This window comes from Ranitomeya variabilis, chromosome 3 (genome assembly GCF_051348905.1).
Source record: "Ranitomeya variabilis isolate aRanVar5 chromosome 3, aRanVar5.hap1, whole genome shotgun sequence".
Lineage (NCBI taxonomy): Eukaryota > Metazoa > Chordata > Amphibia > Anura > Dendrobatidae > Ranitomeya > Ranitomeya variabilis.
Window position 1 is genome coordinate 783354835 of NC_135234.1, and position 142156 is coordinate 783496990.

Genomic DNA, 142156 nt, shown 5'->3' on the forward strand with positions numbered 1-142156 from the left:
TCCTCACTATCACCATCATGTCCCCTCACTAGCACCATCACTCCTCCCCACCTCCATCATGTCCCCTCACTACCACCATCACTCCACCCCTCCTCCATCATGTCTCCTCACTACCACCATCATGTCCCCTCACTACCACCATCACTCCACCCCACCTCCATCATGTCTCCTCACTATCACCATCATGTCCCCTCACTAGCACCATCACTCCTCCCCACCTCCATCATGTCCCCTCACTACCACCATCACTCCACCCCTCCTCCATCATGTCTCCTCACTACCACCATCATGTCCCCTCACTACCACCATCACTCCACCCCACCTCCATCATGTCTCCTCACTATCACCATCATGTCCCCTCACTACCACCATCACTCCTCCCCACCTCCATCATGTCTCCTCACTACCACCATCACTCCACCCCACCTCCATCATGTCTCCTCACTACCACCATCATGTCCCCTCACTACCACCATCACTCCACCGCACCTCCATCATGTCTCCTCACTATCACCATCATGTCCCCTCACTACCACCATCACTCCTCCCCACCTCCATCATGTCTCCTCACTACCACCATCACTCCACCCCACCTCCATCATGTCTCCTCACTATCACCATCATGTCCCCTCACTACCACCATCACTCCACCCCACCTCCATCATGTCTCCTCACTATCACCATCATGTCCCCTCACTACCACCATCACTCCTCCCCACCTCCATCATGTCTCCTCACTACCACCATCACTCCACCCCACCTCCATCATGTCTCCTCACTACCACCATCATGTCCCCTCACTACCACCATCACTCCACCGCACCTCCATCATGTCTCCTCACTACCACCATCATGTCCCCTCACTACCACCATCACTCCACCGCACCTCCATCATGTCTCCTCACTATCACCATCATGTCCCCTCACTACCACCATCACTCCTCCCCACGTCCATCATGTCTCCTCACTACCACCATCACTCCACCCCACCTCCATCATGTCTCCTCACTATCACCATCATGTCCCCTCACTATCACCATCACTCCTCCCCACCTCCATCATGTCCCCTCACCACATGTGGCAGTGATTGCGCTAATACACATCCCCTCATCTACAGCCCAGTAATAGCGCCCAATGTGCAGACAGAGCGGGTCAGGTGACCACTGCAGGCGATCCCCGCTCCTCACACAGGCGACTCCTCCCTCCCCCCTATCGCCGGCATCTATGGACGGAGGGGCGGAGGGAACAGCTCCAGTTACCATGGCAATCATTCGGCGACTCGCTGTCACGTGGTGGCTGCAGATGGTGACGTCAACCAGGGGCGGGGCAGTAAAGGGAGTCGCTGAGGTGACGTCACCACTCTCAGCTGTTCTCTGTATAATGAAGGCCGGAGACGGGGAGGCCGCGGCCTGACAGCGCCCGAGGGAGAGAGCGCGGCGCCGGGACCGCGCCCGAGGGAGAGAGCGCGCCGCCGGGACCGCGCCCGAGGGAGAGAGCGCGCCGCCGGGACCGCGCCCGAGGGAGAGAGCGCGCCGCCGGGACCGCGCCCGAGGGAGAGAGCGCGGCGCCGGGACCGCGCCCGAGGGAGAGAGCGCGCCGCCGGGACCGCGCCCGAGGGAGAGAGCGCGCCGCCGGGACCGCGCCCGAGGGAGAGAGCGCGCCGCCGGGACCGTGCCTGAGGGTGAGTGTGGCCTGTGGTGTGGAGACACCTGCACCTACCGCTCCTTGTGCCCGTAGTCTCTGCCCTACTGCCCCCGAGTAACAGTGCGACTGCCCCCGACCACCGCCTGCCCCCGAGTAACAGTGCGACTGCCCCCGAGTAACAGTGCGACTGCCCCCGACCACCGCCTGCCCCCGAGTAACAGTGCGACTGCCCCCGACCACCGCCTGCCCCCGAGTAACAGTGCGACTGCCCCCGACCACCGCCTGCCCCCGAGTAACAGTGCGACTGCCCCCGAGTAACAGTGCGACTGCCCCCGACCACCGCCTGCCCCCGAGTAACAGTGCGACTGCCCCCGAGTAACAGTGCGACTGCCCCCGACCACCGCCTGCCCCCGAGTAACAGTGCGACTGCCCCGACCACCGCCTGCCCCCGAGTAACAGTGCGACTGCTCCCGACCACCGCCTGCCCCCGAGTAACAGTGCGACTGCCCCGACCACCGCCTGCCCCCGAGTAACAGTGCGACTGCCCCGACCACCGCCTGCCCCCGAGTAACAGTGCGACTGCCCCGACCACCGCCTGCCCCCGAGTAACAGTGCGACTGCCCCGACCACCGCCTGCCCCCGAGTAACAGTGCGACTGCTCCCGACCACCGCCTGCCCCCGAGTAACAGTGCGACTGCCCCGACCACCGCCTGCCCCCGAGTAACAGTGCGACTGCCCCGACCACCACCTGCCCCCGAGTAACAGTGCGACTGCCCCGACCACCGCCTGCCCCCGAGTAACAGTGCAACTGCCCCGACCACCGCCTGCCCCCGAGTAACAGTGCGACTGCTCCCGACCACCACCTGCCCCCGAGTAACAGTGCAACTGCTCCCGACCACCGCCTGCCCCCGAGTAACAGTGCGACTGCCCCGACCACCGCCTGCCCCCGAGTAACAGTGCGACTGCTCCCGACCACCGCCTGCCCCCGAGTAACAGTGCGACTGCCCCGACCACCGCCTGCCCCCGAGTAACAGTGCGACTGCCCCGACCACCGCCTGCCCCCGAGTAACAGTGCGACTGCCCCCGACCACCGCCTGCCCCCGAGTAACAGTGCGACTGCCCCGACCACCGCCTGCCCCCGAGTAACAGTGCGACTGCTCCCGACCACCACCTGCCCCCGAGTAACAGTGCAACTGCTCCCGACCACCGCCTGCCCCCGAGTAACAGTGCGACTGCCCCGACCACCGCCTGCCCCCGAGTAACAGTGCGACTGCCCCCGAGTAACAGTGCGACTGCCCCGACCACCGCCTGCCCCCGAGTAACAGTGCGCCTGCCCCCGAGTAACAGTGCGACTGCCCCGACCACCGCCTGCCCCCGAGTAACAGTGCGACTGCCCCCGAGTAACAGTGCGACTGCCCCGACCACCGCCTGCCCCCGAGTAACAGTGCGCCTGCCCCCGAGTAACAGTGCGACTGCTCCCGACCACCGCCTGCCCCCGAGTAACAGTGCGACTGCTCCCGACCACCACCTGCCCCCGAGTAACAGTGCGACTGCCCCGACCACCGCCTGCCCCCGACCACCGCCTGCCCCCGAGTAACAGTGCGACTGCTCCCGACCACCGCCTGCCCCCGAGTAACAGTGCGACTGCCCCGACCACCGCCTGCCCCCGAGTAACAGTGCGACTGCCCCGACCACCGCCTGCCCCCGAGTAACAGTGCGACTGCCCCCGAGTAACAGTGCGACTGCCCCGACCACCGCCTGCCCCCGAGTAACAGTTCGCCTGCCCCCGAGTAACAGTGCGACTGCTCCCGACCACCGCCTGCCCCCGAGTAACAGTGCGACTGCTCCCGACCACCACCTGCCCCCGAGTAACAGTGCAACTGCTCCCGACCACCGCCTGCCCCCGAGTAACAGTGCGACTGCTCCCGACCACCGCCTGCCCCCGAGTAACAGTGCGACTGCCCCCGACCACCGCCTGCCCCCGAGTAACAGTGCAACTGCTCCCGACCACCGCCTGCCCCCGAGTAACAGTGCGACTGCCCCGACCACCGCCTGCCCCCGAGTAACAGTGCGACTGCTCCCGACCACCACCTGCCCCCGAGTAACAGTGCAACTGCTCCCGACCACCGCCTGCCCCCGAGTAACAGTGCGACTGCCCCGACCACCGCCTGCCCCCGAGTAACAGTGCGACTGCCCCCGAGTAACAGTGCGACTGCCCCGACCACCGCCTGCCCCCGAGTAACAGTGCGCCTGCCCCCGAGTAACAGTGCGACTGCCCCGACCACCGCCTGCCCCCGAGTAACAGTGCGACTGCCCCCGAGTAACAGTGCGACTGCCCCGACCACCGCCTGCCCCCGAGTAACAGTGCGCCTGCCCCCGAGTAACAGTGCGACTGCTCCCGACCACCGCCTGCCCCCGAGTAACAGTGCGACTGCTCCCGACCACCACCTGCCCCCGAGTAACAGTGCGACTGCCCCGACCACCGCCTGCCCCCGACCACCGCCTGCCCCCGAGTAACAGTGCGACTGCTCCCGACCACCGCCTGCCCCCGAGTAACAGTGCGACTGCCCCCGACCACCACCTGCCCCCGAGTAACAGTGCGACTGCTCCCGACCACCGCCTGCCCCCGAGTAACAGTGCGACTGCTCCCGACCACCGCCTGCCCCCGAGTAACAGTGCGACTGCCCCCGACCACCACCTGCCCCTGAGTAACAGTGCGACTGCTCCCGACCACCGCCTGCCCCCGAGTAACAGTGCGACTGCCCCGACCACCGCCTGCCCCCGACCACCGCCTGCCCCCGAGTAACAGTGCGACTGCCCCGACCACCACCTGCCCCCGACCACCACCTGCCCCCGAGTAACAGTGCGACTGCTCCCGACCACCACCTGCCCCCGAGTAACAGTGCGACTGCCCCGACCACCGCCTGCCCCCGACCACCGCCTGCCCCCGAGTAACAGTGCGACTGCCCCGACCACCACCTGCCCCCGACCACCGCCTGCCCCCGAGTAACAGTGCGACTGCTCCCGACCACCACCTGCCCCCGAGTAACAGTGCGACTGCTCCCGACCACCGCCTGCCCCCGAGTAACAGTGCAACTGCCCCCGACCACCACCTGCCCCCGAGTAACAGTGCGACTGCTCCCGACCACCGCCTGCCCCCGAGTAACAGTGCGACTGCTCCCGACCACCGCCTGCCCCCGAGTAACAGTGCGACTGCCCCCGACCACCACCTGCCCCCGAGTAACAGTGCGACTGCTCCCGACCACCGCCTGCCCCCGAGTAACAGTGCGACTGCTCCCGACCACCACCTGCCCCCGAGTAACAGTGCGACTGCCCCGACCACCGCCTGCCCCCGACCACCGCCTGCCCCCGAGTAACAGTGCGACTGCTCCCGACCACCACCTGCCCCCGAGTAACAGTGCGACTGCCCCCGACCACCACCTGCCCCCGAGTAACAGTGCGACTGCTCCCGACCACCGCCTGCCCCCGAGTAACAGTGCGACTGCTCCCGACCACCGCCTGCCCCCGAGTAACAGTGCGACTGCCCCCGACCACCACCTGCCCCCGAGTAACAGTGCGACTGCTCCCGACCACCGCCTGCCCCCGAGTAACAGTGCGACTGCTCCCGACCACCACCTGCCCCCGAGTAACAGTGCGACTGCCCCGACCACCGCCTGCCCCCGACCACCGCCTGCCCCCGAGTAACAGTGCGACTGCCCCGACCACCGCCTGCCCCCGACCACCACCTGCCCCCGAGTAACAGTGCGACTGCCCCCGACCACCACCTGCCCCCGAGTAACAGTGCGACTGCTCCCGACCACCGCCTGCCCCCGAGTAACAGTGCGACTGCCCCCGACCACCACCTGCCCCCGAGTAACAGTGCGACTGCTCCCGACCACCGCCTGCCCCCGAGTAACAGTGCGACTGCTCCCGACCACCACCTGCCCCCGAGTAACAGTGCGACTGCCCCGACCACCGCCTGCCCCCGACCACCGCCTGCCCCCGAGTAACAGTGCGACTGCTCCCGACCACCGCCTGCCCCCGAGTAACAGTGCGACTGCCCCCGACCACCACCTGCCCCCGAGTAACAGTGCGACTGCTCCCGACCACCGCCTGCCCCCGAGTAACAGTGCGACTGCCCCGACCACCGCCTGCCCCCGACCACCGCCTGCCCCCGAGTAACAGTGCGACTGCCCCGACCACCACCTGCCCCCGACCACCACCTGCCCCCGAGTAACAGTGCGACTGCTCCCGACCACCACCTGCCCCCGAGTAACAGTGCGACTGCCCCGACCACCGCCTGCCCCCGACCACCGCCTGCCCCCGAGTAACAGTGCGACTGCCCCGACCACCACCTGCCCCCGACCACCGCCTGCCCCCGAGTAACAGTGCGACTGCTCCCGACCACCACCTGCCCCCGAGTAACAGTGCGACTGCTCCCGACCACCACCTGCCCCCGAGTAACAGTGCGACTGCCCCCGACCACCACCTGCCCCCGAGTAACAGTGCGACTGCTCCCGACCACCGCCTGCCCCCGAGTAACAGTGCGACTGCTCCCGACCACCGCCTGCCCCCGAGTAACAGTGCGACTGCCCCCGACCACCACCTGCCCCCGAGTAACAGTGCGACTGCTCCCGACCACCGCCTGCCCCCGAGTAACAGTGCGACTGCCCCGACCACCGCCTGCCCCCGACCACCGCCTGCCCCCGAGTAACAGTGCGACTGCCCCGACCACCACCTGCCCCCGACCACCACCTGCCCCCGAGTAACAGTGCGACTGCTCCCGACCACCACCTGCCCCCGAGTAACAGTGCGACTGCCCCGACCACCGCCTGCCCCCGACCACCGCCTGCCCCCGAGTAACAGTGCGACTGCCCCGACCACCACCTGCCCCCGACCACCGCCTGCCCCCGAGTAACAGTGCGACTGCTCCCGACCACCACCTGCCCCCGAGTAACAGTGCGACTGCTCCCGACCACCACCTGCCCCCGAGTAACAGTGCGACTGCCCCCGACCACCACCTGCCCCCGAGTAACAGTGCGACTGCTCCCGACCACCGCCTGCCCCCGAGTAACAGTGCGACTGCTCCCGACCACCGCCTGCCCCCGAGTAACAGTGCGACTGCCCCCGACCACCACCTGCCCCCGAGTAACAGTGCGACTGCTCCCGACCACCGCCTGCCCCCGAGTAACAGTGCGACTGCTCCCGACCACCACCTGCCCCCGAGTAACAGTGCGACTGCCCCGACCACCGCCTGCCCCCGACCACCGCCTGCCCCCGAGTAACAGTGCGACTGCTCCCGACCACCGCCTGCCCCCGAGTAACAGTGCGACTGCCCCCGACCACCACCTGCCCCCGAGTAACAGTGTGACTGCCCCCGACCACCGCCTGCCCCCGAGTAACAGTGCGACTGCTCCCGACCACCGCCTGCCCCCGAGTAACAGTGCGACTGCTCCCGACCACCGCCTGCCCCCGAGTAACAGTGCGACTGCCCCCGACCACCACCTGCCCCCGAGTAACAGTGCGACTGCTCCCGACCACCACCTGCCCCCGAGTAACAGTGCGACTGCTCCCGACCACCGCCTGCCCCCGAGTAACAGTGCGACTGCTCCCGACCACCGCCTGCCCCCGAGTAACAGTGCGACTGCTCCCGACCACCGCCTGCCCCTGAGTAACAGTGCGACTGCCCCCGACCACCGCCTGCCCCCGAGTAACAGTGCGACTGCTCCCGACCACCGCCTGCCCCCGAGTAACAGTGCGACTGCCCCCGACCACCACCTGCCCCCGAGTAACAGTGCGACTGCTCCCGACCACCGCCTGCCCCCGAGTAACAGTGCGACTGCCCCCGACCACCACCTGCCCCCGAGTAACAGTGCGACTGCTCCCGACCACCTCCTGCCCCCGAGTAACAGTGCGACTGCTCCCGACCACCGCCTGCCCCCGAGTAACAGTGCGACTGCTCCCGACCACCACCTGCCCCCGAGTAACAGTGCGACTGCCCCGACCACCGCCTGCCCCCGACCACCGCCTGTCCCCGAGTAACAGTGCGACTGCCCCAACCACCACCTGCCCCCGACCACCGCCTGCCCCCGAGTAACAGTGCGACTGCCCCCGACCACCACCTGCCCCCGAGTAACAGTGCGACTGCTCCCGACCACCGCCTGCCCCCGAGTAACAGTGCGACTGCTCCCGACCACCACCTGCCCCCGAGTAACAGTGCGACTGCCCCGACCACCGCCTGCCCCCGAGTAACAGTGCGACTGCCCCGACCACCACCTGCCCCCGACCACCGCCTGCCCCCGAGTAACAGTGCGACTGCTCCCGACCACCGCCTGCCCCCGAGTAACAGTGCGACTGCCCCCGACCACCACCTGCCCCCGAGTAACAGTGCGACTGCTCCCGACCACCGCCTGCCCCCGAGTAACAGTGCGACTGCCCCCGACCACCACCTGCCCCCGAGTAACAGTGCGACTGCTCCCGACCACCGCCTGCCCCCGAGTAACAGTGCGACTGCTCCCGACCACCACCTGCCCCCGAGTAACAGTGCGACTGCCCCGACCACCGCCTGCCCCCAAGTGACAGTGTGACTTCCCCCGACCACCAACTACCCCCGAGTAACAGTACGACAGCTCCCGACCACCACCTGCCCCCGACCACCGACTGCCCCGACCACCGCCTGCCCCCGAGTGACAGTGCTGCTGCCCCCGACCATCAACTACCCCCGAGTAACAGTACGACAGCTCCCGACCACCACCTGCCCCCGACCACCGACTGCCCCGACCACCGCCTGCCCCCGAGTGACAGTGCTGCTACCCCCGACCATCAACTACCCCCGAGTAACAGTACGACAGCTCCCGACCACCACCTGCCCCCGACCACCGACTGCCCCGACCACCGCCTGCCCCCGAGTGACAGTGCTGCTGCCCCCGACCATCAACTACCCCCGAGTAACAGTACGACAGCTCCCGACCACCACCTGCCCCCGACCACCGCCTGCCCCCAAGTGACAGTGTGACTTCCCCCGACCACCAACTACCCCCGAGTAACAGTACGACAGCTCCCGACCACCACCTGCCCCCGACCACCGACTGCCCCGACCATCGCCTGCCCCCGAGTGACAGTGCTGCTGCCCCGACCACCGCCTGCCACCGAGTAACAGTGCTGCTGAACCCCGACCACCCCCTGCCCCCGAGTAACTGTGTGACTGCCCCGACCACCACCTGCCCCCGAGTAACAGTGTGACTGCCCCGACCACCGCCTGCCCCCAAGTGACAGTGCGACTGCCCCCGACCACCACCTGCCCCTGACCACCGCCTGCCCCCAAGTGACAGTGTGACTTCCCCCGACCACCAACTACCCCCGAGTAACAGTACGACAGCCCCCGACCACCGACTGCCCCGACCACCGCCTGCCCCCGAGTAACAGTGCGACTGCCCCGACCACCGCCTGCCCCCGAGTAACAGTGCGACTGCCCCGACCACCGCCTGCCCCCGAGTAACAGTGTGACTACCCCCTACCACCAACTACCCCCGAGTAACAGTACGACAGCTCCCGACCACCACCTTGCCCCCGACCACCGACTGCCCCGACCACCGCCTGCCCCCGAGTAACAGTGCGACTGCCCCGACCACCGCCTGCCCCCGAGTAACAGTGCGACTGCCCCGACCACCGCCTGCCCCCGAGTAACAGTGTGACTGCCCCCGACCACCAACTACCCCCGAGTAACAGTACGACAGCTCCCGACCACCGACTGCCCCGACCACCGCCTGCCCCCGAGTAACAGTGCGACTGCCCCGACCACCGCCTGCCCCCGAGTAACAGTGCGACTGCCCCGACTACCGCCTGCCCCCGAGTAACAGTGCTGCTGCCCCGACCACCGCCTGCCCTGAGTAACTGCGACTGCCCCGACCACCGCCTGCCCCCAAGTGACAGTGCGACTGCCCCCGACCACCACCTGCCCCTGACCACCGCCTGCCCCCAAGTGACAGTGTGACTTCCCCCGACCACCAACTACCCCCGAGTAACAGTACGACAGCTCCCGACCACCACCTGCCCCCGACCACCGACTGCCCCGACCACCGCCTGCCCCGAGTAACAGTGCGACTGCCCCGACCACCGCCTGCCCCCGAGTAACAGTGTGACTGCCCCCGACCACCAACTACCCCCGAGTAACAGTACGACAGCTCCCGACCACCACCTGCCCCCGACCACCGACTGCCCCGACCACCGCCTGCCCCCGAGTAACAGTGCGACTGCCCCGACCACCGCCTGCCCCCGAGTAACAGTGCGACTGCCCCGACCACCGCCTGCCCCCGAGTAACAGTGCTGCTGCCCCGACCACCGCCTGCCCTGAGTAACTGTGCGACTGCCCCGACCACCGCCTGCCCCCAAGTGACAGTGCGACTGCCCCCGACCACCACCTGCCCCTGACCACCGCCTGCCCCCAAGTGACAGTGTGACTTCCCCCGACCACCAACTACCCCCGAGTAACAGTACGACAGCTCCCGACCACCACCTGCCCCCGACCACCGACTGCCCCGACCACCGCCTGCCCCCGAGTGACAGTGCTGCTGCCCCGACCACCGCCTGCCCCCGAGTAACAGTGCGACTGCCCCGACCACCGCCTGCCCCCATGACAGTGCTGCTGCCCCGACCACCGCCTGCCCCCGAGTGACAGTGCTGCTGCCCCGACCACCGCCTGCCCCCGAGTGACAGTGCTGCTGCCCCGACCACCGCCTGCCCCCGAGTAACAGTGCTGCTGCCCCGACCACCGCCTGCCCCCATGACAGTGCTGCTGCCCCGACCACCGCCTGCCCCCGAGTGACAGTGCTGCTGCCCCCGAGTGACAATGTGACTGCTCCCGACCACCGCCTGCCCCCGAGTAACAGTGCGACTGCCCCCTACCACTCCCTGCCCTGAGTAACTGTGCGACTACCCCGACCACCGCCTGCCCCCGAGTAACAGTGCGACTACCCCGACCACCGCCTGCCCCCGAGTAACAGTGTGACTGCCCCGACCACCGCCTGCCCCCAAGTGACAGTGCGACTGCCCCCGACCACCACCTGCCCCTGACCACCGCCTGCCCCCAAGTGACAGTGTGACTTCCCCCGACCACCAACTACCCCCGAGTAACAGTACGACAGCTCCCGACCACCACCTGCCCCCGACCACCGACTGCCCCGACCACCGCCTGCCCCCGAGTGACAGTGCTGCTGCCCCGACCACCGCCTGCCCCCGAGTAACAGTGCTGCTGCCCCGACCACCGCCTGCCCCCATGACAGTGCTGCTGCCCCGACCACCGCCTGCCCCCGAGTGGCAGTGCTGCTGCCCCCGAGTGACAGTGTGACTGCTCCGACCACCGCCTGCCCCCAAGTGACAGTGCGACTGCCCCCGACCACCACCTGCCCCTGACCACCGCCTGCCCCCAAGTGACAGTGTGACTTCCCCCGACCACCAACTACCCCCGAGTAACAGTACGACAGCTCCCGACCACCGACTGCCCCGACCATCGCCTGCCCCCGAGTGACAGTGCTGCTGCCCCGACCACCGCCTGCCACCGAGTAACAGTGCTGCTGCCCCGACCACCACCTGCTCCCGAGTAACAGTGCTGCTGCCCCGACCACCCCCTGCCCCCGAGTAACTGTGCGACTGCCCCCGACCACCACCTGCCCCTGACCACCGCCTGCCCCCAAGTGACAGTGTGACTTCCCCCGACCACCAACTACCCCCGAGTAACAGTACGACAGCTCCCGACCACCACCTGCCCCCGACCACCGACTGCCCCGACCACCGCCTGCCCCCGAGTGACAGTGCTGCTGCCCCTACCACCGCCTGCCCCCGAGTAACAGTGCTGCTGCCCCGACCACCGCCTGCCCCCATGACAGTGCTGCTGCCCCGACCACCGCCTGCCCCCGAGTAACAGTGCGACTGCCCCCGACCACCACCTGCCCCCGAGTAACAGTGCGACTGCTCCCGACCACCGCCTGCCCCCGAGTAACAGTGCGACTGCTCCCGACCACCGCCTGCCCCCGAGTAACAGTGCGACTGCCCCCGACCACCACCTGCCCCCGAGTAACAGTGCGACTGCTCCCGACCACCGCCTGCCCCCGAGTAACAGTGCGACTGCCCCGACCACCGCCTGCCCCCGACCACCGCCTGCCCCCGAGTAACAGTGCGACTGCCCCGACCACCACCTGCCCCCGACCACCACCTGCCCCCGAGTAACAGTGCGACTGCTCCCGACCACCACCTGCCCCCGAGTAACAGTGCGACTGCCCCGACCACCGCCTGCCCCCGACCACCGCCTGCCCCCGAGTAACAGTGCGACTGCCCCGACCACCACCTGCCCCCGACCACCGCCTGCCCCCGAGTAACCGTGCGACTGCTCCCGACCACCACCTGCCCCCGAGTAACAGTGCGACTGCTCCCGACCACCACCTGCCCCCGAGTAACAGTGCGACTGCCCCCGACCACCACCTGCCCCCGAGTAACAGTGCGACTGCTCCCGACCACCGCCTGCCCCCGAGTAACAGTGCGACTGCTCCCGACCACCGCCTGCCCCCGAGTAACAGTGCGACTGCCCCCGACCACCACCGGCCCCGAGTAACAGTGCGACTGCTCCCGACCACCGCCTGCCCCCGAGTAACAGTGCGACTGCTCCCGACCACCACCTGCCCCCGAGTAACAGTGCGACTGCCCCGACCACCGCCTGCCCCCGACCACCGCCTGCCCCCGAGTAACAGTGCGACTGCTCCCGACCACCGCCTGCCCCCGAGTAACAGTGCGACTGCCCCCGACCACCACCTGCCCCCGAGTAACAGTGTGACTGCCCCCGACCACCGCCTGCCCCCGAGTAACAGTGCGACTGCTCCCGACCACCGCCTGCCCCCGAGTAACAGTGCGACTGCTCCCGACCACCGCCTGCCCCCGAGTAACAGTGCGACTGCCCCCGACCACCACCTGCCCCCGAGTAACAGTGCGACTGCTCCCGACCACCGCCTGCCCCCGAGTAACAGTGCGACTGCTCCCGACCACCGCCTGCCCCCGAGTAACAGTGCGACTGCCCCCGACCACCACCTGCCCCCGAGTAACAGTGCGACTGCTCCCGACCACCACCTGCCCCCGAGTAACAGTGCGACTGCTCCCGACCACCGCCTGCCCCCGAGTAACAGTGCGACTGCTCCCGACCACCGCCTGCCCCCGAGTAACAGTGCGACTGCTCCCGACCACCGCCTGCCCCTGAGTAACAGTGCGACTGCCCCCGACCACCGCCTGCCCCCGAGTAACAGTGCGACTGCTCCCGACCACCGCCTGCCCCCGAGTAACAGTGCGACTGCCCCCGACCACCACCTGCCCCCGAGTAACAGTGCGACTGCTCCCGACCACCGCCTGCCCCCGAGTAACAGTGCGACTGCCCCCGACCACCACCTGCCCCCGAGTAACAGTGCGACTGCTCCCGACCACCGCCTGCCCCCGAGTAACAGTGCGACTGCTCCCGACCACCGCCTGCCCCCGAGTAACAGTGCGACTGCTCCCGACCACCACCTGCCCCCGAGTAACAGTGCGACTGCCCCGACCACCGCCTGCCCCCGACCACCGCCTGTCCCCGAGTAACAGTGCGACTGCCCCAACCACCACCTGCCCCCGACCACCGCCTGCCCCCGAGTAACAGTGCGACTGCCCCCGACCACCACCTGCCCCCGAGTAACAGTGCGACTGCTCCCGACCACCGCCTGCCCCCGAGTAACAGTGCGACTGCTCCCGACCACCACCTGCCCCCGAGTAACAGTGCGACTGCCCCGACCACCGCCTGCCCCCGACCACCGCCTGCCCCCGAGTAACAGTGCGACTGCCGCGACCACCACCTGCCCCCGACCACCGCCTGCCCCCGAGTAACAGTGCGACTGCTCCCGACCACCGCCTGCCCCCGAGTAACAGTGCGACTGCCCCCGACCACCACCTGCCCCCGAGTAACAGTGCGACTGCTCCCGACCACCGCCTGCCCCCGAGTAACAGTGCGACTGCCCCCGACCACCACCTGCCCCCGAGTAACAGTGCGACTGCTCCCGACCACCGCCTGCCCCCGAGTAACAGTGCGACTGCTCCCGACCACCACCTGCCCCCGAGTAACAGTGCGACTGCCCCGACCACCGCCTGCCCCCAAGTGACAGTGTGACTTCCCCCGACCACCAACTACCCCCGAGTAACAGTACGACAGCTCCCGACCACCACCTGCCCCCGACCACCGACTGCCCCGACCACCGCCTGCCCCCGAGTGACAGTGCTGCTGCCCCCGACCATCAACTACCCCCGAGTAACAGTACGACAGCTCCCGACCACCACCTGCCCCCGACCACCGACTGCCCCGACCACCGCCTGCCCCCGAGTGACAGTGCTGCTACCCCCGACCATCAACTACCCCCGAGTAACAGTACGACAGCTCCCGACCACCACCTGCCCCCGACCACCGACTGCCCCGACCACCGCCTGCCCCCGAGTGACAGTGCTGCTGCCCCCGACCATCAACTACCCCCGAGTAACAGTACGACAGCTCCCGACCACCACCTGCCCCCGACCACCGCCTGCCCCCAAGTGACAGTGTGACTTCCCCCGACCACCAACTACCCCCGAGTAACAGTACGACAGCTCCCGACCACCACCTGCCCCCGACCACCGACTGCCCCGACCATCGCCTGCCCCCGAGTGACAGTGCTGCTGCCCCGACCACCGCCTGCCACCGAGTAACAGTGCTGCTGAACCCCGACCACCCCCTGCCCCCGAGTAACTGTGTGACTGCCCCGACCACCACCTGCCCCCGAGTAACAGTGTGACTGCCCCGACCACCGCCTGCCCCCAAGTGACAGTGCGACTGCCCCCGACCACCACCTGCCCCTGACCACCGCCTGCCCCCAAGTGACAGTGTGACTTCCCCCGACCACCAACTACCCCCGAGTAACAGTACGACAGCCCCCGACCACCGACTGCCCCGACCACCGCCTGCCCCCGAGTAACAGTGCGACTGCCCCGACCACCGCCTGCCCCCGAGTAACAGTGCGACTGCCCCGACCACCGCCTGCCCCCGAGTAACAGTGTGACTGCCCCCGACCACCAACTACCCCCGAGTAACAGTACGACAGCTCCCGACCACCACCTTGCCCCCGACCACCGACTGCCCCGACCACCGCCTGCCCCCGAGTAACAGTGCGACTGCCCCGACCACCGCCTGCCCCCGAGTAACAGTGCGACTGCCCCGACCACCGCCTGCCCCCGAGTAACAGTGTGACTGCCCCCGACCACCAACTACCCCCGAGTAACAGTACGACAGCTCCCGACCACCGACTGCCCCGACCACCGCCTGCCCCCGAGTAACAGTGCGACTGCCCCGACCACCGCCTGCCCCCGAGTAACAGTGCGACTGCCCCGACTACCGCCTGCCCCCGAGTAACAGTGCTGCTGCCCCGACCACCGCCTGCCCTGAGTAACTGCGACTGCCCCGACCACCGCCTGCCCCCAAGTGACAGTGCGACTGCCCCCGACCACCACCTGCCCCTGACCACCGCCTGCCCCCAAGTGACAGTGTGACTTCCCCCGACCACCAACTACCCCCGAGTAACAGTACGACAGCTCCCGACCACCACCTGCCCCCGACCACCGACTGCCCCGACCACCGCCTGCCCCGAGTAACAGTGCGACTGCCCCGACCACCGCCTGCCCCCGAGTAACAGTGTGACTGCCCCCGACCACCAACTACCCCCGAGTAACAGTACGACAGCTCCCGACCACCACCTGCCCCCGACCACCAACTGCCCCGACCACCGCCTGCCCCCGAGTAACAGTGCGACTGCCCCGACCACCGCCTGCCCCCGAGTAACAGTGCGACTGCCCCGACCACCGCCTGCCCCCGAGTAACAGTGCTGCTGCCCCGACCACCGCCTGCCCTGAGTAACTGTGCGACTGCCCCGACCACCGCCTGCCCCCAAGTGACAGTGCGACTGCCCCCGACCACCACCTGCCCCTGACCACCGCCTGCCCCCAAGTGACAGTGTGACTTCCCCCGACCACCAACTACCCCCGAGTAACAGTACGACAGCTCCCGACCACCACCTGCCCCCGACCACCGACTGCCCCGACCACCGCCTGCCCCCGAGTGACAGTGCTGCTGCCCCGACCACCGCCTGCCCCCGAGTAACAGTGCGACTGCCCCGACCACCGCCTGCCCCCATGACAGTGCTGCTGCCCCGACCACCGCCTGCCCCCGAGTGACAGTGCTGCTGCCCCGACCACCGCCTGCCCCCGAGTGACAGTGCTGCTGCCCCGACCACCGCCTGCCCCCGAGTAACAGTGCTGCTGCCCCGACCACCGCCTGCCCCCATGACAGTGCTGCTGCCCCGACCACCGCCTGCCCCCGAGTGACAGTGCTGCTGCCCCCGAGTGACAGTGTGACTGCTCCCGACCACCGCCTGCCCCCGAGTAACAGTGCGACTGCCCCCTACCACTCCCTGCCCTGAGTAACTGTGCGACTACCCCGACCACCGCCTGCCCCCGAGTAACAGTGCGACTACCCCGACCACCGCCTGCCCCCGAGTAACAGTGTGACTGCCCCGACCACCGCCTGCCCCCAAGTGACAGTGCGACTGCCCCCGACCACCACCTGCCCCTGACCACCGCCTGCCCCCAAGTGACAGTGTGACTTCCCCCGACCACCAACTACCCCCGAGTAACAGTACGACAGCTCCCGACCACCACCTGCCCCCGACCACCGACTGCCCCGACCACCGCCTGCCCCCGAGTGACAGTGCTGCTGCCCCGACCACCGCCTGCCCCCGAGTAACAGTGCTGCTGCCCCGACCACCGCCTGCCCCCATGACAGTGCTGCTGCCCCGACCACCGCCTGCCCCCGAGTGGCAGTGCTGCTGCCCCCGAGTGACAGTGTGACTGCTCCGACCACCGCCTGCCCCCAAGTGACAGTGCGACTGCCCCCGACCACCACCTGCCCCTGACCACCGCCTGCCCCCAAGTGACAGTGTGACTTCCCCCGACCACCAACTACCCCCGAGTAACAGTACGACAGCTCCCGACCACCGACTGCCCCGACCATCGCCTGCCCCCGAGTGACAGTGCTGCTGCCCCGACCACCGCCTGCCACCGAGTAACAGTGCTGCTGCCCCGACCACCACCTGCTCCCGAGTAACAGTGCTGCTGCCCCGACCACCCCCTGCCCCCGAGTAACTGTGCGACTGCCCCCGACCACCACCTGCCCCTGACCACCGCCTGCCCCCAAGTGACAGTGTGACTTCCCCCGACCACCAACTACCCCCGAGTAACAGTACGACAGCTCCCGACCACCACCTGCCCCCGACCACCGACTGCCCCGACCACCGCCTGCCCCCGAGTGACAGTGCTGCTGCCCCTACCACCGCCTGCCCCCGAGTAACAGTGCTGCTGCCCCGACCACCGCCTGCCCCCATGACAGTGCTGCTGCCCCGACACCCGCCTGCCCCCGAGTAACAGTGCGACTGCCCCCGACCACCACCTGCCCCCGAGTAACAGTGCGACTGCTCCCGACCACCGCCTGCCCCCGAGTAACAGTGCGACTGCTCCCGACCACCGCCTGCCCCCGAGTAACAGTGCGACTGCCCCCGACCACCACCTGCCCCCGAGTAACAGTGCGACTGCTCCCGACCACCGCCTGCCCCCGAGTAACAGTGCGACTGCCCCGACCACCGCCTGCCCCCGACCACCGCCTGCCCCCGAGTAACAGTGCGACTGCCCCGACCACCACCTGCCCCCGACCACCACCTGCCCCCGAGTAACAGTGCGACTGCTCCCGACCACCACCTGCCCCCGAGTAACAGTGCGACTGCCCCGACCACCGCCTGCCCCCGACCACCGCCTGCCCCCGAGTAACAGTGCGACTGCCCCGACCACCACCTGCCCCCGACCACCGCCTGCCCCCGAGTAACAGTGCGACTGCTCCCGACCACCACCTGCCCCCGAGTAACAGTGCGACTGCTCCCGACCACCACCTGCCCCCGAGTAACAGTGCGACTGCCCCCGACCACCACCTGCCCCCGAGTAACAGTGCGACTGCTCCCGACCACCGCCTGCCCCCGAGTAACAGTGCGACTGCTCCCGACCACCGCCTGCCCCCGAGTAACAGTGCGACTGCCCCCGACCACCACCTGCCCCCGAGTAACAGTGCGACTGCTCCCGACCACCGCCTGCCCCCGAGTAACAGTGCGACTGCTCCCGACCACCACCTGCCCCCGAGTAACAGTGCGACTGCCCCGACCACCGCCTGCCCCCGACCACCGCCTGCCCCCGAGTAACAGTGCGACTGCTCCCGACCACCGCCTGCCCCCGAGTAACAGTGCGACTGCCCCCGACCACCACCTGCCCCCGAGTAACAGTGTGACTGCCCCCGACCACCGCCTGCCCCCGAGTAACAGTGCGACTGCTCCCGACCACCGCCTGCCCCCGAGTAACAGTGCGACTGCTCCCGACCACCGCCTGCCCCCGAGTAACAGTGCGACTGCCCCCGACCACCACCTGCCCCCGAGTAACAGTGCGACTGCTCCCGACCACCACCTGCCCCCGAGTAACAGTGCGACTGCTCCCGACCACCGCCTGCCCCCGAGTAACAGTGCGACTGCTCCCGACCACCGCCTGCCCCCGAGTAACAGTGCGACTGCTCCCGACCACCGCCTGCCCCTGAGTAACAGTGCGACTGCCCCCGACCACCGCCTGCCCCCGAGTAACAGTGCGACTGCTCCCGACCACCGCCTGCCCCCGAGTAACAGTGCGACTGCCCCCGACCACCACCTGCCCCCGAGTAACAGTGCGACTGCTCCCGACCACCGCCTGCCCCCGAGTAACAGTGCGACTGCCCCCGACCACCACCTGCCCCCGAGTAACAGTGCGACTGCTCCCGACCACCGCCTGCCCCCGAGTAACAGTGCGACTGCTCCCGACCACCGCCTGCCCCCGAGTAACAGTGCGACTGCTCCCGACCACCACCTGCCCCCGAGTAACAGTGCGACTGCCCCGACCACCGCCTGCCCCCGACCACCGCCTGTCCCCGAGTAACAGTGCGACTGCCCCAACCACCACCTGCCCCCGACCACCGCCTGCCCCCGAGTAACAGTGCGACTGCCCCCGACCACCACCTGCCCCCGAGTAACAGTGCGACTGCTCCCGACCACCGCCTGCCCCCGAGTAACAGTGCGACTGCTCCCGACCACCACCTGCCCCCGAGTAACAGTGCGACTGCCCCGACCACCGCCTGCCCCCGACCACCGCCTGCCCCCGAGTAACAGTGCGACTGCCCCGACCACCACCTGCCCCCGACCACCGCCTGCCCCCGAGTAACAGTGCGACTGCTCCCGACCACCGCCTGCCCCCGAGTAACAGTGCGACTGCCCCCGACCACCACCTGCCCCCGAGTAACAGTGCGACTGCTCCCGACCACCGCCTGCCCCCGAGTAACAGTGCGACTGCCCCCGACCACCACCTGCCCCCGAGTAACAGTGCGACTGCTCCCGACCACCGCCTGCCCCCGAGTAACAGTGCGACTGCTCCCGACCACCACCTGCCCCCGAGTAACAGTGCGACTGCCCCGACCACCGCCTGCCCCCAAGTGACAGTGTGACTTCCCCCGACCACCAACTACCCCCGAGTAACAGTACGACAGCTCCCGACCACCACCTGCCCCCGACCACCGACTGCCCCGACCACCGCCTGCCCCCGAGTGACAGTGCTGCTGCCCCCGACCATCAACTACCCCCGAGTAACAGTACGACAGCTCCCGACCACCACCTGCCCCCGACCACCGACTGCCCCGACCACCGCCTGCCCCCGAGTGACAGTGCTGCTACCCCCGACCATCAACTACCCCCGAGTAACAGTACGACAGCTCCCGACCACCACCTGCCCCCGACCACCGACTGCCCCGACCACCGCCTGCCCCCGAGTGACAGTGCTGCTGCCCCCGACCATCAACTACCCCCGAGTAACAGTACGACAGCTCCCGACCACCACCTGCCCCCGACCACCGCCTGCCCCCAAGTGACAGTGTGACTTCCCCCGACCACCAACTACCCCCGAGTAACAGTACGACAGCTCCCGACCACCACCTGCCCCCGACCACCGACTGCCCCGACCATCGCCTGCCCCCGAGTGACAGTGCTGCTGCCCCGACCACCGCCTGCCACCGAGTAACAGTGCTGCTGAACCCCGACCACCCCCTGCCCCCGAGTAACTGTGTGACTGCCCCGACCACCACCTGCCCCCGAGTAACAGTGTGACTGCCCCGACCACCGCCTGCCCCCAAGTGACAGTGCGACTGCCCCCGACCACCACCTGCCCCTGACCACCGCCTGCCCCCAAGTGACAGTGTGACTTCCCCCGACCACCAACTACCCCCGAGTAACAGTACGACAGCCCCCGACCACCGACTGCCCCGACCACCGCCTGCCCCCGAGTAACAGTGCGACTGCCCCGACCACCGCCTGCCCCCGAGTAACAGTGCGACTGCCCCGACCACCGCCTGCCCCCGAGTAACAGTGTGACTGCCCCCGACCACCAACTACCCCCGAGTAACAGTACGACAGCTCCCGACCACCACCTTGCCCCCGACCACCGACTGCCCCGACCACCGCCTGCCCCCGAGTAACAGTGCGACTGCCCCGACCACCGCCTGCCCCCGAGTAACAGTGCGACTGCCCCGACCACCGCCTGCCCCCGAGTAACAGTGTGACTGCCCCCGACCACCAACTACCCCCGAGTAACAGTACGACAGCTCCCGACCACCGACTGCCCCGACCACCGCCTGCCCCCGAGTAACAGTGCGACTGCCCCGACCACCGCCTGCCCCCGAGTAACAGTGCGACTGCCCCGACTACCGCCTGCCCCCGAGTAACAGTGCTGCTGCCCCGACCACCGCCTGCCCTGAGTAACTGCGACTGCCCCGACCACCGCCTGCCCCCAAGTGACAGTGCGACTGCCCCCGACCACCACCTGCCCCTGACCACCGCCTGCCCCCAAGTGACAGTGTGACTTCCCCCGACCACCAACTACCCCCGAGTAACAGTACGACAGCTCCCGACCACCACCTGCCCCCGACCACCGACTGCCCCGACCACCGCCTGCCCCGAGTAACAGTGCGACTGCCCCGACCACCGCCTGCCCCCGAGTAACAGTGTGACTGCCCCCGACCACCAACTACCCCCGAGTAACAGTACGACAGCTCCCGACCACCACCTGCCCCCGACCACCGACTGCCCCGACCACCGCCTGCCCCCGAGTAACAGTGCGACTGCCCCGACCACCGCCTGCCCCCGAGTAACAGTGCGACTGCCCCGACCACCGCCTGCCCCCGAGTAACAGTGCTGCTGCCCCGACCACCGCCTGCCCTGAGTAACTGTGCGACTGCCCCGACCACCGCCTGCCCCCAAGTGACAGTGCGACTGCCCCCGACCACCACCTGCCCCTGACCACCGCCTGCCCCCAAGTGACAGTGTGACTTCCCCCGACCACCAACTACCCCCGAGTAACAGTACGACAGCTCCCGACCACCACCTGCCCCCGACCACCGACTGCCCCGACCACCGCCTGCCCCCGAGTGACAGTGCTGCTGCCCCGACCACCGCCTGCCCCCGAGTAACAGTGCGACTGCCCCGACCACCGCCTGCCCCCATGACAGTGCTGCTGCCCCGACCACCGCCTGCCCCCGAGTGACAGTGCTGCTGCCCCGACCACCGCCTGCCCCCGAGTGACAGTGCTGCTGCCCCGACCACCGCCTGCCCCCGAGTAACAGTGCTGCTGCCCCGACCACCGCCTGCCCCCATGACAGTGCTGCTGCCCCGACCACCGCCTGCCCCCGAGTGACAGTGCTGCTGCCCCCGAGTGACAGTGCTGCTGCCCCGACCACCGCCTGCCCCCGAGTGACAGTGCTGCTGCCCCGACCACCGCCTGCCCCCGAGTAACAGTGCTGCTGCCCCGACCACCGCCTGCCCCCATGACAGTGCTGCTGCCCCGACCACCGCCTGCCCCCGAGTAACAGTGCTGCTGCCCCGACCACCGCCTGCCCCCATGACAGTGCTGCTGCCCCGACCACCGCCTGCCCCCGAGTGACAGTGCTGCTGCCCCCGAGTGACAGTGTGACTGCTCCCGACCACCGCCTGCCCCCGAGTAACAGTGCGACTGCCCCCTACCACTCCCTGCCCTGAGTAACTGTGCGACTACCCCGACCACCGCCTGCCCCCGAGTAACAGTGCGACTACCCCGACCACCGCCTGCCCCCGAGTAACAGTGTGACTGCCCCGACCACCGCCTGCCCCCAAGTGACAGTGCGACTGCCCCCGACCACCACCTGCCCCTGACCACCGCCTGCCCCCAAGTGACAGTGTGACTTCCCCCGACCACCAACTACCCCCGAGTAACAGTACGACAGCTCCCGACCACCACCTGCCCCCGACCACCGACTGCCCCGACCACCGCCTGCCCCCGAGTGACAGTGCTGCTGCCCCGACCACCGCCTGCCCCCGAGTAACAGTGCTGCTGCCCCGACCACCGCCTGCCCCCATGACAGTGCTGCTGCCCCGACCACCGCCTGCCCCCGAGTGGCAGTGCTGCTGCCCCCGAGTGACAGTGTGACTGCTCCGACCACCGCCTGCCCCCAAGTGACAGTGCGACTGCCCCCGACCACCACCTGCCCCTGACCACCGCCTGCCCCCAAGTGACAGTGTGACTTCCCCCGACCACCAACTACCCCCGAGTAACAGTACGACAGCTCCCGACCACCGACTGCCCCGACCATCGCCTGCCCCCGAGTGACAGTGCTGCTGCCCCGACCACCGCCTGCCACCGAGTAACAGTGCTGCTGCCCCGACCACCACCTGCTCCCGAGTAACAGTGCTGCTGCCCCGACCACCCCCTGCCCCCGAGTAACTGTGCGACTGCCCCCGACCACCACCTGCCCCTGACCACCGCCTGCCCCCAAGTGACAGTGTGACTTCCCCCGACCACCAACTACCCCCGAGTAACAGTACGACAGCTCCCGACCACCACCTGCCCCCGACCACCGACTGCCCCGACCACCGCCTGCCCCCGAGTGACAGTGCTGCTGCCCCTACCACCGCCTGCCCCCGAGTAACAGTGCTGCTGCCCCGACCACCGCCTGCCCCCATGACAGTGCTGCTGCCCCGACCACCGCCTGCCCCCGAGTGACAGTGCTGCTGCCCCCGACCACCAACTACCCCCGAGTAACAGTACGACAGCTCCCGACCACCGCCTGCCCCCAAGTGACAGTGTGACTTCCCCCGACCACCAACTACCCCCGAGTAACAGTACGACAGCTCCCGACCACCACCTGCCCCCGACCACCGACTGCCCCGACCATCGCCTGCCCCCGAGTGACAGTGCTGCTGCCCCGACCACCGCCTGCCACCGAGTAACAGTGCTGCTGCCCCGACCACCACCTGCTCCCGAGTAACAGTGCTGCTGCCCCGACCACCCCCTGCCCCCGAGTAACTGTGTGACTGCTCCGACCACCACCTGCCCCCGAGTGGCAGTGCTGCTGCCCCGACCACCACCTGCCCCCGAGTAACAGTGTGACTGCCCCGACCACCGCCTGCCCCCAAGTGACAGTGCGACTGCCCCCGACCACCACCTGCCCCTGACCACCGCCTGCCCCCAAGTGACAGTGTGACTTCCCCCGACCACCAACTACCCCCGAGTAACAGTACGACAGCCACCGACCACCGACTGCCCCGACCACCGCCTGCCCCCGAGTGCGAGTGACAGTGCTGCTGCCCCGAGTGACAGTGCTGCTGCCCCGACCACCGCCTGCCCCCGAGTGACAGTGCTGCTGCCCCGACCACCGCCTGCCCCCGAGTGACAGTGCTGCTGCCCCGACCACCGCCTGCCCCCGAGTGACAGTGCTGCTGCCCCGACCACCGCCTGCCCCCGAGTGACAGTGCTGCTGCCCCCGAGTGACAGTATGACTGCCCCCGACCACCACCTGGAGCTTCGTATATTCTGGGGCGTGGTCTGGAGCTTGGTATATTCTGTGGGTGCGGTCTGGAGCTTGGTATATTTGGGGGCGGCACGGTCTGGAGCTTGGTATATTCTGGGGGTGCGGTCTGGAGCTTGGTATATTCGTGGAGCGCGGTCTGGAGCTTGGTATATTCGGGGTGCGCGGTCTGGAGCTTGGTATATTCTGGGGGTGCGGTCTGGAGCTTGGTATATTTGGGGAGCGCGGTCTGGAGCTTGGTATATTTGGGGAGCGCGGTCTGGAGCTTGGTATATTCGGGGAGCGCGGTCTGGAGCTTGGTATATTCGGGGAGCGCGGTCTGGAGCTTGGTATATTCGGGGAGCGCGGTCTGGAGCTTGGTATATTTGGGGGGCGCGGTCTGGAGCTTGGTATATTCGGGGAGCGCGGTCTGGAGCTTGGTATATTTGGGGGGCGCGGTCTGGAGCTTGGTATATTTGGGGGGCGCGGTCTGGAGCTTGGTGTATTTGGGGGGGGGCACGGTCTAGAGCTTGGTATATTTGGGGGCGGCACGGTCTGGAGCTTGGTATATTTGGGGGCGGCACGGTCTGGAGCTTGGTATATTCGGGGAGCGCGGTCTGGAACTTGGTATATTTGGGGGGCGCGGTCTGGAGCTTGGTATATTTGGGGGGCGCGGTCTGGAGCTTGGTATATTTGGGGGGCGCGGTCTGGAGCTTGGTATATTTGGGGGGCGCGGTCTGGAGCTTGGTATATTCGGGGGTGCGGTCTGGAGCTTGGTATATTTGGGGGGGCGCGGTCTGGAGCTTGGTATATTCTGAGGGTGCGGTTTGGAGCTTGGTATATTCTGGGGGCGCGGTCTGGAGCTTGGTATATTTGGGGGGCGCGGTCTGGAGCTTGGTATATTCGGGGAGTGCGGTCGCTAGCTTGGTATATTCGGGGGTGCGGTCTGGAGCTTGGTATATTTGGGGAGCGCGGTCTGGAGCTTGGTATATTTGGGGGGCGCGGTCTGGAGCTTGGTATATTTGGGGGGTGCGGTCTGGAGCTTGGTATATTCTGGGGGCGCGGTCTGGAGCTTGGTATATTTGGGGGGCGCGGTCTGGAGCTTGGTATATTCGGGGAGTGCGGTCGCTAGCTTGGTATATTCGGGGGGCGGTCTGGAGCTTGGTATATTTGGGGGGGGCGGTCTGGAGCTTGGTATATTTGGGGGGCGCGGTCTGGAGCTTGGTATATTCGGGGAGTGCGGTCGCTAGCTTGGTATATTCGGGGGGCGGTCTGGAGCTTGGTATATTCGGGGAGCTCTGTCTGCAGCTTGGTATATTTGGGGGGGCACGGTCTGGAGCTTGGTATATTCTGAGGGCGCGGTCTGGAGCTTGGTATATTCTGAGGGCGCGGTCTGGAGGTTGGTATATTTGGGGGGTGCGGTCTGGAGCTTGGTATATTCTGAGGGTGCGGTTTGGAGCTTGGTATATTCTGGGGGCGCGGTCTGGAGCTTGGTATATTTGGGGGGTGCCGTCTGGAGCTTGGTATATTCTGGGGGTGTGGTCTGGAGCTTGGTATATTTGGGGAGGCGCGGTCTGGAGCTTGGTATATTCGGGGAGCGCGGTCTCTAGCTTGGTATATTCGGGGGGGCGGTCTGGAGCTTGGTATATTCGGGGAGCGCGGTCTGCAGCTTGGTATATTTGGGGGGGCACGGTCTGGAGCTTGGTATATTCTGAGGGCGCGGTCTGGAGGTTGGTATATTTGGGGAGTGCGGTCTGGAGCTTGGTATATTCTGGGGGTGCGGTCTGGAGTTTGGTATATTCTGAGGGTGCGGTTTGGAGCTTGGTATATTCTGGGGGCGCGGTCTGGAGCTTGGTATATTTGGGGGGGCTCGGTCTGGAGCTTGGTATATTCTGAGGGCGCGGTCTGGAGGTTGGTATATTTGGGGAGTGCGGTTTGGAGCTTGGTATATTCTGGGTGCGCGGTCTGGAGCTTGGTATATTTGGAGGGTGCCGTCTGGAGCTTGGTATATTCTGGGGGTGCGGTCTGGAGTTTGGTATATTCTGAGGGTGCGGTTTGGAGCTTGGTATATTCTGGGGGCGCGGTCTGGAGCTTGGTATATTTGGGGGGGCTCGGTCTGGAGCTTGGTATATTCTGAGGGCGCGGTCTGGAGGTTGGTATATTTGGGGAGTGCGGTTTGGAGCTTGGTATATTCTGGGTGCGCGGTCTGGAGCTTGGTATATTTGGAGGGTGCCGTCTGGAGCTTGGTATATTCTGGGGGTGCGGTCTGGAGTTTGGTATATTTTGGGGGGGCTCGGTCTGGAGCTTGGTATATTCTGGGGGCGCGGTCTGGAGCTTGTTGTATACGGAGGGTGCGGTGTGGAGCTTGGTATATTCTGGGGGTGCGGTCTGGAGCTTGGTATATTCTGGGGGCGCGGTCTGGAGCTTGTTATATACGGAGGGTGCGGTCTGGAGCTTGGTATTTTTGGGGGGTGCGGTCTGGAGCTTGGTATATTCGGGGAGCGCGGTCTCTAGCTTGGTATATTCGGGGGGGCGGTCTGGAGCTTGGTATATTCTGGGGGCGCGGTCTGGAGCTTGGTATATTTTGGGGGGGGCGCGGTCTGGAGCTTGGTATATTCTGAGGGCGCAGTCTGGAGCTTGGTATATTCCGGGGGCGCGGTCTGGAGCTTGGTATTTTTGGGGGGTGCGGTCTGGAGCTTGGTATATTCTGGGGGTGCGGTCTGGAGTTTGGTATATTCTGGGGGGGGCACGGTCTGGAGTTTGATATATTCTGGGGGAGCACGGTCTGGAGCTTGGAATATTCTGGGGGCGCAATCTGGAGCTTGTTATATACGGAGGGTGCGGTGTGGAGCTTGGTATATTCTGGGGGCGCGGTCTGGGGCTTGTTATATACGGAGGGTGCGGTCTGGAGCTTGGTATATTCTGGGGGCGCGGTCTGGAGCTTGGTATATTCGTGGGGGATGTACTTAAGTAGGGGTGCCTCAAGTACACACAGATGGGGTGCACCACCTCCTCTCCTCCTCCTTTCTCCCTATTTCTACCTCTTTCTACCTCCTCCACTCCCTTTTTCTCTTTTCTTCTACCGCCTCCTATCTTCCTCTTTTCTGTCTTCTTCTACTGCCTCCTCTCCTTTCTTTCTCCTTGCTCCTCCATTTTCTTTACCTGTCCTCTGCCTTTTGCATTACTGTGCTCCTCCTCCTCCTCGACCTGTCCTCTGCCTTCTACATTACTCTGTGCTCCTCCTCATCCTCGACCTGTCCTCTGCCGTCTACATTACTTAGTGCTCCTCCTCCTAGACCTGTCCTCTGCCTTCTACATTACTCAATACTCCTCCTAGACCTGTCCTCTGCCTTCTACATTACTCTGTGCTCTTCCTCCTAGACCTGTCCTCTGCCTTCTACATTACTCAATACTCCTCCTAGACCTGTCCTCTGCCTTCTACATTACTCTGTGCTCTTCCTCCTAGACCTGTTCTCTGCCTTCTATATTACTGTGCTCCTCCTCTTAGACCTGTCCTCTTCCTTCTACATTACTCTGTGCTCCTCCTCTTAGACCTGTCCTGTACCTTCTACATTACTCTGTGCTCCTCCTCTTAGACCTGTCCTCTGCCTTCTACATTACTCTGTGCTCCTCCTCTTAGACCTGTCCTCTGCCTTCTACATTACTCTGTGCTCCTCCTCCTAGACCTGTCCTCTGCCTTCTACATTACTCTGTGCTCCTCCTCCTAGACCTGTCTCTGCCTTGTACATTACTCTGTGCTCCTCCTCCTAGACCTGTCTCTGCCTTGTACATTACTCTGTGCTCCTCCTCTTAGACCTGTCCTCTGCCTTCTACATTACTTTGTGCTCCTTCTCCTAGACCTGTCTCTGCCTTGTACATTACTCTGTGCTCCTCCTTTTAGACCTGTCCTCTGCCTTCTACATTAGGTTGTGCTTCTCCTGGACCTGTCCTCTGCCTTCTACAATACTCTGTGCTCCTCCTCCTAGACCTGTCCTCTGCCTTCTACAATACTCTGTGCTCCTCCTCCTAGACCTGTCTCTGCCTTGTACATTACTCTGTGCTCCTCCTTTTAGACCTGTCCTCTGCCTTCTACATTAGGTTGTGCTTCTTCTCCTGGACCTGTCCTCTGCCTTCTACAATACTCTGTGCTCCTCCTCCTAGACCTGTCCTCTGCCTTCTACAATACTCTGTGCTCCTCCTCTTAGACAGACCTGTCCTCTGCCTTCTACATTGCTCAGTGCTCTTCCTCCTAGACCTGTTCTCTGCCTTCTACTTTACTCTGTCCTCCGCCTCCTAGACCTGTCCTCTGCCTTCTACAATACTCTGTGCTCCTCCTCTTAGACCTGTCCTCTGCCTTCTACAATACTCTGTGCTCCTCCTCTTAGACCTGTCCTCTGCCTTCTACATTACTCTGTGCTCCTCCTCCTAGACCTGTCCTCTGCCTTCTACATTACTCTGTGCTCCTTCTCCTGGACATGTCCTCTGCCTTCTACATTACTCTGGGCTCCTCCTCCTAGACCTGTCCTCTGCCTTCTACATTACTCTGTGCTCCTCCTCTTAGACCTGTCCTCTCCCTTCTACATTACTCTTGATCCTCCTCCTAGACCTGTCCTCTGCCTTCTACATCACTCTGTCCTCTTCCTCTTAGACCTGTCCTCTGCCTTCTACATTACTCTGTGCTCCTCCTCCTAGACCTGTTCTCTGCCTTCTACATTATTCTGTGCTCCTCCTCCTAGACCTGTCCTCTGCCTTCTGCATTATTCTGTGCTCCTCCTCCTAGACCTGTCCTCTGCCTTCTACATCACTGTCCTCTTCCTCTTAGACCTGTTCTCTGCCTTCTACATTAGTCTGTGCTCCTCCTCTTAGACCTGTCCTCTGCCTTCTACATTATGCTGTGCTTCTCCTCCTAGACCTGTCCTGTGCCTTCTACATTCCTCTGTGCTCTCCCTCCTAGACCTGTCCTCTGCCTTCTACATTACTCAGTGCTCTTCCTCCTAGAACTGTCCTCTGCCTTCTACATTACTCAGTGCTCTTCATCCTAGAACTGTCCTCTGCCTTCTACATTACTCTGTGCTCCTCCTCCTAGACCTGTTCTCTGCCTTCTACAATACTCTGTGCTCCTCCTCCTAGACCTGTCCCCTGCCTTCTACAATACTCTGTGCTCCTCCTCCTAGAACTGTCCTCTGCCTTCTACAATACTCTGTGCTCCTCCTCCTCCTAGACCTGTCCTCTGCCTTCTACATTACTCTGTGCTCTTCCTGCTAGACCTGTCCTCTGCCTTCTACATTACTCTGTGCTCCTCCTCCTAGACCTGTCCTCTGCCTTCTACATTACTCTGTGCTCCTTCTCCTGGACATGTCCTCTGCCTTCTACATTACTCTGGGCTCCTCCTCCTAGACCTGTCCTCTGCCTTCTTCATTACTCTGTGCTCCTCCTCCTAGACCTGTCCTCTCCCTTCTACATTACTCTTGCTCCTCCTCCTAGACCTGTCCTCTGCCTTCTACATCACTCTGTCCTCTTCCTCTTAGACCTGTCCTCTGCCTTCTACATCACTCTGTCCTCTTCCTCTTAGACCTGTTCTCTGCCTTCTACATTACTCTGTGCTTCTCCTCCTAGACCTGTCCTCTACATTACTCTGTGCTCCTCCTCTTAGACCTGTCCTCTGCCTTCTACATTATGCTGTGCTTCTCCTCCTAGACCTGTCCTGTGCCTTCTACATTCCTCTGTGCTCTCCCTCCTAGATCTGTCCTCTGCCTTCTACATTACTCAGTGCTCTTCCTCCTAGAACTGTCCTCTGCCTTCTACATTACTCTGTGCTCCTCCTCCTAGACCTGTTCTCTGCCTTCTACAATACTCTGTGCTCCTCCTCCTAGACCTGTCCCCTGCCTTCTACAATACTCTGTGCTCCTCCTCCTAGACCTGTCCTCTGCCTTCTACAATACTCTGTGTTCCTCCTCCTAGACCTGTCCTCTGCCTTCTACATTACTCTGTGCTCCTCCTCCTAGACCTGTCCTCTGCCTTCTACAATACTCTGTGCTCCTCCTCTTAGACAGACCCGTCCTCTGCCTTCTACATTACTTTGTGCTCCTCCTCCTAGACCTGTCCTCTGCCTTCTACATTACTCTGTGCTCTCCCTCCTAGACCTGTCCTCTGCCTTCTACATTACTCAATGCTCTTCCTCCTAGACCTGTTCTCTGCCTTCTACTTTACTCTGTCCTCCTCCTCCTAGACCTGTCCTGTGCCTTCTACAATACTCTGTGCTCCTCCTCTTAGACCTGTCCTCTGCCTTCTACATTACTCTGTGCTCTTCCTCCTAGACCTGTCCTCTGCCTTCTACATTACTCTGTGCTCTTCCTCCTAGACCTGTTCTCTGCCTTCTACTTTACTCTGGGCTCCTCCTCCTAGACTTGTCCTCTGCCTTCTACATTACTTTGTGCTCCTCCCCATCCTAAACTTGTCCTCTGCCATCTTCATTGCTCTGTGCTCCTCCTCCTAGACCTGTCCTCTGCCTTCTACATTAATCTGTGCTCCTCCTCCTAGACCTGTCCTCTGCCTTCTACAATACTCTGTGGTCCTCCTCCTAGACCTGTCCTCTGCCTTCTACATTACTCTGTGCTCCTCCTCTTAGACCTGTCCTCTCCCTTCTACATTACTCTTGCTCCTCCTCCTAGACCTGTCCTCTGTCTTCTACATCACTCTGTCCTCTTCCTCTTAGACCTGTCCTCTACCTTCTACATTACTCCGTGCTCTTCCTCCTAGACCTGTTCTCTGCCTTCTACATTACTCTGTGCTTCTCCTCCTAGACGTGTCCTCTGCCTTCTACATTACTCTGTGCTCCTCCTCTTAGACCTGTCCTCTGCCTTCTACATTATTCTGTGCTTCTCCTCCTAGACCTGTCCTGTGCCTTCTACATTACTCTGTGCTCTCCCTCCTAGATCTGTCCTCTGCCTTCTACATTACTCAGTGCTCTTTCTCCTAGACCTGTTCTCTGCCTTTTACTTTCCTCTGTCCTCCTCCTCCTAGACCTGTCCTCTGCCTTCTACAATACTCTGTGCTCCTCCTCTTAGACCTGTCCTCTGCCTTCTACATTACTCTGTGCTCCTCCTCCTAGACCTGTCCTCTGCCTTCTACATTACTCTGTGCTCCTTCTCCTGGACATGTCCTCTGCCTTCTACATTACTCTGTGCTCTTCCTCCTAGACCTGTCCTCTGCCTTCTGCCTTCTACAATACTCTGTGCTCCTCCTCCTAGACCTGTCCTCTGCCTTCTACATTACTCTGTGCTCTTCCTCCTAGACCTGCCCTCTGCCTTCTACATTACTCTGTGCTCTTCCTCCTAGACCTGTCCTCTGCCTTCTACATTACTCTGTGCTCCTACTCCTAGACCTGTCCTCTGCCTTCTACAATGCTCTGTGCTCTTCCTCCTAGACCTGTCCTCTGCCTTCTACATTACCCTGTGCTCCTTCTCCTGGACATGTCCTCTGCCTTCTACATTACTCTGTGCTCTTCCTCCTAGACCTGTCCTCTGCCTTCTGCCTTCTACAATACTCTGTGCTCCTCCTCCTAGACCTGTCCTCTGCCTTCTACATTACTCTGTGCTCTTCCTCCTAGACCTGCCCTCTGCCTTCTACATTACTCTGTGCTCTTCCTCCTAGACCTGTCCTCTGCCTTCTACATTACTCTGTGCTCCTACTCCTAGACCTGTCCTCTGCCTTCTACATTACTCTGTGCTCCTTCTCCTGGACCTGTCCTCTGCCTTCTACATTACTCTGTGCTCCTCCTCCTAGACCTGTCCTCTGCCTTCTGCATTACTCTGTGCTCCTCCTCCTAGACCTGTCCTCGGCCTTCTGCATTACTCTGTGCTCCTCCTCCTAGACCTGTCCTCTGCCTTCTACATTACTCTGTTCTCCTCCTCCTAGATCTGTCCTCTCCCTTCTACATTACTTTTGCTCCTCCTCCTAGACCTGCCCTCTGCCTTCTACATTACTCTTGCTCCTCCTCCTAGACCTGCCCTCTGCCTTCTACATCACTGTCTTCTTCCTCTTAGACCTGTCCTCTGCCTTCTACATTACTCTGTGCTCTTCCTCCTAGACCTGTCCTCTGCCTTCTACATTGCTCTGTGCTCCTCCTCCTAGATCTGTCCTCTCCCTTCTACATTACTCTTGCTCCTCCTCCTAGACCTGCCCTCTGCCTTCTACATCACTCTGTCCTCTTCCTCTTAGACCTGTCCTCTGCCTTCTACATTACTCTGTGCTCCTCCTCCTAGGCCTGTCGTCTGCCTTCTACATTACTCTGTGCTCTTCCTCCTAGACCTGTCCTCTGCCTTCTACATTACTCAGTGCTCTTTTTCCTAGACCTGTTCTCTGCCTTTTACTTTCCTCTGTCCTCCTCCTCCTAGACCTGTCCTCTGCCTTCTACATTACCCTGTGCTCCTTCTCCTGGACATGTCCTCTGCCTTCTACATTACTCTGTGCTCTTCCTCCTAGACCTGTCCTCTGCCTTCTACATTACTCTGTGCTCCTCCTCCGAGACCTGTCCTCTGCCTTCTACTTTACTCTGTGTCCTCCTCCTAGACCTGTCCTCGGCCTTCTGCATTACTCTGTGCTCCTCCTCCTAGACCTGTCCTCGGCCTTCTACATTACTCTGTGCTCCTCCTCCTAGACTTGTCCTCTGCCTTGTACATTACTCTGTGCTCCTCCTCCTAGACCTGTCTTTTGCCTTCTACATTACTCTGTGCTCCTCCTTCACCTCCCCTGTCCTCTGCCTTCTACATTACTCTGTGCTCCTCCTCCTAGACCTGTCCTCGGCCTTCTACATTACTCTGTGCTCCTCCTCCTAGACCTGTCTTCTGCCTTCTACATTACTCTGTGCTCTTCCTCCTAGACCTGTCCTCTGCCTTCTACATTACTCTGTGCTCCTCCTCCTAGACCTGTCCTCTGCCTTCTACATTACTCTGTGCTCCTCCTCCTAGACCTGTCCTCTGCCTTCTGCATTACTCTGTGCTCCTCCTCCTAGACCTGTCCTCTGCCTTCTACATTACTCTGTGCTCCTCCTACTAGATCTGTCCTCGGCCTTCTGCATTACTCTGTGCTCCTCCTCCTAGACCTGTCCTCGGCCTTCTGCATTACTCTGTGCTCCTCCTCCTAGACTTGTCCTCTGCCTTCTACATTACTCTGTGCTCCTCCTCCTAGACCTGTCCCCTGCCTTCTACATTACTCTGTGCTCTCCCTCCTAGACCTGTCCTCTGCCTTCTACATTACTCTGTGCTCCTCCTCTTAGACCTGTCCTCGGCCTTCTACATTACTCTGTGCTCCTCCTTCACCTCCCCCGTCCTCTGCCTTCTACATTACTCTGCGCTCGTTCTCCTGTACCTGTCCTCTGCCTTCTACATTACTCTGTGCTCTACCTCCTAGACTTGTCCTCTGCCTTCTACATTACTCTGTGCTCCTCCTCCTAGACCTGTCCTCGGCCTTCTACATTACTCTGTGCTCCTCCTCCTAGACCTGTCCTCGGCCTTCTACATTACTTTGTGCTCCTCCTCCTAGACCTGTCCTCTGCCTTCTACATTACTCTGTGCTCCTCCTCCTAGACCTGTCCTCTGCCTTCTACATTACTCTGTGCTCCTCCTCCTAGACCTGTCCTCTGCCTTCTATATTACTCTGTGCTCTCCCTCCTAGACCTGTCCTCTGCCTTCTACAAAGTCTGTGCTCTTCCTCCTAGACCTGTCCTCTGCCTTCTACGTTACTCTGTGCTCTTCCTCCTAGACCTGTCCTCTGCCTTCTACATTACTCTGTGCTCCTCCTCCTAGACCTGTCCTCTGCCTTCTACATTACTCTGTGCTCTTCCTCCTAGACCTGTCCTCTGCCTTCTACATTACTCTGTGCTCTTCCTCCTAGACCTGTTCTCTGCCTTTTACTTTCCTCTGTCCTCCTCCTCCTAGACCTGTCCTCTGCCTTCTACATTACCCTGTGCTCCTTCTCCTGGACATGTCCTCTGCCTTCTACATTACTCTGTGCTCTTCCTCCTAGACCTGTCCTCTGCCTTCTACGTTACTCTGTGCTCTTCCTCCTAGACCTGTCCTCTGCCTTCTACATTACTCTGTGCTCCTCCTCCTAGACCTGTCCTCTGCCTTCTACATTACTCTGTGCTCCTCCTCCTAGACCTGTCCTCTGCCTTCTACATTACTCTGTGCTCTTCCTCCTAGACCTGTCCTCTGCCTTCTACATTACTCTGTGCTCTTCCTCCTAGACCTGTCCTCTGCCTTCTACATTACTCTGTGCTCCTCCTCCTAGACATGTCCTCGGCCTTCTACATTACTCTGTGCTCCTCCTTCACCTCCCCTGTCCTCTGCCTTCTACATTACTCTGTGCTCCTCCTCCTAGACATGTCCTCGGCCTTCTATATTACTCTGTGCTCCTCCTTCACCTCCCCTGTCCTCTGCTCCTTATAATGTCTAGTATATAACGTGTCCTCCCTGTACATCTCTTCTTTAAGCATCTGACAAATATTGTGGCCTTGTTAACCCCTTTACCCCCGAGGGTGGTTTGCACATTAATGACTAGGCCAATTTTTTTCAATTCTGACCACTGTCCCTTCTTGAATAACTCTGGAGCTTCCATGGATCTCAATGATTCTGTGATTGTTTTTTGTGACACATTGTGCTTTGTTAGTGGTAAAATTTCTACAGTATGACTTGCGTGTATTTGTGGAAAAAAAATGGATATTTGGAAAATTTCGCTATTTTCCAACTTGCAATTTTCATGCCCTTAAATCACATAGATATGACATAAAATACTGTATTTTTTGGACTATAAGACGCACCGTACCATAAGACGCACCCCAAATTTGGGGTGAAAATTGCAGAGAAAAAGATTTTTCATAAGATGGGGGTCCGTCTTATTGTCCGAATTTAAGATCTCTTACCTGAGGGCTGGCAGTGGCAGAGCAGGGTCACAGGAGGCATGGTGTCAGCAGAGGTGCGGTGATGCTGAGGCGCAGTGGGCGGTACGGCGTGCATCTGAGCAGGGTCCCTTCCTGCTTAGGTGGGCGACGCCATGGCCTGGTGTCCATGGGGAGGCTGTGGCAGCGGCAGATGTGCTGTCACTTCCTCAGGTGGTGGCGGCCAGGGTCCCTTCCACATTTGAGGTGACGCCGCGGCGGTATTGAAAGAGAGCAGCAGAGCTGGGTGAGTCACGGCTTTCCCGATGACGGCGGTCATCTTCCTGAGGCCGCGCGTGCGCAGATTCAGTACTCTGCTTCCCAGGGCTTCAGGAAAATGGCCACGGGAGGCCGCGCGTGCACAGATGGAGATCGCGGCGGCCATTTTCCTGAAGCCGAGATCTCAATCTGCAAACTCGACTTCAGGAAAATGGCCGCCGCGATCTCAATCTGCGCACGTGCGGCCTCCCGCGGCCATTTTCCTGAAGCCCCAGGAAGCAGAAAACTCAATCTGTGCACGTGCGGCCTCAGGAAGATGGCCGCCGCCACCGGGAAAGCCGTGACTCGCCCAGCTCTGCTGCTCTCCTTCAATACCGGGCCGCGGCGTCACCTCAAATGTTGAAGGGACCCTGCTCATGCCATACCGCTCACCGAGCCACATCATCCCCGCACCTCTGCCGCCGCCACACTGACGGTAAGCCTGCATTCCAACTCTAAGACGCACCCCCCATTTTCCTCACAATTTTTTTTGGGGAAAAGTGCGTCTTATAGTCAGAAAAATACGGTAGTTAATAAATTACATTTTCCTCATGTAACACAGGCCATGTAGTATATAGCACAGCTCACGTAGTATATAGCAATGTGGGCACCATATAAAAAAAATAATAAAAAATAGTTATATACTCACCTTCCGTCGGCCCCCGGATCAAGGCGAGGCGTTTAGTGATGTTCCTCGCAACGCTCCAGTCCCAAGAGTTCATTGCGGTCTCACGAGATGATGACGTAGCGGTCCCACGAGACCACAATGCATGGCCCGGAGCGGCGCGAGGAGCGGGAAAGGGGAGTATATAATGATTTTTTATTATTTTTAACATTAGATCTTTTTACTATTGATGCCACATAGGAATTCGCGGCCGCGACCAATCAGCGACGCTGGATTTCCGTGACAGACAGACAAACAGATGGAAGTGCCCCTTAGATGATTATATATAGATAATTTCAGTTGTTTCACACAGGGCCATATTGGAGTTCAGATTTTGCTGGAATGCTGTGAGGGGGCCATGTCACATTGATAGAGCCCCTGAGGAGCCAGAACGGCAGAAGCCCCCTACTTGTGACCCCATTTTACAAACTTCGCTCTCCAATGAATTCATCCAGGGTCAGTGATCATATTTACACATGTGCCTCACAGAATTTTATAATGTAAGAATAAATTACATTTCTGCCACTAAAATGCTGTTTTAGCCCCAAGTCTTTAATTCTTCTAAGGGCTGATAGGACATTTTGTTACAACAAGCTGAGGTCCATTTTTTTCCGAGTGCGCCAATACCCTACGTGTAATCCGGAAATATTTTTCAGGCACAGCGCAAAGCTCAAAAGGCAAGGAGCGCCAGATTTTACTATTATGATTAGCGGGTGCCATGACCCCCTGGCAGAGCCCCTGAGGAGCCAGAACAGCAGAAACCCACCCCTATTTGTGACCCCATTTTACAAACTACACCTCTCAATGAGTTCATCTAGGGGTGCAGTGATCATATTCACACCACAGATGTGTCACAGAATTGTATACCACTGGGCAGTGAGGAAAAAATAACAACATTTTCACCAGATTTTACATTTTCACACTGGGAAATGGGTAAAAATGGCACCAAAATTTGTCCCTCAATTTCTACTGAACGTGGCAATACCCCGTATGTGGCTGCACAGTACTATTTAGCCATATGGAAAGACTCGGGAGGGACGGAGTGCTATGAGCTTCTTGGAGCGCAGATTTTCCTAAAACAGTTTGTGGACTCCATATACAGAGCCCCTAATAGCTAGAAGAGCAGAATTCCCCCTCAAGTAATAATTGCAAACTGCCGCTGTAGTGACCGGTGCGTTGTAGCGACCGGTGCGTTGTAGTGACCGGTGCGTTGTAGTCAGGGCCGGACTGGGACTAAAATTCAGCCCTGGCATTTGAAGTTACACAGGCCCACTTGTCACATGGTGACTGTATAATATCTTTGTACACTTGTAGGCAGGGCCGGTTTTAGGCAAAGTGGGGCCCTAGGCAAAGTTTAAAATGGGTCCCCAAATGCTAACATATTGCACATCACACAGAAGCCTTTCTGTTGTATTTACGTGCGCTGAGTTCAGGCCGCTAAACGAGTTTGATCGACAATACTGAAGTTGTTCAACGCTTGTTTCCCGGCCTCTTTCCACCAGCTGAGGAATAATGATGAGACAGAACGATCACTAATAGATCACCATACAGTATCATGTTTTCAGCAGCACATCTACAGTTTACACTGGCAATGTGCTGCTGACAACAAGGCTTTTTGTTCCAGCAAAAACAATCCGAATATGCAGCATTTTACTTGTTTAGTAAAATACACCCCATAGTCCTCCATATATTATAATGTGCTCCATAGTCCTCCATATAGTATAATACACTCCCTATAGTCCTCCATATATTAAAATACACTGCTCAGTCCTCCACATAGTATAATACACTCCTCATAGTCCTCCATATAGCATAATACAATCCTCATAGTGCTCCATATAGTATAATGCACCGCCACAGTCATCCATGTAGTACAATTCACTTCCCATAGTATAATGCACCCCATAGTTCTTCATATAGTATAACGTATTCCCCATAGTCCTCGATACAGTATAATGCAGCCCACATATAGTATAATGCAGCCACCCCAGAGTATAATGCAGCCACCCCAGAGTATAATGCAGCCACCCCAGAGTATAATGCAGCCACCCCACAGAGTATAATGCAGCCACCCCAGAGTATGTAACCCCCATAGAATATAATACAGCCCACCTCCCCATAATATATAATGTAGCCCCCCATAGAATATAATGCAGCCCCCCATAGTATATAACGCAGCCTCCCCCATAGAATATAATATACCCCCACAATAGTATATAACACAGCCACATAGTACATAACATGGCCTCCCCCATAGAATATAATATACTCCCCATAGTATATAGCAAAGCCCGCATATTATATAGCACAAACCGCATAGTATACAGCACAGCCTGCATACTATAGCACAGCTCGCGTAGGAGATAACACAGCCCACACAGCAGTATTCAGCACAGACCACACAGTAGTATACAGCACAGACCACACAGTAGTATACAGCACAGCCCACGTAGAAGTATACAGCACAGTCCACACAGTAGTATACAGCACAGCCCACAGAGTAATATATACAGCACAGCCCACAAAGTAATATATACAGCACAGCCCACAAAGTAATATATACAGCACAGCCCACAGAGAACTATACACAGCACAGCCCACAGAGAACTATATACAGCACAGCCCACAGAGAACTATATAAAGCACAGCCCAGAGTACTATATACAGCACAGCCCAGAGTACTATATAAAGCACAGCCCAGAGAGTACTATATACAGCACAGCCCAGAGAGTACTATATACAGCACAGCCCAGAGAGTACTATATACAGCACAGCCCAGAGAGTACTATATACAGCACAGCCCACAGAGTACTATATACAGCACAGCCCACAGAGTACTATATACAGCACAGCCCACAGAGTACTATATACAGCACAGCCCACAGAGTACTATATACAGCACAGCCCACATAGTACTATATACAGCACAGCCCACAGAGTACTATATACAGCACAGCCCACAGAGAACTATATACAGCACACAGTAGTATACAGCACAGAGCACAGCCCACAGAGAACTATATACAGCACAGAGCACAGCCCACAGAGAACTATATACAGCCCACAGTAGCATACAGCACAGAGCACAGCCCACAGAGAACTATATACAGCCCACAGTAGTATACAGCACAGAGCACAGCCCACAGAGAACTATATACAGCACAGAGCACAGCCCACAGAGAACTATATACAGCCCACAGTAGCATACAGCACACAGCACAGCCCACAGATAACTATATACAGTCCACAGTAGTATACAGCACAGAGCACAGCCCACAGAGAACTATATACAGCACAGAGCACAGCCCACAGAGAACTATATACAGCCCACAGTAGCATACAGCACAGAGCACAGCCCACAGAGAGCTATATACAGCCCACAGTAGTATACAGCACAGAGCACAGCCCACAGAGAACTATATACAGCCCACAGCAGTATACAGCACAGAGCACAGCCCACAGAGAACTATATACAGCCCACAGCAGTATACAGCACAGAGCACAGCCCACAGAGAACTATATATAGCACAGAGCACACAGTAGTATACAGCACAGAGCACAGCCCACAGAGAGCTATATACAGCCCACAGCAGTATACAGCACAGAGCACAGCCCACAGAGAACTATATACAGCCCACAGCAGTATACAGCACAGAGCACAGCCCACAGAGAACTATATATAGCACAGAGCACACAGTAGTATACAGCACAGAGCACAGCCCACAGAGAGCTATATACAGCCCACAGTAGTATACAGCACAGAGCACAGCCCACAGAGAGCTATATACAGCCCACAGCAGTATACAGCACAGAGCACAGCCCACAGAGAACTATATACAGCCCACAGTAGTATACAGCACAGAGAACAGCCCACAGAGAGCTATATACAGCCCACAGTAGTATACAGCACAGAGCACAGCCCACAGAGAACTATATACAGCCCACAGCAGTATACAGCACAGAGCACAGCCCACAGAGAACTATATACAGCCCACAGCAGTATACAGCACAGAGCACAGCCCACAGAGAACTATATATAGCACAGAGCACACAGTAGTATACAGCACAGAGCACAGAGAGCTATATACAGCCCACAGTAGTATACAGCACAGAGCACAGCCCACAGAGAGCTATATATAGCCCACAGTAGTATACAGCACAGAGCACAGCCCACAGAGAACTATATACAGCCCACAGCAGTATACAGCACAGAGCACAGCCCAGAGAGCTATATACAGCCCACAGCAGTATACAGCACAGAGCACAGCCCACAGAGAACTATATATAGCACAGAGCACACAGTAGTATACAGCACAGAGCACAGCCCACAGAGAGCTATATACAGCCCACAGCAGTATACAGCACAGAGCACAGCCCACAGAGAACTATATACAGCCCACAGTAGTATACAGCACAGAGCACAGCCCACAGAGAACTGTATACAGCCCACAGCAGTATACAGCACAGAGCACAGCCCACAGAGAACTATATACAGCCCACAGCAGTATACAGCACAGAGCACAGCCCACAGAGAGCTATATACAGCCCACAGCAGTATACAGCACAGAGCACAGCCCACAGAGAACTATATACAGCCCACAGCAGTATACAGCACAGAGCACAGCCCACAGAGAACTATATACAGCCCACAGCAGTATACAGCACAGAGCACAGCCCACAGAGAACTATATATAGCACAGAGCACACAGCAGTATACAGCACAGAGCACAGCCCACAGAGAACTATATACAGCCCACAGCAGTATACAGCACAGAGCACAGCCCACAGAGAACTATATACAGCCCACAGCAGTATACAGCACAGAGCACAGCCCACAGAGTACTATATATAGCACAGAGCACACAGTAGTATACAGCACAGAGCACAGCCCACAGAGTACTATATACAGCCCACAGCAGTATACAGCACAGAGCACAGCCCACAGAGAACTATATATAGCACAGAGCACACAGCAGTATACAGCACAGAGCACAGCCCACAGAGAACTATATACAGCCCACAGCAGTATACAGCACAGAGCACAGCCCACAGAGAACTATATACAGCCCACAGCAGTATACAGCACAGAGCACAGCCCACAGAGTACTATATATAGCACAGAGCACACAGTAGTATACAGCACAGAGCACAGCCCACAGAGTACTATATACAGCCCACAGCAGTATACAGCACAGAGCACAGCCCACAGAGAACTATATACAGCCCACATCTCTTCTCTTCCTCCCCTCACCTCCTCCGAGAATGGCCCCACAGTCCAGAAAAAAAAAAACTCTCCTCACCTCTCCTCGTGCCCAGCGTTGCTTCCTGGTTCCTGCTCCTGTCTCAGCAGCTGCAGTCTGCCCGGGACACAGCAGGTGCGCGATGATATGACGTCATCGCGCACCCGCAGTGTCAGAGGCAGAGCGGGGAATGATGGGAGAGGAGCGTCTGTAGACGCTCTCTCCTCCATCATTGAATTCAACTGTACCGGCGTCTATACGCCGGTATAGTTGAATGCGACGGCGGGGGCGGCGGATTGAGCGGCCCACCACTGGCACCGGCCCTTCTGGCATTTGCCAGAAGTGCCCTATGGCCAGTCCGGCCCTGGTTGTAGTGACCGGTGCGTTGTAGTGACCGGTGCGTTGTAGTGACCGGTGCGTTGTGGCGACCGGTGCGTTGTAGTGACCGGTGCGTTGTAGTGACCGGTGCGTTGTAGTGACCGGTGCGTTGTAGTGACCGGTGCGTTGTAGTGACCGGTGCGTTGTAGTGACCGGTGCGTTGTAGTGACCGGTGCGTTGTAGCGACCGGTGCGTTGTAGCGACCGGTGCGTTGTGCCCAGCCTGTGCTTCTGGAGGCATGCACCCGCAAGTTTAGGCGTGCTCTCATCGCTTCAGAAATGCCAAACGTGTGGACGCTATACAGCTCTAGCAAAAATTAAGAGACCACCACATCAAACCCCTGTCATGGCCGCCCAATCTCCAGACCTGAACCCCATTGAAAACCTCTGGAATGTAATCAGGAGGATGATGGATAGTCACAAGCCATCAGATAAAGAACGGCTGACATTATTGTACCAGGAGCGGCATAAGGTCACCCAGGAGCAGTGTGAAAGACTGGAGGAAAGCTGCCAAGACGCAGGAAAGCTGGGATTAACAATCATGGTTATTCCACACAATATTGATTTCTGAACGCTTCCTGAGATAAAACATTAGTATTGTTGTTTCTAAATGATTGTGAACTTGGTTTCTTTGCTTTATTTGAGGTCTGAAAGCACTGGGGGTTTGTTTTTTAATTTTGACCATTTTTCTTTGTCAGAAAAAAATACAAAATTTATTGCTTGGAACTTCGGAGACATGTTGTCAGTAGTTTATAGAATAAAAGAACAATTTACATTTTACTCAAAAATATACCTATAAAGAGAAAAACAAACAAATCAGACAAACTGAACATTCTGCAGTGGTCTGTTAATTTTTGCCAGAGCTGTATGTGGTTTAGGCACACTGGCGCTCAGATGGGAGGGTGGCGTTGGGATTTGGGAGCGCAGAATTGGCTGAATTTCTTTTGGCGGTTGAGGAGCCATTTTGCTTTTCCAGAGCCTTTGTGCTACCAGTAATGTGGGAGCCCCCTATATTTCCGTTAACAGATCTGAGTGGTGATTTGCTTTTTTGTGGTTTGAGTTGAAGCTTTTGTAGGGAACGTTTTACATCACTTTTGGGATCACAGTTATCCTGTGCTCTACGCTGAGCACTTACTTTGGGGTTTCCATCTAACTCTTGGAGTGATGTGATTCAGATGAGAACTCCGAGGAATCCATTCACTATGAGGCTGCAGAGTTCCTCTGGACTCCGGCTTGTCTCTGTTCAGCGGTGTCATTTTCAAAACTGTGGCCGACACAACTTTTATGCAATCCTACAGGTCAGACAGCGTCCACGGTGCCTCCATCTGCCTCATTATAGGGAATCTTCTGCCAGAGGTTCCATCTGAATCATGTATTTCAGAGATTTACACGGAAACCCTGGTGTAAATGCTCAGCGCAGAGCGCAGGATAAATGTGCTCCGAGCCTTACTACGATCTTTGGGAGGCAGAATGGAAAAATCAACAGCATGTGAATATTTGGTTTTATTTATTTTTTATTCCGTTCCTCGTGCGGTATAAGTGATTAGGCGACTTTATTCTTCGGGTCGGTGCGATTACAGCGATACCAGATTTTTATCGGGTTTTTATATATGGCAGCCGTCACACACTAAAAGATGCTTTATATTGCAAAAAATAGTTTTTGTGTCACCACATTTTGAGAGTTATAATTTTTCCATATTTTGTCCCACAGAGTCGTGTGAGGGCTTGTTTTTTGTGGGGGAGCTGTCATTTTAATTGGTGCCATTTTCGGGCACATGACATTTTTTATCGCTTTCTATTGATTTTTGGGAGGCAGAATGAACAAAATCCAGCAATTCAGGATTTTTTTGGGGGGAGGTGGGGGTTATGCCATTCCGTGTGTGGTAAAATTGATAAGGCAGTTTTATTCTTCGGGTCAGTACGATTACAGCAATACCTCATTTATATCGTTTTTTATGTTTTGGCGCTTTTACACAATATAAACTATTTTATAGACACAATTAATTATTTTTGCATGGCTTTATTCTGAGGGCTATAACTCGTCATGGCAAAGATCGGGACCCCGCATCACTCCGTGGGGTCCCCAATCAAAAGGCAGAGGGGGTATCGACCCTCTGCTGGTTCCCGGAATGCTGTGATCTCGTTCGATCGCAGCGTTTCAGGGGTTAAAGTGCCGGGAGTGGTGCGTGACTGCTCCTGGCACTTTGTGCTGGGTGTCAGCTGTCAGAATCAGTTGATAACTGGCTGCGATCGCCCGCGCACCCCGTGTGTAGGCGGGCGATCGTACAGATGTAATAATCTGTCCCTGGTCAGATAGGCCCTGGTCACATGGACGGTTATTACATCTGATGTCAGGGGATAAAGGCGTAATCCCATCTCCAAGATCCTGGCCCAATGTGTAGTAATCATAATAATATTACCACATACCTCCAATTAGAAATGTAGCATAGTTTTTCTGATTTGCTGTCTCTTTCCTCATATGCTGGACTTTAGGTATCCATGATTACGACCACTAGCAACTAGCTGTCACTATATCAGTGGTTGCAACCATAGATACCTAAGGTCCTGCAATACCTGCACATGAGGAAGAAACATAGCGAATCAGAAAAACTATCATGTGGGGTGATCCCAGGATGCGGGGGGGACCTTGTAGGGCTGCTCCCTGGATGCGGGGGACCTTGTAGGGCTGCTCCCAGGATGCAGGGGCCTTTTGGGGCTGTTGCCAGGATGCGGGGGACCTTGTAGGGCTGCTCCCGGGATGCCGGGACCTTGTGGGGCTGCTCCCAGGATGCCGGGACCTTGTGGGGCTGCTCCCGGGATGCCGGGACCTTGTGGGGCTGCTCCTGGGATGCGGGGGAACTTGTGGGGCTGCTCCCAGGATGCTGGAGACCTTGTGGGGCTGCTCTTGGGATGCGGGGGCCTTGTGGGGCTGCTCCCGAGTTGTGGGGGACCTTGTGGGGCTGTTCCCGGGATGCGGGGGACCTTGTGGGGCTTCTCCTGGGATGTGGGGGACCTGGTGGGGCTGCTCCGGTTTGCGGGGGACCTTGTGGGGCTGCTCCTCGGATATATATATGTGTGCCTAGTTTGTGCCAGGTCTGAAGGTTCTATACAATCAGTATGTTATCAGCAGGAAAATATCACTATAGGAGGCTTAATCTGTCTATAGGTGGGGGGGATAACTATTTGATACACTGCCGATTTTGCAGATTTTCCCACCTAGAAAGAATGGGGAGGTCTGTACTTTTTATCGTAGGTACACTTCACCTGTGAGAGACAGAATAAACAATTGTAGACCTGCACAAGGCTCAGATGAGCTACTGGACAATAGGCAAGCAGCTTGTGAGAAGGCAAAATTGTATCAAATCCTTATTTTCCTCAATATAAACACTGCCCCACCCCTGATTGGTGGCTTCCTCTGTATAACCTCATCCTCACCCGTGATTGGTGGCTTCCTGTGTATAACCCCACCCCTGATTGGTGGCTTCCTGTGTATAACCCCACCCCTGACTGATGGCTTCCTGTGTATAACCTCGCCTTCATCCGTGATTGGTGGCTTCCTCTGTATAACCTCATCCTAACCCCTGATTGGTGGCTTCCTGTGTATAACCCCACCTCTGATTGGTGGCTTTCTGTGTATAACCTCGGCTTCATCCGTGATTGGTGGCTTCCTTTGTATAACTCCATCCCACCACTCATTGATGCTATCTTACCCCGCGGTGGCTCCTGGGCTGCGTCCTGCTTGTTACACCGCAGCGGCTCCAGGGCCGCGTCCTGCCTGTTACCCCTCGGCGGCTCCTGGGCCGCGTCCTGCCTGTTACCCCTCGGCGGCTCCTGGGCCGCGTCCTGCTTGTTACACCGCGTCCTGCCTGTTACCCCTCGGCGGCTCCTGGGCCGCGTCCTGCCTGTTACCCCTCGGCGGCTCCTGGGCCGCGTCCTGCCTGTTACCCCTCGGCGGCTCCTGGGCCGCGTCCTGCCTGTTACCCCGGCGGCTCCTGGGCCGCGTCCTGCTTGTTACCCCGCGGCGGCTCCTCGGCCGCGTCCTGCCTGTTACCCTGCGGTGGCTCCTGGGCCGCGTCCTGCTTGTTACCCTGCGGTGGCTCCTGGGCCGCGTCCTGCCTGTTACCCCGCGGTGGCTCCTGGGCCGCGTCCTGCCTGTTACCCCGCGGCGGCTCCTGGGCCGCGTCCTGCCTGTTACCCCGCGGCGGCTCCTGGCCCGTGTCCTGCCTGTTACCCCGGCGGCTCCTGGGCCGCGTCCTGCCTGTTACCCCGGCGGCTCCTGGGCCGCGTCCTGCCTGTTACCCCGGCGGCTCCTGGGCCGCGTCCTGCCTGTTACCCCGCGGCGGCTCCTGGGCCGCGTCCTGCCTGTTACCCCGCGGCGGCTCCTGGGCCGCGTCCTGACTCTTACCCCGCGGTGGCTCCTGGGCCGCGTCCTGCTTGTTACCCTGTGGCGGCTCCTGGGCCGCGTCCTGCTTGTTACCCCGCGGTGGCTCCTGGGCCACGTCCTGCTTGTAACCCTGCGGCGGCTCCTGGGCCACGTCTTGCCTGTTACCCCTCGGCGGCTCCTGGGCCGCGTCCTGCCTGTTACCCCGCGGCGGCTCCTGGGCCGCGTCCTGCCTGTTACCCCGCGGTGGCTCCTGGCCGCGTCTTGCCTGTTACCCCGCGGTGGCTCCTGGGCCGCGTCCTGCCTGTTACCCCTCGGCGGCTCCTGGGCCGCGTCCTGCCTGTTACCCCGCGCTGGCTCCTGGGCCGCGTCCTGCCTGTTACCCCGCGGTGGCTCCTGGGCCGCGTCCTGCCTGTTACCCCGCGGTGGCTCCTGGGCCGCGTCCTGCCTGTTACCCCGCGGCGGCTCCTGGGCCGCGTCCTGCCTGTTACCCCACGGCAGCCCCTGTAAAACCCTTTTCCACCATGCTTCTTTCTCACTGCAGGTTTTCCTGTGGAGCCTCTGCGTTGTGATCATGGCGAGTCCGGTGGTGCGTCAGATTGACAAGCAGTTCCTTATCTGCAGCATCTGCCTGGAGCGCTACCATGTGCCCAAGGTCCTGCCATGTCTGCACACCTTCTGCGAAAAGTGAGTGTCCAGTGTCCTAACGTAAGGCAGACGTAAGTGTCACATCAACCACACCGGGATTATCGCACGTCAGTGTCACGCGGGGATTATCACACGTCAGTGTCACACTAGGATTATCACACATCAGTACCACACTGGGATTATCACACGCCAGTGTCACACTGGGATTATCGCACGTCAGTGTCACACTGGGATTATCACACGTCAGTGTCACACCGGGATTATCACACGTCAGTGTCACACTAGGATTATCACACATCAGTACCACACTGGGATTATCACACGCCAGTGTCACACTGGGATTATCACACGTCAGTGTCACACTGGGATTATCGCACGTCAGTGTCACACCGGGATTATCACACGTCAGTGTCACACTAGGATTATCACACATCAGTACCACACTGGGATTATCACACGTCAGTGTCACACGGGGATTATCACACGCCAGTGTCACACTGGGATTATCGCACGTCAGTGTCACACTGGGATTATCACACGTCAGTGTCACACCGGGATTATCACACGTCAGTGTCACACTAGGATTATCACACATCAGTACCACACTGGGATTATCACACGTCAGTGTCACACGGGGATTATCACACGTCAGTGTCACACTGGGATTATCGCACGTCAGTGTCACACTGGGATTATCGCACGTCAGTGTCACACCGGGATTATCACACGTCAGTGTCACACTAGGATTATCGCACGTCAGTGTCACACTGGGATTATCGCACGTCAGTGTCACACTGGGATTATCGCACGCCAGTGTCACACTGGGATTATCGCACGTCAGTGTCACACTGGGATTATCGCACGCCAGTGTCACACTGGGATTATCACACGCCAGTGTCACACTGGGATTATCACACGTCAGTGTCACACTGGGATTATCGCACGTCAGTGTCACACTGGGATTATCGCACGCCAGTGTCACACCGGGATTATCACACGCCAGTGTCACACCGGGATTATCACACATCAGTACCACACTGGGATTATCACACGTCAGTGTCACGCGGGGATTATCACACGTCAGTGTCACACTAGGATTATCACACATCAGTACCACACTGGGATTATCACACGTCAGTGTCACACTGGGATTATCGCACGTCAATGTCACACTGGGATTATCACACGTCAGTGTCACACCGGGATTATCACACGTCAGTGTCACACTAGGATTATCACACATCAGTACCACACTGGGATTATCACACGTCAGTGTCACACGGGGATTATCACACGCCAGTGTCACACTGGGATTATCGCACGTCAGTGTCACACTGGGATTATCGCACGTCAGTGTCACACCGGGATTATCACACGTCAGTGTCACACTAGGATTATCGCACGTCAGTGTCACACTGGGATTATCACACGTCAGTGTCACACTGGGATTATCACACGCCAGTGTCACACCGGGATTATCACACGTCAGTGTCACACTGGGATTATCACACGCCAGTGTCACACCGGGATTATCACACGTCAGTGTCACACTAGGATTATCACACATCAGTACCACACTGGGATTATCACACGTCAGTGTCACACCGGGATTATCACACGTCAGTGTCACACTGGGATTATCACACGTCAGTGTCACACTGGGATTATCACACGTCAGTGTCACACTGGGATTATCACACGTCAGTGTCACACTGGGATTATCGCACGTCAGTGTCACACTGGGATTATCACACGTCAGTGTCACACCGGGATTATCACACGTCAGTGTCACACTAGGATTATCACACGTCAGTGTCACACTGGGATTATCACACGTCAGTGTCACACTGGGATTATCACACGTCAGTGTCACACTGGGATTATCACACGTCAGTGTCACACTGGGATTGTGGCAGTGGGGGGGCTGCCGGCATTTTGCACCACCTTTCTCCACTAATCCCTTCCTTCTCCGGACCCCCAGGTGTCTGCAGAGCTACATCCCCCCGCAGAGCCTCACCCTGTCCTGCCCCGTGTGCCGGCAAACGTCCATCCTCCCAGAGCGCGGGGTCTCGGCTCTACAGAACAACTTCTTCATCACCAACCTCATGGAAGTTCTGCAGCGGAGCCCGGAGAGTGGGCGACAGGAGCAAAGCGCCCTCCCATGTGACGGGCACACGTCTGCCACCCCCTTATCCTGCCCCAATCACCAGGGCAAGGTGAGCAGCCTCCCCCCTATCCTGCACCGGCCCCAGGGTGAGCTGAGCAGTCGCCCCCCTTATCCTGCACTGACCCCGGGGTGAGGTGAGCAGTCGCCCCCTTATCCTGCACCGATCCCGGGGTGAGGTGAGCAGTCGCCCCCTTATCCTGCACCGATCCCGGGGTGAGGTGAGCAGTCGCCCCCTTATCCTGCACCGATCCCAGGGGTGAGGTGAGCAGTCGCCCCATTATCCTGCACTGATCCCGGGGTGAGGTGAGCAGTCGCCCCCTTATCCTGCACCGATCCCAGGGGTGAGGTGAGCAGTCGCCCCCTTATCCTGCACCGATCCCGGGGTGAGGTGAGCAGTCGCCCCCTTATCCTGCACTGACCCCAGGGTGAGGTGAGCAGTCGCCCCCTTATCCTGCACCGATCCCGGGGTGAGGTGAGCAGTCGCCCCCTTATCCTGCACCGATCCCGGGGTGAGGTGAGCAGTCGCCCCCTTATCCTGCACCGATCCCAGGGGTGAGGTGAGCAGTCGCCCCATTATCCTGCACTGATCCCGGGGTGAGGTGAGCAGTCGCCCCCTTATCCTGCACCGATCCCGGGGTGAGGTGAGCAGTCGCCCCCTTATCCTGCACCGATCCCAGGGGTGAGGTGAGCAGTCGCCCCCTTATCCTGCACTGATCCTGGGGTGAGGTGAGCAGTCGCCCCCTTATCCTGCACTGATCCTGGGGTGAGGTGAGCAGTCGCCCCATTATCCTGCACTGATCCCGGGGTGAGGTGAGCAGTCGCCCCATTATCCTGCACTGATCCTGGGGTGAGGTGAGCAGTCGCCCCATTATCCTGCACCGACCCCAGGGTGAGGTGAGCAGTCGCCCCCTTATCCTGCACCGACCCCGGGGTGAGGTGAGCAGTCGCCCCCTTATCCTGCACCGATCCCAGGGTGAGGTGAGCAGTCGCCCCCTTATCCTGCACCGACCCCAGGGTGAGGTGAGCAGTCGCCCCCTTATCCTGCACCGACCCCGGGGTGAGGTGAGCAGTCGCCCCCTTATCCTGCACCGATCCCAGGGTGAGATGAGCAGTCGCCCCCTTATCCTGCACTGATCCCGGGGGAAGGTGAGCAGTCGCCCCCTTATCCTGCACCGACCCCAGGGTGAGATGAGCAGTCGCCCCCTTATCCTGCACTGACCCCGGGGTGAGGTGAGCAGTCGCCCCCTTATCCTGCACCGATCCCAGGGTGAGGTGAGCAGTCGCCCCCTTATCCTGCACCGATCCCAGGGTGAGGTGAGCAGTCGCCCCCTTATCCTGCACCGACCCCAGGGTGAGGTGAGCAGTCGCCCCCTTATCCTGCACTGACCCCAGGGTGAGGTGAGCAGTCGCCCCCTTATCCTGCACTGATCCCAGGGTGAGATGAGCAGTCGCCCCCTTATCCTGCACCGACCCCAGGGGTGAGGTGAGCAGTCGCCCCCTTATCCTGCACTGACCCCAGGGTGAGGTGAGCAGTCGCCCCCTTATCCTGCACTGACCCCAGGGTGAGGTGAGCAGTCGCCCCCTTATCCTGCACTGACCCCAGGGTGAGATGAGCAGTCGCCCCATTATCCTGCACCGATCCCAGGGTGAGGTGAGCAGTCGCCCCCTTATCCTGCACTGATCCCAGGGGTGAGGTGAGCAGTCGCCCCATTATCCTGCACTGATCCCAGGGGTGAGGTGAGCAGTCGCCCCCTATCCTGCACTGATCCCAGGGGTGAGGTGAGCAGTCGCCCCCTATCCTGCACCGACCCCGGGGTGAGATGAGCAGTCGCCCTCTTATCCTGCACCGATCCCGGAGTGAGATGAGCAGTCGCCCCCTTATCCTGCACCGATCCCAGAGGTGAGGTGAGCAATCGCCCCATTATCCTGCACTGATCCCGGGGTGAGGTGAGCAGTCGCCCCCTTATCCTGCACCGACCCCGGGGTGAGGTGAGCAGTCGCCCCATTATCCTGCACTGATCCCGGGGTGAGGTGAGCAGTCGCCCCCTTATCCTGCACCGACCCCGGGGTGAGGTGAGCAGTCGCCCCATTATCCTGCACTGATCCCAGGGGTGAGGTGAGCAGTCGCCCCATTATCCTGCACTGGTCCCGGGGTGAGGTGAGCAGTCGCCCCCTTATCCTGCACCGACCCCGGGGTGAGGTGAGCAGTCGCCCCATTATCCTGCACTGATCCCAGGGTGAGGTGAGCAGTCGCCCCCTTATCCTGCACCGATCCCGGGGAGAGATGAGCAGTCGCCCCATTATCCTGCACTGATCCCGGAGTGAGCTGAGCAGTCGCCCCCTTATCCTGCACTGTCCCAGGGGTGAGGTGAGCAGTCGCCCCATTATCCTGCACCGACCCCAGGGTGAGGTGAGCAGTCGCCCCCTTATCCTGCACCGACCCCGGGGTGAGGTGAGCAGTCGCCCCCTTATCCTGCACCGATCCCAGGGTGAGGTGAGCAGTCGCCCCCTTATCCTGCACTGATCCCGGGGTGAGGTGAGCAGTCGCCCCCTTATCCTGCACCGATCCCAGGGGTGAGGTGAGCAGTCGCCCCATTATCCTGCACTGATCCCAGGGGTGAGGTGAGCAGTCGCCCCCTTATCCTGCACTGATCCCGGGGTGAGGTGAGCAGTCGCCCCCTTATCCTGCACTGATCCCAGGGTGAGGTGAGCAGTCGCCCCCTTATCCTGCACTGATCCCAGGGTGAGATGAGCAGTCGCCCCCTTATCCTGCACTGATCCCGGGGAGAGGTGAGTAGTCGCCCCATTATCCTGCACCGACCCCGGGGTGAGGTGAGTAGTCGCCCCATTATCCTGCACCGACCCCGGGGTGAGGTGAGTAGTCGCCCCATTATCCTGCACCGATCCCGGGGTGAGGTGAGCAGTCCCCCCCTTTTATCCTGCACCGTCCCAGGGGTCAGGTGAGCAGTCGCCCTCTTATCCTGCACTGATCCCGGGGTGAGGTGAGCAGTCGCCCCCTTATCCTGCACCGTCCCAGGGGTGAGGTGAGCAGTCGACCCCTTATCCTGCACCGTCCCAGGGGTCAGGTGAGCAGTCGCCACCTTATCCTGCACCGTCCCAGGGGTCAGGTGAGCAGTCGCCCCCTTATCCTGCACTGATCCCGGGGTGAGGTGAGCAGTCGCCCCCTTATCCTGCACCGATCCCGGGGTGAGGTGAGCAGTCGCCCCCTTATCCTGCACCGATCCCGGGGTGAGGTGAGCAGTCGCCCCCTTATCCTGCACCGTCCCAGGGGTGAGGTGAGCAGTCGCCCCCTTATCCTGCACTGATCCCGGGGGAAGGTGAGCAGTCGCCCCCTTATCCTGCACCGACCCCGGGGTGAGGTGAGCAGTCGCCCTCTTATCCTGCACCGACCCCGGGGTGAGTTGAGCAGTCGCCCCCTTATCCTGCACCGACCCCGGGGTGAGGTGAGCAGTCGCCCCATTATCCTGCACCGACCCCGGGGTGAGGTGAGCAGTCGCCCTCTTATCCTGCACCGACCCCGGGGTGAGTTGAGCAGTCGCCCCCTTATCCTGCACCGACCCCGGGGTGAGGTGAGCAGTCGCCCCATTATCCTGCACCGACCCCAGGGTGAGGTGAGCAGTCGCCCTCTTATCCTGCACTGATCCCGGGGTGAGGTGAGCAGTCGCCCCCTTATCCTGCACCGTCCCAGGGGTGAGGTGAGCAGTCGACCCCTTATCCTGCACCGTCCCAGGGGTCAGGTGAGCAGTCGCCACCTTATCCTGCACCGTCCCAGGGGTCAGGTGAGCAGTCGCCCCCTTATCCTGCACTGATCCCGGGGTGAGGTGAGCAGTCGCCCCCTTATCCTGCACTGATCCCGGGGTGAGGTGAGCAGTCGCCCCCTTATCCTGCACCGATCCCGGGGTGAGGTGAGCAGTCGCCCCCTTATCCTGCACCGTCCCAGGGGTGAGGTGAGCAGTCGCCCCCTTATCCTGCACTGATCCCGGGGGAAGGTGAGCAGTCGCCCCCTTATCCTGCACCGACCCCGGGGTGAGGTGAGCAGTCGCCCTCTTATCCTGCACCGACCCCGGGGTGAGTTGAGCAGTCGCCCCCTTATCCTGCACCGACCCCGGGGTGAGGTGAGCAGTCGCCCCATTATCCTGCACCGACCCCAGGGTGAGGTGAGCAGTCGCCCGATTATCCTGCACCGACCTAGGGGAGAGGTGAGCAGTCGCCCCCTTATCCTGCACCGATCCCGGGGTGAGGTGAGCAGTCGCCCCCTTATCCTGCACTGATCCCGGGGTGAGGTGAGCAGTCGCCCCTTTATCCTGCACCGACCTAGGGGAGAGATGAGCAGTCGCCCCATTATCCTGCACCGTCCCAGGGGTGAGGTGAGCAGTCGCCCCCTTATCCTGCACCGATCCCGGGGTGAGGTGAGCAGTCGCCCCCTTATCCTGCACTGATCCCGGGGTGAGGTGAGCAGTCGCCCCTTTATCCTGCACTGATCCCGGGGTGAGGTGAGCAGTCGCCCCCTTATCCTGCACCGATCCCGGGGTGAGGTGAGCAGTCGCCCCCTTATCCTGCACCGATCCCGGGGTGAGGTGAGCAGTCGCCCCCTTATCCTGCACTGATCCCGGGGTGAGGTGAGCAGTCGCCCCTTTATCCTGCACTGATCCCGGGGTGAGGTGAGCAGTCGCCCCTTTATCCTGCACTGATCCCGGGGTGAGGTGAGCAGTCGCCCCCTTATCCTGCACCGATCCCGGGGTGAGGTGAGCAGTCGCCCCCTTATCCTGCACCGATCCCGGGGTGAGGTGAGCAGTCGCCCCCTTATCCTGCACTGATCCCGGGGTGAGGTGAGCAGTCGCCCCTTTATCCTGCACTGATCCCGGGGTGAGGTGAGCAGTCGCCCCCTTATCCTGCACCGATCCCGGGGTGAGGTGAGCAGTCGCCCCTTTATCCTGCACCGATCCCGGGGTGAGGTGAGCAGTCGCCCCCTTATCCTGCACTGATCCCGGGGTGAGGTGAGCAGTCGCCCCTTTATCCTGCACCGACCTAGGGGAGAGATGAGCAGTCGCCCCATTATCCTGCACCGTCCCAGGGGTGAGGTGAGAGGTCGCCCCCTTATCCTGCACCGATCCCGGGGTGAGGTGAGCAGTCGCCCCCTTATCCTGCACTGATCCCGGGGTGAGGTGAGCAGTCGCCCCTTTATCCTGCACTGATCCCGGGGTGAGGTGAGCAGTCACCCCCTTATCCTGCACCGATCCCGGGGTGAGGTGAGCAGTCGCCCCCTTATCCTGCAGTTTCCCCGTCACTCTCTCCACAGACGATGGAGTATTACTGCGGACCCTGTGAGACGGCCATGTGTGTGGAGTGTACGGAGGGCGAGCATCGGGAGCACTGCACTGTTCCGCTGAGAGACGTCCTGGAGCAGCACAAAGCGTCTCTGCGCTGCCAGCTGGACAGCATCCGCAGCAGGTACTACTCCCCCCATCATCTTACTGGTGGCTGGGAATAACAGTCCGGGGGGGGTGAAGGAAAGGAAGAGACTGCAACAATACTGGGAGTATAAACCATAATCTAAATCGAGTAACGAAACTACAGCATATCGCACTAATTACCACCAAGTGCAGCAATAAATAGATTATGCTGGAGTCCTACATGACTGACGGCAGCCTGTGGTCCGGGGGAGGGGAGCGCAGTACTAGTGGCCTCACCTGTCAGGAGGATTGCTGGGACCTGTAGTGTCAGTCCTGTTGGACTCCAGTATAATCTATTTATTGCTGCACTTGGTAGTAATTAGTGTGATATGAAGAGACGGCAGCCTGTCCGGGGGAGGGGAGCGCGGTACTAGTGGCCTCACCTGTCAGGAGGATTGCTGGGACCTGTAGAGTCAGTCATGTAGGACTCCAGTATAATCTATTTATTGCTGCACTTGGTGGTCATTAGTGTGATATGAAGAGACGGCAGCCTGTGGTTCGGAGGAGAGGAGCGCGGTACTATTGGTGTCATGGATCCCCTCTCCGTGGTGTAACTAATTTGTCACGTGCCCGCTCTCAGCACGTGACTTGGGGTTGTGCCTGCAAGGGTTAATCTATCTCCCCCTCTCAGTCCAGCATCCAGCCTCTGTCCTATGCTGTAATGGGAGCATAAATCACACACTGACCCAGGCCACACACCCGCTCATACACGCTGCCACCACTCACCGAATACACGGGCGATGAGTCCCGGAAATATTAATACTAATAATGTCTACTACTCATAAGGCTCACACACCTTAGGCTATGGATTCCTTTAGAACATTCAAGGTTCAACTTGTTAAAGTTTTATACTTTAATACAAAAAAGGTTCAGTGCTTACAGTAAGAAAAGGTATAAAAATATAATAAAAAGACATACAACTTATGCAAAACAGTATAAAAATAAACAGGAGAAACTTACAGAAATTATCTAACTTTTAGTTGCTTTCTGCTCCCTGAGGGTAGGATGAATGTAGATTGGAACACACCAGCTTCTAAGGCTGCCCCCAACATGTGAACACAATTCTCTACATACAGCCCTAATTTATAGCTTTGGTCTGGAGGTCAGGTTTCTAGACCGCCCCCTCAGGTTAATATCATAATTGCTGGCTTTTTGATTGGGCCACGGCCGCGCTACTAATGAATATATTATTTTTCTCTTGAGACACCCTGTGTAAAGGTTCTCACGGATAGATACCATCAGGCCGCAATTAACATTTCCCCTCCAAGAGCTAGGAGGTGTCAAATGTTCCTTTTCTTCTTGGCCCTAGCCAGACCCCCTGATGAGATTTGGAGACAGAGGTCTACTTGTCTCAGGGACGTACATATTAACACCGGGTGCGACTTGTAGCTTTCAAGACAGATGTTACATTTGCCAGTGACACAATAAATCTATACATATTCCACTGCACACGCGTATGTATGTATGTATGTATATACAGTGCCTACAAGTAGTATTCAACCCCCTGCAGATTTAGCAGGTTTACACATTTGGAATTAACTTGGCATTGTGACATTTGGACTGTAGATCAGCCTGGAAGTGTGAAATGCACTGCAGCAAAAAAGAATGTTATTTATTTGTTTGTTTGTTTTTTAAATTGTGAAAAGTCTTTTCAGAGGGTCATTTATTATTCAACCCCTCAACCCACCAGAATTCTGTTTGGTTCCCCTAAAGTATTAAGAAGTAGTTCAGGCATAAAGAACAATGAGCTTCACATGTTTGGATTAATTATCTCTTTTTCCAGCCTTTTCTGACTATTTAAGACCCTCCCCAAACTTGTGAACAGCACTCAAACATGGTCAACATGGGAAAGACAAAGGAGCATTCCAAGGCCATCAGAGACAAGATCGTGGAGGGTCACAAGGCTGGCAAGGGGTACAAAACCCTTTCCAAGGAGTTGGGCCTACCTGACTCCACTGTTGGGAGCATCATCCGTAAGTGGAAGGCTTATGGAACTACTGTTAACCTTCCATGGCCTGGACAGCCTTTGAAAGTTTCCTCCCGTGCCGAGGCCAGGCTTGTCCGAAGAGTCAAGGCTAACCCAAGGACAACAAGGAAGGAGCTCCGGGAAGATCTCATGGCAGTGGGGACATTGGTTTCAGTCAATACCATAAGTAACGTACTCCACCGCAATGGTCTCCGTTCCAGACGAGCCCGTAAGGTACCTTTACTTTCAAAGCGTCATGTCAAGGCTCGTCTACAGTTTGCTCATGATCACTTGGAGGACTCTGAGACTGACTGGTTCAAGGTTCTCTGGTCTGATGAGACCAAGATCGAGATCTTTGGTGCCAACCACACACGTGACGTTTGGAGACTGGATGGCACTGCATACGACCCCAAGAATACCATCCCTACAGTCAAGCATGATGGTGGTAGCATCATGCTGTGGGGCTGTTTCTCAGCCAAGGGGCCTGGCCATCTGGTCCGCATCCATGGGAAGATGGATAGCACGGCCTACCTGGAGATTTTGGCCAAGAACCTCCGCTCCTCCATCAAGGATCTTAAGATGGGTCGTCATTTCATCTTCCAACAAGACAACGACCTAAAGCACACAGCCAAGAAAACCAAGGCCTGGTTCAAGAGGCAAAAAATCAAGGTGTTGCAGTGGCCTAGTCAGTCTCCTGACCTTAACCCAATTGAAAACTTGTGGAAGGAGCTCAAGATTAAAGTCCACATGAGACACCCAAAGAACCTAGATAACTTGGAGAAGATCTGCATGGAGGAGTGGGCCAAGATAACTCCAGAGACCTGTGCCGGCCTGATCAGGTCTTATAAAAGACGATTATTAGCTGTAATTGCAAACAAAGGTTATTCCACAAAATATTAAACCTAGGGGTTGAATAATAATTGACCCACACTTTTATGTTTAAAATTTATAAAAATTTAACTGAGCAACAAAACTTTTTGGTTTGTAAGATTTATGCATCTGTTAATAAATCCTGCTCTTGTTTGAAGTTTGAAGGCTCTAACTTATTTGCATCTTAGTAAACCTGCTAAATCTGCAGGGGGTTGAATACTACTTGTAGGCACTGTGTATATATATATATATATATATATATATATATATATATATATATATACACACACATATTTCACCACACTGTACTTGGTGGTAATTAGTGTGATATGAAGAGACGGCAGCCTGTGGTCCAGGGGAGCGGAACGCGGTACTAGTGGTCTCACCTGTCAGGAGTTTTGCTGGGCCCTGTAGTGTCAGTACTGTAGGTATCCATGTTGGAGGGCCCTGCACAGAGCGTTTTTATGGTTTTCCGGTATTAGAAAACATGGCCGCCTCTTCAAGAGCCGCAGCGTCTTTGTCCTCAGGTTATACTCCAGGAGCAGAATCATTATGGACCAGGGCAGGGTGGTGTCCGCAGAGTGTAACCAGCCATGTGCTTCTGCCCCCAGAATCCCTCAGTTGACCTCAGCCATTGACCTGGTGGGGGAGATCAGTCGGCAGCTCAGCGAGAGAAAGAATGCCGCCGTGAACGAAATCTGCGCCACCTTCGAAGAGCTGGAGCGGGCGCTGCAGCAGAGGAAGAACGCGCTACTCCAGGACCTGGACGCCATCTCTGTCAGCAAGCAGAAGGTGCGGAGCAGAGCAGGGGACTGCGGAGCAGGGTTGTGCACAGCAGGGGGCTGCAGAGCAGGACTGTACAAAGCAGAGGGCTGCGGAGCGGGGCTGTTCAGAGTAGGGGGCTGCGGAGCAGGGTTGTGCACAGCAGGGGGCTGCAGAGCAGGACTGTATAAAGCAGAGAGCTGCGGAGCGGGGCTGTGCAGAGTAGGGGGCTGCGGAGCAGGGCTGTGCAGATTAGGGGGCTGCGGAGCGGGGCTGTGCAGAGTAGGGGGCTGCGGGGCTGTGCAGAGCAGGGGTGTGCAGAGCAGGGGGCTGCGGAGCGGGGCTGTGCAGAGCAGGGGTCTGCCGAGCAGGGCTGTGCGGAGCAGGGGGCTGTGGAGCGGGGTTGTGCGGAGCGGGGCTGTGCGGAGCAGGGGGCTGTGGAGTGGGGTTGTGCTGAGCAAGGCTGTGCAGAGCAGGGGGCTGCGGAGCAGAACTGTGCAGAGTAAGGGGCTGCGGAGCGGGGTTGTGCAGAGCAGGGGTCTGCGGGGCTGTGCGGAGCAGGGGGCTGTGGAGTGGGGTTGTGCTGAGCAAGGCTGTGCAGAGCAGGGGGCTGCGGAGCAGAACTGTGCAGAGTAGGGGGCTGCGGAGCGGGGTTGTGCAGAGCAGGGGGCTGCGGGGCTGTGCAGTGCAGGGCCTGTACAGAGCAGGGGGCTGCGCGGAGCAGGGGCTGACGCCTCCTCTCTCCGCAGGTGCTGCAGGTGCAGCTCTCGTCGCTCAGACAGGGGCTGGATAACATGGAGAGCAGCATGCGCTTCACGGAGCAGGCGCTCGGCCATGGCTCGGAGACGGAGGTCCTGCTGGTGAGGAAGCAGATGAGCGAGCGGCTAAGCGAGCTGGCCTCCCGAGACTTCCCCCTCTACCCACAGCAGAACCCGCAGCTGGAGTTCCGAGTGGAGACGGACGGGCTGCGCCGCTCCCTGCAGAACCTGGGAGCGCTGCTCACCACCAGTGCAGTGGCCCACGCCTCGGTAGCCACGGGGGAGGGTCTGCGCCAGGCACTGGTGGGACACCAAACCTCCGTCACCGTCACCACCAAGGACAAAGATGGCGAGCTGGTGAGAAGCGGCAATGCCACCCTGCAGGCCCAGCTGACTGCTCCGGACGGAGGGGCCCAGGACGGGGAGGTGGCCGACAATAAGAACGGCACCTACGAGGTCGTCTACACCCCGCGCCATGAAGGCGAGCACCACCTGTCCCTTCGGCTCTACGGACAGCCTCTCCGCGGGAGCCCCTACCGGGTGCGGGCCGTGAAGCCCGGAGACGTACCGGCCTCCCCCGAGGACGTGAAGCGCAGGGTGAAGTCCCCCAGCGGAGGCCACATCCGCCAGAAGGCCGTGAGGAGGCCGTCCAGCATGTACAGCACCAACAAGAAGAAGGAGAACCCCATAGAGGACGAGATGATCCTGCGAGTAGGTACGGACGACGGGAGTGATACTGTGTGCTGGGGTCAGGGATGATGAGAGTGATACTGTGCGCTGGGGTCAGGGATGATGAGAGTGATACTGTGCGCTGGGGTCAGGGATGATGAGAGTGATACTGTGCGCTGGCGTCAGGGACGGTGAGAGTGATACTGTGTGCTGGGGTCAGGGACGATGAGAGTGATACTGTGCGCTGGCGTCAGGGATGATGAGAGTGATACTGTGCGCTGGGGTCAGGGATGATGAGAGTGATACTGTGTGCTGGGGTCAGGGATGATGAGAGTGATACTGTGTGCTGGGGTCAGGGACGGTGAGAGTGATACTGTGCGCTGGGGTCAGGGATGATGAGAGTGATACTGTGTGCTGGGGTCAGGGATGATGAGAGTGATACTGTGTGCTGGGGTCAGGGACGGTGAGAGTGATACTGTGCGCTGGGGTCAGGGACGGTGAGAGTGATACTGTGCGCTGGGGTCAGGGATGATGAGAGTGATACTGTGCGCTGGGGTCAGGGATGATGAGAGTGATACTGTGCGCTGGGGTCAGGGATGATGAGAGTGATACTGTGTGCTGGGGTCAGGGATGATGAGAGTGATACTGTGTGCTGGCGTCAGGGACGGTGAGAGTGATACTGTGTGCTGGGGTCACGGACGATGAGAGTGATACTGTGCGCTGGCGTCAGGGATGATGAGAGTGATACTGTGCGCTGGGGTCAGGGATGATGAGAGTGATACTGTGTGCTGGGGTCAGGGATGATGAGAGTGATACTGTGCGCTGGGGTCAGGGATGATGAGAGTGATACTGTGCGCTGGCGTCAGGGACGGTGAGAGTGATACTGTGCGCTGGGGTCAGGGATGATGAGAGTGATACTGTGCGCTGGGGTCAGGGACGATGAGAGTGATACTGTGCGCTGGGGTCAGGGACGGTGAGAGTGATACTGTGCGCTGGGGTCAGGGACGGTGAGAGTGATACTGTGCGCTGGGGTCAGGGACGGTGAGAGTGATACTGTGCGCTGCGGTCAGGGATGATGAGAGTGATACTGTGCGCTGGGGTCAGGGATGATGAGAGTGATACTGTGCGCTGGGGTCAGGGATGATGAGAGTGATACTGTGCGCTGGGGTCAGGGATGATGAGAGTGATACTGTGCGCTGGGGTCAGGGATGATGAGTGATACTGTGCGCTGGGGTCAGGGATGATGAGAGTGATACTGTGCGCTGGGGTCAGGGACGGTGAGAGTGATACTGTGCGCTGGGGTCAGGGATGATGAGAGTGATACTGTGTGCTGGGGTCAGGGATGATGAGTGATACTGTGCGCTGGCATCAGGGACGGTGAGAGATACTGTGTGCTGGGGTCAGGGATGATGAGAGTGATACTGTGCGCTGGGGTCAGGGACGGTGAGAGTGATACTGTGCGCTGGCATCAGGGACGGTGAGAGTGATACTGTGTGCTGGGGTCAGGGATGATGAGTGATACTGTGCGCTGGGGTCAGGGATGATGAGAGTGATACTGTGCGCTGGCGTCAGGGACAGTGAGAGTGATACTGTGCGCTGGGGTCAGGGATGATGAGAGTGATACTGTGTGCTGGGGTCAGGGATGATGAGTGATACTGTGCGCTGGCATCAGGGACGGTGAGAGTGATACTGTGTGCTGGGGTCAGGGATGATGAGAGTGATACTGTGCGCTGGGGTCAGGGACGGTGAGAGTGATACTGTGCGCTGGCATCAGGGACGGTGAGAGTGATACTGTGTGCTGGGGTCAGGGATGATGAGAGTGATACTGTGCGCTGGGGTCAGGGATGATGAGAGTGATACTGTGCGCTGGCATCAGGGACGGTGAGAGTGATACTGTGTGCTGGGGTCAGGGATGATGAGTGATACTGTGCGCTGGCGTCGGGGACGGTGAGAGTGATACTGTGCGCTGGGGTCAGGGATGATGAGAGTGATACTGTGCTCTGGGGTCAGGGATGATGGGAGTGATACTGTGCGCTGGGGTCAGGGACGGTGAGAGTGATACTGTGCGCTGGGGTCGGGGATGATGAGTGATACTGTGCGCTGGCGTCGGGGACGGTGAGAGTGATACTGTGCTCTGGGGTCAGGGATGATGGGAGTTATACTGTGCGCTGGGGTCAGGGACGGTGAGAGTGATACTGTGCGCTGGGGTCGGGGATGATGAGAGTGATACTGTGCGCTGGGGTCAAGGATGATGGGAGTTATACTGTGCGCTGGGGTCAGGGACGGTGAGAGTGATACTGTGTTCTGGGGTCAGGGACGGTGAGAGTGATACTGTGTGCTGGGGTCAGGGATGATGAGAGATACTGTGCGCTGGGGTCAGGGATGATGAGTGATACTGTGCGCTGGCGTCGGGGACGGTGAGAGTGATACTGTGCGCTGGGGTCAGGGATGATGGGAGTGATACTGTGTGCTGGGTCAGGGACGGTGAGAGTGATACTGTGCGCTGGGGTCGGGGATGATGAGAGTGATACTGTGCGCTGGGGTCAGGGATGATGGGAGTGATACTGTGCGCTGGGGTCAGGGATGATGAGAGATACTGTGCGCTGACGTTGGGGACGGTGAGAATGATACTGTGCGCTGGGGTCAGGGATGATGAGAGTGATACTGTGTGCTGGGTCAGGGATGATGAGAGTGATACTGTGCGCTGGGGTCAGGGACGGTGAGAGTGATACTGTGAGCTGGGGTCAGGGACGGTGAGAGTGATACTGTGTGCTGGGGTCAGGGATGATGAGAGATACTGTGCTCTGGGGTCAGGGATGATGAGTGATACTGTGCGCTGGGGTCAGGGATGATGAGAGTGATACTGTGTGCTGGGGTCAGGGATGATGGGAGTGATACTGTGTGCTGGGTCAGGGACGGTGAGAGTGATACTGTGCGCTGGGGTCGTGGATGATGAGAGTGATACTGTGCGCTGGGGTCAGGGATGATGGGAGTGATACTGTGTGCTGGGTCAGGGATGATGAGAGTGATACTGTGCGCTGGGGTCAGGGATGATGAGTGATACTGTGCGCTGGGGTCAGGGATGATGAGAGTGATACTGTGCGCTGGGGTCAGGGATGATGAGTGATACTGTGCGCTGGGGTCAGGGATGATGAGAGTGATACTGTGCGCTGGGGTCAGGGACGGTGAGAGTGATACTGTGCGCTGGGGTCAGGGATGATGAGAGTGATACTGTGCGCTGGGGTCAGGGATGATGAGAGTGATACTGTGTGCTGGGGTCAGGGACGGTGAGAGTGATACTGTGCGCTGGGGTCAGGGACGGTGAGAGTGATACTGTGTGCTGGGGTTAGGGATGATGAGAGTGATACTGTGCGCTGGCATCAGGGACGGTGAGAGTGATACTGTGCGCTGGGGTCAGGGACGGTGAGAGTGATACTGTGTGCTGGGGTCAGGGATGATGAGAGTGATACTGTGCGCTGGCATCAGGGACGGTGAGAGTGATACTGTGCTCTGGGGTCAGGGACGGTGAGAGTGATACTGTGCTCTGGGGTCAGGGACGGTGAGAGTGATACTGTGCGCTGGGGTCAGGGATGATGAGAGTGATACTGTGCGCTGGCGTTGGGGACGGTGAGAGTGATACTGTGCGCTGGGGTCAGGGACGGTGAGAGTGATACTGTGCTCTGGGGTCATTGATGATGAGAGTGATACTGTGCTCTGGGGTCAGGGACGGTGAGAGTGATACTGTGCTCTGGGGTCATTGATGATGAGAGTGATACTGTGCGCTGGGGTCAGGGATGATGAGAGTGATACTGTGCTCTGGGGTCAGGGACGGTGAGAGTGATACTGTACTCTGGGGTCAGGGATGATGAGAGTGATACTGTGCTCTGGGGTCAGGGATGATGAGAGTGATACTGTGTGCTGGGTCAGGGATGATGAGAGTGATACTGTGCTCTGGGGTCAGGGACGGTGAGAGTGATACTGTGTGCTGGGTCAGGGATGATGAGAGTGATACTGTGCGCTGGCGTTGGGGACGGTGAGAGTGATACTGTACTCTGGGGTCAGGGATGATGAGAGTGATACTGTGCTCTGGGGTCAGGGATGATGAGAGTGATACTGTGCGCTGGGTCAGGAACGGTGAGAGTGATACTGTGCTCTGGGGTCAGGGACGGTGAGAGTGATACTGTGCTCTGGGGTCATTGATGATGAGAGTGATACTGTGCTCTGGGGTCAGGGACGGTGAGAGTGATACTGTGTGCTGGGTCAGGGACGGTGAGAGTGATACTGTGCTCTGGGGTCAGGGATGATGAGAGTGATACTGTGTGCTGGGTCAGGGATGGTGAGAGTGATACTGTTCTCTTGGCGCCAGGGATGATGAGAGTGATACTGTGTGCTGGGTCAGGGACGGTGAGAGTGATACTGTGCTCTGGGGTCAGGGACGGTGAGAGTGATACTGTGCGCTGGGGTCAGGGACGGTGAGAGTGATACTGTGCGCTGGGGTCAGGGATGATGAGAGTGATACTGTGTGCTGGGTCAGGGACGGTGAGAGTGATACTGTGCGCTGGGTCAGGGATGATGAGAGTGATACTGTGCGCTGGGGTCAGGGATGATGAGAGTGATACTGTGCGCTGGGGTCAGGGACGATGAGAGTGATACTGTGCGCTGGGGTCAGCGATGATGAGAGTGATACTGTGTGCTGGGTCAGGGACGGTGAGAGTGATACTGTGCGCTGGGTCAGGGATGATGAGAGTGATACTGTGCGCTGGGGTCAGGGATGATGAGAGTGATACTGTGCGCTGGGGTCAGGGACGATGAGAGATACTGTGCGTTGGGGTCAGGGATGATGAGAGTGATACTGTGCGCTGGGGTCAGGGATGATGAGAGTGATACTGTGCGCTGGGGTCAGGGACGATGAGAGTGATACTGTGCTCTAGGGTCAGGGATGATGAGAGTGATACTGTGCTCTAGGGTCAGGGATGATGAGAGTGATACTGTGTGCTGGGGTCAGGGACGGTGAGAGTGATACTGTGCTCTAGGGTCAGGGATGATGAGAGTGATACTGTGCTCTGGGGTCAGGGATGGTGAGAGTGATACTGTGTGCTGGGGTCAGGGACGGTGAGAGTGATACTGTGCTCTGGGGTCAGGGACGGTGAGAGTGATACTGTGCGCTGGGGTCAGGGATGATGAGAGTGATACTGTGTGCTGGGGTCAGGGATGGTGAGAGTGATACTGTGTGCTGGGGTCAGGGACGGTGAGAGTGATACTGTGCTCTAGGGTCAGGGATGATGAGAGTGATACTGTGCTCTGGGGTCAGGGATGGTGAGAGTGATACTGTGTGCTGGGGTCAGGGACGGTGAGAGTGATACTGTGCTCTGGGGTCAGGGACGGTGAGAGCGATACTGTGCTCTGGGGTCAGGGATGATGGGAGTGATACTGTGCGCTCTGGCAGTGGTATGTGTGATGTTATACTTGGTGTTTGGATGTTTTTCCTCGTGACACGTCCCGTTGATCCCGCCGGTGTGAGGACAGTGAGTGACAATCCTGTGTGCAGCACTGCAGACAGTCACCGCTACTTGTTCTGCCAGTGATGTCCGCTTTCGTAACCTTTCAGGATCCCGCGGCCGAGATAAAGGAGAATTCTCCAACCTCCAGGGGATCTCCACATCCGGCAACAACCGCATCGTAGTGGCGGACAGCAACAACCAGTGTATACAGGTAATGGGACCGTACGGATCACTGCCATGGGGGCCACCGTGTATAGATCGTTGCCGTGGGGGCCGCTGCCGTGGGGGCCGCTGCCACATACGGATCGCTGCCATGGTGGCCGCCGCCACGTACGCAGCGTTGCCGTGGGGGCCGTCGTCACGTACGGATCGCTGCCGTGGGGGCCGCCGCCACATATGGATTGCTACTGTGGGGGCCGCTGCCACGTACAGATCGCTGCCGTGAGGGCCGCCATGTACGGATCACTTTCATGGGGGCCGCCACGTACGGATTGCTGCTGTGGGGGCGCCACGTACGGATCGCTTCTGTGGGGGCCGCCGCCACGTACAGATCACTGCTGTGGGGGCGCCATGTACGGAACGCTGCTGTGGGGCAACCGCTGTGTACACATCGCTGCTGTCACGGATCCTTCCTCCGTGGTGTAACTAATTTGTCACGTAACCACTCTCAGAATGTGACTTGGGGTTGTGCCTGCAAGGGTTAATCTATCTCCCCACTCTCAGCCCAGCATTCAATCTCTGACCCATGCTGTAATGGGAGCATAAATCACACACCGACCCAGGCCACACACCCGCTCATACACGCTGCCACCACTCATCGAACACACGGGCGATGAGTCCCGGAAATATTAATACTAATTATGTCTACCACTCATAAGGCTCACACACCTTAGGCTATGGATTCTTTTAGAACATTCAAGGTTCAACTTGTTAAAGTTTTATACTTTAATACAAAAAGGGTCAGTGCTTACAGTAAGAAAAGGTATAAAAATATGATAATAAAAAGACATACAACTTATGCAAAACAGTATAAAATAACAGGAGAAAACTTACAGAAATCATCTAACTTGGTAGTTTGATTTCTGCTCCCTGAGCGTAGGATGAATGTAGATTGGAGCACACCAGCTCGGCCGCCCTCATTATGTGAACACATTTCTCTGTATACAGGTCTAATTTATAGCTTTGGTCTGGAGGTCAGGTTTCTAGACCAGCCCCTCAGGTTAATATCATAAATGCTTGGTTTTTGATTGGAGCACGGCCGCGCCCTCCAATGAATATATTATTTTCTCTTGAGATCCTTTGTGTAAAAGTTCTCACAAAGATACTATCAGGCCGTAATTAACATCTCTCTTCCAAGAGCTGAAAGGCGTCAAATGTTCCCTCTCTCCTTGGCTTCCAGCAGGACTCCCTGGTGAGATTGAGGACAGAAGGCTACTTGTCCCAGGAAAAAACATATTAACACCTGGGTGCGACATGCAGCTTTTCAAGACACATGTTACATTATTGCCAGTGACACAATAAATCTATACATAGTCCACTGCATGTGTGTATATATATATATATATATATATATATATATATAACACACACACACACACACACACTTCACCACAGCTGCCGTGGGGGCCGCCGCCGTATACGGATCGCTGCCGTGGGGGCCGCCGCTGTGTACGGATTGCTGCCATGGGGGCTGTTGCCGTGGGGTCGCCGCCATGTACGGATCTCTGCCGGGTGTTCTATCCGCTATATATGGGTCCTGCCACTCTCATCATCTGCAGGTCTTCTCTAATGAGGGGCAGTTTAGGCTGCGCTTTGGAGTGCGGGGCCGGTCTCCGGGGCAGCTGCAGCGCCCCACCGGTGTGGCCGTGGACATGAATGGGGACATCATTGTGGCAGATTACGACAATCGCTGGGTCAGCATCTTCTCTCCCGAGGGGAAGTTCAAGGTGAGATGTGAACCGGTGTCTCGTCCTCTCACCAGTGCTCTCTGGACGCTGTCTCTCATCTGCCATGTCACATGTGTATATTCAGTCCTGCCTGTCTCTGTCTCTGCATGGTGCCGGTTGTCTCTCCACGATGCTGGCTGTCTCTCTATTGTGCCGGGTGTCTCTCTCTTTCTGTTTCCTGTAGCTGGATTTCTCTCCATGGGGTCAACTGTCTCTCTCTTGGCTGTCTGTCTCTCCTTGGTGCCAGCTGTCTCTCTTGCTCTCCTGTCTCTCTCTTGCTCTCCTGTCTCTCTCTCTCCTGTCTGTGTCTGTGTGTCTCTCTCCTGCCTGTCTCTCTCTCCTGCCTGTGTGTCTTTCTCTCCTGTCTGTGTCTCTCTCCTGGCTGTGTCTCTCTCTTTTTCCTGGCTGTCTCTCTCCTGCCTGTGTGTCTCTCTCCTGGCTGTGTGTGTCTCTGTCTCTCCTGGCTGTGTGTCTCTCTCTCTTATGTCTTTCTTTCCTGCCTGTGTCTCTCTCTCTCTCTCTCTCTCCTGGCTGTCTCTCTCCTGTCTGTGTCTCTCTCTCTCTCTCCTGCCTGTGTCTCTCTCTCTCCTGCCTGCGTGTCTCTCTCTCCTGCCTGCGTCTCTCTCTCTCTCCTGCCTGCGTCTCTCTCCTGGCTGTGTGTGTCTCTGTCTCTCCTGGCTGTGTGTCTCTCTGTCTTATGTCTTTCTCTCCTGCCTGTGTCTCTCTCTCTCTCTCTCTCCTGGCTGTGTCTCTCTCTCTCCTGCCTGTGTCTCTCTCTCTCTCTCTCTCTCTCTCCTGCCTGTGTCTCTCTCTCTCCTGCCTGCGTGTCTCTCTCTCCTGCCTGCGTCTCTCTCTCTCTCCTGCCTGCGTCTCTCTCTCTCTCCTGCCTGCGTCTCTCTCTCTCTCCTGCCTGTGTCTCTCTCCTGCCTGTGTGTCTCTCTCTCTCCTGACTGTGTCTCTCTCTCTCTCCTGCCTGTCTCTCTCTCCTGCCTGTGTGTCTTTCTCTCCTGTCTGTGTCTCTCTCCTGGCTGTGTCTCTCTCTTTTTCCTGGCTGTCTCTCTCCTGCCTGTGTGTCTCTCTCCTGGCTGTGTGTCTCTCTCTCTTATGTCTTTCTTTCCTGCCTGTGTCTCTCTCTCTCTCTCTCTCTCTCTCTCCTGGCTGTCTCTCTCTCTCCTGCCTGTGTCTCTCTCTCTCTCTCCTGCCTGTGTCTCTCTCTCTCCTGCCTGCGTGTCTCTCTCTCCTGCCTGCGTCTCTCTCTCTCTCCTGCCTGCGTCTCTCTCCTGGCTGTGTGTGTCTCTGTCTCTCCTGGCTGTGTGTCTCTCTGTCTTATGTCTTTCTCTCCTGCCTGTGTCTCTCTCTCTCTCTCTCTCCTGGCTGTGTCTCTCCTGCCTGTGTCTCTCTCTCTCTCTCTCTCTCTCTCTCTCCTGCCTGTGTCTCTCTCTCTCCTGCCTGCGTGTCTCTCTCCTGCCTGCGTCTCTCTCTCTCTCCTGCCTGCGTCTCTCTCTCTCTCCTGCCTGCGTCTCTCTCTCTCTCCTGCCTGTGTCTCTCTCCTGCCTGTGTGTCTCTCTCCTGACTGTGTCTCTCTCTCTCCTGACTGTGTCTCTCTCTCTCTCCTGCCTGTGTCTCTCTCCTGCCTGTGTCTCTCTCTCTCTCCTGCCTGTGACTCTCTCTCCTGGCTGTGTGTGTGACTCTCTCTCTTGTCTGTGTCTTTCTCTCTCTCCTGCCTGTCTCTCTCTCCTGCCTGTGTGTCTCTCTCTCTCCTGACTGTGTCTCTCTCTCTCCTGACTGTGTGTCTCTCTCTCTCCTGCCTGTGTCTCTCTCCTGCCTGTGACTCTCTCTCCTGGCTGTGTGTGTGACTCTCTCTCTTGTCTGTGTCTTTCTCTCTCTCCTGCCTGTCTCTGTCTCTGTCTCCTGCTGTCTCTCTCTCTCTCCTGTCTGTCTTTCTCTCTCTCCTGCCTGTGTCTCTTCTCTCTCCTGTCTGTCTCTCTCTCGCTCCTGCCTGTGTCTCTCTCCTGCCTGTATCTGTCTCTCCTGCCTGTCTCTCTTTTCTCTCTCTCCTGCCTGTATCTGTCTCTCTCTCCTGCCTGTATCTGTCTCTCCTGCCTGTCTCTCTTTTCTCTCTCTCCTGCCTGTATCTGTCTCTCTCTCCTGCCTGTATCTGTCTCTCCTGCCTGTCTCTCTTTTCTCTCTCTCTCCTGTCTGTCTTTCTCTCTCTCCTGTCTGTCTCTCTCTCTCTCCTGCCTGTGTCTTTCTCTCTCTCCTGCCTGTGTCTCTCTCCTGCCTGTCTCTCTTTTCTCTCTCTCCTGCCTGTGTCTCTCTCTCTCTTGTCTGTGTCTTTCTCTTTCTCCTGCCTGTATCTGTCTCTCTCTCCTGGCTGTGTGTGTCTCTCTCCTGCCTGTGTGTGTCTCTCTCCTGCCTGTGTGTCTGTCTCTCTCTCTCCTGCCTGTCTCTCTCTCCTGGCTGTGTGTCTCTCCTGCCTGTGTCTTTCTCTCTCTCCTGTCTGTCTCTCTCTCTCTCCTGCCTGTGTCTTTCTCTCTCCTGCCTGTGTCTCTCTCCTGCCTGTCTCTCTTTTCTCTCTCTCCTGCCTGTGTGTGTCTCTCTCCTGCCTGTGTGTGTCTCTCTCCTGCCTGTGTGTCTCTCTCCTGCCTGTGTGTGTCTCTCTCCTGCCTGTCTCTCTCTCCTGCCTGTGTGTCTGTCTCTCTCTCTCCTGCCTGTCTCTCTCTCCTGGCTGTGTGTCTCTCCTGCCTGTGTCTCTCTCCTGTCTGTGTCTTTCTCTCTCTCCTGTCTGTGTCTTTCTCTCTCTCCTGTCTGTCTCTCTCTCTCTCCTGTCTGTGTCTTTCTCTCTCTCCTGTCTGTCTCTCTCTCCTGCCTGTGTCTTTCTCTCTCTCCTGTCTGTCTCTCTCTCTCTCTCCTGCCTGTGTCTTTCTCTCTCCTGCCTGTGTCTCTCTCCTGCCTGTCTCTCTTTTCTCTCTCTCCTGCCTGTGTGTGTCTCTCTCCTGCCTGTGTGTGTCTCTCTCCTGCCTGTGTGTCTCTCTCCTGCCTGTGTGTGTCTCTCTCCTGCCTGTCTCTCTTGCCTGTGTGTCTGTCTCTCTCTCTCCTGCCTGTCTCTCTCTCCTGGCTGTGTGTCTCTCCTGCCTGTGTCTCTCTCCTGTCTGTGTCTTTCTCTCTCTCCTGTCTCTGTCTCTCTCTCTCTCCTGTCTGTCTCTCTCTCTCTCCTGCCTGTGTCTTTCTCTCTCTCCTGCCTGTCTCTCTCCTGCCTGTCTCTCTTTTCTCTCTCTCCTGCCTGTGTCTCTCTCTCTCTCCTGCCTGTGTCTCTCTCTCTCTCCTGCCTGTGTCTCTCTCCTGCCTGTCTCTCTCTCCTGCCTGTCTCTCTCTCCTGCCTGTGTGTCTGTCTCTCTCTCTCTTGTCTGTCTTTCTCTTTCTCCTGCCTGTATCTGTCTCTCTCTCCTGCCTGTATCTGTCTCTCCTGCCTGTCTCTCTTTTCTCTCTCTCCTGCCTGTGTCTCTCTCCTGCCTGTCTCTCTTTTCTCTCTCTCCTGCCTGTGTGTGTCTCTCTCCTGCCTGTGTGTGTCTCCTGCCTGTCTCTCTCTCCTGCCTGTGTGTCTGTCTCTCTCTCTCTTGTCTGTCTTTCTCTTTCTCCTGCCTGTATCTGTCTCTCTCCTGCCTGTATCTGTCTCTCCTGCCTGTCTCTCTTTTCTCTCTCTCTCCTGTCTGTGTCTTTCTCTCTCTCCTGTCTGTGTCTCTCTCTCTCTCCTGACTGTGTCTCTCTCTCTCTCCTGCCTGTGTCTCTCTCCTGCCTGTCTCTCTTTTCTCTCTCTCCTGCCTGTGTGTGACTCTCTCCTGCCTGTGTGTGTCTCCTGCCTGTCTCTCTCTCCTGCCTGTATCTGTCTCTCCTGCCTGTCTCTCTTTTCTCTCTCTCTCCTGTCTGTGTCTTTCTCTCTCTCCTGTCTGTGTCTCTCTCTCTCTCCTGCCTGTGTCTTTCTCTCTCTCCTGCCTGTGTCTGTCTCCTGCCTGTGTCTTTTTCTCTCTTGTCTGTGTCTTTCTCTTTCTCCTGCCTGTATCTGTCTCTCTCTCCTGCCTGTATCTGTCTCTCCTGCCTGTCTCTTTTCTCTCTCTCTCCTGTCTGTGTCTTTCTCTCTCTCCTGTCTGTGTCTCTCTCTCTCTCTCCTGCCTGTGTCTCTCTCCTGCCTGTGTCTCTCTCCTGTCTGTCTTTCTCTCTCTTCTACCTGTGTCTCTCTCTCTCTTGTCTGTGTCTTTCTCTCTCTCCTGTCTGTGTCTCTCTCTCTCTCTCCTGCCTGTGTCTCTCTCCTGCCTGTGTCTCTCTCCTGTCTGTCTTTCTCTCTCTCCTGCCTGTGTCTCTCTCTCTCCTGTCTGTGTCTTTCTCTCTCTCCTGTCTGTGTCTCTCTCTCTCTCTCCTGCCTGTGTCTCTCTCCTGCCTGTGTCTCTCTCCTGTCTGTCTTTCTCTCTCTCCTGCCTGTGTCTCTCTCTCTCCTGTCTGTGTCTTTCTCTCTCTCCTGTCTGTGTCTCTCTCTCTCTCTCCTGCCTGTGTCTCTCTCCTGCCTGTGTCTCTCTCCTGTCTGTCTTTCTCTCTCTCCTGCCTGTGTCTCTCTCTCTCTTGTCTGTGTCTTTCTCTTTCTCCTGCCTGTATCTGTCTCTCTCTCCTGGCTGTGTGTCTCCTTGGTGCCTGTTGTCTCTCTCTCCTGCCTGTGTCTCTCTCCTGCCTGTCTCTCTCTCCTGCCTGTGTCTCTCTCCTGCCTGTCTCTCTTTTCTCTCTCTCCTGCCTGTGTGTGTCTGTCTCTCTCTCCTGCCTGTGTGTCTGTCTCTCTCTCTCCTGTCTGTCTCTCCTATTATTAAAGGACAAGACGTGCCCTCTCGCTCTTGGTGGTGCGGACTGTACATGGAGGGTGCTCCAGACTATGGTTATATAACAGCAGTCGCACTCATAGAAAGGTTTTCAGAGTTGTGCTTTTCTTTATTACAAACCCCAAAATAAAGGTATCAGCGCAGAGCTTCAGGGTAGGGAACGTTTCCACCCACAGGGTCTTTCTCACACCTTACTGAAACATGAAAAGAGGTACAAGGTGTCACAAAATATGAATATACAATATATAGAAAAAACCACACAAATATGTCCAGGAATTCTACAACGCTCCCAGTCCCTATTATTATGTCACACACATCATCTATCGGGTACACGGGGGTCCGACTTCAGGTTGGTCTGAGACCACTGACATGGCGATGAGGCCTAAATGCATCTACGGGAAATGATGCATCCTGGCAACACTAAGGTAAGAGAGCAGGGTGTACGGCGTCACAGCGGTAGATAGTCTACCACATAATACACGGACATGGTCAATGGCACAGGATTGTAGGCGGCAGGAGGCTGACCTGTAGGAGCAGAGTGGGGGCACGAATCCCTTGGGGGTGTTTGAGTCCCGTTCACCGCGTTAGGATGGTATGAACGAGGCTACAAGATCAGAGCAAGGTTAAATATGAAGGAGGCTATAAAGCCATAGCGAGGTGAGGAACAGAGGTCAGAATCATTACCTGCAGCAGCGAGAATGATGGTGTGTGGAGGAACAGGGAAATGGGCGGCAGGAAGCGTGGAGTGCGCAGATGCACAGAGGGTACGGCGAAAACGAGGTGTGGAACGCCAAGAGCGTATGTACGGCAGTACTGGGGCCGTGGATAGCAGGCGTCCAAAGCAGTGGGCAGGGTTGGAGCGCTGGGAGCCGCGCATGCGCACTGTGTGCAAAGCTGCGCTGAAGGAGTAGGGGTGGAGAGGACAGGAGGAGTAGTCACCGTGAAAGCAGGATGCCTGGAGCAGGGAGAGAATGTTTACATGTATTCACCACTTGTTGTGGAGAAGGGAAATAATGGCCATAGAGTGGTAAAATGAGGTGGGGGTCACAGTATGTGGCATAGTGTATGGGGAAAGCCTGAAAATGATTGAAGGTAACATTGTGCAAGAAAAGGATAATATGGGGACACTATATGGCAAAAAATGAAGGGGGGACATGAATAATGAATAATCAGAGGTAAATGATGGGCATCAGGAATATGAAAAAATAAGAAATGTAATAAAAGAAAAAAATAAAAATATGAAAAATAAAAATTAGACAATAATAAAAGAAATGATGAAATGAAAATAGCATTAAAAAAATAGTGAAAAATTGATGAAAAATTATGTGTAAAAAATAAAACGAAATAGAGTTTTTTGAAAATTTATTGTAAAATAAAATGAAGAATAAAAATAAAAATTAATAAATTGAAAATAAAAATAAAGAATACAATTGCACAATGTACCATACTCACTCCCAAGGGTAGACAAAGGGCTAATGTGTCTGAAAGAGTAAAGTATGTGCTAGTAGGATAGAAGGTATAGTTCCACCACCTGTCTGGGTAAAAAAGGGGTTACATGCGCCAGGATATACAGACACACACATAAGATGGCACAGGATTACTGGAATGTGAGGCCTCGGGGCCAATGTTTGCAGGGTGTAGATCCAGTAGGCCTCCCTCTCCCTCAATAGTTTAATGTGGCCTCTCGGCTTGTTCAATCACTTGCACTCTCAGTTGCGAGACACTGTGGTTCGCACTGATGAAGTGGTGTGGGACTGGTAGCCAAGTCTTCTTGCAGCGTATGGTGGATTTGTGACCTGAAGTCGGACCCCCGTGTACCCGATAGATGGTGTGTGTGACATAATAATAGGGACTGTGATTGTTGTAGAATTCCTGGACATATTTGTGTGGTTTTTTGTATATATTGTATATTCATATTTTGTGATACCTTGTACCTCTTTTTATGTTTCAGTAAGGTTTGAGAAAGACCCTGTGGGTCGAAACGTTACCTACCTACCCTGAAACACTGCAGTGATGTCTCTCTCCTGGCTGTCTCCTTGGTGCCGGCTGTCTCTTTCTCATTCCTTGGTGCTGGCTGTGTCTCCTTGGTGCCTACTGTCTCTCTCCCCTGGCTGTCTACCTCTCTGTCTCTTTGGTGCCGGCTGTCTTTCTCTTTCTCTCACTCCTGGCTTTCTTCCTCTCTCGCTCCTGGCTGTCTACCTCTCTGTCTCCTTGGTGACTGCTGTCTCTCTCTTTCTCGTTCCTTGGTGCTGGCTATGTCTCCTTGGTTCCTACTGTCTCTCTCTCTCTCCTGGCTGTCTGCCTTTCTCTCTCTCCTGGCTGTCTACCTCTGTCTCCTTGGTGACTGCTGTCTCTCTCTCTCTCCTGGCTGTCTGTCTCCTTGGTGCCGGCTGTCTCTCTTTCTTTCCTTGGTGCTGGCTGTGTCTCCTTGGTGCCTACTGTCTCTCTCTCTCTCTCTCTCTCTCTCTCTCTCTCTCTCTCTCTCTCCTGGCTGTCTGCCTTTCTCTCTCTCTCCTGGCTGTCTACCGCTCTGTCTCTTTGGTGCCGGCTGTCTCTCTCTTTCTCTCGCTCCTGGCTTTCTTCCTCTCTCGCTCCTGGCTGCGCCTCTCTCTCCTGGCTGTCTCCCTCTCTGTCTCCTTGGTGCCTGCTGTCTCTCTCTTTCTTGTTCCTTGGTGCTGGCTGTGTCTCCTTGGTGCCTACTGTCTCTCTCTCTCTCTCTCTCCTGGCTGTCTGTCTCCTTGGTGCCTGCTCTCTCTTTCTCGTTCCTTGGTGCTGGCTGTGTCTCCATCGTGCCTACTGTCTCTCTCTCTCTCTCTCCTGGCTGTCTACCGCTCTGTCTCTTTGGTGCCGGCTGTCTCTCTCTTTCTCTCGCTCCTGGCTTTCTTCCTCTCTCGCTCCTGGCTGCGCCTCTCTCTCCTGGCTGTCTCCCTCTCTGTCTCTTTGGTGCCTGCTGTCTCTCTCTTTCTTGTTCCTTGGTGCTGGCTGTGTCTCCTTGGTGCCTACTGTCTCTCTCTCTCTCTCTCTCTCCTGGCTGTCTGTCTCCTTGGTGCCTGCTCTCTCTTTCTCGTTCCTTGGTGCTGGCTGTGTCTCCATGGTGCCTACTGTCTCTCTCTCTCTCTCCTGGCTGTCTGCCTTTCTCTCTCCTGGCTGTCTAACTCTGTCTCTTTGGTGCTGGCTGTCTTTCTCTTTCTCTCGCTCCTGGCTTTCTTCCTCTCTCGCTCCTGGCTGTCTCTCTTTCCTAGCTGTCTACCTCTCTGTCTCCTTGGTGCCTGCTGTCTCTCTCTTTCTCGTTCCTTGGTGCTGGCTGTGTCTCCATGGTGCCTACTGTCTCTCTCTCTCTCTCTCTCTCCTGGCTGTCTGCCTTTCTCTCTCCTGGCTGTCTAACTCTCTGTCTCTTTGGTGCTGGCTGTCTTTCTCTTTCTCTCGCTCCTGGCTTTCTTCCTCTCTCGCTCCTGGCTGTCTCTCTTTCCTAGCTGTCTACCTCTCTGTCTCCTTGGTGCCTGCTGTCTCTCTCTTTCTCGTTCCTTGGTGCTGGCTGTGTCTCCATGGTGCCTGCTGTCTCTCTCTCCCCTGGCTGTCTGTCTCCTTGGTGCCTGCTGTCTATCTCTTTCTCGTTCCTTGGTGCTGGCTGTGTCTCCATGGTGCCTGCTGTCTCTCTCTCTCCTGGCTGTCTGTCTCCTTGGTGCCTGCTGTCTCTCTCTTTCTCGTTCCTTGGTGCTGGCTGTGTCTCCATGGTGCCTGCTGTCTCTCTCTCTCCTGGCTGTCTGTCTCCTTGGTGCCTGCTGTCTCTCTCTTTCTCGTTCCTTGGTGCTGGCTGTGTCTCCATGGTGCCTGCTGTCTCTCTCTCCTAGCTGTCTACCTCTCTGCCTCTTTGGTGCCTGCTGTCTCTCTCTTTCTCGTTCCTTGGTGCTGGCTGTGTCTCCATGGTGCCTGCTGTCTCTCTCTCTCTCTCCTGGCTGTCTGCCTTTCTCTCTCTCCTGGCTGTCTACCTCTCTGCCTCTTTGGTGCCGGCTGTCTTTCTCTCTCTCCGTGGTGCTGGCTGTGTCTCCATGGTGCCTGCTGTCTCTCTCTCTCTCTCCTGGCTGTCTGCCTTTCCCTCTCTCCTGGCTGTCTACCTCTCTGTCTCCTTGGTTCCTGCTGTCTCTCTCTCTCCTGGCTGCCTGTCTCCTTGGTGCCGGCTGTCTATCTCTTTCTCGTTCCTTGGTGCTGGCTGTGTCTCCATGGTGCCTACTGTCTCTCTCTCTTTCCTGGCTGTCTACCTCTCTGTCTCTTTGGTGCCGGCTGTCTTTCTCTCTCTCCGTGGTGCTGGCTGTGTTCTGTGTGCGGTTTATCTCACTGTTACTGTGTCTATAGAACAAGGTGGGCGTCGGGCGCCTCATGGGTCCTAAGGGCGTGGCCGTGGACCGGAACGGCCACCTGATCGTGGTGGACAACAAGTCCTGCTGCATCTTCATCTTCCAGTCTAACGGGAAGCTCGTGGGCAGGTTTGGCGGCCGCGGCCCCGGGGACAAGCAGCAGACGGGCAGTCTGGATGGTACGTGTGACTGTGATTGGTGGGAGGCGCCTGTGAGGGCGGGGCTTGTCTGGCAGTTTGGATGGTACGTGTGACTGTGATTGGTGGGAAGGAACAGATGAATGACCTCGGGGAGACCAAAACATCCAACACTGCGGAGACACCATCACGTGTTTCTCAACGCAGTGATCCAGAACACTGCCCCCATCCCTGTTCTGGATCACTGCGTTGAGAAACACGTGATGGTGTCTCCGCAGTGTTGGATGTTTTGGTCTCCCCGAGGTCATTCATCTGTTCCTTCATAGCCTTTCACCAGGCACTGCTCCTAATAGCCAGTTTCCTACTCCACACTGATGAGGGGCAAAAACCCCGAAACAGCTGGTTGTGGATGGATACCATGCTTGGCATAGGTGGTCTTCCTTCATTGGATATTCTCCTTTATTGGATGCTGCCCTTCCCGTGGTTGTTCCTTCCCGGAGAAAGGCCTGGCTATTCATTGCTTGCGTTGAGAAACACGTGATGGTGTCTCCGCAGCTTACTTTACATGTGATTGGTGGGAGGCGCCTGTGAGGGCGGGGCTTGTCTGGCAGTCTGGATGGTACGTGTGACTGTGATTAGTGGCAGGGGCCTGTGAGGGCGGGACTTGTCTGGTAGTCTGGATGGTACTTGTGACTGGTGGGAGGGGCCTGTGAGGGCGGGGCTTGTCTGGCAGTTTGGATGGTACGTGTGACTGTGATTAGTGGCAGGGGCCTGTGAGGGCGGGGCTTGTCTGGTAGTCTGGATGGTAGGTGTGACTGTGATTGGTGGGATATGCCTGTGAGGGTGTGGCTTGTCTGGTAGTCTGGATGGTACTTGTGACTGGTGGGAGGGGCCTGTGAGGGCGGGGCTTGTCTTGCAGTCTGGATGGTACGTGTGACTGTGATTAGTGGCAGGGGCCTGTGAGGGCGGGACATGTCTGGTAGTCTGGATGGTACTTGTGACTGGTGGGAGGGGCCTGTGAGGGCGGGGCTTGTCTGGTAGTCTGGATGGTACTTGTGACTGGTGGGAGGGGCCTGTGAGGGCGGGACTTGTCTGGTAGTCTGGATGGTACTTGTGACTGGTGGGAGGGGCCTGTGAGGGCGGGGCTTGTCTGGTAGTCTGGATGGTACTTGTGACTGGTGGGAGGGGCCTGTGAGGGCGGGACTTGTCTGGTAGTCTGGATGGTACTTGTGACTGGTGGGAGGGGCCTGTGAGGGCGGGGCTTGTCTGGTAGTCTGGATGGTACTTGTGACTGGTGGGAGGGGCCTGTGAGGGCGGGGCTTGTCTTGCAGTCTGGATGGTACGTGTGGCTGTGATTGGTGGGATGCGCCTGTGAGGGCGGGGCTTGTCAGCACAGGATGTTGACTGTGCACTCTCTTTCCAGGTCCTCACTTTGTGGCTGTTAATAACAAGAATGAGATTATTGTGACTGATTTCCACAACCACTCTGTGAAGGTGAGCGATGTGCCGATATGTTGCACCCCACGGAATGTTTTATGTGGCCGATCTAGATGCCGTCACCTCTGATCTCACCTAGGTGGTCACCAGATGAGTGGCGCTCGCCGTCATGTGCCTGATCTCCCCAGTTCTCACACCTCTTGTCAGTGTTCGCTCTCGGCGCAGTGGCGGTAATAAGGTCACGTGTGACTACGGCGCTCTCGTTTACCTCCTGCAGGTATACAGCGCAGAGGGAGAGTTCCTCTATAAGTTCGGCTCTCATGGAGAAGGGAACGGTCAGTTTAACGCTCCGACCGGAGTTGCCGTGGATTCCAATGGAAACATCATTGTGGCCGACTGGGGAAACAGCCGGATTCAGGTGTGTGAGGGTGGGGTGGCGGTCCGATCATGCTTCAGGCTATGTGATAACATAGTAACATAGCAAGGCCTCCTTAGGCAAGGAATTCCAGATTCTCACTGCCCTAACAGTAAAGAATCCTCTTCTATGTTGGTGGAAAAACCTTCTCTCCTCCAGACGCAAAGAATGCCCCCTTGTGCCCGTCACCTTCCTTGGTATAAACAGATCCTCAGCGAGATATTTGTATTGTCCCCTTATATACTTATACATGGTTATTAGATCGCCCCTCAGTCGTCTTTTTTCTAGACTAAATAATCCTAATTTCGCTAATCTTTCTGGGTATTGTAGTTCCCCCTTCCCCTTTATTTGTTTTGTTGCCCTCCTTTGTACTCGCTCTAGTTCCATTATATCCTTCCTGAGCACCGGTGCCCAAAACTGGACACAGTACTCCATGTGCGGTCTAACTAGGGATTTGTACAGAGGCAGTATAATGTTCTCATCATGTGTATCCAGACCTCTTTTAATGCTCCCCATGATCCTGTTTGCCTTGGAAGCCGCTGCCTGGCACTGGCTGCTCCAGGTAAGTTTATCATTAACTAGGATCCCCAAGTCCTTCTCCATGTCAGATTTACCCAGTGGTTTCCCATTCAGTGTGTAATGGTGACATTGATTCCTTCTTCCCATGTGTATAACCTTACATTTACCTTTGTTAAACCTCATCTGCCACCTCTCGGCCCAAGTTTCTAACTTATCCAGATGCGTCTGTAGTAGAATACTATCTTCTCTTGTATTAACTGCTTTACACGGTCGGAAGCTGCATACTTGTGTAGCGTCCAGATGTTACAGCATTGTGGATGGGATTTTAAGAAATCCTATGCCCACTATGCATCCACAGACACCCGTGGCTCACCCACAGACATGTGGCGCCTCTCTCCAGACCTCTGCATGTCTACTTATTAGCATCTCCTCTTGAGAAATTACATTAATTGAATTTATTGGATGTCTTGAGTCCGCACCGCTCAGTGATCACAGAGGAGTCACCTGCGTTTAATAGACGGCTTTAATAGACGGCAGCAGACATGCGCTGTGTCCTAATGACAAGCTTAGGATGCAGAGGGCAGTGAGGTATGTGGTCAGATGACCTGATTGTTCCAACTTGGATTCTTCAAGATGTCTCTGAGGGTTCGTTGATGGTCAGTGAAGCTGTTCTGTTTTCTTCCAGCTGTACCCACAATCCCCTAAGCTGACATCCTGTAGAGTCTCTTGGAACAGTGGAAAAAGTCTCCTTATATAGTTCACAGTTGTATTTCAAGCCGGCATCCACAGGTCAAGAGAAAAATATGATGAAGTTAACTCACATTGTTTATATATAGTTGATCTTTCAATGTTTGCAAGTCAACAAATTGCATGGCCCGGTACAATGTGTAATCAGCATATCACCATGCATCATTGTTCAGTGACCCTGCATCCCTATTTTGCAAAGATAACAGTACAATAAACTATGGGAGCTATTCTGACTCATGGATATGTAGAACGCAGTGGTGCCTGGATAGGCCTTTATTTGGCGCTTCCGTATTGACCTGTACTCACGTTCATACCGATTTATCAGATAGCTTAACTCAGCCACGATCTCATGTAAGAAGACTCCAGGAAAAGAGGATTGCTTTAACTGAAATTCTTGTATTATGATGAAAGTAGCAGGTAAAAAGGAATATTCAACAGAGGACATGTAGTAGGATGCATACAGATGGAGGAATGATGACAAAATGGAGAATAAGGGCGTGAACAAACATACATCACAGGACTACAGTGAGAGAGTTGGGACAAAATACAAGGAAAAGCAAACTTCTGCCTAGAAAGAAGGATAGAACACAAGCAATGCAAACATTAAATGATTTCTCAAGTCGTGAGACATGACACTCCCCGTCTGAAATCCTTGGATTTCACGATGTCCATAATTCTTGGAAGTCGTTCGAACCTGAAAAACAAGAAGAAAGAAAACATGCATGCAATAATAAACATCAAAGATTTTAAAGTCCAAACTCGTTGTTGTCGACCCGTAGATCAAACCGAAAGATAAGTCCAAATATATTAAACCCATCTTCAGATTGGGGAAGCCGCAAACATGCCAACTCTTCCACCAACCCAGAATCCAATGGGAATGTAACAGTTCAATAAACTGGAGAATGAAGAGGAATGCTCCCCGCCGTGAGCAACGTCCAGGAGCATGTTCAGTTCATGTGATGTCCTCCTTTCGTAGAAGCAGCACGAGTTCAGTGACCGGGCGGAAGAAGGTTCGGGTAGAGCCCCCTTTTGTCACCTTAACTTCTACCTTACGAGTCTTTCCGTCCTCACTGGGTAAGACCTTGGTAATAAGTCCCATTGGCCAGTCATTACGATGAGCCTCTTTATCCTTTAAGAGAACAAGGTCTCCTTCTTGGAGATTGGGACTGGGCGTCTGCCATTTGTGACGGTTTTGAAGCAAGTGCAAATATTTGGTCTTCCATCGATGCCAAAACACGTTAGCCAGGTGTTGTACTTGCCTCCACTGACGTCTGTAAATGTCCTTGTTATCGAAGTTCCCAGGCAGAACTGTAGCAGCTCCAATCTTCTGTGTGAGAAATGTGGCTGGAGAAACATCAGAACCCAAGTTGAGGTCCTTTAGGTTTGTGGCATGGTCTTCAGATGGAAACGCGTTCATTACCTCTTGACTGTTAGAGATAATCTTGTGGAGTCTGAGGTTTGATGTGGATAGCATTTCCTGTGTCCTGGAGAGTAGGTCAATTGCATCTTCGCTTGTGGGCAAGGACTTGAGCCCATCGTCCACGTAGAAGTTCTTCTCTACAAATTGCCGAGCATCGGAACCGTACTCTCTCTCACCTTCCTGGGCTGTCCGTCTCAGTCCATAGATCGCCACAGCAGGTGAGGGACTGTTGCCGAAGACATGGACCTTCATCCGGTAGTCTATGACCTGATTGTTGACATTGTTGTCTTTGTACCATAGGAACCTAAGATAGTTTCTGTTGTCTTCTTTCACAATGAAGCAATGAAACATCTGCTGAATGTCGGCCATTATGGCAACAGGTTCTTGTCTGAAGCGGATCAATACTCCAAGGAGGCTGTTGTTCAGGTTGGGCCCAGTTAGGAGCAGGTTATTGAGAGAGAGGCCTTCAAACTGAGCACTGGAGTCAAACACCACTCTGATCTGATTAGGCTTGCGAGGGTGATAGACACCAAAGGATGGAAGATACCAACATTCTTCTCCCTCCCTCAGTGGTGGCGCAGGTTCAGCATGATTTCTGTCAAAGATGTTCTGCATAAAGTCAATGAAATGCTTCTCCATCTCTGGTTTCCTCTTTAGGGTACGCTTTAAGGATGAGAACCTTGCAGTTGCTTGCTGCAGGTTGTTCGGCAACCTCACTCTTGGGAAACGAAAGGGTAAAGGAGCTACCCAACTGTTGGAGTCGTCTTGAACAAATTCTTTATCCATAACCTTTATAAATTCTTTATCTTCCCTTGTGGGTGCCAACTTGTTGTCATTACTTGTGGAATCGAACACTGATGACCCGAGGTTTTCTTCCCAGGATTGGAGTGTGTTCATGTTGTTGAAGGATTCCTGTTGCCACTTGGTGTTGCTCACTTTCTCTTTCACCCAGTAGTGATGTGGGCATGGTTGGAAATGAGTGCTGCGACCATTTGACAAGATGTGTGTTTTGTAAGAGGAGATGTTGTTAGGTCTCTTCATCTTATGTATGCAAACATTGCCTATGATTACCCAGCCTAGATCTAAGCGTTCGGCAAATGGTGCATCGTGTGGTCCGTTAATTTGCTGACGCACCTTGTGCAGCCGGAGAATGTCTCTGCCAAGCAGAATCAGGATATCTGCATTGTTGTTGAGGGCTGGTATCTTGTTTGCTATCCCCTTGAGATGTTGGTGATGAAGAGCAGCCTCTGGCGTTGGGATCTCTTCTCGATTGGATGGAATCTGGTTGCACTCGACCAGTGTAGGTAACGGTATCTCGACGGTGTTCTCGAGAGATGTCGCTGTAAGACCACTGGCCCTTCTCCCAGAAACCTCTGTAACACCACTGCAGGTACCTAAGGTGTAAGGGTAAGCATTTCCCTTTAAGTTAAACATATCAAAGAGTTCTGACCTTGCAAGTGATCGGTTGCTCTGATCATCCAGAAGGACGTACACCTTCACGGCTTTCTCTGGGTGACCGTTAGGATATACGTTCACCAGGCAAATCTTCGCACAGGACTTGTCCCAGAGGTCTTCTCCGCAGACTTCTGTGCATGAAGAAGATATTGTGGTATGGCTTGCAGTTTGAGCTGCGTCCTCCCCGCCATGGCTCGTGGTGGGGGAAGGAGTAAGTGTAGAGTCAGGACGGAATGGGTGGAGTGCTTGTACGTGGTCCTCACTGTCACACTCCATGCACTTAATTGTAGTTTTACAGTCTTTAGCAAGGTGTTCAGTAGAAGCACAACATCTGTAGCATACCCCGAACTTCTTTAGAAGTTCCTTGCGTTCTTGGAGCGGTTTCTTCCTGAAGCCAATGCACTTTTTTAAGGGATGTGGCTTCTTGTGGATGGGACACTCACGATTTGGGTTCTCTATCTTTTCACCCTTGTTACTCTTGTCTGGGGGTGATGTTGGTAAGGGAAGAATATCCGTCTTCTTCACTGACACTGGACCCCTGCGGTTTCTGTCATTCGAGCGTGCGCTCACGTATTTAGAAGGAGGTGAAGCTGGGCCACTGTATTCTTCGTAGGAAAAGCTTGGGTCGTTCTTACGCTCTGCCACATCTTTTATAAACTCACAGAAGTAGGAGAACGGAGGAAATGACACTTGATGGTCTTTCTTATATTTTGACCCTAGTGTAGTCCACTTTTCTTGTATATTGTACGGTAGCTTGGAGATAATGGGATTTACTCCACGAGCAGTGTCCAGATAGCTGAGGCCAGGTAGGTGGGTGTCTGCCTTGGCCTGATGGAGCTCTAACAGCAAGTCACTGAGCTCCAGGAACTTTGAACTGTCTTTGCTTGATATCTTTGGAAAACTCTGTAGTCGCTTGAACAGTGCGTCCTCTATGGCTTCTGGACTGCCAAAGTTTTTCTCTAGTCTTTCCCATGCAGCCATGAGACCAGCCGTTGGATTACTGATATGTACAGACCTGAGTCTCTTGACACGCTCTGTGGATTGTGGTCCTAGCCATCTGATTAGCAGGTCCAGCTCTTCAGCAGCAGTGATGCCGAGGTCACTAGTTACGGTTCTAAAGGCATTTTTCCAACCTCTGTAATTTTCAGGTTGGTCGTCAAACCTTGTGAGACCGGTTTTAGTAAGTTCGCGGCGAATCATGTACCTTGCGAAGTCGGACATGTCTGTTCTTTCTGACTTAGGATGCACGAATGTGGGCTGAGCGGTGTTGTACATAGGAGTGGAGACGTCTTGGCCTTGAAACGTGGGTAAGTATGGAGTGGCATATGCATTTAGTCCAGCAACCGGTTTGGTGGGTATAGTCTCTGCTACATGCGGAGCTGGCACTATGCGGTTGTCGAGAGTATAATGACCTGCCGGTATATTGGGTTGCGTGTAGATAATAGCCTGTGGAGTTTGATGAGATGCAGGGTCTTGGCGCATACCGGAATACGAAGGAAGTTCAAGTTTGGGAGCATTGTACTGACCTTGAGTGTAGGGTTCTGTAAGTGGATCGGCATCCTGGTGCCCTGGAGAAGCATGAACGCCACCAGGAGTGTTAGTGATGATCTGCGGTTCGCCATTTTGGCTTAGCACGTAGTCTCTTGTGCGTTCAATAGGGTCCTCTACCTCCACTTCACACAAACTGATGCTGTCTCTTTGACTCCCACTGATAGCTCGCTCCAGGATCCTTAACTCCGCCATGGCTGTTGCGTGCTCACATTCCTTCTCCAGAGCTTCCTTGCGTGCTGCATCCGCATCCATTTCTGCTCTCTTTTGTGCTGTGGCTGCATCCATTTCTGCCATTTCTGCTCTCTTTTGTGCTGTGGCTGCATCCATTTCTGCTCTCTTTTGTGCTGTGGCTGCGTCCATTTCTGCTCTCTTTTGTGCTGTGGCTGCGTCCATTTCTGCTCTCCTTTGCGCAAAGGCTGCTTGTATCTTAGACGTTTCTGCCTTAGCACGTGCCCTTATAAGCTGCTGGCTGAGAGTGGAATATTTTGATGAACTTGACCTAGATGAGCGTTTCGAGTGCTTAGACGATTTGGATGAGCGAGATGATGCATCTGGTGTCCGTGCAATTTTAGCCTCTATCTTGGTTTTAATGTCACGTACGGTGCAGTCTCTTTCAGAATTAAGCTGCTGGAAACTTTGCAATTCTTTTAAAGTCTCTGGCAGATTCAGTTTCTTCAGGAGAATAATGTATTGGTCAGTCTTCTCCATATACCTTTGGTATGCTGTGCATAATTGTTCTAGGGCTCCCTCAAGTGGTAACTCGTGAGAAGCAGGCCTTGATACAGTGTCTATGTGACTCAGCACTTTCTCCCATAGTGAAGACACATCACTATATACAACACATTTTTCAGTCTCTAAATTCTCCATGACTTTCCATGTAGGTTTGACTGTACTTTTTCCTCTTTCACTAGCTGGTGGATGGGGATCTGGGTCTCTTTCCTGTGTTTGTAAGTCTGGTAGGGACATTGTATTCCTTGCTTCAGACATGATTTAATTGCAGGCAGGAAGAGTGGATGATGAGGGTTATACTACTCACTGTTTATCTGCAGTGTGTGCTTCTATGCACGCTGGGGTCTGGCTGGGAACTGGGTTACTGTGTATCTGGGAAATGTCCTTTTCCACTGAGGTTCAGCACAGACCTTGAGTTACTGTCTCTGAAGGCAGGATATTCCTTTTTACTATTCTGACTCATGGATATGTAGAACGCAGTGGTGCCTGGATAGGCCTTTATTTTGGGCGCTTCCGTATTGACCTGTACTCACGTTCATACCGATTTATCAGATAGCTTAACTCAGCCACGATCTCATGTAAGAAGACTCCAGGAAAAGAGGATTGCTTTAACTGAAATTCTTGTATTATGATGAAAGTAGCAGGTAAAAAGGAATATTCAACAGAGGACATGTAGTAGGATGCATACAGATGGAGGAATGATGACAAAATGGAGAATAAGGGCGTGAACAAACATACATCACAGGACTACAGTGAGAGAGTTGGGACAAAATACAAGGAAAAGCAAACTTCTGCCTAGAAAGAAGGATAGAACACAAGCAATGCAAACATTAAATGATTTCTCAAGTCGTGAGACATGACAGGAGCTGATATAGGAAGTAAATAACCATTCGTCCATTTGCAAATATCAATTTGACCTACAGGAAGAGTCAATACTTCAGTTATCAGTTTGATTGTGGGCCTACTGAATTTATGTCTGGCATAATTAAGAAGAAATGCTGTGTCCTCACATTCCTCCCCCTTCTTAATTAGCCCCGAAGACTGCTGGAACCTGTGTGGGTCGCTGTTGATGGGGCTTCTAGACATCATAGGCTTCCGGTCAATTCTTCTCTCCTTCTTGGGACAATCCATCGGCTTTTCCATGATCTTTGCCCTTTTTTATGGGAGACAGAACAACTATAGGACTGTATGGCCAGACTCCTGAGTAAACGTCCTTTGTCCCCAGCAGTTTGATTTAGTCAACTTAAAGGATTGTGGTCGTTTATGACCGTCAATTCGTTGCCGTAGAAGTAGGGCTTCAATTTAGTGCCCAGACTATGTCCAAACATACTTTTTCCCTTGTGGCATATGCCCTCTCCCGGTCCAACAGCTCCCAGGGGACACAGGCTTTCGGGTGTTCCTGACCATCGCCCCCCACTTGGCTCCCAATACAGTGTCTGTTGCGTCTCTTTGGACAATGAATCAGCGGTGGAAGTCAGGGGCAGCCAGGACTGGGCTTTGGGCTAGCTGGGTTTTCAACTGGATGAATGCAGACTCATGACAAAGGGAGCTTAGTCTCCAGAAACGCGTTGAGATTCGTACCCATATGGTTTGTGCTGAAGTTTGTATCCTCCATATTTAAGTTTGTGAATAAAGAAAACTTTTTTTCACGGATTTGGTGGAGCTGGACATTTTCTTCTTTTGGACGCCTGGACACAGCCGGTCCGTGCTCCCGAAATTCAGCTTATGCATCACGGGTGAGCTGGTTTATATTCTACCTCATCTTCTCCCTAAACTTTTTTACATACTCCCAGAATGGGAACCTCTTTTCTGGGGAAAGTGCCCTCCCAACTCTCTCTTACTACCTCCAACGGCCTTCGGATTTTTTGGCCTTATATCAATTCAAGACGAGAGAACCCGGTAGAATCCTGCGGTACCTCCCGGTAGGCAAAGAGGAGCTGCAGCAGTTTTTTCTCCCAGTCTCCCTGTCAGGACTTTCTTAATCCCACAAATTCCTGATATCACAGGCCGTAAGGTCACGAGTACCATTCACTGTGATCCTTGGAGCGCACAGCTCTCTGCTGATCACTATCGTCCGGACAATTACACGATTGGCCGATGATCAACGGAGAAGGCTGCCACCACCACTCTGTTTCGGTCAAATGGACACCGTACGTTAGCTTATGGCTTTGAGGCGTAGTTCACAGAACAGAACTATTAAATTGTATATTTAATCCAAAGGGAGGCAGTGTTTATGAAAAAAATATACAAAAGATTTTACAAGGGGGACAAAATAATACAGCATAAACAGTTTCATAAAATAAAAGGGATTAAAAGGAGAACTTACTACACCGATCGCAGAGACGATTCAGTTTAGCCGAAGGAGAGCGCTTCTATTTGACTGTCGACAAATAGGGCCCCTGTATACATACACGATATGTAGTTCTCTGCACGAACGCTGATGATAATTGGGATTGCTCTTTTATCTGACCCGGAGTCCCACCCGCACAGCCCTCTACGATGACCTCACAAGGGCTCGGTTGTGGGCTGGACTCAGCCCTTCATAATTTTAGGAAATCCCAATTTATGCAATAAATCCTCATAGTGCGATCACAGAAGGTCAAGACTGATGTCATCTTTTGTATCGGGATTTTATCTACGCGTAGAGACCAAACATGACCTAGCTGCTGGCAGTTGTCTGGCCCCTATGGATTTGGGGCTTTTTGGTGGTGGTTGTAATTGTGAGAAAATGTGTATTTTTACCTAGTTATCATTAATATTGGATGTATAGAAATTCCAATATTCCATATTTTCTCCTGGAGACATACTCTTTGCTCTCTCATTGTACTGCCGTGACAATAGCTGTTTGTAAAAGGTGTCAGATCTTCTTTGATCCACTTCAGACCCTAATAAGACCTTTCCTGTCTCTCTGTGGACAATACACGTCATCTTCAATCATCTGGACATAAAGAGGAATCCTCACATTTTAATTAATCTTCACCTCTCTGTCACTGCCGTTTTACATAAAGACAGGTTTGAGTGCTAGCTTTGTCTCCTCATGACATATGGTAGATGAAAGAGAAAAAAGGAGGAGAGATATGAGGGACCTCAAGGATTTTTAATATTTTCTACGACACTCCACCATTGGACTTCACATACCAACTAATGAGCTGCTTGAGCGTTCCGTTGAAACACTCACGCAACCCGTTAGTTTCAGATTGGTAGGGGACAGTACACATGGGGCAAACACCATGTTTCTCCCAGGGGTGTGAATCAGCTTGCTTTTGAACTGGGTCCCCTGGTCTGTCAATACCTTCCGTGTAAACCCTACTCAACTAAAAATGTCCAGTAGAACTTGAGCCACGTGCTCCGCATCTAATGATGACAGTGCAACGGCCTCCAGGTGGCTGGTGGCAAAGTCGACCAGGGTGAGGATGACCCTTTTTCCACTGCGGATGGGGACAGCTGATGGACCCACTAAATCGATGACAACCTTCTGGAATGGTTCACCTATCAAGGGCATGGATTGGAATGGGCCATGACAGGGTGCCCCTCCCATCTGTAAACAAACCGGACAAGAGGCTTGGTATTTCTGCACCTGTTGAGCGACCCTTGGCCAAAAGAAACTACCCAGCAGTCGGGCCCAGGTCTTTCTGACCCCCATGTGCCCAGCTGCAGGGACGTAATGGGCCAAGCACAGGAGTTGAGGTCAATACTGCTGGGGCACCACAAGCTGATGGACAAGGGTCCAGGGTTTCTCTGGCAGGATGCAGGCTTTTTCTGATATCAGTCCATTTTCCCATCTATACACCTCCACCTCCCCTGATTTCTTTTCCCAGGTTGAGCGGTCATACTGTGGGCAAGTCTGTGAGTTTGGCTTCCCTAAATTCCTTGCCATCAGTTTTCCCCCAGTCAATTGCCATAGTCTGGTCAGGAGTACACACTGCTGTCAGCTCAAAGTAGGATTATGGAAGCTTGGAGTGTGAGTTATCCTTGGGATGGGTGGCAGAAGGATCCACATCAGGGTGTTGCTTGGCTTGGTTACGGTGATGACTCTGACAAATTGGCTGGACAGTCCTTGTCCTAGATAATTCAACAAAATAACAGGTGTGGGGAGGTCATCCATGAGTCCCACTTCGACCTCTCCCTAGTCGGTACCCCAGACCAGCTGTATACATGCTAAAGGGATGTCCGAGTACTGACCTCCAGCCAGGGAGATGGTCACTTGGCGGCCGGGTAAATTGTGTTCTGGTGAGACAATATCAGGGCTGACCAGGGTGATGGAGGACCCAGCATCATTCCCGAAGTCCCTGGGCCTGGATATCACCGACCTTGACGGGCCGGATGTGGCGATGGAGATTGGCTGGTGTAGGGTGGCCAGCCCACCCGCCATAGAGTATGGACAGGATATATCACGTTCTCCGCTACTGGTATCCTGGGGATAGCATCCCTCAGACTCTGCTGGCTCTTTTTGGCAGATTTTGACCTGCTGGGCTGGCAGATGGGCTCCAGGTATGGAGACCCGGCCCTGGGGACAATCTTTGGTAACGTATCTACGGCGCACTCATGTGTAACAGTGCTGTGGGTTGGGCTAATCACGGGTACTGTTGGTAAACCTTTGTTCTGGTGGGTTTTCTGCTGGGTAGCGGGATAATCCTGCTTGACTGACTGGTGACTGGTCGAATCTTTGGTTGATCGGTCTTCAGGGATCAGTGAGCATATCGATTCTCCAGTGGGGTCGGTTGGCTTTAAACTTGTCAGACAATTGGGCTGCTTGCTCTGAGGTCTCGGGCTTCCGGTCAGCTACCCACTCTCGTATTTCTGGGGCCATTTTCTCTTTAAGTTACTCAAGCACAATCATATCCCAAAGGGCAGCAGCAGAGTGGGCAGCAATACAGTCAAGCCAGCGGTTGCAGTGTCGCCGGAGTTGACTGCCAAATTCTACACAGGAGACCACCTTGGGGAGACAATGTCCACAACTTGGTGCTATATCTCTCAGGGGTGATTGTAAAAAACGGTCAGCAGGGTGTCCTTAATAGTTCCATAGTCCATGCAGTCCTGAGGCCCAAGTGACCAGGCAGCAACCTTTGCCCGACCAGCCAAACTAGTCCTCAAGTATTTAGCCCAATCAGCTGTGGGCACCTGGTGCTCCAGCATTAGAGTCTCAATCTTGCAGCTGCTCATAGACTTCGATGTTGGACTCATTAAACATTGGCACGTCTCTGTAGAGGAGATAAGTTCCTTAGTGGGGGACTATGTTGGGTGTACTGGACCTCCCAAAACTGATTCCATAACAAAAGCCCTTTCCCCACTTGAGGTTCCAGGTCCCAATGCAACAAACAACTGGGATGATATCAGACCAGCACTCGGTCCTTACTCTGGCAATTTCTCTGGGTCCATCTTAGCAGAGTTTTCATTGTCCTCCAAGACTTTCTGGACATCCTATTGGACCAATAACTTATTCAAAGCCAACCAAGTGTCGGTGGTCCAGTATTCAGTCCGTCAAAGCTGGCACAAGCTCCTGTGGTTACCGTTTCTTGATGCGGCTATACATCCACTCTGGTCCTCTTCCCGATGGCAAGTTGGTGGAGTTGGACATTGTGACGTCCGAAACCTGCTTTGTATTCCTCACCTATGGTTTGTTGGGTCTGTTTATATGCCTCCCTAGTCTGCATGGACCAGGGCTCATTCTACTGAATGTCCTCTCTGTCTTCCCGTGGGCAGAACACTAGTCAGATAACACAGGGGGAGGGTAAAACAATGTGGCAATAATTTATTGAACCACCAACAAACAATAGCATATAGAAGAGTCCCAGCAAATACCCAACATGGTGCAAATTAGTCTTGCCCTTCCCGCTGACTCACTGTGATTAGAGCTGCTTCGAGGGCCGACTACCCCCAGCAGTGGCACCCCTGTTTTGGTGGGCCCACACAGAGAGGCGGTAATGACAAGCGTATGAAGATAATAGAGGGCAGTGAGGTATGTAGCCAGGTGATTGTCCCAACCTGGATTCTTCAAGTCGTCTTTGAGGGTTTAGTGATGGTCAATGAAGCACATCCTGTAGAGTCTCTTGGTACAGGGGAAAAAGTCTCCTTATATAGTTCACAATTGTCCTTCAAGCCGGCATCCAAAGGTCAAGAGAAAGGTGTTATGAAATTAACTCATATTGATTGTTTATATATAGTTTATCCATCAATGTTTGCAAGTGTACAAACTGCATTGCCCAGTACAATGTGCAATCAACATATCAGCAAACATCATTGTTCAGTGACCTTGCATCCCTGTTTTGCAAAGATAGCAGTACAATAAACTATAGGAGCTGACATAAGAGGTAAATAACCATTTCTTCATTTGCAATTACCAATTTAGTAAATACTTAAGACCACAGTATGATTCTGGTGCTACTGAATTTACGTCTGGCATAATTAAGAAGAAATGCTGTGTCATCACACTCTCCCTCTCTTTATACATAGAAGCAGGCAGCACAGTCTTGGCAGCAATTGAGCACCTGTGCTGATCACCCATCCAGTAACGCCCTCTCTCTTTATATATAGGAGCAGGCAGCACAGTCTCGGCAGCAGTATAGCGGCTGTGCAGCACACACATCCAGTAATACCCTCTCCCTTTATACACAGAAGCAAGCAGAAACCGTCTCAGCAGCAGTATAGCGCCTGCGCAGCGCACACATCCAGTAACGCCCCCTCTCTTTATATATAGGAGCAGGCAGCACAGTCTCGGCAGCAGTATAGCGCTTGCGCAGCACACACATCCAGTAGCACCCCCTTTCTTTATACACAGAAGCAGGCAGAAACAGTTTCAGCAGCAGTATAGCACTTGCGCAGCACACACATCCAGTAATACCCTCTCCCTTTATATGTAGGAGCAGGCAGCACAGTCTCGGCAGCGGTGTAGCACCTGCGCAGCGCACACATCCAGTAATACACTCTCCCTTTATATGTAGGAGCAGGCAGCACAGTCTCGGCAGCGGTGTAGCACCTGCGCAGCGCACACATCCAGTAATACCCTCTCCCTTTATATGTAGGAGCAGGCAGCACAGTCTCGGCAGCGGTGTAGCGCCTGTGCAGCGCACACATCCAGTAATACCCTCTCCCTTTATATGTAGGAGCAGGCAGCACAGTCTCGGCAGCGGTGTAGCACCTGCGCAGCGCACACATCCAGTAATACCCTCTCCCTTTATATGTAGGAGCAGGCAGCACAGTCTCGGCAGCGGTGTAGCGCCTGTGCAGCGCACACATCCAGTAATACCCTCTCCCTTTATATGTAGGAGCAGGCAGCACAGTCTCAGCAGCGGTGTAGCACCTGCGCAGCGCACACATCCAGTAATACCCTCTCCCTTTATATGTAGGAGCAGGCAGCACAGTCTCGGCAGCGGTGTAGCGCCTGCGCAGCGCACACATCCAGTAATACACTCTCCCTTTATATGTAGGAGCAGGCAGCACAGTCTCGGCAGCGGTGTAGCGCCTGTGCAGCGCACACATCCAGTAATACCCTCTCCCTTTATATGTAGGAGCAGGCAGCACAGTCTCGGCAGCGGTGTAGCGCCTGCGCAGCGCACACATCCAGTAATACCCTCTCCCTTTATATGTAGGAGCAGGCAGCACAGTCTCGGCAGCGGTGTAGCACCTGCGCAGCGCACACATCCAGGAATACCCTCTCCCTTTATATGCAGGAGCAGGCAGCACAGTCTCGGCAGCGGTGTAGCACCTGCGCAGCGCACACATCCAGTAATACCCTCTCCCTTTATATGCAGGAGCAGGCAGCACAGTCTCGGCAGCGGTGTAGCACCTGCGCAGCGCACACATCCAGTAGTACCTTCTCCCTTTATATGTAGGAGCAGGCAGCACAGTCTCGGCAGCGGTGTAGCGCCTGCGCAGCGCACACATCCAGTAATACCCTCTCCCTTTATATGTAGGAGCAGGCAGCACAGTCTCGGCAGCGGTGTAGCGCCTGCGCAGCGCACACATCCAGTAGTACCTTCTCCCTTTATATGTAGGAGCAGGCAGTACAGTCTCGGCAGCGGTGTAGCACCTGCGCAGCGCACACATCCAGTAATACCCTCTCCCTTTATATGTAGGAGCAGGCAGCACAGTCTCTGCAGCAGTGGTGTAGCACCTGCGCAGCGCACACATCCAGTATTACCCTCTCCCTTTATATGTAGGAGCAGGCAGCACAGTCTCAGCAGCGGTGTAGCGCCTGCGCAGCGCACACATCCAGTAGTACCTTCTCCCTTTATATGTAGGAGCAGGCAGCACAGTCTCGGCAGCGGTGTAGCACCTGCGCAGCGCACTCGTCCTTTAACGCCTTCTCTTTTCTCTCCCATCCTTCATCTTGTCCTCTTCCAGGTTTTTGACAGCTCCGGCTCATTTCTGTCCTACATTAACACCATGGCTGACCCTCTGTACGGTCCTCAGGGGCTGGCGCTCACCTCTGATGGTCATGTGGTGGTTGCTGACTCGGGAAACCATTGTTTCAAGGTCTACAGGTATCTGCAGTGATGTGGGACAGGAGTCTCGGGCATAGCAGCCCGCGGCGTGTACATGATGTCTGCCCGCTCTGTTTATTCATCCTGCAGTGGTGTTTCCTTGTCCATTCTATGCCGCCAGTTCCTTGTCCTAGTGCCCGACGCTGCGGTGCCGTCTGTGTGCTCCGCTTTCCTGTGCCCACTGCCCAGAGAATTTCCTGCTCCGCTTTCTCCCCGTGCTCTAATCTCTCCGGAGGACTCTGCCATGGACGCTGCTCTATGTTTACTACATGCCAGAGAGGACGGTGGACGTGCCGATGTCTCCTCCGCGCGGTTTACAGGCTGATGGGAATGACGGTGGAGGATCGATCGGCCCCTGCTCGCTGCATCGCGTGGCTGCGGACAATGATGGCGGCTCTCTGATATTTGCACTGATTATGTTTTATGATGGATGCTGTTATATCTGCCGGTAGGATATGCTCTGGAAGGGGCTACACCCCAGGGTCACCTCTCTGTCGAGGTGGCCACAAGAACACAGGAGCTCCACCAGGTAAACAGGGTCTCGGCTGGTTACAGGGTTTCCCAGCATGCAGTTCTCAGATGTTCCACCTTCGTGGTGGCTCCGGCTGTGGCATCTGTCATGAGCTCTGGGGTCAGTGGCCCCACGGTTATGGAAGCTGTGGTAGTGAATGTGTGCCTGGTCCTAGTGACGTCGGTAAGTTATCATTGATTGGGGTTTCAGTTGCCATGTCCGCCTCCGCCAGGTGGTCGTCTCCTCGGCCTTATGGGGTGGGGAGGTCAGTATTTGCGGGTATTGCCATCTGTCTGTTGTTTTTTTTTTTTACTTTTGTTTTATTACATTTTCACTGTTTTTGTATTTACTTTTTTACTTTGTCCACACACCATGAATGTAACTTCCCGCTCCTCGCCATATCACAAGCATGAACGGCCGAGTCGGGGCCCCATGTGGTGGGTGAGTGTGTCCAGGGGCAGGAGAGCTCAATGTGTCATTGCGCTACATGGAGATGTGCAGCCCCATGTAAGCGGCTCAGCGCCAGCTTTGTGGCCCCCTGTTGGATCTGATCCTGTTTCGGAGCAGCTCACAGGTAGCAGTAATCCTGCCATGGGTCAGTGGGATTGGAGCCCTGGTCTCCAGGAGGCCGGAGTGATGTCCGCCGGGCTGGTATCGCTCGTCTCTGCTCCTGACAACAACTGGCCGGATCTCGTCTTCAAATCGCCTGCCATATTTTAGGGGGAGCTATTGCTGGAAAACCTTCTGCCCGGAGGTGACGATATGTGCCATAATCCATGCGGAGAGCTGTGTGCAGGTATGATGCAGAACAGAAGCCCCGGTGGCCATATTACCCAGCCCAGCCCCACTATGCCTCCTCATGTAGGACAGGGTCACAGACCTGAGGTCCAGCGATGTATGAATGTGAGGAGGGTGCAGGACGACCTGTGGATCTGTTGCATGGGCCTGACCTTTGTATGATACATGATGGATGATGACAGATTTTAACATCTCGCTGCAAATAAACCCATCCCCCACTACGTCCCGTCTGGTGCCTTCTCCTCAGCGGGCCAGTGAGGCCATGTGCTCTGCTGTGGTGCATTGTGGGAATTGTAGGGTAATAATGATCTGCACACCATGCCTCAGACTGTGGCCAATGCGGAGATCTGGTAACTCTACTACACTGCCGCCGCAGCCTGACCGCCGCAGCCTGAGCCGCCGCAGCCTGAGCCACCGCAGCCTGAGCCACCGCAGCATGGATGTGGGGCCTCCGGGTGCCCAGAGTTGCATTTATAACGGTGAGAGCAGAGTTTAGTTGTGTGCAGACTGGGAACTTGTACGGTGGTGCCACGTATCAGGTACAATCACACATGCTAGAGCCAGCTACAAAATCCGCAGGGGCTTATGGGACACTGCAATCTCATCCACATACTCCGTAAAGCTGCGGTAATTGACCTATGCTGGAGCTTTTTATTTGTGTCGTTCGGATTCATGCATCATAGGGCTTTTCATTCGAGTTGTGTGGATTTGTGCTGCAACATTGTCATTGTTGTGTGCTATAAGTCTGCCTCCAATTCTTGTCAACTGTGCGGTTTCATGACTCAGATCTTTGGATCTCAGGCATTTGGAAGCCCAGATTCTGGATCTAAATGTGCAGCTGGCAACACTGAGATCCATAGACAATATGGAGAGGAGTCTTCTGCTCACAGAGCAGACGCTCAATGGGATAGATGAGGAGGGGGATGGTAGGATGGAGCTGCAGGACAGTGAAGTAGGTAGCTGGGTGACATTCAGAAAGCGGGGTAGAGGGAAGAGTGCCAGGGAGGCTAGTCCTGATCTGGCACACCCCAATAAGTTTGCTAAGTTGGCAGATGAGGGGGGTGCCAGTACAGGGTTAGCACTGCTGCAGCCAGGCATGTCCTCTGAAAGCCGGAGGAGTGACTGCTCCAGTAAGGAGGGAAATAGGAGAGCAGGGCAGGCCAGACAGGTGCTGGTAGTGGGGGACTCCATTATTAGGGGAACAGATAGGGCAATCTGTCACAAAGACAGGGATCGTCTGACGGTGTGCTGCCTACCTGGCGCTCGAGTCCGACACATCGCTGATCGGGTGGACAGATTACTGGGAGGGGCTGGTGAGGACCCAGCGGTCATGGTGCACATTGGCACAAATGACAAAGTTAGAGGTAGGTGGAAGGTCCTTAAAGATGATTTCAGGGAATTAGGCTGCAAGCTGAAAGCAAGGACCTCCAACGTGGTATTTTCCGAAATACTGCCTGTACCACGTGCCACGCCAGAGAGGCAACGGGAGATTAGGGAGGTTAATAAGTGGCTGAAGAATTGGTGTAGGAAGGAGGGGTTTGGGTTCCTGCAGAACTGGGCCGACTTCTCAGTGGGCTACAGGCTCTACGCTAGGGACGGGCTGCACCTCAATGGGGAAGGTGCAGCTGTGCTGGGGGAGAAAATGGCTAGAAGGTTGGAGGAGTGTTTAAACTAGGGATTGGGGGGGAGGGTATTCATTTTATAGGAGGGGAAGATAGTGCAGATAGAGACCTGGGCACAAATAAGGAAGTTGGGGGAGGCGGTGGCATGGGGGGTGGGGTTAGAACAGTTAATAATTTAAGAAAGAATAGAGGTACAGAGAGGAACATCAAGTGCATGTATACTAATGCCAGAAGCCTCGCCAACAAAATGGATGAATTAGAACTAATGTTGTTGGAGCATAATTATGACATGGTGGGGATATCTGAGACGTGGCTGGATGAGAGCCATGACTGGGCTGTTAACTTGCAGGGCTATAGCCTGTTCAGAAATGACCGTACAGATAAGCGAGGGGGAGGGGTGTGTCTGTATGTAAAATCGTCCTTAAAACCCATCCTGCGTGATAATATAGGTGAATCTAATGAAAATGTAGAGTCCCTGTGGGTGGAGATAAGGGGAGGGGGAAAAAATAATAAATTACTGATAGGGGTTTGTTATAAATCTCCAAAAATAATGGAAGCAATGGAGAATATCCTCGTAAAGCAAATAGATGAAGCTGCGACTCAAGGAGAAGTCATTATTATGGGGGACTTCAACTACCCTGAAATAGATTGGGGAACAGAAACCTGCAGTTCCAGTAAAGGTAATCGGGGTCTGACAACTATGAGAGACAATTACCTCTGACAACTGGTTCAGGACCCAACAAGGAGAGGGGCACTGCTAGACCTAATATTAACCAACAGGCCAGACCGCATATCAAATATAAGGGTTGGGGGTCACTTGGGGAATAGTGATCACAAAATAATAAGTTTTCATGTGTCCTTTAATAAGATGTGTAGTAGAGGGGTGACAAGGACACTAAACTTCAGTTGGGCAAATTTCCAACGGATGAGAGATGATCTTGGTGCAATTAACTGGGACGATATCCTGAGACATAAAAATACACAAAGAAAATGGGAGACGTTTATTAGCATCTTGGATAGGACCTGTGCACAGTATATACCGTATGGGAATAAACATACTAGAAATAGGAGGAAACCAATATGGCTGAATAGAGCTGTAAGGGGCGCAATAAGGGACAAAAAGAAAGCATTTAGAGAATTAAAGGAAGTAGGTAGTGAGGAGGCATTAAATAAATACAGAAAATTACATCAATTCTGTAAAAAGCAAATCAAGGCAGCAAAGATTGAGACAGAGAGACTCATTGCCAGAGAGAGCAAAAATAATCCCAAAATATTCTTTAACTACATAAATAGTAAGAAACTAAAAAATGACAGTGTTTGCCCCCTTAAAAATAGTCTGGGGGAAATGGTGGATGAGGATGAGGAAAAAGCCAATCTGCTAAATGGCTTTTTTTCATCAGTATTTACAAAAAAAATTCCATGGCGACAATATGATCAGTGATAACAAAAATTCCCCATTAAGGCTACTTTCACACTAGCGTCGGGAACAACCCGTCGCTGTGCGTCGGGCCGAGGTTCCCGACGCTAGCGTGGTCTCCGCCGCACAACGGGGGCAGCGGATGCATTTTTCCCACGCATCCGCTGCCCCATTGTGAGGTGCGGGGAAGTGCGGGGAGGTGGGGGCGGAGTTCCGGCCGCGCATGCGCGGTCGGAAAAAGCGGACCGTCGGGAGCAAAAAACATTACATGTAACGTTTTTTTCTCCCGACGGTCCGCTACCACACGCCCAAGCGTCGCAAAACGGACGCGACGTTTTGCAATGCGTCGCAAATGCGTCGCTAATGTTAGTCTATGACGAAAAAACGTATCCAGCAAGAACTTTTGCTGGATGTGTATTTTCGGCAAAACGACGCATTTGCGACGTATTGCAGTTAACGCTAGTGTGAAACTAGCCTTAGTGTCACCTGCTTAACCCAGCAGGAAGTACGGCGGCGGCTAAAAATCACTAAAATGGACAAATCTCCGGGCCCGGATGGGATACACCCCCGAGTACTGCAGGAACTAAGTACAGTCATTGACAGACCATTATTTTTAATCTATAAAGAGTCCATAATAACAGGGTCTGTACCACAGGACTGGCATATAGCAAATGTGGTGCCAATATTCAAAAAGGGGACAAAAACTGAACTCGGGAATTATAGGCCAGTAAGCTTCACCTCTACTGTGGGTAAAATCCTGGAGGGCATTCTAAGGGATACTATACTGGAGTATCTGAAGAGGAATAACCTCATGACCCAGTATCAGCACGGGTTTACTAGGGACCGTTCATGTCAGACTAATCTGATCAGCTTCTATGAAGAGGTAAGTTCCGGACTGGACCAAGGGAACCCAGTGGATGTAGTGTATATGGACTTTTCAAAAGCTTTTGATACGGTGCCACACAAAAGGTTGATACATAAAATGAGAATAATAGGGATAGGGGAAAATATGTGTAAGTGGGTTAAGAGCTGGCTCAGGGATAGGGAACAAAGGGTGGTTATTAATGGAGCACACTCGGACTGGGTCGCGGTTAGCAGTGGGGTACCACAGGGGTCAGTATTGGGCCCTCTTCTTTTTAACATATTTATTAATGACCTTGTAGGGGGCATTCAGAGCAGAATTTCAATATTTGCAGATGACCCTAAACTCTGCAGGGTAATCAATACAGGGGAGGACAATTTTATATTACAGGAGGATTTATGTAAACTAGAAGCTTGGGCTGATAAATGGCAAATGAGCTTTACTGGGGATAAATGTAAGGTCATGCACTTGGGTAGAAGTAATAAGATGTATAACTATGTGCTTAATTCTAAAACTCTGGGCAAAACCGTCAATGAAAAAGACCTGGGTGTATGGGTGGATGACAAACTCATATTCAGTGGCCAGTGTCAGGCAGCTGCTACAAAGGCAAATAAAATAATGGGATGCATTAAAAGAGGCATAGATGCTCATGAGGAGAACATAATTTTACCTCTATACAAGTCACTAGTGCGACCACACTTAGAATACTGTGCACAGTTCTGGTCTCCGGTGTATAAGAAAGACATAGCTGAACTGGAGCGGGTGCAGAGAAGAGCGACCAAGGTTATTAGAGGACTGGGGGGTCTGCAATACCAAGATAGGTTATTACACTTGGGGCTATTTAGTTTGGAAAAACGAAGACTAAGGGGTGATCTTATGTTAATGTATAAATATATGAGGGGACAGTACAAAGACCTTTCTGATGATCTTTTTAATCATAGACCTGAGACAGGGACAAGGGGGCATCCTCTACGTCTGGAGGAAAGAAGGTTTAAGCATAATAACAGACGCGGATTCTTTACTGTAAGAGCAGTGAGACTATGGAACTCTCTGCCATATGATGTTGTAATGAGTGATTCATTACTTACATTTAAGAGGGGACTGGATGCCTTTCTGGAAAAGTATAATGTTACAGGGTATATACACTAGATTCCTTGATAGGGCGTTGATCCAGGGAACTAGTCTGATTGCCGTATGTGGAGTCGGGAAGGAATTTTTTACCCCAATGTGGAGCTTACTCTTTGCCACATGGTTTTTTTTGCCTTCCTCTGGATCAACATGTTAGGGCATGTTAGGTTAGGCTATGGGTTGAACTGGATGGATTTAAAGTCTTACTATTTTTTTCATCATCACGCGGGTTCATGACTCTGATCTTTGTCGTCATGTCGCAGGTTTATGTAACAGCTGTTTGTTGTCATCTTGCGGTTTCATGACGTGGATCTTTGTGGTCATTGTGCGGGTTCATGCTCCGGATTTTTGTCATCATCGTGCGGGTTCATGCTGCGGATCTTTGTTGTCATCGTGTGAGTTAATGCTGAAGATCTTTGTGGACATCGCGTGATTTCATGCTGCGGATCTTTGAGGTCATCATGTTGGTTCATGCCACGGATCAATGTCATCATGTCACGGCTGTTTGTTGTCATCTTGTGGTTTCATGATGTGGATTCTTGTCATCGCGCAGGTTCATGCTGCAGGATCTTTGTAGTCATCACACGGGTTGCTGTGGATATTTGTCGTCATTGTGTGGGTTCATGCCGAGGATCTTTGTTGGCATTACGCTGGTTCATGCTGTGGATCTTTGTCGTCATCGAGCAGGTTCATGCTGCGGATCTTTGTAGTCATCGCGCGTGTTCATGTTGTGGATCTTTGTCATCACCATGTGGGTTCATGCTGTGGATCTTTGTCGTAATCGAGCAGGTTCATGCTGTGGAGCGTTGTCGTCATCGCACGGGTTCATGTTGTGGAGCTTTGTCATCACCATGTGGGTTCATGCTGTGGATCTTTGTCGTCATCGCGTGGGTTGATGTGGATTTTTGTCATCATTGTGTGGGTTCCTGCTGAGGATCTTTGCTGGCATCACGTGGGTTCATGCTGCGGATCTTTGTCGTCATCACGCGGGTCCATGCTGCGGATCTTTGTCATCATCGTGTGGGTCCATGCTGCGGATCTTTGTGGTCATCGTGTGGATCCATGCTGCGGATCTTTGTCGTCATCGCGCGAGTTGATGTTGTGAATCTTTGTCGTCATTGTGTGGGTCCATGCTGCGGATCTTTGTCGTCATCGCGCGAGTTGATGTTGTGAATCTTTGTCGTCATTGTGTGGGTCCATGCTGTGGATCTTTGTCATCATCGCGCGGGTTCATCCTGCGGATCTTTATCGCAGGTTCATCTAACAGATTTCAAGATTAGTTTCACTCTTTGCATTGTGTGAAGTCCACCATAAATCGAGATGTAACTACCTAGAATATCAGCAAAATGTTTAACCGTCCACACCGGATGAAAATTTAGGATATTATTACACAGTTGACTGAGATTTTTTACTCATCGTCTACGGGAGGGAGATGTGCATAAAATGATTGGATGCCTACATCGCACCCTAGGAGAGAGCCCCGGACAGTGGTTGTCTCCATTTTATAAGCTGTAAATTGAGCCACAATGGTTTCCCAATTAATCCACAGACACTTTGATAAATGTCACATGATGATGATGAACGGAATTCGCATTCATCTGTCAGCAATGACCACTGGACTCCGCCGCTCTACTGAATTTTTAGCACTGGAAATCCCAGGGCTGGGCACAGCACCAAGTATCAAATCATATTGGAGATGCCGCGGTGGGACCAACACCGAGCTAATGTTGATTGCCTATCCTAAGTGTGAAAATCACCTTAATGATCAAAAAAAAAAAAGAAGCTGTATCCTTATATCCATGGTTTTACCACAATTCCAGGTAGTTGGCCAAACTACATTGACCCCAGTCCACAAGATACCCTCCCCGGGGCCAGTAGCCCCACTGCCCCTGTAAAAGACGATTCTCGCTGTCTCCTAAATTTTGGTTGACCCACAGATTTTGTATCTCCCACCAGTATAGTCTTTAGTCACAGTGCACGTTCCTCTAGACCACAGGTTACACAACCGAAGTGCATTCATCTATCAGCACAATCCTTAATAGTTTCTGAAATTTAGATGACAAATCCTTCAACAGTAGCACGTGTGTCCAGCCCCACCGGCAACTGATCTCCAGGACCTCATCCTAGATCCTCTCCCTTCTAAGTCACTCTCCCCCCACTCCATGAATAAACATGTGGCTTCTTCCCCCCCACCCTGGGATCAGCCCCTTGAATGAGCAGAAGTGTACACACCCTCCCCCTTAAACATTTGCTTTTGCAACTATTTGTTATTCTGTACATCCATGGTTTTCTAACTGCGGGTGGATAGCCAAAATACATTGCCCCCAGTCCACAAGGTCTCCTTCCCGGGGCTGGTAGTCCCACCGCCCCCGTACCAGGCGATACTCACTGTCTCCCAACTCTTGGTTGGCCTACAGATTTTGTATTTCCCACCAGTATAGTCTGTAGCTGCCTAGAGGAGCATGGACTGTGATACATAAGGCTAGTTTCTAGTGATGAGCGAATATACTCGTTACTGGCGCAGCGTCAAAGCGAAGCATGCTGAGGTATCTGCATGGCCTGCGTACCCAATGTTAAAGATGGGGACGCAGGATGCATGCCGACGTAGGCGGAGCTGAAGGAAGAGGCGCGGCAGTGGATGTGGCTTAATGGAGGAACTACACAGTCCTCCGCAAAGCCCTCGTCCGCAAATGTGACCCCAGCCTTACACAACCGAAGCCCAATTAACAGGAACAATCCTCAAGAAAGTTCCTGAGATCCAGATAGATCCCTTAACAGTAGCACGTGTTTCCAGCCCAGCCGGAAACCGATCCCCAACTCCATAGGCCAGCCATCCATGTGCTCCAGGACCTCATCCTAGATCCTTTCCCTTCAGTGTCAACTTGATTAAACATGTGGCTTCTACCACCCCAGGATCACATTCTCCCCTTAACCATATGCTTTTAGCTCAAAGAATGAAGACTATTCCAGAAGCCCATCACCTGGGACTGCATGTGAGACCTCCTGTGGTGACAGCTCTCCTGTGTCTACTATTCCCTTCTGCACAATGGCCCTAGTGGCTGGGATAACATTAGCTTGAGGCCTCTGCGATACTGATGACATTAATAGAATGATTGCTTTACATTTACCTTTAGCAATCTCATGTCTGGCCTTACGTATGCATAAGATCAAACCAACACGTCTTTCTCTGCTCTCTGTCACTGAGTGGAAACATTGATTCCTGAGGCTGCACTGATGAGCAAGCAAATCTCTAATAAAACAATAATTTTGATGTATTCGGTGCTCCATGCTGGAAAAAGTCTGCAGTTCTTAGAGCTGTGGCCTCTTCTCCACATGGATTGGTCCAATTGTATTTAGTAAGTGGCCAGCTACTCAATGGATATGTTGCATATATTTGTTCACACATTGCAGCTCATATTCTACCACTTTAGTAGATAAGATGGTACCAGGGATGAGCGATTAAACTCGTTCCTCGGGTTTTCCATGAGCACGCTCGGTGGTTTCCGAGTATTTGTGATTGCTCTGAGATTTACTTTTCCTTGCCTCAGCTGAATGATAAAGGATATGTGCACACGCTGCGGATCCGCAGCGGTTTCCCATGCTTTTACAGTACAATGTAAACCTATGGGAAACGCAATCCGCAGTGCACATGCTGCGGAAAAAAACTCACGGAAATGCAGTGGTTTAAATTCCGCAGCATGTCTATTCTTTGTGCGGAATCCGCAGCGGTTTTACACCTGCTCCATAATAGAAAACCGCAGGTGTAAAACCACAGTGGAATCTGCACAAAAACCGCTGTAAATTCACAGGAAAAACGCGGTTTTTGCCCTGCAGATTTATCAAATCTGCTGCGGAAAAATCCACAGAGGATCATTCTACGTGTGCACACACCCTTACAGCTGCTAGACAGCTTGAATGCATGTGGGGACTCTCTAGCAACCAGGCAATCCCCACATGTACTCAGGCTGGCTAGCAGCTGTAAATCATGCAGCTGCGTCAACCAAAATTAACTTTCCGAGCACTTACAAATATTCAGAGACCACCCGAGCAACGAGTATACTCGCTCATCACTAGATGGTACACAATCCACATCACTGATGATTTCCATGAAGATCTTAACGCCAGACTGTGAAGACATGGGGGTCAGTGTGTACCCTAGTCCACTAGCCATAGACCAGGGATCATCCCACCAATACTACTCAAAAAACACAGAGTGAAGGTAAAACAGTTGTGGTTCAATAAAGTATTACCACAAACAGGCAAATAACACATAGAACAGTCCCAAGCAAAATACCCAAGATGGTGCAAAATTACAGTCTCACCCTTCTGCTGATTCGCCGGGATAAGAGCAGCTGTGACTTCAGAGCTTCCAGGGCCGACTACCCCACCTGTGGCGCGCACAAAGAGGAGGTATCGACAACCTTAGGAAGATGACAGTCCATTGAGATATGTGGCCAGGTGACTGGAGGGTCACATCCTGGCTTCTCCAAACATCTGCATGGAGCCAGCTGACTCGTGGTTCTCATTCCTGGCTTTCCCAAATGTATCTATGGGGCTCAGGTGGCCAGTGGGTCTAAATCCTGACTACTCCAAACGTATCCAAGGTTCAGTGATGGTCAGTGGAGCAGCTCTGTATTTTTAAAGCCAGGGCCATGGTCCCCTAAGCTGGCATCCCATAGAATGTCAAATCTGTGTCCCTAGTGATGAAGCCATGATCTGGCAGTTATCCTGTAAAGTGTCCTGGCTGTGGTTTTGTAAATAGTCTCTGGATCTCTTGACTGTCTAGATGTATGGTATAATCTCACAGAGGCATATATCCCCTTTTTATAGTCCATAACTGTTCTTCAAGCCATCATTCACAGGTAAAGGGGAAGAATGGTGACGAGATCAACACACAATGTTTGATTATTTAATCTATTTGCATAGTTTTTCCTCCTCAGTTTTGAAAGTCAACAAACTAGTTGATCTGGACAATGTGCAATTAACATATCAATAAACATCGTTGTTCAATTATCCAGCATTTCTATCATCCAGGATAACAGCTCAATATGTTACAACAAACGTCAACAGTAAAAATTACAGGCTTATAGGAACAAAAGTCTGTTTAGTTGACCAGCCAAAGAATAAACACAAATTTGAAAGTCAACATATAGATAAGCCTATTGCTCCTGGCTTACTGAAAGTAGATGTCGGGGTACTTAAGATAAAATGATGTGTTGTCACGCAGACTTTTCTGCAGCATTCAGTGTAGTTTTCACCTTTTGCAATGGAAAGAAATGAGCAGCGTGAAGGTGGGGAAATATCAGAGAAATGGACTATAGTACTGATGATGAGAAAAGAATATAGGGTGAGGGAGCCATTAATGATGGACACAGGGAGCACTCCTGGTTTTAGTCTTTATACCTAAACACCTCTGTTAGGAGAGAATACATATGATATACCTATCTTCACTGCAATTCTCCTGCCCTTGTCTTATAGTCAGTGTGTTGAATTTATATGTGAAGTGTTGTAGTCTGCCTTACCATCAGGATTTGTGATAGGGTTTATGTCCCTCCTGTGGAGAACATGTAATGACATCATACAAGAAGTTCTGAATGCTTTCTCATTATAAGTAATTGTGAGACGAGTTTTCATATCCTGTAAAGAGCGTGTTTGGTATAGTTCATACAGTGACAACACACAGGAATCTCTTAACCATTATGAAGAACCCATGTAACGAAGTTAGGAAAGCTCCAGAGTTTGCTATAATCATCAATAGTAACTGATAGGTGTTTTCATACCCCTGTGAACAGCCTGCATGGTACAGTCCGTGTAATTACATCATACAGGAAATGCTGGAGCTTTCTAATCATCAATAGTAACTGTGATAGGTGTTTTCATACCCCTGTGAAGAGCCTGCACGGTACAGTCCGTGTAATTACATCATACAGGAAATGCTGGAGCTTTCTAGTCATCAATAGTAACTGTGATAGGTGTTTTCATACCCCTGTGAAGCGCCTGCACGGTACAGTCCGTGTAATTACATCATACAGGAAATGCTGGAGCTTTCTAATCATCAATAGTAACTGTGATAGGCGTTTTCATACCCCTGTGAAGAGTCTGCATGGTACAGTCCGTGTAATTACATCATACAGGAAATGCTGGAGCTTTCTAATCATCAATAGTAACTGTGATAGGTGTTTTCATACCCCTGTGAAGCGCCTGCACGGTACAGTCCGTGTAATTACATCATACAGGAAATGCTGGAGCTTTCTAATCATCAATAGTAACTGTGATAGGTGTTTTCATACCCCTGTGAAGAGTCTGCACAGTACAGTCCGTGTAATTACATCATACAGGAAATGCTGGAGCTTTCTAATCATCAATAGTAACTGTGATAGGTGTTTTCATACCCCTGTGAAGAGCCTGCACGGTACAGTCCGTGTAATTACATCATACAGGAAATGCTGGAGCTTTCTAATCATCAATAGTAACTGTGATAGGTGTTTTCATACCCCTGTGAAGAGTCTGCACAGTACAGTCCGTGTAATTACATCATACAGGAAATGCTGGAGCTTTCTAGTCATCAATAGTAACTGTGATAGGTGTTTTCATACCCCTGTGAAGAGCCTGCACGGTACAGTCCGTGTAGTTACATCATACAGGAAATGCTGGAGCTTTCTAGTCATCAATAGTAACTGTGATAGGTGTTTTCATACCCCTGTGAAGAGCCTGCACGGTACAGTCCGTGTAGTTACATCATACAAGAAATGCTGGAGCTTTCTAATCATCAATAGTAACTGTGATAGATGTTTTCATACCCCTGTGAAGAGCCTGCACAGTACAGTCCGTGTAATTACATCATACAGGAAATGCTGGAGCTTTCTAGTCATCAATAGTAACTGATAGGTGTTTTCATACCCTTGTGAAGCACCTGCATGGTACAGTCCGTGTAATTACATCATACAGGAAATGCTGGAGCTTTCTAGTCATCAATAGTAACTGATAGGTGTTTTCATACCCCTGTGAAGAGCCTGCACGGTACAGTCCATGTAATTACATCATACAGGAAATACTGGAGCTTTCTAGTCATCAATAGTAACTGTGATAGATGTTTTCATACCCCTGTGAAGAGCCTGCACGGTACAGTCCATGTAATTACATCATACAGGAAATGCTGGAGCTTTCTAATCATCAATAGTAACTGTGATAGGTGTTTTCATACCCCTGTGAAGAGCCTGCATGGTACAGTCCGTGTAATTACATCATACAGGAAATGCTGGAGCTTTCTAGTCATCAATAGTAACTGTGATAGGTGTTTTCATACCCCTGTGAAGAGCCTGCATGGTACAGTCCATGTAATTACATCATACAGGAAATGCTGGAGCTTTCTAGTCATCAATAGTAACTGATAGGTGTTTTCATACCCCTGTGAAGCACCTGCATGGTACAGTCCGTGTAATTACATCATACAGGAAATGCTGGAGCTTTCTAGTCATCAATAGTAACTGTGATAGGTGTTTTCATACCCCTGTGAAGCACCTGCATGGTACAGTCCGTGTAATTACATCATACAGGAAATGCTGGAGCTTTCTAATCATCAATAGTAACTGTGATAGGTGTTTTCATACCCCTGTAAAGAGCCTGCACGGTACAGTCCATGTAATTACATCATACAGGAAATGCTGGAGCTTTCTAGTCATCAATAGTAACTGTGATAGATGTTTTCATACCCCTGTGAAGAGCCTGCACGGTACAGTCCGTGTAATTACATCATACAGGAAATGCTGGAGCTTTCTAGTCATCAATAGTAACTGATAGGTGTTTTCATACCCCTGTGAAGCACCTGCATGGTACAGTCCGTGTAATTACATCATACAGGAAATGCTGGAGCTTTCTAGTCATCAATAGTAACTGATAGGTGTTTTCATACCCCTGTGAAGCACCTGCATGGTACAGTCCGTGTAATTACATCATACAGGAAATGCTGGAGCTTTCTAATCATCAATAGTAACTGTGATAGGTGTTTTCATACCCCTGTAAAGAGCCTGCACGGTACAGTCCATGTAATTACATCATACAGGAAATACTGGAGCTTTCCAGTCATCAATAGTAACTGTGATAGATGTTTTCATACCCCTGTGAAGAGCCTGCACGGTACAGTCCGTGTAATTACATCATACAGGAAATGCTGGAGCTTTCTAGTCATCAATAGTAACTGTGATAGGTGTTTTCATACCCCTGTGAAGAGCCTGCACGGTACAGTCCGTGTAATTACATCATACAGGAAATGCTGGAGCTTTCTAATCATCAATAGTAACTGATAGGTGTTTTCATACCCTGTGAAGCACCTGCATGGTACAGTCCGTGTAATTACATCATACAGGAAATGCTGTAGCTTTCTAGTCATCAATAGTAACTGTGATAGGTGTTTTCATACCCCTGTGAAGCGCCTGCACGGTACAGTCCGTGTAATTACATCATACAGGAAATGCTGGAGCTTTCTAGTCATCAATAGTAACTGATAGGTGTTTTCATACCCCTGTGAAGCACCTGCATGGTACAGTCCGTGTAATTACATCATACAGGAAATGCTGTAGCTTTCTAGTCATCAATAGTAACTGATAGGTGTTTTCATACCCCTGTGAAGCACCTGCATGGTACAGTCCGTGTAATTACATCATACAGGAAATGCTGGAGCTTTCTAATCATCAATAGTAACTGTGATAGGTGTTTTCATACCCCTGTGAAGCACCTGCATGGTACAGTCCGTGTAATTACATCATACAGGAAATGCTGGAGCTTTCTAGTCATCAATAGTAACTGTGATAGGTGTTTTCATACCCCTGTGAAGAGTCTGCACGGTACAGTCCATGTAATTACATCATACAGGAAATGCTGGAGCTTTCTAGTCATTAATAGTAACTGTGATAGGTGTTTTCATACCCCTGTGAAGAGCCTGCATGGTACAGTCCGTGTAATTACATCATACAGGAAATACTGGAGCTTTCTAATCATCAATAGTAACTGTGATAGGTGTTTTCATACCCTGTGAAGAGCCTGCACGGTACAGTCCATGTAATTACATCATACAGGAATGCTGGAGCTTTCTAGTCATCAATAGTAACTGTGATAGGTGTTTTCATACCCTGTGAAGAGCCTGCACGGTACAGTCCATGTAATTACATCATACAGGAATGCTGGAGCTTTCTAGTCATTAATAGTAACTGTGATAGGTGTTTTCATACCCCTGTGAAGAGCCTGCATGGTACAGTCCATGTAATTACATCATACAGGAATGCTGGAGCTTTCTAGTCATTAATAGTAACTGTGATAGGTGTTTTCATACCCTGTGAAGAGCCTGCACGGTACAGTCCATGTAATTACATCATACAGGAAATACTGGAGCTTTCTAGTCATCAATAGTAACTGTGATAGGTGTTTTCATACCCCTGTGAAGAGCCTGCACGGTACAGTCCGTGTAATTACATCATACAGGAAATGCTGGAGCTTTCTAGTCATCAATAGTAACTGTGATAGGTGTTTTCATACCCCTGTGAAGAGCCTGCACGGTACAGTCCATGTAATTACATCATACAGGAAATGCTGGAGCTTTCTAGTCATCAATAGTAACTGATAGGTGTTTTCATACCCCTGTGAAGCGCCTGCACGGTACAGTCCATGTAATTACATCATACAGGAAATGCTGGAGCTTTCTAGTCATCAATAGTAACTGTGATAGGTGTTTTCATACCCCTGTGAAGAGCCTGCATGGTACAGTCCATGTAATTACATCATACAGGAATGCTGGAGCTTTCTAGTCATCAATAGTAACTGTGATAGGTGTTTTCATACCCCTGTGAAGAGCCTGCACGGTACAGTCCGTGTAATTACATCATACAGGAAATGCTGGAGCTTTCTAGTCATTAATAGTAACTGTGATAGGTGTTTTCATACCCCTGTGAAGAGCCTGCACGGTACAGTCCGTGTAATTACATCATACAGGAAATGCTGGAGCTTTCTAATCATCAATAGTAACTGATAGGTGTTTTCATACCCCTGTGAAGAGCCTGCACGGTACAGTCCATGTAATTACATCATACAGGAAATGCTGGAGCTTTCTAATCATTAATAGTAACTGTGATAGGTGTTTTCATACCCCTGTGAAGAGCCTGCATGGTACAGTCCATGTAATTACATCATACAGGAATGCTGGAGCTTTCTAATCATCAATAGTAACTGTGATAGGTGTTTTCATACCCCTGTGAAGAGCCTGCACGGTACAGTCCATGTAATTACATCATACAGGAATGCTGGAGCTTTCTAGTCATCAATAGTAACTGTGATAGGTGTTTTCATACCCCTGTGAAGAGCCTGCATGGTACTGTCCGTGTAATTACATCATAAAGGAAATGCTGGAGCTTTCTAATCATCAATAGTAACTGTGATAGGTGTTTTCATACCCTGTGAAGAGCCTGCATGGTACAGTCCATGTAATTACATCATACAGGAAATGCTGGAGCTTTCTAGTCATTAATAGTAACTGTGATAGGTGTTTTCATACCCTGTGAAAAGCCTGCATGGTACAGTCCGTGTAATTACATCATACAGGAAATGCTGGAGCTTTCTAGTCATCAATAGTAACTGTGATAGGTGTTTTCATACCCCTGTGAAGAGCCTGCATGGTACAGTCCGTGTAATTACATCATACAGGAAATGCTGGAGCTTTCTAGTCATCAATAGTAACTGATAGGTGTTTTCATACCCCTGTGAAGCACCTGCATGGTACAGTCCGTGTAATTACATCATACAGGAAATGCTGGAGCTTTCTAGTCATCAATAGTAACTGTGATAGGTGTTTTCATACCCCTGTGAAGAGCCTGCATGGTACAGTCCGTGTAATTACATCATACAGGAAATACTGGAGCTTTCTAATCATCAATAGTAACTGTGATAGGTGTTTTCATACCCTGTGAAGAGCCTGCATGGTACAGTCCATGTAATTACATCATACAGGAAATGCTGGAGCTTTCTAGTCATCAATAGTAACTGTGATAGGTGTTTTCATACCCTGTGAAGAGCCTGCACGGTACAGTCCATGTAATTACATCATACAGGAATGCTGGAGCTTTCTAGTCATCAATAGTAACTGTGATAGGTGTTTTCATACCCTGTGAAGAGCCTGCACGGTACAGTCCATGTAATTACATCATACAGGAATGCTGGAGCTTTCTAGTCATTAATAGTAACTGTGATAGGTGTTTTCATACCCCTGTGAAGAGCCTGCATGGTACAGTCCATGTAATTACATCATACAGGAATGCTGGAGCTTTCTAGTCATTAATAGTAACTGTGATAGGTGTTTTCATACCCTGTGAAGAGCCTGCACGGTACAGTCCATGTAATTACATCATACAGGAAATACTGGAGCTTTCTAATCATTAATAGTAACTGTGATAGGTGTTTTCATACCCCTGTGAAGAGCCTGCATGGTACAGTCCATGTAATTACATCATACAGGAATGCTGGAGCTTTCTAATCATCAATAGTAACTGTGATAGGTGTTTTTATACCCCTGTGAAGAGCCTGCACGGTACAGTCCATGTAATTACATCATACAGGAATGCTGGAGCTTTCTAGTCATTAATAGTAACTGTGATAGGTGTTTTCATACCCTGTGAAAAGCCTGCATGGTACAGTCCATGTAATTACATCATACAGGAAATGCTGGAGCTTTCTAATCATCAATAGTAACTGTGATAGGTGTTTTCATACCCTGTGAAGAGCCTGCATGGTACAGTCCGTGTAATTACATCATACAGGAAATGCTGGAGCTTTCTAATCATCAATAGTAACTGTGATAGGTGTTTTCATACCCTGTGAAGAGCCTGCATGGTACAGTCCATGTAATTACATCATACAGGAAATGCTGGAGCTTTCTAATCATCAATAGTAACTGTGATAGGTGTTTTCATACCCTGTGAAGAGCCTGCATGGTACAGTCCATGTAATTACATCATACAGGAATGCTGGAGCTTTCTAGTCATCAATAGTAACTGTGATAGGTGTTTTCATACCCCTGTGAAGAGCCTGCACGGTACAGTCCATGTAATTACATCATACAGGAAATGCTGGAGCTTTCTAATCATCAATAGTAACTGTGATAGGTGTTTTCATACCCTGTGAAAAGCCTGCATGGTACTGTCCGTGTAATTACATCATACAGGAAATGGTGGAGCTTTCTAATCATCAATAGTAACTGTGATAGGTGTTTTCATACCCTGTGAAGAGCCTGCATGGTACAGTCCATGTAATTACATCATACAGGAATGCTGGAGCTTTCTAGTCATCAATAGTAACTGTGATAGGTGTTTTCATACCCCTGTGAAGAGCCTGCACGGTACAGTCCATGTAATTACATCATACAGGAAATGCTGGAGCTTTCTAGTCATTAATAGTAACTGTGATAGGTGTTTTCATACCCCTGTGAAGAGCCTGCATGGTACAGTCCATGTAATTACATCATACAGGAAATGCTGGAGCTTTCTAGTCATCAATAGTAACTGATAGGTGTTTTCATACCCCTGTGAAGCACCTGCATGGTACAGTCCGTGTAATTACATCATACAGGAAATGCTGGAGCTTTCTAGTCATCAATAGTAACTGTGATAGGTGTTTTCATACCCTGTGCAGAGCCTGCATGGTACAGTCCGTGTAGTTACATCATACAGGAAATGCTGTAGCTTTCTAATCATCAATAATAACTGTGATAGGTGTTTTCATACCCCTGTGAAGAGTCTGCACGGTACAGTCGATGTAATTACATCATACAGGAATGCTGGAGCTTTTTAGTCATCAATAGTAACTGATAGGTGTTTTCATACCCCTGTGAAGAGCCTGCATGGTACAGTCCATGAAATTACATCATACAGGAAATGCTGGAGCTTTCTAATCATCAATAGTAACTGTGATAGGTGTTTTCATACCCCTGTGAAGAGTCTGCATGGTACAGTCCGTGTAATTACATCATACAGGAAATGCTGGAGCTTTCTAGTCATTAATAGTAACTGTGATAGGTGTTTTCATACCCCTGTGAAGAGCCTGCATGGTACAGTCCGTGTAATTACATCATACCCCTGTGAAGAGCCTGCATGGTACAGTCCGTGTAATTACATCATACAGGAAATACTGGAGCTTTCTAATCATCAATAGTAACTGTGATAGGTGTTTTCATACCCTGTGAAAAGCCTGCATGGTACAGTCCGTGTAATTACATCATACAGGAAATACTGGAGCTTTCTAATCATCAATAGTAACTGTGATAGGTGTTTTCATACCCTGTGAAAAGCCTGCATGGTACAGTCCATGTAATTACATCATACAAGAATGCTGGAGCTTTCTAGTCATCAATAGTAACTGTGATAGGTGTTTTCATACCCCTGTGAAGAGCCTGCATGGTACAGTCCATGTAATTACATCATACAGGAAATGCTGGAGCTTTCTAATCATCAATAGTAACTGTGATAGGTGTTTTCATACCCCTGTGAAGCACCTGCATGGTACAGTCCGTGTAATTACATCATACAGGAAATGCTGGAGCTTTCTAATCATCAATAGTAACTGATAGGTGTTTTCATACCCTGTGAAGAGCCTGCATGGTACAGTCCATGTAATTACATCATACAGGAAATGCTGGAGCTTTCTAGTCATCAATAGTAACTGTGATAGGTGTTTTCATACCCCTGTGAAGAGCCTGCACGGTACAGTCCGTGTAATTACATCATACAGGAAATGCTAGAGCTTTCTAATAATCAATAGTAACTGTGATAGGTGTTTTCATACCCTGTGAAGAGCCTGCATGGTACAGTCCGTGTAATTACATCATACAGGAAATGCTGGAGCTTTCTAGTCATCAATAGTAACTGTGATAGGTGTTTTCATACACCTGTGAAGAGCCTGCACGGTACAGTCCGTGTAATTACATCATACAGGAAATGCTGGAGCTTTCGAATCATCAATAGTAACTGTGATAGGTGTTTTCATACCCCTGTGAAAAGCCTGCATGGTACAGTAGTCCATGTAATTACATCATACAGGAATGCTGGAGCTTTCTAATCATCAATAGTAACTGTGATAGGTGTTTTCATACCCCTGTGAAGCACCTGCATGGTACAGTCCATGTAATTACATCATACAGGAAATGCTGGAGCTTTCTAGTCATTAATAGTAACTGATAGGTGTTTTCATACCCTGTGAAGAGCCTGCACGGTACAGTCCATGTAATTACATCATACAGGAAATGCTGGAGCTTTCTAGTCATTAATAGTAACTGTGATAGGTGTTTTCATACCCCTGTGAAGAGCCTGCATGGTACAGTCCGTGTAATTACATCATACAGGAAATGCTGGAGCTTTCTAGTCATCAATAGTAACTGTGATAGGTGTTTTCATACCCCTGTGAAGAGCCTGCACGGTACAGTCCGTGTAATTACATCATACAGGAAATGCTGGAGCTTTCGAATCATCAATAGTAACTGTGATAGGTGTTTTCATACCCCTGTGAAGAGCCTGCACGGTACAGTCCATGTAATTACATCATACAGGAAATGCTGGAGCTTTCGAATCATCAATAGTAACTGTGATAGGTGTTTTCATACCCCTGTGAAAAGCCTGCATGGTACAGTCCGTGTAATTACATCATACAGGAAATGCTGGAGCTTTCGAATCATCAATAGTAACTGTGATAGGTGTTTTCATACCCCTGTGAAAAGCCTGCATGGTACAGTCCATGTAATTACATCATACAGGAAATGCTGGAGCTTTCGAATCATCAATAGTAACTGTGATAGGTGTTTTCATACCCCTGTGAAGAGCCTGCACGGTACAGTCCGTGTAATTACATCATACAGGAAATGCTGGAGCTTTCGAATCATCAATAGTAACTGTGATAGGTGTTTTCATACCCCTGTGAAAAGCCTGCATGGTACAGTCCATGTAATTACATCATACAGGAATGCTGGAGCTTTCTAATCATCAATAGTAACTGTGATAGGTGTTTTCATACCCCTGTGAAGCACCTGCATGGTACAGTCCATGTAATTACATCATACAGGAAATGCTGGAGCTTTCTAGTCATCAATAGTAACTGATAGGTGTTTTCATACCCTGTGAAGAGCCTGCACGGTACAGTCCATGTAATTACATCATACAGGAAATGCTGGAGCTTTCTAGTCTTCAATAGTAACTGTGATAGGTGTTTTCATACCCCTGTGAAGAGCCTGCATGGTACAGTCCGTGTAATTACATCATACAGGAATGCTGGAGCTTTCTAGTCATCAATAGTAACTGTGATAGATGTTTTCATACCCCTGTGAAGCGCCTGCACGGTACAGTCCGTGTAATTACATCATACAGGAAATGCTGGAGCTTTTTAGTCATCAATAGTAACTGATCGGTGTTTTCATACCCCTGTGAAGAGCCTGCATGGTACAGTCCATGTAATTACATCATACAGGAAATGCTGGAGCTTTCTAGTCATCAATAGTAACTGATAGGTGTTTTCATACCCCTGTGAAGAGTCTGCATGGTACAGTCCATGTAATTACATCATACAGGAAATGCTGGAGCTTTCTAGTCATCAATAGTAACTGATAGGTGTTTTCATACCCCTGTGAAGAGCCTGCATGGTACAGTCCATGTAATTACATCATACAGGAAATGCTGGAGCTTTCTAATCATCAATAGTAACTGATAGGTGTTTTCATACCCCTGTGAAGAGCCTGCATGGTACAGTCCATGTAACTACATCATACAGGAAATGCTAGAGCTTTCTAATCATCAATAGTAACTGTGATAGGTGTTTTCATACCCCTGTGAAGAGTCTGCATGGTACAGTCCGTGTAATTACATCATACAGGAATGCTGGAGCTTTCTAATCATCAATAGTAACTGTGATAGGTGTTTTCATACCCTGTGAAAAGCCTGCATGGTACAGTCCATGTAATTACATCATACAGGAATGCTGGAGCTTTCTAATCATCAATAGTAACTGTGATAGGTGTTTTCATACCCCTGTGAAGAGCCTGCATGGTACAGTCCGTGTAATTACATCATACAGGAATGCTGGAGCTTTCTAGTCATTAATAGTAACTGTGATAGGTGTTTTCATACCCCTGTGAAGAGCCTGCACGGTACAGTCCGTGTAATTACATCATACAGGAAATGCTGGAGCTTTCTAGTCATTAATAGTAACTGTGATAGGTGTTTTCATACCCCTGTGAAGAGCCTGCATGGTACTGTCCGTGTAATTACATCATACAGGAAATGCTGGAGCTTTCTAGTCATCAATAGTAACTGTGATAGGTGTTTTCATACCCCTGTGAAGAGCCTGCATGGTACTGTCCGTGTAATTACATCATACAGGAAATGCTGGAGCTTTCTAGTCATCAATAGTAACTGTGATAGGTGTTTTCATACCCCTGTGAAGAGCCTGCATGGTACAGTCCATGTAATTACATCATACAGGAAATGCTGGAGCTTTCTAATCATCAATAGTAACTGTGATAGGTGTTTTCATACCCCTGTGAAGAGTCTGCACAGTACAGTCCGTGTAATTACATCATACAGGAAATGCTGGAGCTTTCTAGTCATCAATAGTAACTGTGATAGGTGTTTTCATACCCTGTGAAAAGCCTGCACGGTACAGTCCGTGTAATTACATCATACAGGAAATGCTGGAGCTTTCTAGTCATCAATAGTAACTGTGATAGGTGTTTTCATACCCTGTGAAAAGCCTGCATGGTACAGTCCGTCTAATTACATCATACAGGAAATGCTGGAGCTTTCTAGTCATCAATAGTAACTGTGATAGGTGTTTTCATACCCTGTGAAGAGCCTGCACGGTACAGTCCATGTAATTACATCATACAGGAATGCTGGAGCTTTCTAATCATCAATAGTAACTGATAGGTGTTTTCATACCCTGTGAAAAGCCTGCATGGTACAGTCCATGTAATTACATCATACAGGAATGCTGGAGCTTTCTAGTCATCAATAGTAACTGTGATAGGTGTTTTCATACCCCTGTGAAGAGCCTGCACAGTACAGTCCATGTAATTACATCATACAGGAAATGCTGGAGCTTTCTAGTCATCAATAGTAACTGTGATAGGTGTTTTCATACCCCTGTGAAGAGCCTGCACGGTACAGTCCGTGTAATTACATCATACAGGAAATGCTGGAGCTTTCTAATCATCAATAGTAACTGTGATAGGTGTTTTCATACCCCTGTGAAGAGCCTGCATGGTACAGTCCGTGTAATTACATCATACAGGAAATGCTGGAGCTTTCTAATCATCAATAGTAACTGTGATAGGTGTTTTCATACCCTGTGAAGAGCCTGCATGGTACAGTCCATGTAATTACATCATACAGGAAATGCTGGAGCTTTCTAGTCATCAATAGTAACTGTGATAGATGTTTTCATACCCCTGTGAAGAGCCTGCATGGTACAGTCCGTGTAATTACATCATACAGGAAATGCTGGAGCTTTCTAGTCATCAATAGTAACTGTGATAGGTGTTTTCATACCCCTGTGAAGAGCCTGCATGGTACAGTCCGTGTAATTACATCATACAGGAAATGCTGGAGCTTTCTAGTCATCAATAGTAACTGATAGGTGTTTTCATACCCCTGTGAAGAGCCTGCACGGTACAGTCCATGTAATTACATCATACAGGAAATGCTGGAGCTTTCTAATCATCAATAGTAACTGTGATAGATGTTTTCATACCCCTTTGAAGAGCCTGCATGGTACAGTCCATGTAATTACATCATACAGGAATGCTGGAGCTTTCTAATCATCAATAGTAACTGTGATAGGTGTTTTCATACCCTGTGAAAAGCCTGCATGGTACAGTCCATGTAATTACATCATACAGGAATGCTGGAGCTTTCTAATCATCAATAGTAACTGTGATAGGTGTTTTCATACCCCTGTGAAGAGCCTGCATGGTACTGTCCGTGTAATTACATCATACAGGAAATGCTGGAGCTTTCTAGTCATCAATAGTAACTGTGATAGGTGTTTTCATACCCCTGTGAAGAGCCTGCATGGTACTGTCCGTGTAATTACATCATACAGGAAATGCTGGAGCTTTCTAGTCATCAATAGTAACTGTGATAGGTGTTTTCATACCCTGTGAAAAGCCTGCATGGTACAGTCCATGTAATTACATCATACAGGAAATGCTGGAGCTTTCTAGTCATTAATAGTAACTGTGATAGGTGTTTTCATACCCCTGTGAAGAGCCTGCATGGTACAGTCCATGTAATTACATCATACAGGAAATGCTGGAGCTTTCTAATCATCAATAGTAACTGTGATAGGTGTTTTCATACCCCTGTGAAGAGTCTGCACAGTACAGTCCGTGTAATTACATCATACAGGAAATGCTGGAGCTTTCTAGTCATCAATAGTAACTGTGATAGGTGTTTTCATACCCTGTGAAAAGCCTGCACGGTACAGTCCGTGTAATTACATCATACAGGAAATGCTGGAGCTTTCTAGTCATCAATAGTAACTGTGATAGGTGTTTTCATACCCTGTGAAAAGCCTGCATGGTACAGTCCGTCTAATTACATCATACAGGAAATGCTGGAGCTTTCTAGTCATCAATAGTAACTGTGATAGGTGTTTTCATACCCTGTGAAGAGCCTGCACGGTACAGTCCATGTAATTACATCATACAGGAATGCTGGAGCTTTCTAATCATCAATAGTAACTGATAGGTGTTTTCATACCCTGTGAAAAGCCTGCATGGTACAGTCCATGTAATTACATCATACAGGAATGCTGGAGCTTTCTAGTCATCAATAGTAACTGTGATAGGTGTTTTCATACCCCTGTGAAGAGCCTGCACAGTACAGTCCATGTAATTACATCATACAGGAAATGCTGGAGCTTTCTAGTCATCAATAGTAACTGTGATAGGTGTTTTCATACCCCTGTGAAGCGCCTGCACGGTACAGTCCGTGTAATTACATCATACAGGAAATGCTGGAGCTTTCTAGTCTTCAATAGTAACTGTGATAGGTGTTTTCATACCCCTGTGAAGAGCCTGCACAGTACAGTCCATGTAATTACATCATACAGGAAATGCTGGAGCTTTCTAGTCATCAATAGTAACTGTGATAGGTGTTTTCATACCCCTGTGAAGAGCCTGCACGGTACAGTCCGTGTAATTACATCATACAGGAAATGCTGGAGCTTTCTAATCATCAATAGTAACTGTGATAGGTGTTTTCATACCCCTGTGAAGAGCCTGCATGGTACAGTCCGTGTAATTACATCATACAGGAAATGCTGGAGCTTTCTAATCATCAATAGTAACTGTGATAGGTGTTTTCATACCCTGTGAAGAGCCTGCATGGTACAGTCCATGTAATTACATCATACAGGAAATGCTGGAGCTTTCTAGTCATCAATAGTAACTGTGATAGATGTTTTCATACCCCTGTGAAGAGCCTGCATGGTACAGTCCGTGTAATTACATCATACAGGAAATGCTGGAGCTTTCTAGTCATCAATAGTAACTGATAGGTGTTTTCATACCCCTGTGAAGAGCCTGCACGGTACAGTCCATGTAATTACATCATACAGGAAATGCTGGAGCTTTCTAATCATCAATAGTAACTGTGATAGATGTTTTCATACCCCTTTGAAGAGCCTGCATGGTACAGTCCGTGTAATTACATCATACAGGAATGCTGGAGCTTTCTAATCATCAATAGTAACTGTGATAGGTGTTTTCATACCCTGTGAAAAGCCTGCATGGTACAGTCCATGTAATTACATCATACAGGAATGCTGGAGCTTTCTAATCATCAATAGTAACTGTGATAGGTGTTTTCATACCCCTGTGAAGAGCCTGCATGGTACAGTCCGTGTAATTACATCATACAGGAATGCTGGAGCTTTCTAGTCATTAATAGTAACTGTGATAGGTGTTTTCATACCCCTGTGAAGAGCCTGCACGGTACAGTCCGTGTAATTACATCATACAGGAAATGCTGGAGCTTTCTAGTCATTAATAGTAACTGTGATAGGTGTTTTCACACCCCTGTGAAGAGCCTGCATGGTACTGTCCGTGTAATTACATCATACAGGAAATGCTGGAGCTTTCTAGTCATCAATAGTAACTGTGATAGGTGTTTTCATACCCTGTGAAAAGCCTGCATGGTACAGTCCATGTAATTACATCATACAGGAAATGCTGGAGCTTTCTAATCATCAATAGTAACTGTGATAGGTGTTTTCATACCCCTGTGAAGAGTCTGCACAGTACAGTCCGTGTAATTACATCATACAGGAAATGCTGGAGCTTTCTAGTCATCAATAGTAACTGTGATAGGTGTTTTCATACCCTGTGAAAAGCCTGCACGGTACAGTCCGTGTAATTACATCATACAGGAAATGCTGGAGCTTTCTAGTCATCAATAGTAACTGTGATAGGTGTTTTCATACCCTGTGAAAAGCCTGCATGGTACAGTCCGTCTAATTACATCATACAGGAAATGCTGGAGCTTTCTAGTCATCAATAGTAACTGTGATAGGTGTTTTCATACCCTGTGAAGAGCCTGCACGGTACAGTCCATGTAATTACATCATACAGGAATGCTGGAGCTTTCTAATCATCAATAGTAACTGATAGGTGTTTTCATACCCTGTGAAAAGCCTGCATGGTACAGTCCATGTAATTACATCATACAGGAATGCTGGAGCTTTCTAGTCATCAATAGTAACTGTGATAGGTGTTTTCATACCCCTGTGAAGCGCCTGCACGGTACAGTCCGTGTAATTACATCATACAGGAAATGCTGGAGCTTTCTAGTCTTCAATAGTAACTGTGATAGGTGTTTTCATACCCCTGTGAAGAGCCTGCACAGTACAGTCCATGTAATTACATCATACAGGAAATGCTGGAGCTTTCTAGTCATCAATAGTAACTGTGATAGGTGTTTTCATACCCCTGTGAAGAGCCTGCACGGTACAGTCCGTGTAATTACATCATACAGGAAATGCTGGAGCTTTCTAGTCATCAATAGTAACTGTGATAGGTGTTTTCATACCCCTGTGAAGAGCCTGCACAGTACAGTCCATGTAATTACATCATACAGGAAATGCTGGAGCTTTCTAGTCATTAATAGTAACTGTGATAGGTGTTTTCATACCCCTGTGAACAGCCTGCATGGTACAGTCCATGTAATTACATCATACAGGAAATGCTGGAGCTTTCTAATCATCAATAGTAACTGTGATAGATGTTTTCATACCCCTGTGAAGAGCCTGCACGGTACAGTCCGTGTAATTACATCATACAGGAAATGCTGGAGCTTTCTAATCATCAATAGTAACTGTGATAGGTGTTTTCATACCCCTGTGAAGAGCCTGCACAGTACAGTCCATGTAATTACATCATACAGGAAATGCTGGAGCTTTCTAGTCATTAATAGTAACTGTGATAGATGTTTTCATACCCCTTTGAAGAGCCTGCATGGTACAGTCCGTGTAATTACATCATACAGGAAATGCTGGAGCTTTCTAATCATCAATAGTAACTGTGATAGGTGTTTTCATACCCTGTGAAGAGCCTGCATGGTACAGTCCATGTAATTACATCATACAGGAAATGCTGGAGCTTTCTAGTCATCAATAGTAACTGTGATAGATGTTTTCATACCCCTGTGAAGAGCCTGCATGGTACAGTCCGTGTAATTACATCATACAGGAAATGCTGGAGCTTTCTAGTCATCAATAGTAACTGATAGGTGTTTTCATACCCCTGTGAAGAGCCTGCACGGTACAGTCCATGTAATTACATCATACAGGAAATGCTGGAGCTTTCTAATCATCAATAGTAACTGTGATAGGTGTTTTCATACCCCTGTGAAGAGTCTGCATGGTACAGTCCATGTAATTACATCATACAGGAAATGCTGGAGCTTTCTAGTCATCAATAGTAACTGATAGGTGTTTTCATACCCCTGTGAAGAGCCTGCATGGTACAGTCCATGTAATTACATCATACAGGAAATGCTGGAGCTTTCTAATCATCAATAGTAACTGATAGGTGTTTTCATACCCTGTGAAGAGCCTGCACGGTACAGTCCGTGTAATTACATCATACAGGAAATGCTGGAGCTTTCTAATCATCAATAGTAACTGTGATAGGTGTTTTCATACCCCTGTGAAGCACCTGCATGGTACAGTCCGTGTAATTACATCATACAGGAAATGCTGGAGCTTTCTAGTCATCAATAGTAACTGTGATAGGTGTTTTCATACCCCTGTGAAGAGCCTGCATGGTACAGTCCATGTAATTACATCATACAGGAAATGCTGGAGCTTTTTAGTCATCAATAGTAACTGTGATAGATGTTTTCATACCCCTGTGAAGAGCCTGCACAGTACAGTCCGTGTAATTACATCATACAGGAAATGCTGGAGCTTTCTAGTCATCAATAGTAACTGATAGGTGTTTTCATACCCTGTGAAGAGCCTGCATGGTACAGTCCGTGTAATTACATCATACAGGAAATGCTGGAGCTTTCTAGTCATTAATAGTAACTGTGATAGGTGTTTTCATACCCCTTTGAAGAGCCTGCATGGTACAGTCCGTGTAATTACATCATACAGGAAATGCTGGAGCTTTCTAGTCATCAATAGTAACTGTGATAGGTGTTTTCATACCCCTGTGAAGAGTCTGCATGGTACATTCCATGTAATTACATCATACAGGAAATGCTGGAGCTTTCTAGTCATCAATAGTAACTGTGATTGGTGTTTTCATACCTCTGTGAAGAGCCTGCATGGTACAGTCCGTGTAATTACATCATACAGGAAATGCTGGAGCTTTCTAGTCATCAATAGTAACTGTGATAGGTGTTTTCATACCCCTGTGAAGAGCCTGCATGGTACAGTCCGTGTAATTACATCATACAGGAAATGCTGGATCTTTCTAATCATCAATAGTAACTGATAGGTGTTTTCATACCCTGTGAAGAGCCTGCATGGTACAGTCCATGTAATTACATCATACAGGAATGCTGGAGCTTTCTAGTCATCAATAGTAACTGTGATAGGTGTTTTCATACCCCTGTGAAGAGCCTGCATGGTACAGTCCATGTAATTACATCATACAGGAAATGCTGGAGCTTTCTAGTCATCAATAGTAACTGATAGGTGTTTTCATACCCCTGTGAAGAGCCTGCATGGTACAGTCCGTGTAATTACATCATACAGGAAATGCTGGAGCTTTCTAGTCATCAATAGTAACTGTGATAGGTGTTTTCATACCCCTGTGAAGAGCCTGCATGGTACAGTCCGTGTAATTACATCATACAGGAAATGCTGGAGCTTTCTAGTCATCAATAGTAACTGTGATAGGTGTTTTCATACCCCTGTGAAGAGCCTGCATGGTACAGTCCGTGTAATTACATCATACAGGAATGCTGGAGCTTTCTAGTCATCAATAGTAACTGTGATAGGTGTTTTCATACCCCTGTGAAGAGCCTGCATGGTACAGTCCGTGTAATTACGTCATACAGGAAATGCTGGAGCTTTCTAGTCATCAATAGTAACTGTGATAGGTGTTTTCATACCCCTGTGAAGAGCCTGCATGGTACAGTCCGTGTAATTACATCATACAGGAAATGCTGGAGCTTTCTAGTCATCAATAGTAACTGTGATAGGTGTTTTCATACCCCTGTGAAGAGCCTGCATGGTACAGTCCATGTAATTACATCATACAGGAAATGCTGGAGCTTTCTAGTCATTAATAGTAACTGATAGGTGTTTTCATACCCTGTGAAGAGCCTGCACGGTACAGTCCATGTAATTACATCATACAGGAAATGCTGGAGCTTTCTAGTCATTAATAGTAACTGTGATAGGTGTTTTCATACCCCTGTGAAGAGCCTGCATGGTACAGTCCGTGTAATTACATCATACAGGAAATGCTGGAGCTTTCTAGTCATCAATAGTAACTGTGATAGGTGTTTTCATACCCCTGTGAAGAGCCTGCACGGTACAGTCCGTGTAATTACATCATACAGGAAATGCTGGAGCTTTCGAATCATCAATAGTAACTGTGATAGGTGTTTTCATACCCCTGTGAAGAGCCTGCACGGTACAGTCCATGTAATTACATCATACAGGAAATGCTGGAGCTTTCGAATCATCAATAGTAACTGTGATAGGTGTTTTCATACCCCTGTGAAAAGCCTGCATGGTACAGTCCGTGTAATTACATCATACAGGAAATGCTGGAGCTTTCGAATCATCAATAGTAACTGTGATAGGTGTTTTCATACCCCTGTGAAAAGCCTGCATGGTACAGTCCATGTAATTACATCATACAGGAAATGCTGGAGCTTTCGAATCATCAATAGTAACTGTGATAGGTGTTTTCATACCCCTGTGAAGAGCCTGCACGGTACAGTCCGTGTAATTACATCATACAGGAAATGCTGGAGCTTTCGAATCATCAATAGTAACTGTGATAGGTGTTTTCATACCCCTGTGAAAAGCCTGCATGGTACAGTCCATGTAATTACATCATACAGGAATGCTGGAGCTTTCTAATCATCAATAGTAACTGTGATAGGTGTTTTCATACCCCTGTGAAGCACCTGCATGGTACAGTCCATGTAATTACATCATACAGGAAATGCTGGAGCTTTCTAGTCATCAATAGTAACTGATAGGTGTTTTCATACCCTGTGAAGAGCCTGCACGGTACAGTCCATGTAATTACATCATACAGGAAATGCTGGAGCTTTCTAGTCTTCAATAGTAACTGTGATAGGTGTTTTCATACCCCTGTGAAGAGCCTGCATGGTACAGTCCGTGTAATTACATCATACAGGAATGCTGGAGCTTTCTAGTCATCAATAGTAACTGTGATAGATGTTTTCATACCCCTGTGAAGCGCCTGCACGGTACAGTCCGTGTAATTACATCATACAGGAAATGCTGGAGCTTTTTAGTCATCAATAGTAACTGATCGGTGTTTTCATACCCCTGTGAAGAGCCTGCATGGTACAGTCCATGTAATTACATCATACAGGAAATGCTGGAGCTTTCTAGTCATCAATAGTAACTGATAGGTGTTTTCATACCCCTGTGAAGAGTCTGCATGGTACAGTCCATGTAATTACATCATACAGGAAATGCTGGAGCTTTCTAGTCATCAATAGTAACTGATAGGTGTTTTCATACCCCTGTGAAGAGCCTGCATGGTACAGTCCATGTAATTACATCATACAGGAAATGCTGGAGCTTTCTAATCATCAATAGTAACTGATAGGTGTTTTCATACCCCTGTGAAGAGCCTGCATGGTACAGTCCATGTAACTACATCATACAGGAAATGCTAGAGCTTTCTAATCATCAATAGTAACTGTGATAGGTGTTTTCATACCCCTGTGAAGAGTCTGCATGGTACAGTCCGTGTAATTACATCATACAGGAATGCTGGAGCTTTCTAATCATCAATAGTAACTGTGATAGGTGTTTTCATACCCTGTGAAAAGCCTGCATGGTACAGTCCATGTAATTACATCATACAGGAATGCTGGAGCTTTCTAATCATCAATAGTAACTGTGATAGGTGTTTTCATACCCCTGTGAAGAGCCTGCATGGTACAGTCCGTGTAATTACATCATACAGGAATGCTGGAGCTTTCTAGTCATTAATAGTAACTGTGATAGGTGTTTTCATACCCCTGTGAAGAGCCTGCACGGTACAGTCCGTGTAATTACATCATACAGGAAATGCTGGAGCTTTCTAGTCATTAATAGTAACTGTGATAGGTGTTTTCATACCCCTGTGAAGAGCCTGCATGGTACTGTCCGTGTAATTACATCATACAGGAAATGCTGGAGCTTTCTAGTCATCAATAGTAACTGTGATAGGTGTTTTCATACCCCTGTGAAGAGCCTGCATGGTACAGTCCGTGTAATTACATCATACAGGAAATGCTGGAGCTTTCTAGTCATCAATAGTAACTGTGATAGGTGTTTTCATACCCCTGTGAAGAGCCTGCACGGTACAGTCCGTGTAATTACATCATACAGGAAATGCTGGAGCTTTCTAGTCATCAATAGTAACTGTGATAGGTGTTTTCATACCCTGTGAAAAGCCTGCATGGTACAGTCCGTCTAATTACATCATACAGGAAATGCTGGAGCTTTCTAGTCATCAATAGTAACTGTGATAGGTGTTTTCATACCCTGTGAAGAGCCTGCACGGTACAGTCCATGTAATTACATCATACAGGAATGCTGGAGCTTTCTAATCATCAATAGTAACTGATAGGTGTTTTCATACCCTGTGAAAAGCCTGCATGGTACAGTCCATGTAATTACATCATACAGGAATGCTGGAGCTTTCTAGTCATCAATAGTAACTGTGATAGGTGTTTTCATACCCCTGTGAAGAGCCTGCACAGTACAGTCCATGTAATTACATCATACAGGAAATGCTGGAGCTTTCTAGTCATCAATAGTAACTGTGATAGGTGTTTTCATACCCCTGTGAAGAGCCTGCACGGTACAGTCCGTGTAATTACATCATACAGGAAATGCTGGAGCTTTCTAATCATCAATAGTAACTGTGATAGGTGTTTTCATACCCCTGTGAAGAGCCTGCATGGTACAGTCCGTGTAATTACATCATACAGGAAATGCTGGAGCTTTCTAATCATCAATAGTAACTGTGATAGGTGTTTTCATACCCTGTGAAGAGCCTGCATGGTACAGTCCATGTAATTACATCATACAGGAAATGCTGGAACTTTCTAGTCATCAATAGTAACTGTGATAGATGTTTTCATACCCCTGTGAAGAGCCTGCATGGTACAGTCCGTGTAATTACATCATACAGGAAATGCTGGAGCTTTCTAGTCATCAATAGTAACTGATAGGTGTTTTCATACCCCTGTGAAGAGCCTGCACGGTACAGTCCATGTAATTACATCATACAGGAAATGCTGGAGCTTTCTAATCATCAATAGTAACTGTGATAGATGTTTTCATACCCCTTTGAAGAGCCTGCATGGTACAGTCCGTGTAATTACATCATACAGGAATGCTGGAGCTTTCTAATCATCAATAGTAACTGTGATAGGTGTTTTCATACCCTGTGAAAAGCCTGCATGGTACAGTCCATGTAATTACATCATACAGGAATGCTGGAGCTTTCTAATCATCAATAGTAACTGTGATAGGTGTTTTCATACCCCTGTGAAGAGCCTGCATGGTACTGTCCGTGTAATTACATCATACAGGAAATGCTGGAGCTTTCTAGTCATCAATAGTAACTGTGATAGGTGTTTTCATACCCCTGTGAAGAGCCTGCATGGTACTGTCCGTGTAATTACATCATACAGGAAATGCTGGAGCTTTCTAGTCATCAATAGTAACTGTGATAGGTGTTTTCATACCCTGTGAAAAGCCTGCATGGTACAGTCCATGTAATTACATCATACAGGAAATGCTGGAGCTTTCTAGTCATTAATAGTAACTGTGATAGGTGTTTTCATACCCCTGTGAAGAGCCTGCATGGTACAGTCCATGTAATTACATCATACAGGAAATGCTGGAGCTTTCTAATCATCAATAGTAACTGTGATAGGTGTTTTCATACCCCTGTGAAGAGTCTGCACAGTACAGTCCGTGTAATTACATCATACAGGAAATGCTGGAGCTTTCTAGTCATCAATAGTAACTGTGATAGGTGTTTTCATACCCTGTGAAAAGCCTGCACGGTACAGTCCGTGTAATTACATCATACAGGAAATGCTGGAGCTTTCTAGTCATCAATAGTAACTGTGATAGGTGTTTTCATACCCTGTGAAAAGCCTGCATGGTACAGTCCGTCTAATTACATCATACAGGAAATGCTGGAGCTTTCTAGTCATCAATAGTAACTGTGATAGGTGTTTTCATACCCTGTGAAGAGCCTGCACGGTACAGTCCATGTAATTACATCATACAGGAATGCTGGAGCTTTCTAATCATCAATAGTAACTGATAGGTGTTTTCATACCCTGTGAAAAACCTGCATGGTACAGTCCATGTAATTACATCATACAGGAATGCTGGAGCTTTCTAGTCATCAATAGTAACTGTGATAGGTGTTTTCATACCCCTGTGAAGAGCCTGCACAGTACAGTCCATGTAATTACATCATACAGGAAATGCTGGAGCTTTCTAGTCATCAATAGTAACTGTGATAGGTGTTTTCATACCCCTGTGAAGCGCCTGCACGGTACAGTCCGTGTAATTACATCATACAGGAAATGCTGGAGCTTTCTAGTCTTCAATAGTAACTGTGATAGGTGTTTTCATACCCCTGTGAAGAGCCTGCATGGTACAGTCCGTGTAATTACATCATACAGGAAATGCTGGAGCTTTCTAGTCATCAATAGTAACTGTGATAGGTGTTTTCATACCCCTGTGAACAGCCTGCACAGTACAGTCCATGTAATTACATCATACAGGAAATGCTGGAGCTTTCTAGTCATCAATAGTAACTGTGATAGGTGTTTTCATACCCCTGTGAAGAGCCTGCACGGTACAGTCCGTGTAATTACATCATACAGGAAATGCTGGAGCTTTCTAATCATCAATAGTAACTGTGATAGGTGTTTTCATACCCCTGTGAAGAGCCTGCATGGTACAGTCCGTGTAATTACATCATACAGGAAATGCTGGAGCTTTCTAATCATCAATAGTAACTGTGATAGGTGTTTTCATACCCTGTGAAGAGCCTGCATGGTACAGTCCATGTAATTACATCATACAGGAAATGCTGGAGCTTTCTAGTCATCAATAGTAACTGTGATAGATGTTTTCATACCCCTGTGAAGAGCCTGCATGGTACAGTCCGTGTAATTACATCATACAGGAAATGCTGGAGCTTTCTAGTCATCAATAGTAACTGATAGGTGTTTTCATACCCCTGTGAAGAGCCTGCACGGTACAGTCCATGTAATTACATCATACAGGAAATGCTGGAGCTTTCTAATCATCAATAGTAACTGTGATAGATGTTTTCATACCCCTTTGAAGAGCCTGCATGGTACAGTCCGTGTAATTACATCATACAGGAATGCTGGAGCTTTCTAATCATCAATAGTAACTGTGATAGGTGTTTTCATACCCTGTGAAAAGCCTGCATGGTACAGTCCATGTAATTACATCATACAGGAATGCTGGAGCTTTCTAATCATCAATAGTAACTGTGATAGGTGTTTTCATACCCCTGTGAAGAGCCTGCATGGTACAGTCCGTGTAATTACATCATACAGGAATGCTGGAGCTTTCTAGTCATTAATAGTAACTGTGATAGGTGTTTTCATACCCCTGTGAAGAGCCTGCACGGTACAGTCCGTGTAATTACATCATACAGGAAATGCTGGAGCTTTCTAGTCATTAATAGTAACTGTGATAGGTGTTTTCACACCCCTGTGAAGAGCCTGCATGGTACTGTCCGTGTAATTACATCATACAGGAAATGCTGGAGCTTTCTAGTCATCAATAGTAACTGTGATAGGTGTTTTCATACCCTGTGAAAAGCCTGCATGGTACAGTCCATGTAATTACATCATACAGGAAATGCTGGAGCTTTCTAATCATCAATAGTAACTGTGATAGGTGTTTTCATACCCCTGTGAAGAGTCTGCACAGTACAGTCCGTGTAATTACATCATACAGGAAATGCTGGAGCTTTCTAGTCATCAATAGTAACTGTGATAGGTGTTTTCATACCCTGTGAAAAGCCTGCATGGTACAGTCCGTCTAATTACATCATACAGGAAATGCTGGAGCTTTCTAGTCATCAATAGTAACTGTGATAGGTGTTTTCATACCCTGTGAAGAGCCTGCACGGTACAGTCCATGTAATTACATCATACAGGAATGCTGGAGCTTTCTAATCATCAATAGTAACTGATAGGTGTTTTCATACCCTGTGAAAAGCCTGCATGGTACAGTCCATGTAATTACATCATACAGGAATGCTGGAGCTTTCTAGTCATCAATAGTAACTGTGATAGGTGTTTTCATACCCCTGTGAAGCGCCTGCACGGTACAGTCCGTGTAATTACATCATACAGGAAATGCTGGAGCTTTCTAGTCTTCAATAGTAACTGTGATAGGTGTTTTCATACCCCTGTGAAGAGCCTGCACAGTACAGTCCATGTAATTACATCATACAGGAAATGCTGGAGCTTTCTAGTCATCAATAGTAACTGTGATAGGTGTTTTCATACCCCTGTGAAGAGCCTGCACGGTACAGTCCGTGTAATTACATCATACAGGAAATGCTGGAGCTTTCTAGTCATCAATAGTAACTGTGATAGGTGTTTTCATACCCCTGTGAAGAGCCTGCACAGTACAGTCCATGTAATTACATCATACAGGAAATGCTGGAGCTTTCTAGTCATTAATAGTAACTGTGATAGGTGTTTTCATACCCCTGTGAACAGCCTGCATGGTACAGTCCATGTAATTACATCATACAGGAAATGCTGGAGCTTTCTAATCATCAATAGTAACTGTGATAGATGTTTTCATACCCCTGTGAAGAGCCTGCACGGTACAGTCCGTGTAATTACATCATACAGGAAATGCTGGAGCTTTCTAATCATCAATAGTAACTGTGATAGGTGTTTTCATACCCCTGTGAAGAGCCTGCACAGTACAGTCCATGTAATTACATCATACAGGAAATGCTGGAGCTTTCTAGTCATTAATAGTAACTGTGATAGATGTTTTCATACCCCTTTGAAGAGCCTGCATGGTACAGTCCGTGTAATTACATCATACAGGAAATGCTGGAGCTTTCTAATCATCAATAGTAACTGTGATAGGTGTTTTCATACCCTGTGAAGAGCCTGCATGGTACAGTCCATGTAATTACATCATACAGGAAATGCTGGAGCTTTCTAGTCATCAATAGTAACTGTGATAGATGTTTTCATACCCCTGTGAAGAGCCTGCATGGTACAGTCCGTGTAATTACATCATACAGGAAATGCTGGAGCTTTCTAGTCATCAATAGTAACTGATAGGTGTTTTCATACCCCTGTGAAGAGCCTGCACGGTACAGTCCATGTAATTATATCATACAGGAAATGCTGGAGCTTTCTAATCATCAATAGTAACTGTGATAGGTGTTTTCATACCCCTGTGAAGAGTCTGCATGGTACAGTCCATGTAATTACATCATACAGGAAATGCTGGAGCTTTCTAGTCATCAATAGTAACTGATAGGTGTTTTCATACCCCTGTGAAGAGCCTGCATGGTACAGTCCATGTAATTACATCATACAGGAAATGCTGGAGCTTTCTAATCATCAATAGTAACTGATAGGTGTTTTCATACCCTGTGAAGAGCCTGCACGGTACAGTCCGTGTAATTACATCATACAGGAAATGCTGGAGCTTTCTAATCATCAATAGTAACTGTGATAGGTGTTTTCATACCCCTGTGAAGCACCTGCATGGTACAGTCCGTGTAATTACATCATACAGGAAATGCTGGAGCTTTCTAGTCATCAATAGTAACTGTGATAGGTGTTTTCATACCCCTGTGAAGAGCCTGCATGGTACAGTCCATGTAATTACATCATACAGGAAATGCTGGAGCTTTTTAGTCATCAATAGTAACTGTGATAGATGTTTTCATACCCCTGTGAAGAGCCTGCACAGTACAGTCCGTGTAATTACATCATACAGGAAATGCTGGAGCTTTCTAGTCATCAATAGTAACTGATAGGTGTTTTCATACCCTGTGAAGAGCCTGCATGGTACAGTCCGTGTAATTACATCATACAGGAAATGCTGGAGCTTTCTAGTCATTAATAGTAACTGTGATAGGTGTTTTCATACCCCTTTGAAGAGCCTGCATGGTACAGTCCGTGTAATTACATCATACAGGAAATGCTGGAGCTTTCTAGTCATCAATAGTAACTGTGATAGGTGTTTTCATACCCCTGTGAAGAGTCTGCATGGTACATTCCATGTAATTACATCATACAGGAAATGCTGGAGCTTTCTAGTCATCAATAGTAACTGTGATTGGTGTTTTCATACCTCTGTGAAGAGCCTGCACAGTACAGTCCGTGTAATTACATCATACAGGAAATGCTGGAGCTTTCTAGTCATCAATAGTAACTGTGATAGGTGTTTTCATACCCCTGTGAAGCACCTGCATGGTACAGTCCGTGTAATTACATCATACAGGAAATGCTGGAGCTTTCTAATCATCAATAGTAACTGATAGGTGTTTTCATACCCTGTGAAGAGCCTGCATGGTACAGTCCATGTAATTACATCATACAGGAATGCTGGAGCTTTCTAGTCATCAATAGTAACTGTGATAGGTGTTTTCATACCCCTGTGAAGAGCCTGCATGGTACAGTCCATGTAATTACATCATACAGGAAATGCTGGAGCTTTCTAGTCATCAATAGTAACTGATAGGTGTTTTCATACCCCTGTGAAGAGCCTGCATGGTACAGTCCGTGTAATTACATCATACAGGAAATGCTGGAGCTTTCTAGTCATCAATAGTAACTGTGATAGGTGTTTTCATACCCCTGTGAAGAGCCTGCATGGTACAGTCCGTGTAATTACATCATACAGGAAATGCTGGAGCTTTCTAGTCATCAATAGTAACTGTGATAGGTGTTTTCATACCCCTGTGAAGAGCCTGCATGGTACAGTCCGTGTAATTACATCATACAGGAATGCTGGAGCTTTCTAGTCATCAATAGTAACTGTGATAGGTGTTTTCATACCCCTGTGAAGAGCCTGCATGGTACAGTCCGTGTAATTACGTCATACAGGAAATGCTGGAGCTTTCTAGTCATCAATAGTAACTGTGATAGGTGTTTTCATACCCCTGTGAAGAGCCTGCATGGTACAGTCCGTGTAATTACATCATACAGGAAATGCTGGAGCTTTCTAGTCATCAATAGTAACTGTGATAGGTGTTTTCATACCCCTGTGAAGAGCCTGCATGGTACAGTCCATGTAATTACATCATACAGGAAATGCTGGAGCTTTCTAGTCATCAATAGTAACTGTGATAGGTGTTTTCATACCCCTGTGAAGAGCCTGCACGGTACAGTCCGTGTAATTACATCATACAGGAAATGCTGGAGCTTTCTAGTCATCAATAGTAACTGTGATAGATGTTTTCATACCCCTGTGAAGAGCCTGCACGGTACAGTCCGTGTAATTACATCATACAGGAAATGCTGGAGCTTTCTAGTCATCAATAGTAACTGTGATAGGTGTCTGTCCCTCTCTGTGGGCAGCCCGTGTGCTACGATCCATATGATGACATCATACCAGAAGTTCTGGTGACACTGGAACAGATAAGGAACTACGGGGCGTTATAAGATCATGTGACCCTATGGAGAGAAGAGCGCCATGAACCCACATTAGCGGAATCATACATTTACCTACCAGGGAATAGATACAGCATGAATAAATAAGAAAAATACCAGAGAGCACCTTGATGGAAGCAGAGCATCTCGGGCTCATACACCAATATAAGGGCTCATTCACACTTGTGCATTACAGGTCTAATGGCTTTATAAAAACCATCAGATGCATTGACCTGGTTAGTATACACAGCAGGATCCGGCTTATTCACGTGGGTCACATTTGAAACCCATAGAAGTCAATGGGCTGTAAGTTAACATCCACCTAATGCAGTGGGGTAGATGGGAAAAAAGAAGATCATGTAATAAACAATAGGCCACCCTACAAAGAGCAATAGAGATTCTATACCCGCATCTTTATACACAAGTGTGAATGCGGCTCATGCAGAAATCGCCTTTGAACTTTTACTACAGCTATTGACTTCTAGCTTTAGATAGAAAAAAAATGAACATATACCTTCCTATAAGTATATAGTAATAGTGCATATAGGCAACATAAGGGAACTTGGTAAACATGGTCTTATAAGCCATCCCACCATCGTCAAGGTATACCCGGTCAGGACAGTTTGAACCTCTAGTATTAAAACCTTACCATGTGTCAAACATGACCTCAATGTGAATAAGAGCCATGCCGGACTGGAGCCTGACTATGGATACCCAGCAGTGAAAAACTATAGAAATGTAATGCCCAGCTCAAAAAAGTAAGGCCTCACGCTTGTGTGCAAGAACCTCAAGCAAAACCAACCGAAATTAACCACAATATACATCTAAGAGCATGTTCACATTGACCCATGTACAGCAGATGATTAAAAGAACAATAGTTTCTGGGCTCATTGAGTGCTGGCAGCTCAACTCTCCAGACTGTGTACTCAACCAGTCTGGACCTGGTGCCGCCAATATGACAAGATGACCAGAAGGGTTGATCGGAACAGGTCCATCTGTATCTCCACTTGTCTGAACTCCTTAGGGTGTTGTCCACCACTGTCCTCTCATAAAACCAAGACCATCGTGATCAATTAAGGATGTAACCTCCTCTCTGCTGCCAGCCATGCATCAGTCATCCCCACCAGAAGACCCAGCGCAGATGCGCAGGATCACTTAGTAATTGTATAATTTTTTTTTAAGTAGTAGTTTTAGACTAAACAGGGCCCAGGATAAGCTTTTATCGTTGGTAGAACCATGTTGGATTTATCCCGGACCTCATTTGCGCTTGGCTTGTGGATTCTGGTTTGTGTTTTACAACCAGTACTGGGAACAAGTCCCAGAAGACGTGCAGATATCCCCATTACATTTCCTTCTATAGATTCCACTCTTGTCTTTACAATGACAAACCATTATACACAAATGGGACAGATGACGAACAGTGGGGGCTTCACTAAGTGGGATACTACTGCACATGTTGTAGAAGCTGATGGATAGCCAGGCAGAAGACTTCATGGACAACTGCTGAAGTGGATAGTTCATACACTGTGTGCAGAATTATTAGGCAAGTTGTATTTTGATCACATGATCCTTTTTATACACTAGATGGTGGCCCGATTCAAACGCATCGGGTATTCTAGAATATGTATGTATATAGCAGCCACGCAGTACATAGCACAGCCCACGCAGTACATAGCACAGCCCACGCAATATATAGCACAGCCCACGCAATATATAGCACAGCCCACGCAATATATAGCACTGCCCACGCAGTATGTAACACTGCCCACATAGTATATAGCAGCCACGCAGTATATAGCAGTGTGGGCACCATATCCTTGTTAAAAAAAAAAATTAAAATAAAAAAAATTGTTATATACTAACCCTCCAGCGTCCAGCGAAGCTGTCCCGATGCGCGCGCTGCTGCCGCCAGCTTCCGTTCCTGAGATGCATTGTGAAATTACCCAGATGACTCTTCTGGGTAAGTTCGCAATGCATTCTGGGAACGGAAGCTGGCGGCAGCTGCGCGCGCATCGGCAGACGACGAAAGGTGGGAATAGCAGGGGTTTTTTTTTTGTTTTTTTTAACATTACATTTTTTTACTATTGATGCTGCATAGGCAACATCAATAGTAAAAAGTTGGTCACACAGGGTTAATAGCAGCGTTAATGGAGTGCGTTACACCGCGGCATAATGCGGTCCGTTAACGCAGGCATTAATTAGATGAAAATGTGTATATATATATATATATATATATATATATATATATATATATATATATATATATATATATATACATACATATATATATATATATATATATACATATATACATATATATACATGCAGCGCCCCAGAGTCCTGGTCGTTGCAGTACTGTGGCTCCGCCACTATGGGGAGCCATGGTGCGTTCGATGGCACTGAAGGAGTTCATCTGATCAGGTATCACAGACACCAATACATTTCACCGCAGGGCCTCCGGGGGGAGCTAAGGGTGCTATTCATTAGGCCACTCCCCACCATAGTGGGTAAACCGGGGGTCAGGCAGGAAGTTAGATCAGAAAGCTGACTGGATTGAACGAAGCAACACCTTGTGGCAGAGGGTGTTGTGGAGGAAGAGACAGTAGGGTCTCTGCCAGGGGTGGGATCCTGGCAGAGGCTTGGCATTGGAAAGAACGTAACGGGACCGTGCCTGCTCAGAATAGCGGCGGTGCCCTAAGAAAGGACTAGAAGCGAGATAGATTGTGCTGAGTGAGAAACGAGATCAAGCAATAGGAGAATTCCAGTAGGGGTCGTGCTGTAAGACCGAAGCAACACCCTACTGAGGCGCACTACCGGTGGCCGGAACGCCGAGGGAGTAGAATAACATTCAGCTTCAAGCAATACTCCAAACAGCGGCAGGACAGTCAGTTTAAGGCGGGCTGTCTAACACATATCACCTATGAAGTCTTGGGAGGCAATTGCGGGAGAGGGGCGTCTCTAGGGTCCCGGAAGAACTCCAGGCCTACCCGACAAACGGGTGCCGTTCTAACCGTAACATCAGGGAGGGACGGACGATTAGAAGAACATCATTTAATCGAGTTGTGAGGGAACTTAAGAAACAGACACAACAGTTGTGGGGTACTTTCCGTAAGCACAGCAGGGGAGGACTACAACACATAGCGCTAAGAAGGAAGGCACCGATTTCCACCTGTGAAGAGAACTCTGGAAGTGCCATTGGACCGGCCGGACTTGCGCAGCCTGGTGAACCGTATTCTGGACTGAGGACTCAGAGATCTCCAGTAAAGAGGTAAAGAGACTGCAACCTGGTGTCCTCGTTATTTACCGCGACCTGCACCCCACAACTGCACCGACATCCACACCGATCATTCACTGAGCGCCCCACGGCAGGGTCACGGACCGGGGCCTAGCCGCCGTGACAACCCCAGAAGCAGAGACTCAGAGGCCCGGTACCGGGTACCCCTCGGCCCTGCGGCAGTGGGGGCGCTACAAACTTGGCGTCACGAACAGGATCTACTTAAGCCTGAAGAATCAGGTCATGTGTGCCTAGAGACTGTGATTTGTTGTGCTTGAACTGTACTTTATTGCAAAGACTGTGTGCTACCATTGACCAAGAGAAGTTCCCGCCAAAAGCCGCCGCCATTGCTACTTCGGAGAAGAAGGAGGGCGTGCTATGGGAGGAGACTACCAGAATGGCGCGAGAAATGGATACCGCTCCCTGCGCTTCTGGCTGCAAAGAGATGACCTGCCCCAAAGCAGAGAACCGCCCCCTGACTTGCGACGGCGGGAACGAGGTGAAGAAGGAGCCCGACTTCGGAGAAATGGCGGAGCCAGTTGCATGCGTTGCTGCCGAATGCCCGATAGCGACGATGAGCAGCAAGTGCCCGAGCAACAGCGAGGTGATCCCGGCCTGCCCTTACCCATCAGAGGCGGACTCGCGTCCACCGCCGGTGAAGGAGCTGAACCTACCAAACCCGACCTCGGAACCAGCGGAGGAGGAGCCATGGAGAGCGAAGCCGCATCCGGAGGCTGCCGAGGAGGAACCGTGGTCCGGGCTGCAGCCGCCTCCAGTGTCCTTGTCAGCGGAACGGATCGACATCGGTGAAACCACATCGGGCGCAGGTATGAAAGACACCCCTGCCTCCATGCCCGATCCCGCTCCCGTGACCGACCCTCCCCGCAACAGTAACTCCTCGTTCACAATTGAGCGGGCGGTCCTCACCCCCAGCGCGATGGGGGAGTTGTTACCGCCATTACCAACTAAGTGGGGAGAGCCCATAGAAATGGACCCAAGTGGAGTGATGTTTCGGTGGGATACCCCCTGGGTCGAGCAGGATGGGGTTCCAGTGGACGGTCTCACTATTGCGATACTTACCTGGGACCAGTACAAGCAATGCGTGCTCCAGCACTGGGGGCAGCGCAACGAAGTTGAAAAACGGGAACTGCAAAGCAAGAAGTTGATATATGGTGGAATGGATGTGGTAAGACGAGGAATTGTGTCGGCCTTCCACCCCAAGAAAGGATGGGGCTCCATTTGGGAGTCGGGTCTACCTACTGGCATCTTCGTTGCTGGCTACGACGTGGAAACTCCCTGCTGTGATCGGGAAGGCGAGTCACTACGGGAGGGAGATCAGGTGACGTACACCCGTCACCAGAATGCGCAAGGATGGCGTGCCCGGAAGGTACAGCGATGTGAGTCTGAGAGAGTCTCACCTGTGGCCCCAACTACGGTTGGTCCAGAGTTGCCGGATCTTGTTACTGTCTCCACTGTGCGCTTTGTGGTAGCTCCCGAGCTTGCCCGCCGGGTTAATCTTCAAATCCAGACACCGAGTGACCTGGTGGCCCCTGCGGGGCTTGCCACTGGAATCCGTGCCACCGTGGACGGGGCCCAGGAGCCAAGGCCACCTGAATAAGAATAAACCTCGGAAAAATGAAAATGTAAATAGTTCTCCTTTTAACTGTTTGTTTACTGTTTGCTGCTAAACCCGTCCAGGGTTAACTTTTTATGGATCCCTTAGTTGACCCGGGATCCTTATTGTTTGTTTTTCTACAAGTTTTACAAACTGAGAAATCATGAACAGTGCATGATCCAAACTTTCTTGTAAATAGTTTGCACCTTATTAAAGGCGCTTCCTACTGGTTTCATTTAAAGACTCTTTGCGAAGATACCGTTCTGGAACCTTTGCTGAACAAAGACTGGTAGGCTGAGAAGACGAGCTACCTCAGAAAGACTTGATCCTCTTTTAAAGGGGATGTCCAACAGCGTACTTACGAGAGATACTGTTTTAAGAACAGTAATGCCATGGTAATGTTGGAATGAGGAAAGTTGTATGTGTTTTAACTAGTTAAATGTGAAGAAACGCTGATGATGATGCTCTGGAAGAAATGTAACTGCTTTGCATACAGGAAAGTTATGTGTGTTCAATTTGTTTAAGATGTGAAACCTAGATAATGTTCTTTGAAAAAGAAAGATGCAGAAAGCCCGTAGGGGTAGATTTAGAGTTCTGCTTAAGTGAAAGTAAGAAAGTAATAATGAAGGTGAGGATAGAAGGTAAACCCTGAGTCCCCATAGAAAGTTAGAAATGTGTTACTAAGGACAGAAAGTGGACCCGTAGGGGTTAGTGAGTGAGTCCTAATAGGAGCCAAGTAGAGCCGGCTCCATGTTCTCTAATTGAAAGGAATGTTATGTCTATACCATGTATAGTAGAGAAAGGCAGTAAGCCCTGGCTGAACGGGGCGGTCCTGTAAAAGAAAGGGGAGGCAGTAGGTCTGGTGCCATAGGGACAGGCGGTCCTGCAGATTCAAAGTAGGAGAATGTAAAGTTAAAATACCTTATAATGTGATTATAGGAAGGTCTTTAGCGGATTAAGAGTGTATATCCTTAAAGGCAAAGTTAAATTATTGGTCAATAATGTTTGCACTTAGTAGAATACCCGGTTGGGTAAGAAAAGCTAATTATAGCATGTTGCTATGATATTTAATTATGTTTGTAACGTTAAAGTGTCCTCACCTCCCATAAAGGGAAGCCTGTTCAAGTATACTTATTGTTTTGCACTCAACAAAATTGTATGTCTTTTTGCTAACTTGTATTGTTGTTTTCTTCCCAGTCCCGGAGTACTGTGTTTAACCAGGGGGGAGTGCAGCGCCCCAGAGTCCTGGTCGTTGCAGTACTGTGGCTCCGCCACTATGGGGAGCCATGGTGCGTTCGATGGCACTGAAGGAGTTCATCTGATCAGGTATCACAGACACCAATACATTTCACCGCAGGGCCTCCGGGGGGAGCTAAGGGTGCTATTCATTAGGCCACTCTCCACCATAGTGGGTAAACCGGGGGTCAGGCAGGAAGTTAGATCAGAAAGCTGACTGGATTGAACGAAGCAACACCTTGTGGCAGAGGGTGTTGTGGAGGAAGAGACAGTAGGGTCTCTGCCAGGGGTGGGATCCTGGCAGAGGCTTGGCATTGGAAAGAACGTAACGGGACCGTGCCTGCTCAGAATAGCGGCGGTGCCCTAAGAAAGGACTAGAAGCGAGATAGATTGTGCTGAGTGAGAAACGAGATCAAGCAATAGGAGAATTCCAGTAGGGGTCGTGCTGTAAGACCGAAGCAACACCCTACTGAGGCGCACTACCGGTGGCCGGAACGCCGAGGGAGTAGAATAACATTCAGCTTCAAGCAATACTCTAAACAGCGGCAGGACAGTCAGTTTAAGGCGGGCTGTCTAACACATATCACCTATGAAGTCTTGGGAGGCAATTGCGGGAGAGGGGCGTCTCTAGGGTCCCGGAAGAACTCCAGGCCTACCCGACAAACGGGTGCCGTTCTAACCGTAACATCAGGGAGGGACGGACGATTAGAAGAACATCATTTAATCGAGTTGTGAGGGAACTTAAGAAACAGACACAACAGTTGTGGGGTACTTTCCGTAAGCACAGCAGGGGAGGACTACAACACATAGCGCTAAGAAGGAAGGCACCGATTTCCACCTGTGAAGAGAACTCTGGAAGTGCCATTGGACCGGCCGGACTTGCGCAGCCTGGTGAACCGTATTCTGGACTGAGGACTCAGAGATCTCCAGTAAAGAGGTAAAGAGACTGCAACCTGGTGTCCTCGTTATTTACCGCGACCTGCACCCCACAACTGCACCGACATCCACACCGATCATTCACTGAGCGCCCCACGGCAGGGTCACGGACCGGGGCCTAGCCGCCGTGACAACCCCAGAAGCAGAGACTCAGAGGCCCGGTACCGGGTACCCCTCGGCCCTGCGGCAGTGGGGGCGCTACACATATACTAGCTGAAGAGCCCGGCGTTGCCTGGGCATAGTAAATATCTGTGGTTAGTTATAGCACCTCACTTCTCTTATTTTCCCATCACGCCTCTCATTTTCCCCATCACATCTTTCATTTTCCCCCTTACATCTCTCATTTTCCCCCTCACTCCTCTCATTCCCCCCTAACACTTGTCATTTCGACCTCATATCTGTCATTTTCCGATCACTCCACTATTTTCCCTCACTCCTCTCATTTTGCACTCACACCTTTTCATTTTCACCTCACACCCCTCATTTTCACCTCACACCTCTCATTTTCACCTCAGTATATACATGTTTGTCATCTCCCTTTTATATAGTATACACCTGTATGTCATCTCCTGTATATAGTATATACCTGTATGTCATCTCCCCTGTGTATAGTATATACCTGTATGTAATCTCCTGTATATAGTATATACCTGTATGTCATCTCCCCTGTATATAGTATATACCTGTATGTAATCTCCTGTATATAGTATATACCTGTGTGTCATCTCCTATATATAGTATATACCTGTATGTAATCTCCTGTATATAGTATACACCTGTGTGTCATCTCCTCCTGTATATAGTATATACCTGTATGTCATCTATACATAACATATACCTGTATGTCATCTCCTGTATATACTATATATCTGTAGGTAATCTGCTCCTGTATATAGTATATACCTGTATGTCATCTCCTCCTGTATGTACCTGTATGTCATCTCCTCTATATAGTATATACCTGTGTGTCATCTCTCCTGTATATAGTATATAACTGTGGTCATCTCCCCTGTATATAGTATATATCTGTGTGTTATCTCCTCCTGTATATAGTATATACCTGTGTGTCATCTCCCCTGTATATAGTATATACCTGTGTGTCATCTCCTCCTGTATATAGTATATACCTGTGGTCATCTCCTCCTGTATATAGTATATACCTGTGTGTCATCTCCCCTGTAAATAGTATATACCTGTGTGTCATCTCCTCCTGTATATAGTATATATCTGTGTGTCATCTCCTCCTGTATATAGTATATGCCTGTGTGTCATCTCTCCTGTATATAGTATATATCTGTGTGTCATCTCCCCTGTAAATAGTATATACCTGTGTGTCATCTCCTCCTGTATATAGTATATATCTGTGTGTCATCTCTCCTGTATATAGTATATGCCTGTGTGTCATCTCTCCTGTATATAGTATATATCTGTGTGTCATCTCCCCTGTAAATAGTATATACCTGTGTGTCATCTCCTCCTGTATATAGTATATATCTGTATGTCATCTCCTCCTGTATTAGACCTCGTTCACACGTTATTTGGTCAGTATTTTTACCTCAGTATTTGTAAGCTAAAATGGCAGCCTGATAAATCCCCAGCCAACAGTAAGCCCACCCCCTGGCAGTATATATTAGCTCACACATACACATAATAGACAGGTCATGTGACTGACAGCTGCCGGATTCCCATATGGTACATTTGTTGCTCTTGTAGTTTGTCTGCTTATTAATCAGATTTTTATTTTTGAAGGATAATACCAGACTTGTGTGTGTTTTAGGGCGAGTTTCGTGTGTCAAGTTGTGTGTGTGTGTTGAGTTGCGTGTGGCGACATGTGTGTAGCAACTTTTTGTGTGTCGAGTTGCATGTGACAGGTTAGTGTAGCAAGTTGTGTGTAGCAAGTTTTGCGCATGGCGAGTTTTGCGCATGGCGAGTTTTATGTTTGGTGCCTTTTGAGTATGTGCAAGTTTTGTGTGAGGCAACTTTTGCATGTGTTGCAACTTTTGTGCATGTGGCAATTTTTCCGCGTGTGCAAGTTTTGCGTGTGGCGAGTTTTCCATGAGGTGAGTTTTGCACGTGTGGCGAGTTTTGCATGTGGAGAGTTTTGCGCGTGGCGAGTTTTCCATGAGGTGAGTTTTGCACGTGTGGCGAGTTTTGCATGTGGAGAGTTTTGCGCGTGGCGCGTTTTGAGCGGCGACTTTTGTGTTTCAACTTTTATGTGGCGAGGTTGGTGTATGTGTGGTGAAATGTGCGCTGAGGGTGGTATATGTGTTCGAGCACGTGGTAGTGTGTGGCGCATTTTGTGTGTGTGTTCATATCCCCGTGGTGGTGTGGTGATTATCCCATGTCGGGGCCCCACCTTAGCAACTGTACAGTATATACTCTTTGGCGCCATCGCTCTCATTCTTTAAGTCACCCTTGTTCACATCTGGCAGCTGTTAATTTGCCTCCAACACTTTTCCTTTCATTTTTTCCCCATTATGTAGATAGGGGCAAAATTGTTTAGTGAATTGGAAAGCGCGGGGTTAAAATTTCACCTCACAACATAGCCTATGACGCTCTCGGGGTCCAGACGTGTGACTGTGCAAAATTTTGTGGCTGTAGCTGCGACGGTTCAGATGCCAATCCCGGACATACAAACATACAGCTTTATATATTAGAGATATATATATACACATACATACACACACACACATATACATACATACATACATACATACATACATACATACATACATATATATATATATATACACACACACACACACACACACACACACACACACACACACACACACGTTGTCCTACTCCAAGCTGTTCAGGCTGAGAGCCAACTACCAATGAAGTAAATCCGGTGATGTGCGTCTCTGTAATGAGGAGGAGTGTTGTCTAATGACATCACAACCCTATATAAGGTGTGCGTAATTATTAGGCAACTTC

At 52.0% G+C, this 142156-nt stretch overlaps 1 protein-coding gene across 2 annotated transcripts; it reads left to right on the forward strand.

Annotated features, from left to right (window-relative positions):
- Positions 1-1350: 1350 nt before the first annotated feature.
- TRIM3 (tripartite motif containing 3) lies at positions 1351-93910 on the forward strand. Of its 2 annotated transcripts, none has more exons than XM_077298985.1 (12): positions 1351-1681; positions 46054-46196; positions 48139-48373; positions 53645-53796; positions 57246-57426; positions 58146-58869; positions 64432-64535; positions 66103-66270; positions 75486-75666; positions 77048-77118; positions 77339-77479; positions 92241-93910. In XM_077298985.1, exons 2-12 carry the CDS (start codon positions 46084-46086, stop codon positions 92391-92393), a joined length of 2223 nt encoding a protein of 740 aa, XP_077155100.1. In that variant the 5' UTR covers positions 1351-1681; positions 46054-46083; the 3' UTR covers positions 92394-93910. The 2 variants fall into 2 exon arrangements, with proteins under 2 accessions (XP_077155100.1, XP_077155101.1); XM_077298986.1 differs by having other exon boundaries at positions 1351-1648; positions 46053-46196.
- Positions 93911-142156: the final 48246 nt, after the last annotated feature.

Excerpts from the sequence above, each read along its gene's own strand:
- TRIM3 (XM_077298985.1), top strand. The coding sequence starts at position 46,084 with ATGGCGAGTCCGGTGGTGCGTCAGATTGACAAGCAGTTCCTTATCTGC. Across the intron at positions 58,870-64,431 it reads CGAGATGATCCTGCGAGTAG|GATCCCGCGGCCGAGATAAA; the intron begins GTACGGACGACG and ends GTAACCTTTCAG. Across the intron at positions 77,119-77,338 it reads TCCACAACCACTCTGTGAAG|GTATACAGCGCAGAGGGAGA; the intron begins GTGAGCGATGTG and ends TACCTCCTGCAG.